Here is a 144,179-nt window from a genome sequence, read left to right on the forward strand (position 1 = left end):
TTAATTGAACATTTATTATAAAATCATCAAACAATAAAGAATTAATTATTAAATAATAAAAAACATACAAAAGAAGAGTACAAAAATTAATTAAAAAACACATACCAACATAAATCAATAATTTTGAATATAAAATATAGAAGTGTATATATAATAGGAGTGAAAATACATTTTTAAATTTTATTATAGAGATACTCCTACAAACATAAATGTTATTAGGGATGAATCGAATGAGGAATGGGTAGGAACAATCGTCTTTTAAAATTTCAAATTATCATACATTTTAGATTTTTTATTTTTATTTTCTATTGATAATATGTTTTCGCCCCTATAATTTTACAAGTTCATCAATCCTAAAAGTTTATAACCCTAACATAAAATCATGAGTCAATCCCTAAATGTCATAAATCCATAAATCCATACCACAAAATTGAAAGGTCAAAGCAAGCTATCAGTTAACAAATTTTTTATCAAAACATTCCATAAATAATGACAATAAATATTATCTCACCAAACAGATCATGTATTTAAATGATTTTATAAATATTAAATATGATTTTAAATAATAAAATAAATGTTTATTAAGTGACTAAATTGAAAATGTTGATTTTAATGACAAAATTGTAAAATGATAAAAAAATCAAAATCTATGAAGCTAGTTTTACCAAGGCTTGTGTGGTTGGATTTTCCTTCCAACTCTAACTGTAATTTTTATTTCCATCTTTGTCGTTTTCCTAGCTAGATCCATTCTTCTAAATTCCTTCTAATTTTCATTCTTAATTTCATTAACAGTTTTTTTCATTATCTCATCCAAACACTATTGTAATTCTCTCTAAACATCTCCCAAAAGCTCTTTCATGGCCTAAAATTTTCTTCTTCATTTTTATTCATTTGTTGATAATTTCTACTCCTTTCATCTTGGTATTTCTCTTCAATCAATGTTGTTTCATATCCTTTCTTCTTGTCATTTTCTCATTTGTTTCTTGGTGTTGTCATTGTTGATCTTTATCTCTTCATCTTCTTTTTCCAGTAAGGTAATTCTCTTTTCCTTGGTTCCTTTTCTACTTCAACAATTAATGATCCAATGTGTTGATAAGCTTGGTTAATCATTTCTTTTAAAGAGGTGTTTGTCAAATAAACTTGATGTTCTAAGTTATTTAATGTGATATTTTTCTTAATCAATTTTCAATATTTTCTTGTATTGATTACGGTGTTTATTATTGTTGTAATGCCTCAAAATTATTGGTCTAAGGCAATGCCTTGAGTTAGAAAGTGGTTATGACAGTTAGGGGCCAAAACTATCGTAACTAACTCGGTTAAAACTCTTGGCTTTGACAGTTGGTGAAAAGAGAGAAAAAACTAGCTTCTGATTGGTGAACCGGTCAACTTGGGGGAAGGATCATTAGTTATAAATAATGATGTAAGCAAGTTGAGAGGGTTCAAGGAGAAATAGAACAGATTGTATTAGGTTATTCTAGAGAGAGGTTTAAACTCAGTTTATCTCTTACTTTGAAGCCGTGTAACTATGTTGATTGCCTTAATAAATTATTTCCCTCCCCGTGGATGTAAGTCACTTTGACTGAACCATGTAAAACCTTTAGTGTTCTTGGTTTTCTGGTTTGTTTTCTGGATTATTGTTTTGTGTTCATTTTTCTGTTAGTTATTGGTAGATTGCACAACAAGTGGCGCTGTCTGTGGGAATTAAAACAACGACAATGGGATCTTCCAAGTTCGATATCAAAAAATTCACCAGAAATAATGACTTTGGCCTATGGAGAGTAAAGATGAGAGCCCTACTAGTACAACAGGGAATTGTGGAAGCCCTGCAATGACCAACAGCTTTGTCTACTGAGATGCCCGAAAAAGAAAGAAACAATATCTTGGAAAAAGCTCACAGCGCGATAATTCTGAGCCTAGGTGATAAAGCTTTGAGGGAAGTGTTAAAAGAGACAATGGCTCAGGTACTCTGGGCTAAACTTGAATTGCTCTATATGATGAAATCTCTAGCCAACAGACTCATCGTAAAACAACGTCTGTACTCCTTCAAGATGCATGAAGAGAAATCAATCTTAGAGCAGATTGATAAGTTTACTAAGATCATAGATGATCTTGAAAACATTGATGTCAAGATAGAGGACGAGGATAAGGCTTTATTGTTGCTAAAGTCTATTCCCAAGAGTTATGAGCATTTCAAAGATGCAATGCTTTATGGAAGAGTGCAGACAATTTTACTAGATGAGGTTCAATCACTGATTAGAGCTAAAGAACTTCAAAATAAACATGATATGAATGAGGAGAACAGTGGAGATGGTCTTACTGTTAGAGGAAGATCAGATAGAAGAGACTCGAGGAATAATTAGAATAGATCAAGATTGAGAAAAGGAAAGAAAAGTGGAAATCAGTCATCAAAGGGACCGTTCAAGTGTTACCACTGTCACAAAAAAGGCCACTTCAAAAGGAACTGTCCTGACAGAAAGAAAAAATATCAAGAAAAGCCAAAAGATTCAGGAGAATTAAGTGTAGTCTCTGATGGCTATGATTCGGATGAAGCTTTGGTAATTACTGAGTCAGAACCAAGCAAAAAATGGATTCTTGACTCAGGCTGCTCCTTCAATATGTGTCCTCATAAATATTGGTTTGAGACACTCCAACTGGTAAATGGTGGAACTGTACTGCTTGGAGATAATAAAGCATGCAAGGTGGTTGGTAGCGGGACAATTAGGATAAGGATGTTTGATGGAGCTGAACGAATACTGCAACAGGTCAAGTACATACCAGAACTCAAAAGGAATTTGATTTCCTTAGGAATGTTAGAATCAAGTGGCTATTATTTTAAAGCAGGAAATGGTTGTATTAGAGTAACTAAAGGCTCTTTAATTGCCATGAAAGGTGTTAGAAGTAATGGTCTATATTCACTAATTGGAAGAACTATGATTGGTAACTCCTCAAATGTAGTTCAATCTGAAACTGACAAAACAAGACTATGGCACATGAGATTGGAGCATGTAAGCGAAAGGGACCTAAAAGAACTATCTAAACAGAACCTGTTAGGTGATGAAAAAATTAGTACGTTGGAGTTTTGTAAACAATGTGTGTTGGGGAAGGAAACTAGAGTAAAGTTCTCCACTGGAACTCATACAACAAAGAAACCATTAGATTATGTACACATCGATCTATGGGGTCCTGCTAGAACTCAAACACATGGAGGTGGGAGGTATTTTTTGTCTATTATAGATGATTACACTAGGAGAGTATGGGTTTTCATTCTAAAAACAAAAGATGAAGCTTTTGAACGTTTCAAGGACTGGTTAACTCTCACTGAAAATAAGATGGAAACAAAACTGAAGCATTTGAGAACTCACAATGGCCTGGAATATTTTTCAGAGCAGTTTAATGAGTTGTGCAGAAAAATGGCATTACAAGGCACAACACAGTTCTAAATACCCCTTAACAGAATGGATTAGCTGAGAGGATGAGTAGAACTCTCCTAGAGAGAGTGAGATGCATGCTACTGAATGCTGGCTTACCCAAAAGTTTTTAGGGTGAAGCTGTGTCAACAGTTTGGTATCTTATTAACTGATGCCCATCGACAACTATTGGAATGAATACTCATTTGAAGATGTGGTATGGGAAACTAGTTAACTACAGCAACCTCAAAGTCTTTAGATGTTTGGCATATGCTCACATCAGATAAGATAAATTGGAAGCAAGAGCTTTGAGGTGTATTTTCATTGGCTATCCACTCGGAACCAAGGGTTATAAACTGTAGTGCATGGAGCCTGACCAACATAAATGTGTCGTTAGTAGAGACGTGGTATTTGATGAGTCCAAAATGGCAAACCTGCAAAGTTATATTACTAAGAACAATGTTACTAAGGAGGGCGTTCCAATTGAGGTGGAGCTACAACAACAGCAAACAATGGATGATCAAAGGACTGGAGTGCATGATCAAGGTGGAGAAGACCAACAAGAAACTAAACCGGAAACCAGATTGGATGACTACAATTTGGTGAGAGATAGACAAAGAAGAACCATCAGACCACTAGAGAGATATGGCCATGCAGACCTTATCTCTAATGCATTAAACGTTGCAGAAGAGATTGAAGAGGTTGAACCAAACAACTTTAAAGAAGCAATGAAAAGTAAAGATAGGCACATGTGGGCTGAAGCAATGGATGAGGAAATAGCTTCTCTGATGAAAAATAAAACCTGAGAGCTTGTGGACAGACCAAAGAACCAATGAGTAGTAGGTTGTAAGTGGATATTCAAGAGGAATGAGGGCATACCAAGTGTTGAAAAGGCCATGTATAAATCCAGGCTTGTTGCAAAGGGATTTACACAGGTTGAAGGAATTGACTTCAGTGAAATTTTTTCACCTGTTGTAAAATATTGCTCTATCGGGTTGATTTTAGCACTAGTTGATCAATATGACTTGGAACTGGAGCAATTAGATGTTAAAATTCCTTCTTACATAGAGAGCTGGAAGAAACTATCTATATGGACCAGTCAGATGGGTATTGCACTCTTGAAACCAAGGACAAAGTCTGCTTGCTAAAGAAATCACTGTATGGACTTAAACAAAGCCCAATACAATGGTATAAATGATTTTATGAATTTATGTTGAGGATTGGTTTTGCTAGAAGCAATTACGATAGTTGTGTATACATGAAGAAGCAAGATGAAAAAATAAGTACTTATGTGCTCCTATATGTGGATGATATGCTAGTAGCTAGCAAGAGCAAGGAGGAAGTCCAGAAGATTAAAGATATGCTCAACTCAGAATTTGATATGAAGGATTTGGGGCCTGTCACGAAGATCTTAGGGATGGAGATCACAAAAAACAGAAAGAAAAGTAGTTTGTTCTTATCTCAGAAGTCATATATTCAGAAAGTATTAATAAGGTTCAATATGCATGAGGCCAAGTAGGTTACAACACCAATTGGCCAACACTTTAGATTGTCAAACTCTCAAGCACCTGAGAGTGAATATGAGAAAAGATACATGGAGATTGTCCCTTATGCTAGTGGGGTTGGTAGTATTATGTAAGGGATGGTTTGCTGTAGGCCAGACTTGGCTTATGTTGTCAGTGTCATAAGCATATTCATGGCAAATCCTGGACAAGCTCATTGGGAAGCTTTGAAGTGGACCCTGAGATACTTAAGGGGTTCTACTAAGTTGGGGTTATTATTTAAGAAATAAGAGAATGAAAGGGAGAAGGTGGTTGGCTATGTGGACTCTGATTATGCAGGGAGCATTAACACTAGGAAGTCACTAACCGAATTCATTTTCAAAGTCTTTGGTACTGCAGTCAGTTGGAAGTCCAATCTTCAATCTGTTATAGCTCTTTCAACAACAGAGGCTGAATACATTGCTGTGACAGAAGCAATTAAGGAGGTTATATGGCTAAAGGGCTTGGATGAAGAGCTTGGTATACTACAGAAGGTTGTAATTGTGTTTTGTGATAATCAAAGCACAATCCACTTGACAAGGAACCAGGTCTTTCACGAGAGATCTAAGCATATAGACGTGAAACTTCATTTTGTAAGGGATATGGTTTCTAAGGGTTCGATAATAGTTGAGAAGATACCCACTGAAGAAAATGCAGCTGACATACTCACAAAGGCACTACCCGCAGCTAAGTTCAGACACTGTCTGGACTTAGTGAACTCAATTGAAAAATAACAGCCCTTTGGGTTTGAGTGGAGGGAATTTTTTGGAGGTTTGTAATTGAGAGTCAAGGTGGAGAATTGTTGTAATGCCTCACAATTACTGGTCTAAGACAATGCCTCGAGTCAAAAAGTGGTTATGATAGTTAGGGGCCAAAACTATCGTAACTAACTCGGTTAAAACTATTGGCTTTGATAGTTGGTGAAAAGAGAGAAAAGCCTAGCTTCTGATTGGTGAACCGATCAACTTGGGGGAAGGATCATTAGTTATAAATAATGATATAAGCAAGTTGAGAGGGTTCAAGGAGATATAGAATAGATTGTCTTAGGATATTCTAGAGAGAGGTTTAAACTCAGGTTATCTCTTACTTTGAAGTCGTGTAACTTTGCTGATTGCCTTAATAAATTCTTTCCCTCCCCGTGGATGTAAGTCACTTTGACTGAACCATGTAAAACCTTTGGTGTTCTTGGTTTTCTGGTTTGTTTTCTGGATTATTGTTCTGTGTTCGTTTTTCTGTTAGTTATTGGTAGATTGCACAACAATTATTATGTTATTATCTATTAAATCATTTTTTCAATTGTATTTGATTTTGATATGGAATTCTTTAAAATAAGCTTGATTTTGGCATTTTTTTTCAAAAATCCAGGAATTATTGTTGATTGAAGTCATTTTTAGGTTTCTAGTTAGATATAGTTGTTGATATTAGTTGTTCTTGATCATATCTTGTTGAGAAGAAGTAGTGTTGATTAGACCATAGGCTTAGAGAGTTGTTTCGGTAAGATTTTCGGTTCTTTCGCTCTGTTTTGGAAACTAAAAATTATGCTTTGTTTTGGATATGTTCTTAATGTTTTGTTTTGTTTTCCAAGGTTTTTAATGTGTTGAGAATTGAGGAAAGTTGGTACATCGTGTTTGGTGGTCATTTGCTAAGTGTTTGGAAGTGATTTCGATTAGTGGACAACAAAGGTGAATGAATTTCATTCTTAAAGGATGAACATATTCAAAGGTAAAAAAAGGTGTAGTTTAGAGTAATTATCTTGTCTTGAATTCTATTTTAAGTGAACTTATATTGATATACATAATTAATTTTGGAATATGATATGAAATGATGATTTTGGTATATGCATTGTATATGTGATGTATAGTGGTTTTGAAAGTGTATGTATATGAATGTATTAACGATGAGTGGAACAACTTCACTATCCATGGATGAGTGAGAAACGTGTTGTCCATATAAGGTTGATCATGGCAACCATTTCTGATAAGTGTTTCAAAGTGTATTTTGGAAGTGTATATGTGTATAATTTATGCATCATTATTGTTATGTGTTCGTTTTTCTGTTAGTTATTGGTAGATTGCACAACAATTATTATGTTATTATCTATTAAATCATTTTTTCAATTGTATTTGATTTTGATATGGAATTCTTTAAAATAAGCTTGATTTTTCCCCTTTTGTTTCAAAAATCCAGGAATTATTGTTGATTGAAGTCATTTTTAGGTTTCTAGTTGGATATAGTTGTTGATATTAGTTGATCTTGATCATATCTTGTTGAGAAGAAGTAATGTTCATTAGATCATAAGCTTAGAGAGTTGTTTCGGTAAGATTTTCGGTTCTTTCGCTCTGTTTTGGAAACTAAAAATTATGCTTTGTTTTGGATAAGTTCTTAATGTTTTGTTTTGTTTTCCAAGGTTTTTAATGTGTTGAGAATTGAGGAAATTTGGTGCATCGTGTTTGGTGGTCATTTGCTAAGTGTTTGGAAGTGATTTCGATTAGTGGACAACAAAGGTGAATGAATTTCATTCTTAAAGGATGAACATATTCAAAGGTAAAAAAAGGTTTAGTTTAGAGTAATTATCTTGGCTTGAATTCTATTTTAAGTGAACTTATATTGATACACATAATTAATTTTGGAATATGATATGAAATGATGATTTTGGTATATGTATTGTATTTGTGATGTATAGTGGTTTTGAAAGTGTATGTATATGAATGTATTAAGGATGAGTGGAACAACTTCACTATCCATGGATGAGTGAGAAACGTGTTGTCCATATAAGATTGATCATGGCAACCATTTCTGATAAGTGTTTCAAAGTGTATTTTGGAAGTGTATATGTGTATAATTTATGCATCATTTGATAAGAACTCTTGTGAACTTGGATTAAATTATTGTTTATTCTTAATGAGACCTTTGGATATGAAAGGCATGCCTAGGAAATAGTACTCTATGGTTTTCTATATGTGTGTAAACAAAGGGTTATATCGGTTAAGGTTGGTGCATTAAGCAATGCTCCAAGAAGATTACGGGGTAATGTTGATTTGTTGAATTTACTCCGAATGTCATAGTTTTGGACCTATGTGAGTCCATAAATAAAAGGGTGTTGTGTGAAGTCCGTTTATCTAATAAGTGAGTTGTATTTTGAACAAAAGGCAATTGATCTTAAATGAAAACTACGTGTGTAGTGTGTGTGACTTTGCCGAAAAGTTAATTGTGCATGTATGCATATGATTTGCTGTAAAATGTATGATGATGAAAAATTTGTGTATAATCTGGCTTTTGTGTACATTTATGGTGCATTATGTGAACATAGATTTATGACACGATGACATGATTATTGCGGTAAAAACAAGCGAGGAGTTAATGCATATAGGAGCTTCCCTTTAGCTTTGAGATGAGCATCACTTAGAATGTTAGTTATTCACTGGACTTTCAACTTGCACTTGTTTTCTTAATACTTTTTTAGAGGATTAGTAGCTGAGTCAGAAACAAGGGGCAAGCATCTAGTGTGATTGAGCAAGGCAATACTAAATAAAGTGTGTGGTTTGGTTTCATAAAATGGCAATGTGGGGATTATTGGGGATTTAGATGAACTATGAATTGTTGAACTTAATATAAATTTGGCATGTTAATTGGATTGTTAGATTTTGAAGAAGCATGATATTGGATTGATTTTGTTGATGAATATATTGACTTCATATGAATGTGTAGTTGAAATGCCAAATTGGTTAAATGTTGAAAGATACCTTAAAGAAGTGTTTGGTGTGCTTAGACAAGTGACACTAAGTGTACTAAATTTGTTCGACTCGTTGGATGCATGAAATGACCCATAATGCATAATTGGACTAGGTGACTTGTGCCAAAAATGAACTTTTATGCAATGTTTGACTTTTGATGATAGATCCGTGTATGATGTGATTTGTGTTGTAAAGCATGCTACAAGTGTATTCTAATATGTGTGATGTGGTATGAGAGTGTTCAAGCATGTATATAGTCCCTATGATTTATTATATGAAATTTTGGTGGCTTATTTATGCATGTTCTTGAGAATTCTGCATTTTTCTAGAAAAATGATTGATCCCTTAGGGGAAATAATCAATCTCTTCCCAAAATGGATCAATCTCCTGCTCAAAAAGATCGATCCCAAACCTACTGTTTTGTAAAGGATCGATCCCTCATGAAAAATGATTGATCCCTTCGTTGTTTGTTTGATGAAAAATTGTAAAATTACATTCATTAAAGGTTCTAAATGTCTTTAAGTCTTAGTTTGACCCTAGGAAGTTTATATAAGTTTAAAATGGTCTAGAAAGTGAATAGCTAATTAATATTAGAACTTAATTCAAAATTTGATTAGACTTGTTATGTCACACTTTAATACACTAAATTTCATAATGAAGGTGCCAATTGCATGTTTGTTATTTTTATGTGACTTTTGAATTATTTACGTTTTAGTCCTTAAAAAACATGTTCAATTATGTCCCTATTTGGTGTCCGATTGATTTAGAAATCTGCATGTCACTAATTAATGATTGATAATGAATATTGATAAACTTAAATTAGTATTTCTAATCTGAATAGCTTAATGGTTTGAAAAGACCTCTATACCCTTGCACAGTTAATTTCGTATATCTTACAATGCATGAGTGATGCATAAATTGTTATTTGTTATCCGTTGCTATGTATTGCATGATGTATGTTTAAATTTTAAATTCTTTCGTATAGTATGCATCTATCTGAAAAGTTTGAAATCTAATGTATACTCAGATATCTAGGTTATTCTTCCTAATCGGGTATGGGGTGTTACAACAGTTTTCATAGAATGTGGCTAGTCGTTCTCACTTACGTAGGTTATTTCATCAAGTTTATCTCAATATAAACCACATAAAATTGGACTATGAAATAATTAAGAGTTTTTACAATAGCTCATCCTTACAATAGGTAAGGTGAATTTCTTCAAGTTCATATTAAATGAATCACTCAAACTCTAAGATAAAAAATCATTAAGAATAAATATTAAACCCCATTAATCAGTGAATTCAATAAGTACTTCTCAATAGGATCACTCAAACTCTTGGGTTTGAATTCGTTAAGAGTTCAAGAAAAGCATCCTCTCCAATGACAAGTTCATCTAGTCCTTCACAGTAGGACTACTACCCACTCAACACTGGGTTATGAACTTATTAAGAGTATATATTCAACAAAAATTGGTAAATTCATCAAATATTTCTCACTAAAAACCCCAAAATATGGGTTGTGAATTTGTTAAGAACATTAAAGCTCATCATGTGTATGTACGTTATTTGTCATAGGGATAAGTAGGTAGAAATGTACACTATGAGTCTTTCCATGGCTTCTTTTGACCATATTGAACTTAGATAACTAAGTTAGGTATCCACCATGAATTCTTTAACCAATGGGTTTTAGACCCATCCCCCACGATGAATCAATAACCATTTATAACTTTAGAATCTAGTAAGCAGATCAACTAGGTTCCTTTCTAACTTTAATTATCATTTAAGACACCCCACATTTCTAACATTTTTTAGGATAGAAATAAATCCACAAGTGTCGTGGACAATGTGTAAACAAATTCTCTTATACATAGATTCAATCATATTAGAGTAAAGTTTGTTATAAGTTTTAACCATAAACCTATATTTTAACAAACTCAAATCTTGTTTACACATCATTATATTCTTAAATTTTTTAGAAGTTACTAACCATTAAGATTAATATTCAGAATATCAAAAGATTATGAAATTCCTTATATACCATCAGTAGTTATTCATGATTTTGTTCATTCAAAAGCAATTTCAATTTTTTCTAGTTCTTCATAAGAAGTGTTTGGAAAATTATGAGGAGTTCTCAACTTTTCCTAACAACAGGAAAATTATCTCAAGTTTAATGTAAGAGATTTCAACACAACTCTTGAGATAAACTATCTCTTTTCTTTCATCTATTTAGGAAAGAACTTAAATAGCTTTAATAGCTACAATCAATTTTTAGTAACACTAGTGTCTATCACATTCTCATTCATATTATTCAATATATTAGCCATAAAGAGACCATCAAATATTTATTTACTATGACTAAATTTGGTAATCTACTCTATCAAATTAATCTCTATTCTTTTAACTTTTATTCTAAGTTTAAAGAGTTATTAACATGTCATAGAATTTTATAAATTGGAATAGTGAGCATAGTAATGAACAATGCACCAAGTATGTTTCTATGAAATAGAGGTGGTGTACTAGGCACGCTTAAGTATTAGGTCTTCATAGAACCAATCTTAGACATGCACTTTTATACTTATCACGCTACTTTCCAATAAATCATTTATTAATTTTCTCTTTCTTAAGACTTCTTAAAGAATTGTGCTTGATAATTTTACTCATAATAGTATCTTATTAAACATATACATTCTAGGCTCACTACTGCCTTAGCATTAGTTATCATTCATTATCTTAGTCTTTACTAGTGGTTTATTTCATTTCACAATATTTCCACAAAGATTTAAAGACAAACTTAAAGGTTCATTTGTTATAATTCATGTATTTATGCAAAGTATGAATTAACATGCAACAAGTCTAAATAATCTGACCTAGCAGGTAGAATTATAATTCTCAAACACACTAGTTTATTCTCACCGCGTCTGCATCTTCAACCTTTGCATTATCATCTTTAACCAGAATGACTCCAAAATCTATCAACCTTCAAATTAGAATAAATTCAATAATATTAGTCTTTAAAATTTACTAAAAGTACTAAATTTTCATAAAAGAATACCGATAGTAATAAAGAACTTATCTTTAGTTTTTTGTGTCCTTATTTTCAGCAAATGACATAATGTAGGCCAAGATTTGATTACTATTTGATTTGAAGAATCTTTTATTTTAATGTCCTCATCTTCATACTTCTCCAAAATTACAAATGTTTTATTGTCATTATAAATTTCTCAAAAGAAATTATTAGCACAACAAAAAAGCATTCACAATTATTTTCACCTTAATTTTCAGGGACTATTTAATTTTACCCCACATGAAAAAATGGTTTTTCATTTCCACATGCATTATCTCTCATACTGAAACGTTAATGTAAAGCTTTATCTACATTTTAAATGCACAACCTTAATGCACATCAAAGGTTTCTATGCACCGATCATTTTAGGTCATAATACAAAATATTTTATAAAATATCTTGATGCATATTTAAACGTTTCTTAACGCACATTTAAAGTTAACTTTTTTTTTTCTCACAATAACAGTAGCATGTAAAAATCTTTAACATAAAACTTATGCTTTTATCATCTCATAATTTAAAAGCAACAAATATTTCAACCATATATAAAAAGAGATAAAGCATGAAAAATTAAACTGACTAATTATAAAGAATAACTAATCTCCTCCTAAAAATGGTCATAAAATAATTTCAAATTTAAGACCATTACGCACTAGAAATAGTTAATATAATGAAATTATCCAACATTACTCCATGAATAGGGATGGCAATTTAATAGGAATCCAACAGATTTTATATGACACGATCAGATAGAAGCATATTTTTTTTAAATAATCAGATTCGGGTCAAGTGACGTGTAAAAAATTTCGGATTTAGGTAAGAATCGAATTTAAGGTTAAAAATTAGACCCTACCAGGATAATTTTAGTTATATTATACTATATATTAACTTATTTACAAAAATGCCACACACACACACACACACACATATATATATATATATATATATATATATATATATATATATATATATATATGTTTAGGGTTTCATTTTCATTATATTTCTCTTCTTCTTTCCTTTCTGCCGCATACTTCATCCATTCTATCATTTTTTTTATTTAATTTTCTCTTCAAAGTTTAATCTCTCTAACTCAAATATTTTAATGAACATAAACTATTATTAAATATTTTATAATAGCTATAATCGGTAAAATAAACTCTGATAAATAATATTTTACCGAGAGGATTTGTCTGAAAAAACACATACAAATCGAATCGGACGACGCCAAATAGTTCATACCCAATATGAAATTCTTTGTATTTCCATCATATTGCTCACCTTTTATTAGAAGCTTAATTATGAGTTGTGTCTCATCTACATCAGTGGCGGATCCAGAAATTTAAGAATGGGAGTCCAAAATTATAATATTTTTCTTAAAAATAATGGGTATGCAAAAATTATAATTTTTTCTTTTTTCCTTAACACTTTAAGCTAAATTTAACCACATTTACAAAATAATAGAGATACACTTGGCCCCTATGGGGTTTAGTGCTTTTGCCACTGATCTACACAAACCTAAATTCTTAGAATCGAACCACGACTCCTGCTTTTCGACCTTTGAGGGAGATTCATCAAGGAAATTTGTTATCTCTAAATTCGTTTGTTTCATGTATGAAGCGATTTACGTTAATCTTTTAGTGTGCCGTTGATGATAGCACGTGAAAACCGATTCGATTACCCAACAATGATCTGATACTCTCACATTTATTCGTTGACGATTTAATTTTGTTTGCGAAAGTATCTTTGGATCAACTTAATGTTAACTAAAGAATTCTCAAGGATTTTTGCGATAGCTTGAATGACAATGTTAGCGTTACAAGACTAATATTTAAAAGACCCACCTACTTGACATTGTTGAAGAGAAGAATCGAGTAAAGATGTTTGTATAGTGGAACCATAAGAAGAATTCGAAGAAACCAAAGTCTTTGCACATTATCGAATGTGTAGTGACATTAACATATGGGTGTAGAAAGCCATTGAAGTAAGCTCATAATAAGTAGTGTCAAGAGTTGTTGATGAATATGAAGCAACATTGGAATTGATATTGGGAAGCCTCAGAGGAGAACAAAAGAAGTAGATATGATAAGAAAGCTTTGGTCAAACCAGTGGTAGCACAAATCCACCATGTTAAATCAAAATATAAAGTTGAAGGAAGTTTATTGAATATTAAGTCCATCCTGCAATATTAAATCAGCAGGTAATCTATATACTGTCTTCGAATAAAGTCAAAACTAGGCCGGTAAACAAACCTAACATTCAGCCGAAAGTTAGTTTATTTATTAATCGAACGAATATGAACAACATTTCATGTCATTTAATTAAATGAACGAACACGAACAAAAGGTTTGTTCGTTCATTTACGTTCATGAATGTTCGATAATTTGTTTGTTTATATTCGTTCTTTTATGTTCATTTGTTTATACTCATTTAGGTTTGCTTGTTTATGTTTGTTTCGTTTATTTTCTTCAGACAAGTTTGAAACATTATAACTTAATAAATTTGAACCTTAAACCCATTAATATTTTTAAACTAAATTAATTGTAAACCCAAATAAAAAATACTCAAATTAATTAAAGAAAATATAAATCCTAAAATTATGTGGAAAGAAAAAAAAAACTCTTTTCAAATATAAACTCAATTAATCTTATGTTCATTTACGTTCGTTTATGTTCGCTCATTTGTGTTCGTTTATCATTTTAGTAAACGAACATTAACAAATATGAACAAGCTAAATTTCTTAATTAACAAGCACATAAAAGAAATTTTTGTTCATTTAGTTGTTCGTATTCATTTGTTTGTTCGATTAAAGTTAAACAAACAAATATAAACATAATCTTATTCGTGCTTGTTCGATTGGTTCACAGGATAGTCAAAACCATTTGCCTCTGCCATTTCCCACTCATGAAACCAACCAACATATACAAAGAGAAATATGCCCATCTTATTATACTTGATAAGAACAAAAGCAGACAAGTAAGTCGTGTTTTATGGCGCTGTCAGACAGTAACAGATGAACAAAACACAATTAAGTATTTAACTATTTATCTGTACCTATGGTTCAGATATCTCACCTGATGAGTGTTCATAATCGGTAGTATTTTCTCATTAATTCTTTGATCTTATTGATTTTTTGCTGCTGATTTAGTTGTGTTATGTTTGCTTTCGTACAGTGTCTTACTTTCCAGACTTAATGGTAAAACGGGTGCATTCTTCATTTTTTTTATTATTTGGTCACGACTGAAGACATGGGCACGACTCTGGGCATGACACGGTCTAACGTGGTAGTTTCTAGAAGGTCTAGTCAGCGGCAGTTTCTAGAAGATCTAGTTAGCGCGCCTTCTGGAAGATGAACGATGGGTAGAGGTGCATTACGAGACTTATTTTAAAATTTGAATTAGAAAAACAATTATCTTTAAGATTATTTTTATTTTAATTTCTTTGTTTATCTCTAGGTTTTTAGAGGATATAAATATCCTCTTAGGGTAAGCCTAAATGAACAACCCAGATTACAATCTTTTTCTCCTTTCTAATTTATAAAAATTCTCTTCTTTATTTTATTTTGTTTTTCAAGTTTTTGGTTTTTTCTTTATTTTTAAGCTTTTTTTTAAATATGCTAAGTATGACTTTTGTCATGCTTAGCTAATTTTCTCATAAGCCAAGAGATGAAGCGATGACTAATTCCAACGGGAGAATTGAAAAAGGCCCTTAATAACTTCAGAATATCTCTCTCAATCTCTGCGCTTATTTTTCAAAATCAAAATAGTTTTCAAAATCAAAGATTGACTTTGGTCAAGAGGTTGTTGTGATTAAATGTCTGGGAGGAAGGATCGGCTTATTGAAAGCACATTCGACTTCTTGGGAACACACTTGGCGAGATAGCCTTGCCAAGAGGGAATTGAGATCTAAATTGGTAGTTATTGAAGCAACAACCCGAATCGGATTTCACAAACTTAAACGGTAATTGGTCTACGACAATTGATTTTGATCAGGTCAATTTCCGAAATCGGAATCAAAGATTGCCTTGGGTATTTCGTATACAAAATAGAGTCACAAGGATTACCCTTGTAGACAAAGTAATCGACGTGAATCCCGAATGGAAAATCTAATTCGATGATCTGAAGAAAATTATGTCAAAGCAAGGCTTGAGGCTATTTTTATCGTATTCATTTTCAACGTTACATTCTTTATTTTTACTTTAAATTACCTTTATTCATTTAATCTCTTCTTACTACATTTTACCAAAACTCCCCCTTATTTACTGTATCACGCCTGGTATAAACAATTCAGACATAAATTCATAATTTTCTAAGCCCCTGTGGAATCGACCCTTACTTATCTTTATTACGTATTTCTTTTATTTATTAATTGAGAAGAAGGAATTTATTTTTACATCAAAATGACAGTTGTCAAATTGGCGCTGTTGCCGGAGACTTTGCCAAAGTTACTAATTTTTGTTTGCTTTTTCTTTATGACCAGGACTAATCTGGGCATATTAGTGGAGTACGACCTGGAAATCCAAGCCAGAGCTAGAAGACTTCACGCATAGATGCTTCAGGAAAGACAGAGATAACAATCAGATCCAGAATTGAATTCATAATCAAATTCAGGTGAATTCGTTAATACAAAACCAATTCCGATGGACGATCCCACTATCAGATAGTTAGCCGCGACACCTACTGAACAAGAACCTTTGTGCATTGATTTCCCCCAAGGCGAAACTCCATACCAGTTAAAAACTGGTATTATTCATTTCCTCCCTACCTCCCACGGATTACCCAACGAGAATTCACATAAACATCTCACAGAATTTCACATGATCTGCTCCAGCATGAGACCACAAGGAGTAACCAAGGACCAAATCAAACTTAGAGCTTTTCCTTTTTCCTTAGCCGAATCGGCTAAGGAGTGGTTATTTTACCTACCCCCAAATTCTATTACTACATGAGCTCAAATGACTCGTCTTTTTTCTTGACAGGTTTTTCCTTGTGGCGAAAGTAAGTGAACTACGAAGGAGAATACTTGGAATCAAGAAACTTGATGGAGAGTCACTCTAAGACTATTGGAAGAGGTTTAAAAAGTTATGTGCTAGTTGCCCACAACATGGGTTAACAAAGCAAACGCTCCTTCAATATTTTATGAAGGATTAACTCCCCTGGAAATTAAGATGATCGATGTTGTCAACGGAGGAGCCTTGGTGAACATGACTCCTACTAAGGCTAGGGATTTAATTTCCACAATGGCCGCAAATTCCCATCAATTTTGCGCAACTAATGAACCTCCTTGAAGGGTTCATGAGATAAGTTCATCTTTAGAAAGTATGATAGATAAATTAACTGAAGTAGTCAACTCTCTTGTTGTAGGAAAGAGATGACCAAACAGATTATGTGGAATATGTGCATTACCTAATCATCCAACAGACGGTTGTCCACTGATACAAGATGGCACAAAAGCTCAATTCAATGCAGTTGGGAACTTTCAAGGACCTCCCCAAAGAGCTTATAATCCCTACGACAATACTTACAACCCCAGGATTGAGGAATCATCCGAATTTCAGTTATTCTTAAAACTCAAGTCCGAATCAATGTTATCAAGCAAGACCACCTCCACCGCCACAACAGCCACAAAAGACATCATTAGAGTCAATTATTGAGAGGTTAGCACTTTCTCAGAAAAATTCCAGATTCGTACTGAAGCCCATTTCCAAGAGATAGACACGCAGATGAGCCAACTGGCTCAAACCGTAGGACGCTTGGAATCACAAGGTAAACTTCCATCTCAAACTGAGGTAAATCCAAGGGAAAATGTCAGTGCCATCACTCTTCAGAGTGGTACAGTAGTGGCGCCACATGTTTCAAAAGATGAGTATATGATTAATTTAAATGTTTGAGGTGAATTTATTGTGATTCTCCCTCAACCAATATAATTATTGTATATGCACTCAAACTGGTATGCCTCGTTAATATGCTTTAAGGATGTCCATCTATTCGGCAACTTTATATTTTCCCTTTTTCTTACTTGACCCGGGAGATTGGTTACGATATACACAAGCATCCCATAAGTACACATACCATATTAAATGTTAGTATGATTATCTAACATTTATAATTTTAATAATACTTAAAAGTACTACTACATTAAATTTCTATCAACATTCATCCTATATTAAAGTTTCCAGATTCAATAGTATACGTACCCCTACCATGGTACCGATACTTATATATTATGGTATTGATACTGCTTTTCAGTATCGATACCATTTCTGCATTCTGTAATCCATGGTATCGATACTTTCCTTTTTGGTATCGATATCCTATCAGTATCGATACTAATTGCATTAGTACCAGTATTGTTCATTATATTTCTACCCATTTAAACCTATAGTATCGGTACTGTTCTATCAGTACCAATACCCTCACCCAGATTTTCCATTTTTCAGTCCGATTCTTACCCAAATTTGGTCAAATTTCCTTATATTTACCCTCAACAATACTATTAAACTCTTATTTTCTTATCCCTACTAAATTTCCTTCATTTATCTTCTTAAAACATCTAAAATCTCCCAAGAACATTTCCATCTAAGAATCATACCACTTTTTCCAACATGTTTTTAATCTCATCCAATGTGTTTAATCTCTTATTTAGTTCTTTAACAAGTCAAATATACTAATAAACATCAATAAAAACTCATATTCTAACATAACATTCAAAAACCCATTTTCTTAAATCTAAAATATTTCCTCAATCTCCTATTTTCAATCTTATTTAACCATTTCTTAAGCATACATATCACTTAAGGTTGAAAAAACAAACCATAATCGAAAGAAAAAACTAATTAGATGAAGTTTACCTTTGGCTATGGAGGAGAGCACAAAGTCACGGGAAGAAGAAGAAAGAAAGTAAATAACTTAACCTATTTTATTTTAACTCTCCGTTTTTCTTAAATCCCTATAAAAATTGGAGTTTTAAATTCATTTCATTCCAAATGACCAAAATGCCCTTTCAATCATCCATTGTTACAATTGAATCTAAACCACTCATCCAAATCATTTCTTATCTTTTATCATTTAATCAAATAAATCCTCAAATTTTAAATCTTTTCGATAAAGTCACATACCTGATTTTTGGGGTATTACAATTCTCTCCCTTAAAAACTTCTTCCTCGGATTTAAAGACTTTATTATTTTACCACAACACTTCAACTAGAGGAATCATTTTGTTACGCGATTTCTTGATTTCTCGAGTCCAGATCCGTATTGGTTCTTTTTCCTAATTCAAATGTGATCGATAATTAATAAGCAACAACACATGAAAACAATATAGGTCTTTTCCGTTTCGGGAGGTAAAAGCTAACTGATAAAATCTCGTATGGTTCAAAAATTCTCGGACTCAGTCCAGACCTCAATACTTCCTTCCAAGACGATACTTTGAGAAAAACTTTATCACCTCGTTATTCAATCTCTTTTATCTTTAGATCAACATAAGACTTTTGTCACTCGGAAGCGATCTTAAGAATTATCTTGGGTAACTTTCATTTTATATTCCATTTCTTTCATTAATTCATGTCCAACTAGATTTCTTTCTTTTAAATCAAACCAATTTAATGGTGTTTAACCTTTTCTCCCATATAAAGCGTGTATACAACCATCTTGATGTTCGATTAATAACTGTTATTGCAAGAAAATTCTTCTAAAAGAAAATATTTTTCCCATGATTCATTTTACAATCATCAGTCGATATTGAATTAAACAATCTAAAAGATACTTGATGTTCAACTTTTCCTCTAATAGTACGTCAGACATTTTGCTAAAATTTTCGTGATGGCTCTTTTCAAACCAGACCACCCAACCGACTCTTTAAATCTTGGTACCTCTTGTTCCATCTGAAAGCATAGTCAAAGGACTTAATGCCTTAAAAAGAATATCTTTCTAAATTCTTAATCATCGGGAATAAAAAGTCTTCCATGATAATACGAACTTCCGACAAACCTGACCTCAAAAGTCCTTAATCTCTTAATTTTCTACTTATAAAATTCTTATCAAGAAATTTTCGTCTTCCCTTTATAATTCTCTTATTAGATCTAATAAAAACATCGACTTCATCTTTAATTCAGCCCACAATGCCATTTTCATTCAACACTAATCGTACGTCTATAGCTCGCAAAACTGCAAAAGGTTTCTGACCAAATACCTCTGCAACAACATTGGTCTTTCCTTAAAGATAATCAATGATCACTTCATAATTCCTTAAAGGTTTTGTCCATCTTTTCTGTCTCATGTTCAATTCTCTTCAATTTCACAAGTACTTTAGGCTTTTGTAATTAGCACAACTATAGCAACGCTCACCATACAGATAATGGTGTCAAATATTTTAAGGCAAACTCGACTTTTGCCAAATCTAAATCATGCATAGGGTAATTCCTCTTATGCGTCTTTAACTTTATCATGGCATATGACAAAACCTTACTTTTTGCATAAGCACACTTCCTAAGCCGTTGGGATATGCATAATTAAAAACCACATAATCCTTACCCTACTCAAGTTGTATAAACACTGGTGTCTCTATTAAAATCCTCTTTAGCATTTCAAAACTCTCTTAACCCTTCTCCGATCTACAAAAGACACATCATTCTTTAAAAGCTTGGTTAGCAGCAAAGCTAGCATTGACAAGTTCTTCACTAACCTTCGATAGTAACCAACAAGCCCCAAAGAAATCCGAACTTCAGGATCATTCTTTGGGAGTTTCCAATTTACTACAACATGAGTTTCTCTTATAATCTACTCTTATACCTTATGCCGAAACAACCTGGCTAAAAAAAGCCATCTCTGCTAACCAAAATTTCACATTAGAATAATTTGGAATACAAGTTCTTCTCTTGAAGAATCTTATTTAACTGTCAAAATCTATGCACAACCACATAGATTTATCTTTATTTTGTCTAATAGAACAAATACTTCCCAAGATGAAATACTTGGGATGATAAAACTTTGATCAATTAACTCTCATAATTGAGCCCCTAATTCTCTTGACTCACTAAACTCTTGTGATACTAAATCATATAAACATGTTCAATACTTTAATAACCATCAACTTTGAATTCCACCTCTCGATTTGGAGGTAACTCAATAAATTTACCTGAAAATACATCTATAAATTCCCAATTTTGTGAGATTATAATTATTTGCGTATCTATAACATTATCCATAAAAGCTATATATATCTTTCTGACATCATTTTTTTCATAATCATTATTAATATCACCTTGAGCGATGATTTCACTTTCTCCCCAAAAACTATAATTTCCACACCCTCTGCATCTTTCTAAACTAATCGTCTCTGAAGAAAAACAACCTATACCCATTATAATCTTAACTTATCCAATGATAATTCCATCAGATTCACCGGGAACATAGTCCCTGAAATCTTTATTAAATGTTTACTACATGTCCATCTCACACTTGTACCATGACCTACTAGGGTTTACCGCTACCATCTCACTCAAGATTAAGTCGAATAGAATACTTTTATTTTAAAATGTTTCGTTTCCTTCTTGAGGTAATCCGTGTAACTTTTCCGAATCCTTTTAAAATATTCTCGAGCAGTTGAAACATTTTCTATCTCAACTATGAAAGTCTAATTATCCAAATCATTTAATAAGAAGACTTGACAACTTTGCAGCAATAACCTCATAACAGTTAATTCTAAAATTACACTAGTGACCAAATTTTACTCTTTTTCCTATCATTACGAACTTGATACTTTTCCAAGTTCTCAAGAATTAATCTCGATTTTTAAATAATAGTTAATTGAAGTATGAAATGGGTAAAAAATCTATTTTCACAAATTACCTTCTAAAAGTAACTCTATTAGGTCCATAAAACTTAACATTTATTCTTAAACCAACTCATAATCAGTTGAGCTACTAATATCACATTTTTTATAAGCTTTTAGCGGTCAATGCATTTACCGCTTACTCATTTTCTCTTACTCAAATTAACAATACATAATTATTTAAGCTTACATGAAGAAACCTCGGAATCATCACTAAATTTAGAAATCTCCTCTGGATCCTCATATATTTCAAATTCACTAGGGTCGATTTTGATCACGGCCTTCTTTTCAATATTATCTACTCTCTTATCTTTGTCCTTATTTTCTAACATCTATTAGGACATACATAATTGTCGTAACTGTCTTTCGGTTGGGCCCCAAAATTGGGCTTCGACTTAAAAAATGTGGATTGGAGTCGCCACCGACCATTTTAAAACGAATTTAGATGGGTCGGACACCTTCTTACCCGATCTACGTTTTTACCAGAAATGTGTCGGGTTCAGGAGTCGGTTACGGTCAAGGAATGATTAGCACCCTTGAACCGCCCTTTCGGTACCAATTAATTTGTCGGTTGTCTTAGTTTCAAAAATTTGAAATTTAAAATAAAATTTAACAGACCCGATTCAAATTACTTACAATTGATTGATTTGAATACCCTTAAAAGATAAAAACGTTTGACTCGTAGCGGAGTATAAAATCGAATTAGGATAGCAAGTGTGCAAATGTGAGGATAATAAATAAAACAAGAAAAAATGGAAAATAAAAAACAGGTAAAAAAATAAAAATAAACAAAATGAATAAAATGTTAAAAGACAAAGACACAGATAAAGGGAAAATATTAATGGAGTAAAAAAATAAAAAAAAGGTAAAAGAAATTAAAAAGGAATAAAAATAATGTGTACATATAAAGTAGTATTTACTAAAACAAATAAAAATAATAAATATGTAATACTAAGTAAAACAAATAAAAAAAAGATATACATGATATTAAGAAAAAAAATAATAGAAAAAAAAAATAAAGTAAAAATATAATATATAAATAAATAAAAACAAAATAGAATATTAAGAAAATATATATAAAAATGTATAATATATAATATTAAGAAAAAATATATACATAGTAATTGGAGAAAAATTAATACATCTATACATCTATATATATATATATATATATATATATATATATATATATATATATATATATATATATATATAATGATATAAGATATATAATAAAAATAATATAATATAAATAAAAAGGAATATAGTAAATAAATAAAAATATATATAATTAAAAATATATATATAGGGGACGAAATTAATATAAAAGTAAAATTAAAGGGTAAATTTTAAGGTAAATTAAAGATTAAGATTGACTTAGGGGGAATATTAAATACTTTAAAAAAATGAACATGCCTCGGGAGTAGATCTAGGTTCGAAACTTCGAAACCCCACCCCTTTTTGGTCATCGGCGCAACCCACGCTTTGGGTTATTAAAACCAAATCTCAAGAAAAATAATATGCACATGCGAGAAATGAACGAATCAATGCAAAAAAAGATGCTACCTTTTATTTCCTTTTCAAATCGTTTACAATAGCTTTGCCTTTGTATTTCCGTGCTTTCCTCTATATTTTGTATGTCAATTGTGTCTTACAAATGGGGAGGATTACATGTATTTATAGTGAAAAAAAACTAACTATTTTTAGAATCCTATTAACAATAGAATCCTAATGCAACTAGACTCCTTTCTCGGTTGTTTTACGTTTGTTGGTGTGGTTGTTGCTTTAAGAGATATGGTGGTGGAAGAGTCCTCTTACGAGATGAACTCTTGCTAGTTCTATCTTTTAAGAAAATGAGTGTCTACAGCTGCCCCTCTTTGTCCTTTTTCGTGGAACGAAAAATAGGACAAAGATAAAAAGACACAAATTTTTATTCAGTGGAGTTGAAGAATAACTCCATGTCGAATTGAGTTGCGGATGGCTCCTCCGTCGCGAAGTCGAGTCAATCTTGAAATGATTTGAATCATAATATGGCTTCTAGTTGTAGTTCACTTTGGTCTTCTTCTTGGTTTAAAGACCTTGGCTAAAAATTTGAATGGAAAGTAATCTCTTGACTCCACAATGTGGTTGATATGCCCTCGAGCTGAATGAAACCGAACTCGAAAAGTCTTCATTAACAGATAGCTTTTCTCGACTTAAGCTATGATGACGGAAAAAAGTCTTCTTGCTACTAAGGCACGGCTAACCCATATCTTCTTCTCGGCTTAAAAACCTCGATTGTAGTCGGACAATAGTGTGATTGATGTGTCATCGAGCTGAATGGAATCAAACTCGAAAATTTTTGTTGACAGATAGCCCTTCTTGCCTTAACCTATGCTGTAAATTTGATTTACCTCTGAGTTGAATGTAATCGAACTCGAAGGTCTTTGATGATAGATAACCCTTCTTGCCTTGAGTTATGCTATAAATTATGTGTCTTGGAGATGAGCGTAGTCGAACTCCAAGGTCTTTGTTGATAGATAACCCTTCTTTGAGTTGGATATCCTTCGTCGTGAAGTTGAAATCCAATCTAGAGATGGATGTTTATTTGTGTACACGATTCCCCTTCGTCGTGAAGTTGAAACCGCATGTGGCCCATTCGTTGTGAATTTGAGCCTGGTAATTGGATATCCTTCATCGTGAAGTTGAAATCCAAATGGGTAGTATTGTCCCGAGGCCAATATCCTCCGTCGTGAAGTTGAAATTGCCTCTAGAACTGGGAAATTGTTTGTTGACAGCCAATCGCCCCTTCGCTGTGAAATTGAGCTTGTGTTGTCTCGAGTTCAATATCATTCGCTGTGAAGTTGAAATTGACTCTGAATGAGACTGAAAAGTTATTTGTTGACAATCAGTCACCCCTTCGTTGTGAAGTTGAGCTTGTGTTATCTTGAGTCCAATATCTTTCGTTGTGAAGTTAAAATTGGCTCTGAAACTGGGAAGCCCCTTCGTCGTGAAGTTGAGCCTCAAATGGCATGATATCCTCCATCGTGGAGTTGAAATCGTGGATGTACGGGTATGATATCCTCCGTCGTGGAGTTGAAATCACGGATGGCTCCTTCGTCGTGAAGTTGAGCCTTGACTTGAATATCCTTCATTGTGAGGTTGAAATCCAAGTATTGTATGTTACGGGTGGACATGATTCCCTTTTCCGTGAAGTTGAAACCGTGGATGACCCCTTTATTGTGAAGTTTGGATTCGAGTTAGATATTCTCCGTCGTGAAGTTGAAATCTACTCTCGAGCAAATTGTGTCGCTTTGAGTTCAATATCCTTCACCGCGAAGTTGAAATTGACTCTAGCTAAAACCTAAAAAAGTCATGCATATATGTGATGCTATGGATGCAATGCTCTTATGTGTGCCTAAAATGCATATGCAACATATGTTATCTTGGGGCTCTGGAGAGAAATCTCGATCTCCGGTTGCCTGTCTGGAATCTTGATTCTTGAATCTTCAAGTTCTGATCCCTAATCTTGAATTCTTCAAATGTTTAAATCTGATGTGCACATTCTATTTTTGATTTGAGAAATGCTTCTTGACCATCTCAAGTATGTGTCTGAGCTGAGTGTAACGGTTCAGATGATGCTTCAAGAGAAGTTGTCTCGAAAGAGATAGAATTTGTTTCAAGGGAAACGATCTCAAAGATATCTGATGTTTTATGAAAACGATCTCAAGGGAAACAAAATTTTGTTTTAAGGGAAATAAATTTGAAGATTTTGTGTTTCAAGAGAAACTGTCTCAAGGGAGACAAAATTTGTTTTAGGGGAAATAAATTCAAAGATTTTGTTTCAAGGGATACTGTCTCAAGAGAGACAAAATTTGTTACAAGAGAAACTGTCTCAAGAGAGACAAAACTTAGTTCCAAAAGAAACTGTCTCAAGGGAGATGAAATTTGTTGCAAATAAAACATATTCAAATAATTTGTTTCAAGGGAAACTGTCTCAAGAGAGACAAAATTTGTTTCAAGGGAAACTGTCTCAAGATAGATGAAATTTATTTCAAGGGAAATGTTTTAAATGTTTATGTTTCAAAAGAAACTGTCTCAAGGGAGAGAATATTTTGTTTCAAGTGAAACTATCTCAAGCGAGATAAAATCTTCTTTTTAAAAACAGTCTTGAATGAAATGAAATTCCTTCTTTCGAGTAAAATAGTCTCAAGTGAGACAAAGTCTGTTTTAAGAAAAGCAATCTCAAGTGAGATAATCGTCTGCATTAAATGAGACTGTCTCAAGCGAGACAAAATTTATATTGGAAATGTTGAATCTGAAGATGAATGTCGATCTTTCAATCTGTCGAGTTGGTTGAAGTGTGACTTCTTGCTGCTGAGTTAAGCAACCACCATCGATTTTTACAAACTCTTTTGAATCAAGTATTTTTTGCCTTGAAGTTGAAACTTGACTCTAAAGCTGCAAAACTTATGTATATAAAAAAATGATAAATATGATGTTCTAAAATGTATGCATAATGAATGAGTTCTTGTTTTATTCCTTGGACAGAATCTCATTTTTTGCCTGCTGGTTCCTACATATAGAGGAAAAGCCTTTGGAAGATCTGATCGTTCGCATCAGGATTTTGAATCCCCGGAGATGCCCCAATATTCAATATTGAATCTCCAAAAATGCCCCAACATTAAAAGTGCCCCTATTATTCCTCATTTCTTGCTTCAACATTAATTCTAAGCATGAGATTACTGTCTGAGAGCCACATGTCATTTACCAAGATCCACTCTAGAGAGATTGTCTTGTTTGAAAAATGTTTCTCTTTTATTTTCAAAGTTCTGAAAATATCAATTAAAAGAGTTTCGAAAAATGTTTAATCAGAAGTTTTGAAAATATTGCCTCTTTCACGGTTTTACAATTGAGACGAATCATAAAACTAGAGTTCATTGGATATCAAAGAATTAATTACAATGTTAATCCTTCAATAAATTATAGCTATTTGACACGTGCCAAGATCAAAGCTATTTTTGAGAAATGGTTAAGTAAGGAAATGATAAAAAGTCTCAGGTTATTGTGTTTGGTCAAAGGTTTGGCATTTTTTTTATTTGATGATCAAAGGTTTGATGGGGTACCTTGTATGCTCCTCTACTGGAAGTGTTCTCTGACTCCCAACTTTCATGGTCATGCTCGGATCGTGCGATGCCTTATTAAGGAATTTGTGCGATCGCCTCAGCTGCCCAATTTTCGTATTAGAGCCGCCTTTTCAGGTTTTCAACTCGAATCCTCCTTTGGTTTCAAGACATTATTCGTAATTTATGTCTTGAACTCCCCTTTGTTATTTTTCTCTATCATACATTAATTACACTATTTTTTTCAAATAACGATTAGTTCTGATGGGCGGGATGAAATCTGAAGATAGTCTCTTCTGTTTAGAAATCCATGTATGATTAGAAGGGATTTTTAAGGCACATAACGTAGGTCATGGTTCATGGTTATGAAAGTAAGGGATAAAAGTCTCAAACAAGTGTTTAAGGGTGATTGAACCAAGGATCAATTCATTCTGATGTCTTTAATCATATCTTGCTCAATTTGAATCTGCTCGTATGTGTGTCTCTCTTGATGCTCTATGATCTTCGAGTAGAGTGATTCAGTAATTCAGAAATGATTGTGCTTGATCAATCTCATTTGATGCTCTATGATCTTCGAGTAAAGTGGTTCAGTGATTTGATCAATCTCATAGTTTGAATCTCGATGTGTCGTTTGAATCGAGAGAATCTTTGCATATGCATATTGTCTTCTTTTTTCTTCAATTTTCCTTTGTTTTTTCTCTTTTTATTTTCTCTTTGCTTTTTTTCTCTTTTTTCTCTTTTTGTTCTGATTGAATCTTCGCACTTAGCATTTGGTTCACCTTTCGGTATCTCATCTGAATCAATGTCTTCACTCATGCGATCAGATTTTCTCCACCTTGCCCCTAGTGTGGAGGGTGATCCTTGGTTAGGGTTGAATCAGAAGAAAAATACTATAGGCTCAAAAGGGGACACAAGGGATATATATTTTCTCCTGTTGTGAAGGGATGAAGAAAGAAAACCGTTCATCATTTCATACATGGAAGTCCTCACAGAAAAGGTATCCCCAGGGGGATAGATTTTCAGGATTAATTTTATTCACATGAAAACAGTGTAATTAATGCATGGTAGAATTATTTCGAGTGAATTCTTCTTTCTTCTTCTTGCCCCCAACATGTCTCAATATTCAGGCTCCCTGCAAGATGCCCCAAGTTGTGTCTTAGAAGAATGCTCATGTTCAAATGAACAACTCAATGCCTTGGCTTTTAATGGTATAAAAATGTCAATTTTGAGTCTAAAAAGACAATGATGTGACTTTATTGACTCAAAGAAAGGTATGGGTGTATCAAAAAGATAAAGGCATTGTTAAAAATTTTCAAAGGGAGGTAATGTCAAAATTTGGTCTTTTTGGTAATGACCATGAGTTATTTTGGGTAAAGAATCAAGGTATTTTATTTTGGGGTTTGAGACAGGATAAGAAAGGTCTAACCTTGTCATGTGTCAAAAATCCATAATTCTTGAAGAATTAAAAGAATCCTTAATTCATTTAATATTTGAAAAACTAAAGATTAAGATTTGTTAAATTGCTCCACCTTACAAAGTAGCATAAATTCAATCATTTAAAAGATTAAGCGAACATGAAAGATCAAACACGAGTTCAAATAAAACAATCCTCTAAGTGCAAATGATATATACAATGCCCCTTCTTTGGCTGTCTGTGCCCCTGAACCCATCAGGTTTTGGATCTCGCGCTTCAACGCCTTATAGTTCTCAAAGAAATGTTTGGAGCATCCTATGTGGCAACTGCAAATAGCTTCAACATCGTAGCCATTAAGATATGTGGACTATTTTCTCAGATCATCTTGGTAGGCTTACTCGTACAACCAACTGATCGAGCTCATCGTTATGATTTTAGTTTTTTCTTTTGATGTTATAAACTTGCTTCCATGTGGTGTCATGTGGTTAAAACCACTTCATCGAATTCTCCATGAAGAAATTTCATGTTTATGAAAATGCTTAAAAATGAAATGTAGATGCAAAATGTAAAATGCAAAAATGCATGAAATGTTCGAGGCATTGATCCAAAAACATGTATGTTATTATAAATAATCTTTATTGGGACAAAAGTGTTTTATCTTTTAAGAGACAATAAACATATTTAAAGGTACATCTATACTAAATCCTCTAGAACCCAAAACAAGTTGACTAGTCTTCTACCTTCGTGTGTCACCGGTCGAATACCCTGTCGAACTGCTCCGTCTTCTCTGGTTAAACCGTTCAAGTGACGAGTTGTTTTTTGTACTTGTTCCCAAAAGTATTGAATGACTACATCTCTGGCTTTCATCCTTTGCTGAATCAGAAACTCCATTGAAATCCTCCATCAAAGGGAATATCCAAAGTTCATTTGCTTGTTTCTTGAATTTGTCGACAATGACTTCCAATTCAGCTATCATTTTGTCATCTTGTTTTTTTCGTCTTTGAATGGACTCTCGAGGTTAGTAACCTTTTTTCTTGTCTTGCCCCTGCCACCTTTGTCAACCCATTTTTAAAAAGTTAACTTTTGATGTATTTGATTGTGGGCACCATGTCTTCTTGAATGTGACACATAGTTGTCTTGAAGATTGTCCTCATTTCCTTTCTGAGTCTTTTCTGACTGTAGCCGGACCCCTGTATTTTTCACCTCTTGTATTACAACCCCTTTGTCCATTAATGTGAATTATTTATGTTTTAACAAATATCTTTTTAGTGGATCAATACCTCTTTTAAATGATGCAAATGATGAAAACAAAATAAAAGAGAACAAAAATAAAAAAGGTTAGTGAGGTGAAAAAAACAATAAAAGTCCTACCCCACATGCATATGGAGAATAAATTCACACGAAGACATAAGGTATATGAATCTCGAAGGCTACTTGCTAGGCCCGCACTATGAATAAATTCACACGAAGGCGTCACTTTCACTCCAACTTAAATAGGGTTCAGAGCTCGGGTATAGAGCCTTAGACGAAAAATCTTTAAGGGATGAAATCATTAGAAAACGGTTAGTACAACTATTTACTTGAAAACAATAATCAAAGATAAATAATTGGAATCGAATAAATAAATTAAAATTTAAACTTGTAATTTTCATTAAAAAAAGACAACCGAAAATTAATTTTGGCCTGACTCACTTACCTTTCCCCAGTGGAGTCGCCAAGTTGTCGTAACCGTCTTTCGGTTGGGCCCCGGAATTGGGCTTCGACTTGAAAAATGTGGATTGGAGTCGCCACCGACCATTTTAAAACGAATTTAGATGGGTTGGACACCATCTTACCTGATCTGCGTTTTTACCAGAAATGTGTCGGGTTCGGGAGTTGGTTACGGTCAAGGAAGGATTAGCACCCTTGAACTGCCCTTTCGGTACCAATTAATTTGCCGGTTGTCTTAGTTGCGAAAATTCAAAATTAAAATTAAAATTTAACAGACCTGATTCAAATTACTTACAATTGATTGATTTGAATACCCTTAAAAGATAAAAACGTTTGACTCGTAGCGGAGTATAAAATCGAATTAGGATAGCAAGTGTGCAAACGTGAGAATAATAAATAAAACAAGAAAAAATGAAAAATAACAAAACACGTAAAAAAAACAAAATGAATAAAATGTTAAAAGACAAAGACACATATAAAGGGAAAATATTAATGGAATAAAAAATAAAAAAGGTAAAAGAAATTAAAAATGAATAAAAATAATGTGTACATATAAAGTAGTATTTACTAAAACAAATAAAAATAATAAATATGTAATATGTAATATGTAATACTAAGTAAAACAAATAAAAAATAAAGATATACAAGATATTAAGAAAAAAAATAATAGAAAAAAATAAAATAAAGTAAAAATATAATATAATATATATAAATAAATAAATAAAAACAAAAATATAATATTAAGAATATATATATATATATATATATATAAACGTATAAAATATAATATTAAGAAAAAATATATATACATAGTAAATGGAGAAAAATTAATACATCTATACATACATATATATAATGATATAAGATATATATAATAAAAATAATATAATATAAATAAAAAAAGGAATATAGTAAAAAAATAAATAAAATATAATTAAAATATATATATAGGGGACGAAATTAATATAATAGTAAAATTAAAGGGTAAAATTTCAAGGTAAATTAAAGATTAAAATTGACTTAGGGGGAATATTAAATACTTTAAAAAATGAACATGCCTCGAGAGTAGATCTGGGTTCGAAACCTCGAAACCCCACCCCTTTTTGGTCATTGGCGCAACCCACGCTTTGGGTTATTCCATCCAAATCTCAAGAAAAATAACATGCACATATGAGAAATGAACGAATCAATGTAAAAAAGATGTTACCTTTTATTTCCTTTTCAAATCGTTTACAATAGATTTGCCTTTTTATTTTCGTGCTTTCATCTGTATTTTGTATGTCAATCGTGTCTTACAAATGGGGAGGATTAAATGTATTTATAGTGAAAAAACTAACTATTTTTAGAATCCTATTAACAATAGAATCCTAATGCAACTAGACTCCTTGCTCGGTTGTTGCACGTTTGTTGATGTGGTTGTTGCTTTAAAAGATATGGTGGTGGAAGAGTCCTCTTAGGAGATGAACTCTTGCTAGTTCTATCTTTTAAGAAAATGAGTGTCTACAATAATAATAACACTCAAGTTAATAAGGAGTGACATCAATCACACTCTAATTGACATCATATCAGTAACTTTGAAAATTTTAATGGAATGTAATACTTTTTCTCTATTTAATTTAAACCCGATTTCGGTCGAGAATCGGCTAAACATGTAGCTCTGATACCAATAAATGTAACACCCATTTCCCCATATACATTTCCATACACAAGTCATAAGTGTCACATGACATTTTAAAACATTCAAGCATTTGTAAAACTCATAAAAAAAATTCAAATTTTAAAAGAAAACATTTTAGTACAACAATAAAACAGTCGTTGAAACATATTACCAAAATTATCACTTTGAATACATTACACAACATTTTTCTTAATTTCGATTACATGCCAGAAAATTTTCAAAATAAACGTGATTGTCCTAGAGTTACTGATGAGAGTCAACCTTAGATTGATAATAGCTGCTACTGGACCCCTTAATCGACTACTCTTTACTTTTACCTACGCGTGAAATCAACACACGTTAAGTATTTACTTAGTGAGAAATAATTTTGTAAAGAAACTGCAATTTATACATAAGTATATCATGGTTATTTAATGACAAATTAAATCGCATTCTCACTAAGGATCAGATAAATCATTCTCAGTTAAACCAGATTTCTTTCATACACTTATCAAAATTATTCTTAGTTTGCCCAACATACCTATCCTACTGTATATTTTTCCTAATTATTCTTTGTTTGTTCTATATATGTTAAATGAGAAAGTAATGTACATGTATTGCATCAAAGTGTCAAATGGTCATTTATCTTTTATAATCACCATGAGTGTCACCTTATATGTTGTTAATATATCATTATGTATTTTTATTGGTTGCATCCTTTCATGCCAATTATTCAACGTTAAGCATTTTCATTTATGATATCCTTTCATACCGATAATACACCGTTATGCATTTTCATTTATGGCATCCTTTCATGCCAAAGGCATTTAACCTTTCATCTAACTTGCATTATTGGCACCTTTCTACCAAATGCACAGTTAGGCAATTAATCTTTTACTTAAAGGTATTTAACCTTTCATCTAACTGGCATAATTGACACCTTTCTGTCAAATGCACAGCCATGCAATTAATCTTTTACTCAAAGGTATTTAACCTTTCATCTAACTGCCATTATGTATACCTTTCATCTAACTGGAATTATTGATACCTTTCTATCAAATGCACAACTAGGCAATTAATATTTTACTTAGAGGTATTTAACCTTTCATCTAACTGTCAGGATTAACACCTTTTTGTCAAATACATAGCTAGGTAATTAATATTTTACTCAAAGGTATTTAACCTTTCATCTAACTGGCATGACTGACACCTTTATGTCAAATGCACAACTAAGTAATTAATTTTTACTCAAAGGTAATTAGCCTTTCATCTAACTGGCATGATTGACACCTTTCTGTAGAAGCACAGCTAGGCAATTAATATTTTGCTCAAAGATATTTAACCTTTCATCTAACTGGCATGATTGACACCTTTCTGTCAAATGCACATCTAGGCATTAATATTTTACTCAAAGCTATTTAACCTTTCATCTAACTGTCATGATTGACACCTTTCTATCAAATGCACAGCTAGGCAATTAGTCTTTTATTTTAAAACAGTTTATACCCTAATGATTATTCATAGTATCAATTCCACGCTCATTATAAACATATATCATATAAGGCAAAACATACATTAATTTAAACGTTTGAGGTGAATTTATTATGATTCTCCCTGAACCAATATAATTACCATATATGCACTCATCTAGTATGCCTCGTTAATATGCTTTAAGGATGTCCAGCTATTCGACAACTTTATCTTTTCCATTTTTCTTGTTTGACTCAAGAGCATGGTTACGATCTACACAAGCATCCCATAAGTACACATACCATATTAAATGTTAGTATACTTATCTAACATTTATAATTTTAATGATACTTAAAAGTACTACTATATTAAATTTCTATCAACATTCATCCTATATTAAAGTTTCCAAATTCAATAGTATCGGTACCCCTATCATGGTATCGATACGTATATACAATGGTATTGATACTCGTTTTTAGTATCGATACCATTTCTGCATTTTGTAATCCAAGGTATCGATACTTTCCTTTTTCGTATCGATACCCTATCAGTATCGATACTAATTGCATTAGTACCAGTATTATTCATCATACTTCTACCCATTCAAACCTATAGTATTGGTATTGTTCTATCAGTACCAATACCCTCACCCAGATTTTCCATTTTTCAACCCGATTCTTACCCAAATTTGGTCAAATTTCCTTATGCTTACCCTCAACAATACTATTAAACTCTTATTTACTTATCCCTACTAACTTTCCTTCATTTAGCTTCTTAAAACATCTAAACACTCCCAAGAACATTTCCATCTAAGAATCATACCACTTTTTCTAACATGTTTCTAATCTCATTCAATTCTTCTAATCTCTTATTTACTTCTTTGACAAGTTAAATATACTAATTAACATGAATAAAAACTCATATTCTAACATAACATTCAAAAACCCATTTTCTTAAATCTAAAATATTTCCTCCATCTCCTAGTTTTAATCTTATTTATCTCTTCTTTAAGCTTACATATCACTTAAGGTTACAAAAGCAAACCATAATCGAAAGGAAAAACTAATTAGATGAAGTTTACCTTTGGTTATGGAGGAGAACACAAAGTCACGGGAAGAAGAAGAAGGAAAATATATAACTTAACCTATTTTGTTTTTAACTTTCCCTTTTATTAAATCCCTATAAAAATTTGAGTTTTAAATTCATTTCATTCCAAAGGACCAAAATGCCCTTTCAATCATCCATTGTTACAATTTAATCTAAACCACTCATCCAAATCATTTCTCATCTTTTATCATTTAATCAAATAAATCCTCAAATTTTAAATCTTTTCGATAAAGTCACTGACCTGATATTTGGGTTATTATAATCCAGTAGAAAAGATAATGTTTTAGATAGCGCTTTACCGGATATATTACCAAACCCGGTAAAGCTCTCAATAATAACATTTTCGATAGAAATAATAATGTTTTAGGTACTTTTTTACCGAAAATGTTAAAAAATAATAACATTTCTGGTAGCGCCTTTCCTTAGCCGTATATTAAGGTTGTCGTACGGTAGAACTTCCCAAAACTAAACACACTCCGCCACACCAACCTTTCATCTCTACTCCTTTTCCAACCAAAGATCAAAACTTCCAAACCTACTTCAATCACTGTTTTACCAAATTTAGATTTAAAGATTGAATCGTCCCTAAATCAATCACACAAGCAACATAAGTGGACTCCGATTACGCCATTCCCAGAGAGCTCTCCGATCTCCAGAGACTCCGATCTTTGTATCAGCCACAACTCCCTCCTTGCCTCGAGGTCTCTCTTTCCTCCACCTGCATCACGTGTTTTGTTCTTTGTAATCCTTAATTTTTCTCTATATTTTTTTGTAATTATGTTTCTCTTTTAGCTTTTGTTGGATTTGATTTTTCTTATAGCTAATATTTTGCTTCTACATGTAGACTAATTATATTTGACTGGCCGTTATTCGCTATATTGTTTTGTTATAAACGAACGATACATTTAATGTTTCAGGGAACTAATGTGAGGGTTGTGTTTGGTGATACCACTACATCTCTAGATGTTATATCCCAACAAAAAGTTATTAATATAAAGTATCAAATTAAAGTTGAAATAAGGGAAAAGGTTAGGACCAAATTGTAAGTTTTTTAAATTATTGGGTAAGTTTCGAATCTCTAGGAAGTTTAGGGACTTATCCTTGAATTTTCCCAATTTTTTGGATAATTATTACCAACCCCCAATCGGAAGAAAAATCCCCAAATTAATTTTTCCCAAAGCCTAGCACCAGCCGTCCTCGATTCGCTCACTCCATCCAGTGTCAGCGTACTCCATCGCCACCCGTCGAACCAGTTTTCCCTGGCGACCAAAACCCACAGTCTATCAAGGTGTAATTCTTCGTTAATCGTCACGAATCACCGTTCAAAGCTCTGCCAAAAAACCCAAAGCCCCATTACGATTTCCTTTGATTTACAGCCGATCCGGTGGTCGTTCCATCTCACCGCCTCCAACACGGTGTTCCCCCAGGTGTTTTCGACCCAAACCCGACTAAGACTGTCATCAACATTGTCGATTTCGTTCGATCATCGATGTAGGGGAAATCGATCATCCGACCTGATCCTGTCGTCACTGTCACGTGCCATCACCCACGCGTGGGGCTTGTTTGGTCTAAGAAGTTTTCTAGAACGAGTCGACCCGACCCGCCTACTTGACCCACCAAATCTGACCCGACCTGACTCATCTAGTCTGGTCCAGTTACTGAGTCAAATCAACTGAGTTACTCGCTGACTTTGACCAAGTCAACCAGGTGACTGTTGACTTTGACTGAGTCAACCCTTTGATCGTTGACTTTGACTTCGACTTTAATCGAAAAACTCAAATTGTCTGAAAAGCCCTATTTTATATTTTTCATCGTCCTGAGTCCAAATCCAAAGCCTCTTTTTCCAAATTCGCACACGGTAAGTCATTTTTCAATGGTTTACCTTCGAATTCAATATGGTTTCTCAATTAAGTTCAGTTTCTAACGTAAATTCGGTTGCTATGTATCTGAGGAATTATTGACGTTGAATTCAAGTTCGCGAGTGATCGAATGGAGTTTAAATGGTAGAACGATTTGGCACAAAAGCCGAGGTAATACTCTACAATCTTTTTTGTATGTTTTTCGAAACCCGTTGATAAATGGGAAATGTATGAATAGAAATGATTGGTCCATTAGATGTAGTTAACTATCTTTGGACTTAGATGGAAATTGGAATAAAGACGAAACACTGTATAAGATTCTAACGGCTCGAAAAAGAAATTGGTAGACTAATCGAAAATAAATTTCAGTTCAATGATTTAATCAATAAATCAATCAATCTCAGAACGGGTAACTTCTGATTAATCTCACTAAATATTAAATTTAAGAAATATTTGGTTAAGATATTACCAAAAATAGCATTATAGGGTAAAATTACGAAAATACCCTTGTACTGTAAGATGACCAAGACATCCTCTAGTAGTGAAAATAACCTCCAATGACCAAATGAACAAAGTACTCTAAACTCTAAAGCAACTAGAATACTTTCAAGCCTAAGTTATCCAAAGTAATGCCACTGATATAATTGAATGAAATGACGATAATACCCTTAAAGTGTAAAAAGGACTATGGATGACTATGATAAGTGAGACGACTTGAGAACTTAAATTAAGATCCACTTAAATCTTAGAATCGCCGGTTAAATTTCTGATTTAGTTGGAATCCCCCGAAAGTGTAATATGATTCGAAGAACGTCCAAGCTCTAGAATAACTAAATACCCTCAGATCTGAAATAAACAAATCAATCTTGTATACCAATATGACTATATTATATGACCAAGTTAAACTGAATGGAAGTATTGTATGTACTCAAATTTCGGAAACGATAGAATTTCTCTAGAAACTCCGAAGTGAACAGGATAGACTTGACTACTAAATGACCTAAGTAACCTCAATGACATAGGATTAAGTGAGTGACTCGGATAAGTCTTGAAACGTAGATGAACTTACATAATGTACCATCCCTAAGGATTATAAACTATGAATCAAGTACGTCAACATTTCCTAATAACGTTGCAATACTGAATTGGATTAAAGACCATTAGAATTCATGTTTGTCTCCCTAAGATCCATTCTGTGATGATTCTAAAGATGGTCAATTCGACAAGAATTGTCTGTATTAAAAAGTGAATACTCAGGAAGTACAACGATTTGATCGGTTGAAAGGTATCATTGATGGGACTTTTACAGTTTGAGTTGACTCGATATTCCGATAGATCGACAGAAATCGTAAATACCCTGAATCTTCGTTTCTCCTTTATCAACTTAAATCACCAAGAATTCTCCAAGAACCTAATGCCCAAAATGCCTCTGATTTCCTGGATAATGGAATCACTCTTGTCATATCTGAAAACACAAGTAACTCATATGAAAAGGATTATGAATACCTATATGAGTACATAGTGCCATCGAAAAATATCTAAATACTTTATGATCCTAATAAATCACGTTCTGAATAACTGATGAATTTTTCAGTTATCAACCCTATTATGGGGATCTCATTTATGAATTTAATCAGTTTACAGAAGTTTCATAATTCTCTATCTGATAAACACCAATCACCTCCGAATAATATATGTAATCTCTAGTGTGTTCCCTGATCAGATGAGTGTTTTCTCTAATTTATATTTTGATCTCTGCACTGATTTATGATATCTTTGTTTATCGATTGAAATTATTTTTATACATGGTGCTCTGGGACTCAAGTATGACTGAAGACTCTGAAAGGTTCAGTCATTGCTGGTAATTCCTTGTATAGGTTCAGCACCGACTGGTAATTCCTTATGGACCTAAGGCGACCCTTGGGTAGGCTCTGTGGCCCCAAGAATCATTCTTGGGTAGGCTCTCAGACCCCAAGGTGTTGAATTAGTCCACCCTCTGATAGTATTGTATTATTGAGCTTCCCAAAGTTCACTTTGTTACTCACCCTTTTCAGATTAAAAGGATTGAATCATTGCAACTATCAACATCAATAAAGGATTTCCCCCGGCGTTACTTGCAGAATACACTGCATGTGTTTAGGGGCATGTAGATGGTATTCTGTTTTTATATTCGAGTCTGAACGTATATGATTTTAATTGTGTCTGTAATTTATGAATGGTTTTTTGAACTTATATTTTAATTATAAATTGATTTATGATTTTACACGTTTTAAAAGAAATTTTAATTGTTTTTGGGATTTTTAATGTGGGTCGCTCCAGTGGACCTAAAGTGACACCTCAGATCGGATCAGGTCACCCGCATCGGTCTGTGGGTGTTACATTCATTAGTATCAGAGCTTGGGTTAAGTCGTGTTTTTTTTTAGATAGATCAGCCGGTCAAATGTCATAGGATGTCTAGTTAATACATTCCCCTATACTACAATCGTACTTCTCTAAGCTGGAACTCCAAGGTCGAGTCCCTCTATGTAACAAGCTTACCTAAGTTTTCTATCCGTTAGGTCTCGACTTATGTATAAAGGAATATCAATAATGTTTGTCTAAATTCTGTAAAGTACCTCACGAGTAATGTTAGAGTTACATATCCGAGAAATTTTGACCTGGCTACATAAATGAAATTGAGAGATGTTACCGCTCTATGAACCTAACCTCGTAACCAAGGTTTAATTAATTCCACAAGTATAATTCTGTTCTGATTCTTTTATTGGAATGAGGGAGAGTTCTGAAGAAAATGTATACTCAGCTGGTTAAGGATTAGTAGAGGACACGTACTTCTGTAAAAGCTACTTGAATATATGGAAGAACTGATGGAAGCTTCATTTCTGCATTTCTGTGACTTGAGTGAATTTTGAGAACGAAATTCTTTTAAGGATAAGAGAATTGTCACACCGTAATTTAGAGGCAAAAATTTATTAATATAAATTATTGAATTAAAGTTGTAATAAAGAAAAAAGTTAGGACCAAATTGTAAGTTTCTGAAATTTTTGGGCTAGTTTCAAAAATCTAGGAAGTTCAAGGACTTAGCCCTAAATTTTCCCAATTTTTCTAGATAATTAATACTAATTTAACCCACCCCAATCAGAAGCAAAATCCCTAAATACCCAAATTAATTTTTCCCTAAAGCCTAACACTGATCGTCCTCGGTTCGCTCACTCCGACCACTGTCATCGGGCTCCATCGCCACCCGTCGAACTAGCTTTCCCTGACGACCAAATCCCACAATTCGTCGAGGTATAATTCGTTGTTAATCGGCGTAAATCATCGTTCAAAGCTCAGCTAGGAAATTCAAACCCCCGTTGCGATTTTGTTTGATTTACGGTCGATCTGGTGGTCGTTCCACCTCACCGCCTCCAACACGGTGTTCCCCAGGTGTTTCCGACCAAAACCCGATTGGGAGTGTCATCAACGTTGTTAGTTTATTCTGATCATTGGCATAGGGGAAATCGATCATCAACACCGAGCCCGTCGTCGCTGTCACGCACCGCCACCCGCATGTGGGGCTTGTTTGGTCTAGGGAGTTTTCCAGAACTGGGTCGACTCGACCCACCTACCCACCCGAATCGTCTGGTCTGGTTCAGTCATTGAGTTAACTCGGCTTAGTCAACTTACAGAGTCAATACGTTGACTTTAACCGAGTTAACCAGGTGACTGTTGACTTTAACCGAGTCAACCCGTTGATCGTTGACTTTGATTAAAAAAGTCAAATTTTTCGAAAAGCCCTATTTTATGTTTTTCGATGTCCTGAGTCCGAATCCGAAGTTCGTTTGCCAAATTCACACTCGGTAAGTCATTTTTCAGTTATTTACCTTTGGATTCAATATGGTTTCTCAATTAAGTTCAGTTTCCAACGTAAATTCAATTTCTATGTATATGAGGAATTATTGGATGTTGAATTCAAGTTCGAGAGTGATCGAATGGAGTTTAAATGGTCGAACAATATGGCACAAAAATCGAGATAATACTCTACTACCTTTTGCATGCTTTTTGGAACCTACTGATAAATGGTAAATGCATTAATGAAAATGATTGGTCAATTAGGTGCATTTAACTATCTTTGGACTCAGACAGAAATTGGAATAAATACGGAACATTGTATGAGATTCTAATAGTTCAAAAAAGAAATTGGTAGAATAATCGGAAACAAATTTCAGTTCAATGATTTAATCAGTAAATCAATCAATCTCATAATGCGTAACTTCTTATTAATCTTGTTAACGATTAAATTTTGGAAATATTTAGTTAAGAAATTACCAAAAATAACATTATAGGGTAAAATTCCAAAAATACCCTTGTATTGTAAAAGGGCCAAGACATCCCCTAGTAGTGAAAATAACCTCCAGTGATCAAATGAACAAAGTACTCTGTACTCTAAAGGAACTAGAATACTTTCAAGCCTAAGTTATCCAAAGTAATACCACTCACAAAATTGAATAAAATGACGATAATACCCTTAAAGTGTAAAAAGGACTATGGATGACTATAATAAGGGAGACGACTTGAGAACTTAAATTATGATCCACTTGAATCTTGGAATCACCGATTAAATTCCTGATTTAGTTAGAATTGTCCTGAAGTCTAATATGATTCGAAGCACGTCCAAGCTCTGGAATAACTAAATACCCTCAGCTCTAAAATGAACAAATCAACCTCGTATACCGATATGACTATATTATATGACCAAGTTAAACGGAATGGAAGTATTGTATGTATTCAAATTTCAGAAATGATAGAATTACTCTAGAAACTCCAAAGTGATTGGGATAGACTTGACTACTAAATGACCTAAGTAACCTCAATGACTTAGGATTAAGTGAGTGACTCGGATAAGTCTGGAAATGCTGATAAACTTACATAATGTACCGTCCCTAAGGGTTATGAACTATTAATCAAGCATGTCGACATTTCCTAATAACGTTGTAATGTCGAATTGGAATAAAGATCATTGGAATTCATGTTCGTCTCCCTAAGATCCATTCCACGATGATTCTGAAGATGATCAATTCGACAAGAATTGTTTGTATTAAAAAGTGAATACTCTAGAAGTGCAACGATTTGATCGGTTGACAGGTATCATTGATAGGACTTGTACAGTTCGAGTTAAATCGATATTCCGATAGATTGACACAAATTGTAAATGCCATGAATCTTCGTTTCTCCTTTATAAGCTCAAATCACCAAGAACTCTCCAAGAACCTAATGCCCAAAATGCCTCTGATTTCCTGGATAATAGAGTCACTCCTGTCATATCAGAAAACAAAAGTAACTCAGATGCAAAGGATTTTGAATACCTTTATGAGTACATAGTGCCTCCGAAAAATATCTGAATACTTTATGATCCTGATAAATCACGTTCTAAATAACTGATGAATTTTTCAGCTATCAAACCCTATTATGGGGATCTCATTTATGAATTTAATCAGTTTACAGAAGTTTCATTACTCTCTATCTGATAAATACCAATCACCTTCGAATAATATCTAGAATCTCTAGTGTGTTCCCTGATCACATAGATGTTTTCTCTGATTTCTGTTATGATCTCTGTTCTGATATTTGATATCTTTGTTTACTTACTGAAATTATTTTTATACGTGGTACTCTGGGATTATGACTGAAGACTCTATCAGGTTCAGTCGCTGCTGGTAATTCCTTGTATAGGTTCAGCACCGACTGGTAATTCCTTATGGACCTAAAGCGACCCTTGGGTAGGCTCTGCGGCCCCGAGAATCTCAATAATTCCTTATATCTGATCCTCAAACCATTCATAAATCCTTCACACACTTATGAATGGTTTTTCGAAAAATCATTCATAAATTACAGACATAATTAAAATCATTCATAACGTGTATGATCTCGTAATTTATGAATGATATATGAATGTGTTTATGAATGGATTTCCCCCAACTGGTAATTCCTTATATCTGATGCTCAAATCATTGCCCGTGCTTTTCCACACACTTTTGGCAAGCCTTTGGCTCACTTCTTTAGGTTGACTGCCAAAGTACCTGCTGCTCAGATTATAACTGAGCACCCAGCTATTAGGTGCTTGTGTTTTATTTCTCTCATGACCAGGGTTTTAAAAAACGGTCCGTGACCGTGATTTCGGCCGCGATATAGTGGTTTCGCCGCCGTCCGAGTTACCCGCGACTGTCGCAATAGCGTCCGCGACAGCCGCAATAGCGCCCACGACGGCCGCAATCACGGTAAATCCGAAATAACCGAAAACGCGACCGCGATTTGAAACCCTGCTCATGACCCCCCCCCCCCCTTTAGGCTCATTTTTAATTCAATAGTTGCTTCTACTTGCTACATCCTTCATCTTTTCACCTTTTCGTGGAATTGTTGGCATTAATTCAATGTCATATGCTGCTGCATGGATATATTTATTTGTACATATCCTTTTATTTGTCTAATTACCAGATCTTCTTGCATGACAGGGTTGGACTTGTCTTTCGTGGGAGACAATCCCCTGGTGTGCGTAATGTCATATGGGGCCTGCACAAAGCTCTCAAAATTCACAACCCGAATAGCACTTTGCTTGGCTTGGCTTTTTGGGTAAGCTGCGCTCTCAGCTCAAATGATGTTATACTGTCAATGCCATGATACACATACTCCATACATTTATATTAGTGCACACGCTCAAAAACACATACATAATTATAAATACACCATACACATGGACATGTCCATACATAAATAAGCACTTATGTGTTGCAGATGTTGTGATTTGCTTAGTTAGTTTTATTTTCTATTATTCCGTTGCAATACAATTGTTTGTTTGTGCTTGTAATTCTCCATGTGACGGGTGATCTTCTACTGCTCCGGCTAACAGGTGGTACTCAAGGTTTATTTGCGCAAAAAACTCTTAGAGATCACTGATGATAATCTTTCGACGTACAAAAATTAAGGTAGCTTCTTTAATGAAGAAATCTTATGTGAAGAAACAGCTTTGATTTCATATGGTCCTACAATTTAACATTCTTCTATATGTTTTTTTGATTGAGAAGGCGGTTAGGATCTGTTGGATGGACTCGATCAAATTAGAACAACTGAGCAAGTTCAGGCTGCATTAACTGCCTGCAATGATTTGAAGTTGGATGGCCTTGTAATTATTGGAGGTGAATTAATTGTTAAGGTTTACAGCATGCTATGGTAAGTGAGTGGAAGTGACCAAGTAACAGTTATGTTTGGCTTGTAGGTGTAACATCAAACATAGATGCTGCCCAACTTGCTGAAGCCAAATGTTCAAAAAAGGTAACTTTCAGTACTAAATCTCTATAATCCAACAACTTTTTTGGTTATTATTTCCAATTGGATGTTCCCGCGAATATCTTGAAATGTTTATCGTGTTTCCAGGTGGTTGGTGTTCCTGTTACACTGAATGGAGACCTTAAGAATCAATTTGTTGAAGCTAATGTTGATTTGGATACAATATGCAAGGTATCAATCCAAATATTTAGGAATTTTTATTGTAGTAGTAAAAGAAATTCAGGAGAAAAGACTCCGACAGATTCAGTAATTATTTACTTACTGATGGATTTGGCTCATGGTCAGACAGAAACAATTTAGAAGTTAATTGTGCGGAAAGTAAAGTATCAAAGGGATGGCCTAATCCTTACGGATCATACCTGCAAACTTGTAAATCTGATGTGCAATTCTCTTTATATAACATGCAGGTCAATTCCCAACTTATCAGTATGTCTGCACTGATGTTCTCTCCGCCGAGAAGGTAAGTTCTTTCCATCATAAGATAGTATCTCCTAGGTGAGTGGTCACATCAATCTCTTTTGGCATGAAGTATATTGAAGTTATGAAAGAAGCGAGTAAGAGCAGAGACGCGTGTGATTTAAGCTTTCTGTTTTCTTACCCTAGCTTCCTTTCTTTTTTAGTATTATTATTTTATCCGTCTTATGGGAAGGAAGGCATCACATGTTGCCCTGTAATGCACCCTCCAGTCTCATCCAAATATGGTTTGTTTTTGCTTACTAATTATATTTGTTAGTTATATCTGCTACAGAAAATGTCTATTTTCACTAAACATTTGATATGTTTTAACAGGTAATTCTTGGTGAAGAGGTGGCTGCGTCAAAACTTACTCTTTCTGACATAACAAAGCAAATTTGTGATGTAATTCAAGCTAGGGCTGAACAAGGTAAGATATTGCAAGTTGCTTTATTTCATATTTGAAAGGCTCAGTTGTTATTGTTGTTCCCTGACCTTGTGTGTTCGAACATGGGGTCATCCTTCTGCCTGAAGGGCTTATAGAGAGCATTCCTGAAGTGTATGCACTACTGAAGGTAACTAATGTTTGATAGTGCCTAGTCTCTAATTCCCTTCACATCCTTGTGCTCTAGTAAAGAGGTTTTTCATTTGAAGCTTCGATGTGTCATTAGCCTGTGTTGATGATATTTACTTCAGGAAATTCACAGTTTGCTCAGGCAAAACGTATCTGCTGACACTATCTCTTCCCAACTGTCACCTCGGGCATCTTCTTTGTTTGAATTTTTGCCACCTTTTATAAGGAAACAAGTGCTGCTTCTAATTTCCTATAATTCTTAATGATTAAAGATATGTGCAAATGGTGGACAAATTAATGAGCTTAATGAGTGTCATGTTCAATGTCACAGCTTCCTCTCCGTCCTGAATCAGATAATTCTGCTCAGTTGTCACAGATAACTAGCTTGAGATGTAATTACTTATCAAGAGAATACCCCATCAGATGTTTCTAATTACTGATATCTTTTCTGCCTTTTTCAGATTGAGACAGATAAACTACTGGCGCATCTTGTAGAGGATGAAATAAATAAGCGCCTGGTAGTGCAATTTTCTCCTTTTGTTATCTACCTATTTGATACTTTCTTGTTGACCCTAAACCCTAAACTTTTGAAATCATTAAATGTGTTTTTCTGTCTTTCTGTCAATTAAGTCCTTCCCAAGAGAACGCTGTAGTAGTGTCCCTTTGAATGAATGTATATTTAACTATCAATCTTGGTGTTTTTAGACTGTGATTCTTTACTCACTTGTTTCTCTGTTGTTCTGTGCAGAAAGCAGGTACTTAAAAGGGTAAAAAATTTAATGCTATCTGCCACTTCTTTGGCTGTCAGGCTCGTGGATCCTTGCCATCAAAGTTTGACTGTGATTATTCCTACGTAAGTTATCATTAAAGTGTGGTTATGTTTCCTTTTCCTGTTTTAATATTCTCCCTCTATTAATAATGATGAATTGTTTCAGGTTCTTGGACATGTCTGTTACCATATACTTGCAGCTGGTTTAAATGGTTACATGGCAACTATAACTAACCTAAAGAATCCAGTAAACAAGTAGCGCTGTGGTGCTGCACCAATTACTGTTGAGTTTTGTATTTTGTTTTAGTATAACGCATGATTTAGGTTGACAACTATTAACCCTCATTTCATTTTCTTTCACAGCGTATTCTCACTATAAGGCTTGACTTTGATTGCGTTTGCTAAATCTTAGGCAATGATGACTGTGAAGTGCTGGTCTCAAAACCCCAATCCTTTGGCAATTGGAAAACCGGCTATTCATCCAGCTACTGTGGATTTGAAAGGTAAAGCATACGAGTAAGTGTTGTTTACGATTGTATGTTTCTTCTTTGTTTTTGTTTTTGTTTTTCCCTCTCAGGTCCGTACCATAGTGAAACCAGGGTGTTCTCAGGAAGTTCTGAAAGCGGCTTCAAGTGTAATGGCATCTGTGAAAGAGGTTCTCTCTGTGATGTCTTCATCTTCATCTGGCGCTCAAACCCTGTGATCCAACAAATCAGTTACTATCGTTTATTTTTCTTAATTATCCTCTTCCATCTCTCCTCTTTTTTGTGAGAAACTGATTTGGAGTTCCCCCTGATTTCTTGTTTTCGGGATGGAAGATGTTTTGTCGTTTAAAAAAAAAGAAGAGATAATATATTAATAACCATAGTTAGTGTCTTCGCCGGTTAACAATATTTGTGTAGGCAGTCCAAGAGCAACTTACACAACTGTCTATATTTCTATAATAATTGAGGAATTTGGAGTGGAATTAATTAATAAAAAACTGATTTGGTATGTTATGAACAACTTATATCTGTGCTGTATTTAAATTTCAAGCTGAACTGGTGTCAATTCATTTGAAGAAAGGATAATAAATTTAAAACAATACTAGTTCCTTTAATTTAAAACAATCCATTAATCATTGACTTACACTGTCTCTATAATCACTTCAAATAAATTATAAAAGAATTATTTTACATAAAACAATATTTGATCCCATGATGAGTGATAAGACAGTTTAGTATTCTCAGAGTCTTCCGATATGAGATCGAGATGTCACCGTTCATCTATCATTTCTTTTCTTTCACGCAAACTTATAATTGTCCAACACACCAAAGTTCTGTCTTACTGAGATATCTTCAAGAACATAAATCTCTCGCATTCCTTCTACTGTGTCACTGAATTCATCGACATTTATTCGAGATCAAATTGGTGCCGCCCCCTTGGCGTGAACTTATCATGTTCTGATCGTGGATGCCACTATTCTCAGATGCAGTTGACGTTTGTGCACCTTGGGTCACAAACCTGCGTGTTAAATCCTCGAAACTCCAGTCAGTAAGATAACTTGGTCTGGTTATAACACCGGTCACTTCGATATCTCCAGCAAGAATAGCCACTACACGGGACATGGGTGGCCGCAACGATGGTGACCCCTGAGTGCACAAAAGTGCCACCCTGACCACTCGAAGAGCTTCATTTTCATCGAACTCTATTAAATTTTGATCAATCAGTTCCAGGCTTTGGTTATTTTCGTATAGAACCCATGCCTGGAAACATTGTTGAAAAAAATATTCATTCATCATGAACTTATATGTCCTTTTGAAGCCAATGGAAAACAAGTGGGTACAAGGATTGCCTAATGAAGATACTAATTTTTTTTTTACCCATTTTTATTTTTTATTATTATTATTATTATTATTATTATTATAATAATAATTATTATTATTATTATTATTATTAAATAATAAATTACATGCCCAATTACAAATGGATCCCGGAGCCCAATTCTGGCCCAACTAAGCTAGCCCAATGGAAACCCTAAACCAGATTAGGGTTTCCCTATTCTCCCAGCCGCCTCAGCTTGCTACCGTTGGATCTGGCAAGATCTAACGGTCCAGAGATACCCAACAAGGAAACCCTAGGGTATCATAACCCTAGGGACACGTCCCAGCTGCCAGTGCCACGCCACGACGCCGCCGCCTCGCTGAAGAATCCAGAAGCTTTGCTGCTTCAACACCCGCCGCCCACGTCGCAAGCTCTAGGGGTGAGTCACCACATAGCTCGGTGACTCACCGAACTCCACCTTTCGGACCGGTCCGAGACAAGCGCCGGTGATGGCTATAAAGCCATCACCCAACCTGAAAAAGAAAAAAAGGAGAGAGGTAGCCAACAGAAAAAAAAGGAAGAACGGAGAACAAAAAAAAAGAAAACCCCACAACACAGCAAGGAAAGGAAGGAGAGAGACTTACCGTGAAAGCCACCGCCTTGATCGGAGTCACCACCGGCCTCTAGACGTCACCAAAAACCTTCGAAAACCGAAGGTATAGTTTTTAGATTTGCTCCGATCGGGAGCCGTTTAAAAGAAAAGACCATCGGAACCGTCATTAGGACGGTCCGATCTACGTTTTAATGTAAAAAAAATTATTCCGGCCACCGAAGGCGGTGGTCGGCGGCGGGATCAACGCCGGCAAGCGGCTGCCGGCCGGAGAGCCTCTCTCTTTTTTAGAGAGAAGCGAGAGAATTTTTTTTCTCTCTCAGAGAAGAGAGAGAGAGGGAAGAGAGGAGAAATGAAGCTGGCCCTTCGGGCCAGTCGATTTTGGACTTAAATAGCCCTCCCCAAACGACGCCGTTTTGGGGAGGGGTCTGTTTGTAATTAAATAAAAGTTAAATCCTTTCCGAAGTCATCTAATTTGTAAACTTACATTTTAGTCACTAATCAATTTATAATCCTTTTAATTCGGTTCTTTAATTTTTTTATTTATTTTTAGTCCTTATATTAAAATAATATATTTAGGGTAAATAACAGATTTAGTCCGTTATTTTAAATAATTAATTTTAATCTGAATAGTATGTTTTAATTTATTTTAATCTAATATCCAAATTTTATATAATTTATTTAGTCACTAAATTAATAAATAAAAATATAGCATGTTTAATCCTTTAAATTTGATTAATTATGAATTAGGTATTTAATTTTAATTTTACTATAATTAATCACTAATTTAAAATATTTTTATTTTACTGCTTTTAAATAATAGTTCTAATTGTATTTTATTGTTTTAATTTTACTTGTTATATATTTAAATATTTTATATTATTATGTAGTCATAAATATATATAATAAATAATAATTTTTTTTTAATAAAATAATTTTAATATTATTTTCAATATCGAAGAAAAGGGCAGTCTTAATACAACTGGATGTCCTATTCTGATATTTTAAAAATAAATGCTATAAAAAATTATTATAATTTTATTTAAATTAATATTATTAATATCAAAGAAAAGAACTGTCTTAAGGCACCTAGAAGTCCTTTTCTGATATTTTTAAATAAATAAATATTTTTTAATAATTTTGAAATATAGGATTACAAATTAAATATATTTGAATTTTAAATTTTTAATAATAGAGACAATTTATAATTAAAAAAAGTACCAATTTTGGGCGTTGTAGGGGTGCTAATCCTTCCCTAAACGTAACCGACCACGAATCCTTTTTATTAAAAAGAACAAATTTTGGTTATAAACGCAGATTAGTTCATCTTTAATTGATGTTTCTTAAAACTCTTTTAAAAAAATAATTTTTAGGTATTCGACTACCTGACCCAAAAGGCCGATGGCGACTCCCAAATTATTTCAAACCATTTATTCACATCAATTTTCCCGCCAAGTAAAAAATTCGTGCCCGGACGAAAACGGTACAACGCTTGGCGACTTATGGGGATGGCCAAACTTTAAATCAATTATTAATTGCTCTTAATTAGAAAATTAAAATTCATATTAATTTATAATTATTTCTTTTCAAATTTTTTTATATACTTATTATTTCATAGTATTATATTTTCTTATTAATATTTTATTGCAAGTATTTTATTTCATTATTTATTTTTCTGTCAGAGGTTTGAACATTTTCCTCACACACAACACTGCATTGCTAACATAAAGCTCTATAATTGAGTTTGTCACTTTTAAGTGGGAGTGAAAGCGACGTCTTCGTGAGAATTTATTCTCCGTGCCAGACCTAGCAAGTAACTTTCGGGGTTCATATGCTCTATGTCTTCGTGAGAATTTATTCTCCGTGTCAGGCATAGAGAAATGTGTCCCTCGAATGAACTCGATTCGTTTTAAAGTCTGTAATGGACTAAGATGAGGGTTTGATAGCCCAAGGGGGCATCAACAAGGACAGTTCGGGTACCTTTATTCTTAGATCTGAAACCCTGCATATAAAACCCTAGAAACTCTTCGATCTGAAGCCATGCCGAAATTTTGTCCAAAATAGGTGTACACACAGGAGAAATGAATTCTAACTTTTTTTAATTTATTTATTTATTTCTTACCGATAAAATTACATGTGAATTAAATTATTTAAATTATGAAAAAGCATGTTTAAATAAAGATATTTAGGTAGATATTATTATTAAATTTATTATGTAAACTAATTCATTCTTTTTGTGTGTTTTTATTTTTTTGTTTGCATAGCATCATACAGGATAAAAGGCATTGATCCTCGTGTTAATTGTCATTGGAAAGCCTTCATCCATGGATAAAAAGTGTTCAAATCAAATAATTCTAAACTCAGAAGTAAGACAGGGCTGAGACTTACAAAGACAAGGAGGGACAGTGCAAGATTATGTATCAGACGGCCAGTTATGCTCAGTTTCGCTAAAAAGAAATGACATGCAAGATTTGCGAAGCATTTGGAAAGTTGGGACTCAAACAAAATGTTGCAGTTTTATCATACTTACGGAGACATCCCATATTTACTCTATTCGAAGTTGATGATGACTTACTTCGAGCCCTAATTCAATTCTGGAATCCAGGGTACAATTGCTTCACTCTCAATAAAGAGGACTTGGGTCCTACTATTGAAGAGTACACAACTTTGCTACATATAGAAGGGGCTTTGGAAAATCGAATTATTCAAAGTCAATTAAAACTCAACCCTTTCGAGTTAAATTAGCAAAGATTGCCGGGTCGAGAAGAATGGGTGGCATCCCGTACAAAACAAAAAGGCGAAAGCGAAGGCATTGCTTGGACCAACATTAAGAACTTATTCAGAGTCATCCAGACACTAAAGTACAATTGATCTATTTGCTTTGGGTATGTATAGTATGGTCATCTTCCCAAAGTATTGGGATATATTGAGCTGAAGTAGTAGATTTGTTTGAGCAACTACCAAAAAAGATAATCCTGCTTCTGAAATTCTAGCAGAGACTTTCAGATCGTTAAATGCTTGTAGAAAGCTAGGAGGTGGACGATTCTCAGGGTGTACCCAATTGTTATATGTTTGGATCCGTAGCCATTTCTGGAGGACAGAAAAGGTTTCATACAGGCGCTTTAATAAGGATTATTACCATTAAAAGAATTTCTGGAACAAGAATGGCCGAAAGAAATTAAGAAAGATATGTGGATTAAAGCCTTTCGAAATCTGCAAAGCAATGACATTGTTTGGCGAGCCCCATGGCAAATCCAAAGAGAATTCTTTTACAAATGTGGTGATTACAACTGGATAATACTGCTCGGATTGTGGGGGAGGAATTGAATATGCACCACTTGGTCATAAGACAGTATGAAGGTCGTCAATTTGTACCTGTCACCACTGGATTACATTCATCTGAGTTCGCATTCCACAGCAAAATTATAAGAAATATCATGGAAGCCGTTACAGCTTGGAAACAACTTTTGTATCCGAGCTAAAGCAGCAAAAGAAATGCTAACTCCTGATTATGAGGAATGGGATCTATCAGGAAATGAAAATATTCCTCTACCAGATCAAAATGAGGATATCTCTATGGAAGATCGCATTAAGGTGGTTCCATCAGAGATTGAAATCCTGAGTTGAGTTTGAAGAAGAGAATGCTGGTCGAGAGAATTAGAGCAAATGAGAGATAAGCTATGTTGTGTTGACATTGACTTTCATTCATCACAATGTGCAATGTTGAGAGAAAACAAAGAAAAAGTTGATGGTGAATTTAGAGCATTAAAGAAAAATTACCAGGAGTTATATAAATCCGGAAAGCATCAGGACCAAGCCATCAACAGTACAGATGACTAGAGAATTGAATATCGAGAAGTCGAGTTGAAGATCTGAAAGGAAAGAATAGCCGTCTACTCAAAAGCCTTGAGAAAGGAAAGCAAAAAATGGAAGATTGAGGTTGACAGAAGAGAGCGAATTATAAAACACAAAGCTGAACACCACGAGATCATGAATGAAATGCAAAGAGAAAGGGATCGAGCCAAAGATTTAGAAGAGATGAAGAATGACATCTTTGATAAATTTGAAGGTGAGAAAAATATCATGTTCAAGGGATTTGAATCTGAAATGAACCAGCTGATTGCTGAACTTGAAGTCAGGGGCCAAGATTGAAGAGTTCAATATTGAAAAGAAAAATGGGAGCTGGAAAGAAAGAATTTCAACACCAAACTTGAGGTAGAGAAAGAAGTGGCTAGCAATTGGATGCAAAGATGCAGAAACAAGAATGTTCAAATCCAGAAGCTTAATCAAAGAATGCAAGAAGCACGAACAAAACTTGAAGAAGATCTGGATCAGTCTAGAAACAAAAATGCAGAGTTTAATGCTTACATTTTGCAACTTGAAGAGTTATTATTCCAAGAAAAGGTTCGTCTAGGACCTATTGATCTCAAAGAAAGTAATGAGGAAAGTGCTTCACTACGAAGACGCATTAGAGATCTTGAAAAAATTCTGCACAATTGTCAAGTCAGAATCACTGAATAGAGCAAACTCTTAAAGGAACTAATGAACAATGGCAAAAGTCAACTGATTCTATGTAGAAAGAAGTGAAGAAAGAAGTAATATGGTATTCGAGGCCATGGTACAAATGAGCGAAGTTGCTAGATATGTTGGGGAACTAGCTGTTGAAGCTAAAATAATTGAGCATCACGTTGATCCAGTTTCTAAGTTCGGAAAGAAGGTGTCATGGCTAATGAAAGAAATTATAGAGCTTAATAGGAAAGCTACGCCTTATCTGTAGTTATGAATATTATAAAGAACTTTTGTATGCCGATGAAAGTTGTTCTATGACAGTTACTTTTTGGATCATACCTTTTGCATACATGCATTTTGCATACATTCATTATTCATTGCATATTTTATTATGTATAATTATTATTATTAAGATAAAATTCATTAATTAAAATTTGAAAAAAAATAATATAATAATATCAGAAGATTTTTCAATCGCAGTTATTCTGGCCAAAAGAGAAATACAACATCACTACGGTACTAGACAAGCTACTAAGAGAATTATGGAGGATAAAATATAACGTATTGAGGAACAGCATAATAAAGAACAAGCAGAAATGAGAATGAAGTTGGAGAAAATTGAAGCCAGTATTGCAAATTCACAAGACAGCATGATGCAGAAAAATAGAAGACATGTTTAAAAGACAGGCTATCATTGGAAAAATGCATGAAAATCTTGTATCTTTCGACCAAGAACCTATGTATCCTTAGGTTTTCCACCAGAACCAATTTATCACTCTGGTACTACACTATACAAATCAATGCTCGCACATCAGCATTTCAAGAAGCCAAACCACATGAAAATCGACAAGTAGATCCTGCATCTTCAAGCAAAAATCCACTTATATCAGATGTGAAAATAGGGGATTTTAATACTGAGCATTTAATCCCCGATTTGAATGAGCTGAATGAAAAAGAAAAAGTAAATGAAGAATTGACCAAACAGATCAAGAGCTTAGAAGAACGAATGAAATTCATGGAAATAACTGAATCTTCTATGGATTGACGCTAGGAGTGAGTTTGGTTCCAGACTAATCTCCCCATCAAGTTCAAAGCTCCCGAATTTGATAGATATGACGGTACCACATGCCCTTCATCCCACATTACTATGTTTTGTCGCAGAATGGCAGGATATGTGAAAGACGAGAAATTGTTAATTCATTGCTTTCAAGATAGTTTGACAGGACCAGCTTAAAATAGTATACTCAATTGACCAAAGCCAACATAGATCCTGGAAGATCTGGCTAAAGCATTCTTAGAGCAGTATCGCCACGTAAGAGACATGGTCCCTGATAGATGGACTCTCCAAAATTTGGAGAAAAAGAATAATGAAACGTTCAGACAGTATGCTCAGAGATGGCGTGACACGGTAGCACAGGTTCAACCACCTTTGTCAGAAAAAGAGGCCACAGTAATATTTGTCCATACATTGAAAGCTCCTTATTTAAATCATCTAATGGGGAATGCAACCAAAAATTTTGCAGATTTGGTCATTTCTGGAGAACTCATTGAAAATGTCTTGAAAAGTGGCAAAATTGAATCAAATGAGGGGTCTAGTTCCAAAAGACCTATGTACCGGAAAAAAGAGAATAAAGTCAACAATGCAATTCTTACAACAAGGATTCATCGAAAAGTGTTACAATAACCCAACCAAGGGTTAAAAAGAAGAAACAACACTAATCGAGCAGAGTCCAGAGTATCTCGAAAGGAAAATGAAAGGTCTTCTTTTACACCTTTACCAGTACCATATGCTGAGATCTATGATTCGCGTTAAAAGCAGATGTCATACAGCCTATCCTTTGGTCCCCATGCAACCCACCATTCCCTCCATGGTATGATGTAAAGGCACACTGTGTTTACCATGAAGGAATTACGGGTCATTCTATTGAAAACTGTTTGGCATTCAAAAGGGTGGTTCAAAATTTGATCAATACTGGAAAGTTGGAATTCAATTCACCATCTACATCAAATCATCCATTGCCAAATCATGGAGATAAAAACGTGAATGCAATTCAGGAAGAGAACAGAAAGAAGCAAAAACTGACATTCTGAAATTAAATCTCCTTTGTTTGGGTATTCCAACAACTCTCTTTAGCCGTATAATCCACAACAATTCAGGCCAAAGCATAATGAATGCAAGAATTATTGTGAATATCATCAAGAGAAGGGGCATGAAATTCAACTATGTCCTGAGTTTAGGGATTTGGTACAAAAATTGATGAATAGCAGAGAGATAGAATTCTTTGAAGAAGAGCCAGGGAAAAAAGAAGATGATGTTTGTTCATCAGAGGATTCTAAACCTAGTCAGAGAACAAATGATCCTGTGATCATTAATGTGAAATCTCTATGATGATTCCTGAACCAATAAAGTCAAAAGTAGTTATCACCACTCCTCTACCATTTCCATACAAGGATACCCGCAGAGTACCTTGGAATTATACTACCAATGTTTCAATGGTAGGAGGATCTGCTTCTCTAGAAAAAACAGAAGAGAAAATACAGAGTCTGGGTTCGACATCTGAAGCAGTGAGTGAAGTCGGATTCTTTACAAGAAGTGGGAGATGTTACTCTCCCGAAACATCCAATGCTTCAGAACAAGTGAAAGCAAAAGGAAAAGCCATGGTAATACCCCAAAAGGTATTTGATGATGAATCCCCTCCAGTATTCAATGAGCCTGTAACAGAAAAACAAGCTCAAGAATTTTTGAAATTCCTGAAACATAGTGAGTATAGTGTGGTTGAAAACTACACAAACAACAAGCGAGAATTCTATTCTTGATCTATTGAATTCAGAAGCAGGTATTTGATGATGAATCCCCTCCAGTATTCAATGAGCCTGTAACAGAAAAACAAGCTCAAGAATTTTTGAAATTCCTGAAACATAGTGAGTATAGTGTGGTTGAACAACTACACAAACAACAAGCGAGAATTTCTATTCTTGATCTATTGATGAATTCAGAAGCACATAAAAATGCTTTGATGAGAATGTTCAATCAAACATTTATCCCTGAAGATATATCCATCAATAAACTGGACAGAATTGTGGGACATATAGCCGCTGACAATTATATAACGTTCACGGATGATGAAATACCTGAAGGCGGAATGGGGTCAGTAAAAGCTTTGAATATCACTACACATGTCATGGTCATGTTTTTCCAGGAGTATTGATTGACAATGGATCTGCTCTCAACTTGATGCCTCTAGTCACACTTCAAAGAATGCCTGTGGATAAATCACACATGAAGAGCTATCAGAATGTAGTACGAGCCTTTGATGGTACTCAAAAAGAGGTGCTCGGGAAAATGGAAATACCATTGTTAATTGGACCAGTCGTGCACAATATTGACTTTGTGGTGATGGACATCCACCCTACATATAATTATTTATTAGGGAGGCCATGGATTCATTCAGCAGGAGCCGTTCCTTCTTCATTGCATCATAAATTGAAATTTTTTGTTGATGGACAACTAATATGTGTCGGAGCTGAAGAAGAAATCATTACGTCTGTAACAAGTGATGTTCCATATATTGAAACCAATGATGATGCTCTTGAATGCTCTTTCCGATCTCTTGAATTTGTCAATGCAACCTTTATTGCAGAAGGAATCAAAATTCCATATCCCAGATTATCTAATTGTACCAAGATGATGGTACGACAAACTTTAGGCATCGGAGCTAAAGCTGGGAAAGGTTTAGGAAAGAATCTTCAAGGGATTTCAGTTCCTGTAAGTATAAAGATGAAGAAAGATCGTTTTGGGCTTGGATTTAAGCCCAATTTCAGCAAAAGAACAAAGATGAAAAGAAGATGTGAAGACAGAAAGGCAAGGTTGAAAGGGAAAGAAATCCTTTGGGAACACATGTCTTTCCCACAATTGAAGACCACATTCAGATCAGGGGGAACAATTAATGTAGAACAACAGCTTGTTGAGGCCTTTAAAGAAGAAAAGTTGATGAAAGATCAAAGCATATTTGAAGAAGCTATGAATGAATTATTTATCAACATGATCATGAATGACAACAACACTGGCAAATACTTGGATAGGATTCGCCCATGTTTTCCTGGAGAAACACTCAACAATTGGACCACTGAAGACCTTCCTATAGTTTTTAATATTAACGCAGAGTAATATTCAGAACTAATCTTTATGTTTAGCTCAAAAGTATGAAAATTTTTTTGTTATCTTGTAAAGGAAATTAAGTTAAATATAAGAAATTTTCTTTAAAATTTTCAGATGGCAATCATTCTTTACATTTTCTACATTTTTACATTTATTTATTTCATAAATTTACTATATTCTTTCGGAATATGTCCGACTTAAATTTGCAGGTATCACCATGTTAATAGCATGTTTATTCCTAAATTTAATCAGAGATAAATTTAGAGCAGCCCATATGTCTGGAAGAAATCAATGGGTGTGAGGATGAACTGGAATGTGATGTTCCTACTGAATTATTAAGACTGGTAGAAAGAGAAGATAAACAAATTCTACCTCACAAAGAAGAGATTGAAACTGTGAATCTGGGAACAGATGAAGAAATGAAAGAGGTAAAAATTGGTACTACTCTGACAATCCAGATAAAACAAGAATTGATAAATCTTCTTCAAGAATTCAAAGATATCTTCGCCTGGTCTTATCAAGATATGCCTGGTTTGAGTACAGATATAGTGATGCATAAGCTTCCAATCAATCCAGAATATAAACCGGTCCAACAAAAGCTCAGGCGAATGAGGCCAGAAATGTTGTTGCAGATCAAAGATGAAGTGATGAAACAGATCAATGCAGGTTTCCTACAGGCAGCCAAATACCCAGAATGGGTAGCCAACATTGTTCCCGTACCAAAGAAAAATGGGAAAGTTCGAATGTGTGTGGATTACAGAGATCTTAACAAAGCTAGTCCGAAAGATAGCTTTCCATTACCCCACATAGACACCTTGGTGGACAATACTGCAGGACACTCATGGTTTTCATTTATGGATGGCTTTTCAGGATATAATCAGATAAAAATGAATCCTAAAGACATGGAAAAAACAACATTTGTAACCATGTGGGGCACATTCTGCTATAAAGTGATGCCATTTGGATTGAAAAATACACGGGCAACGTATCAAAGAGCCATGGTAACTTTGTTTCATGACATGATGCACAAAGAGATTGAAGTATATGTAGATGACATGATTGCCAAATCCCGAACTGAAGAAGAACATATTCAAAATCTGAGAAAGCTTTTCCAGAGATTGAGGAAGTATCAATTAAAGCTCAACCCCGCTAAATGCACTTTTGGGGTAACTTCCGGGAAACTTTTGGGATTTGTGGTCAGTAAAAAAGGAATTGAGATTGATCCAGATAAAGTAAAAGCAATTCAAGATCTTCCACCACCCAATACAAAAAAAGAAGTTCGAGGCTTTTGGGAAGATTAAATTATATCTCGGTTCATTCTCAATTAACTGACAAATGTGATCCAGTGTTCAAATTACTTCGAAAGAACAATCCTGAAGTCTGGAATGATGAATGTCAAGAAACTTTGGATATTATTAAGAAATATTTATCCAATGCCCCTATTTTAGTATCACCAATGCATGATAGACCGTTAATTCTTTACTTGACGGTCTTCGAAAATTCGATGGGATGTGTACTAGGATAGCATGATGAATCTGGAAGAAAAAAAAGCTATTACTATCTGAGCAAGAAATTTACTGATTGTGAAATTCGATATCCACCAATACAAAATTATGTTGTGCCTTGGTGTGGGCTACTCGAAGACTCAGACAATATATGTTATACCATACTACTTGGTTGATATCCAAACTTGATCCTTTAAAGTTCTTAATGGAATCACCAGCTTTGACAGGCAGAATGGCTAGATGGCAAATGTTATTATCTGAGTTTGATATTGTATATGTCAACCAAAAAGCGATAAAAGGAAGTGTCATAGCTGATTTTCTGGCCAGTCGTGTATCAAATGATTATCAGCCTTTGAGTTTTAATTTTCTCGATGAAGATTTGTTGTGCATATCCATGAATGAAGAAGTCAGAACAAATGATGCATCTGCATCTTGGAAGCTTTACTTTGACGGAGCATCCAATGCCTTGGGACGAGGAATCGGGGCAGTGTTAATTTCTCCAGAAAATATTTATTATCCCTTTACAAGTAGACTGGAGTTCTTTTGCACCAATAACATGGCGGAATACGAAGCTTGTGTCATGGGATTGAAAGCAGCTATAGAAATAAAAATCAAATGTCTCAAGATATATGGAGATTCATCATTAGTGGTGTATCAATTGCGAGGAGAATGGGAAACAAAAGATCCCAAATTGTTGGAATAGCAAAATGTTACCCTCAAATTAGTGAAAGAATTTGAGAGAGTCACCTTCAATTATCTCCCTCGAGAAGAAAATCAAATGGCAGATACTTTGGCTACATTAGCTGCTATGTTTCAGGCAACTAAGAAAGTTGATATGATGCCAATCAAAATGCAAGTATATGAAATTCCTGCACATTGTTATAGTGTGGAAGAAGAGGTAGATGGTAAACCATGCTATTATGATATCTTGCAATATATCAAAAATCAAAGTTATCCACAAAATGCATCTGAAATTGATAAAAGAACCTTGAGAAGAATGGTTGCTGGATATTTTCTTGATGGAGAGATTATGTATAGAAGAAGCAATGATCAAATGCTATTGAGATGTTTAAATACCAGTGAAGCTAGAAGCATCATTGAAGAAGTACACAGTGGAATATGTGGAACACATGCAAATGGTCTTTCCATGGCCAGAAAAATAATGAGATATGGATACTATTGGGCTACCATGCACACAGATTGCATTGATTATGCAAGGAAATGTCATAAATGCCAGATATATGCAGACAAGATTCATGTACCCCCATCTCCTTTACATGTAATGACAGCACCCTGGCCATTTCTATGTGGGGAATAGATGTCATTGGAGCAATCACACCAAAAGCATCGAATGAACATTGCTTCATCCTTGTGGCAATTGATTATTTTACCAAATGGGTTGAAGCTGCTTCATATGCCAATATTAAGAGGTCCACAGTCTGCAAATTCATAAAGAAAGAGATAGTTTGCCGGTATGGCCTACCAGAAAGGATCATTACAGATAATGCTCTGAACCTGAACAACAAAATGACCGAACTTTGTGCACAGTTTAAGATCAAACATGCAAACTCAGTGGCATATCGTCCAAAGATGAATGGGGCAGTTGAAGTAGGAAATAAGAACATCAAGAGAATCATTACAAAGACCACTGAAACTTACAAAGATTGGCACGAGAAGTTACCTTTTGCTCTATACGCATACCGAACTACTGTTCGAACATCTACTGGGGCAACGCCTTTTCTTTAGTCTATGGGATGGAAGCATCTTACCAATTGAAGGAGATTCCATCGCTTCAAATTTGAGAGAAACAAAATTGGATGAATCTGAATGGATCCAAGCTAGATTTGATCAATTGAACCTTATTGAGGAGAAAAGATGAAAGCTATTTGCCATGGACAGATGTATCAGAAACGGATGATGAAGTCTCATGACAAAAGTACATCCAGAGAATTCCAAGAGGTGATCTAGTACTAAAAATTTTTGCCTATACATAAAGATTTCCGTGGGAAATGGATGCCTAATTGGAAGGGCCATACGTTGTGAAAAAGGCCTTTCTGGAGGAGCATGATCTTGGCAGAAATGGATGGAAAATTCTGAGAAATCCAATAAACTCGATTCTGTTAAGAAATATTTGCTTGAAGAAAAAAAAAGAAAGAAAAAAAAGAAAAAAAATAAAAAAAAAAGAGAAAAAGAAAAAGGGTCAAGATGAAACCCGCAAAGGGCGTCTTGTACCAAGGGAGGATTTGAGTTGAAACCTGAAAGGGCGGCTCAAATGCATTGATATTAGGCATATGGCAATTGAACTCTCTTAAGATTTTGACAGTTGGGAGAACTTCACATCTACAAGCATTTTGACAACGTTTGAGATCTTCCAGACAAAAGCTACATCATTTCTCTAAATTGTTCAATTTGATTAATTTAGAAATACTTATGCTAATAATTTGTGAGTCATTTGAATTTTATCATCTTATGCTTGCCATAACTTTGAATACAATTCTATCTATTTCAAGTTCAATTTATTGAGATTCATTTTTCAAAATTCAATTTATTTTTATGGATTAACATAATTTTGAAATAAGTTAAAGATTTTGATATCACTTATGTAATACTTTTAAGGCATGGAATACAAAATAAGCAAATCGTCATCATCAGAAAGCCATGAACAAGTTATTATTTGCACTCTGGTTATATAGGGTAGCATTGGTTATAATATTCCAAAAGTGGAAGATGACAAGTTTTACTGTCAACTAAACTGTTCCATGATTCAAAAAGAATGGGGTATATTGAAGCAGTAGAAAAGACAGTTCGTTGTAGCAATCATTACAAGTAAATGCACCAACAAAAATCTTTAAGCCCATGAATGATGCTTATTTCTTCCAGTAAGGTTGTTACAATAGATGCCCCCGACAACAAGGTTGAGTCCATTAAAACTACTCATCAATTGCTCCAACCGATCATCATTCAGTTCTTGCACATCTGTTTTCAAAAGTATGCCAAGACAGTAAAAGGCAACCTCTGCATCATTGATCCCAGAGAAAAGAGACAGGACATTGATACCACCATGGAACATGTTTCTATACAGATTTGTATATGGCTTTTAGGGAAACCTAGAAGTATTTCCATCTCATCAGATTCAAGTAGAACAAGTGTCGTAGACTCAATAGTATCTTTTGGAAGTGTTCTTTGAGTTATATGATCTGGTTTGGTATGAACCTCAAAAAACCAATCATTGAATTTGGAAGATGAATGTGCTCATAGCATTTTCTGGAAGTGTTCTTTGAGTTATCTGATCTGGTTTGATATGAACTCAAAAAACCAATCATTGAATTTGGAAGATGAATGTGCTCATATCTGGAAGTGTTCTCTTTGAGTTATCTCTGGTTTGGTATGAACCTCAAAAACCATCATTGAATTTGGAAGATGAATGTGCTCATAGCATTTCTGGAAGTGTTCTTTGAGTTATCTGATCTGGTTTGATATGAACCAAAAAACCAATCATTGAATTTGGAAGATGAATGTGGTATGAACCTCAAAAAACCAATCATTGATTTGGAAGATGAATGTGCTCATAGCATCTTCTGGAAGTGTTCTTTGAGTTATCTGATCTGGTTTGGTATGAACCATAAAACCAAATTGGATTTGAAAGATGAATGTGCTCATAGTAGAAATAAGAAGACCAATAGCATCTTCTGGAAGTGTTCTTTGAGTTATTGATCTGGTTTGGTAGGAACCACAGAACCATTCATTGGAATTAAAAGATGAAATGCATGATCGTCTTCATTAAGAAGCTTCTTTCAAGCTTCTTCTATTATCTTTCCCAAAAATCATAGCCCAAGTTTCGCCTTTTCTTGTAATTGGGATCATTGCATAATGGCTTCCTACCTTTTACCAGAAGAGTGCGTCAGCAGCCTTAGCATTTGAGAGTACATATAAAATCTGTCAACTCTGCAATTGATGAATCAGGATATATCTCTATGACTATTGAAGACATAGCATCTGAAATCCTATTCTTTTCAAGTATAACAGTTTACTCTCCTCATCAGAATTAGAATTCATGATTTTCTCGGTATTAAAAGAACTATCGATATCTACTAAATCCTCTTGAAAGATCACTTCATAATCAGATGAGTTGTTATCAGAATCAACATGTTGCATGAATGCAAGCTTTTCAAGAGCCTATACTATTGAGTTTATTCTCAAGAGATTTTGTGACATTATATCTACATCTACATTTGTCAAAGATGATAGATTCTCTGATTTGAAGAAGAAAGATTATTGGGTTTTACAACTGAAGAAATACTCAGTTCACCAATCTGAAATCAATAACTTAACATTCATGATCATTTTAGGCATTTGCAAAAATAGGTGCATTTTCATTCATTTTCATCCATGTTGAATTTTAACAGGAATTTCAAAGATTTTAGCAAAGATTAAAATCCATCACTTGATGGATTAGCTTTTCCAGAGAGAGTTCATAATGAGAAGAACTCGTCATCTGAAGAAGGAAGAAGAAGTTCATAATGAGAAGAATTTGTTCAACCTTTTGTTTAAATTCATCATTTGATGGATTAACATTGCCAGGTAGAGTTCATAATGAGAAGAACGTCATTGAAGAAGGAAGAAGAATTTCATAATGAGAAGAATTTGTTCAACCTTTTGCTCAAATCCATCACTGATGGATCAGCTTTCCAGAGAAAGTCATAATGAGAAGAACTCATCTGAAGAAGGAAGAAGAAGTTCATAATGAGAAGAATTTGTTCAACCTTTTGTTTAAATTCATCATTTGATGGTAACATTGCCAGGTAGAGTTCATAATGAGAAGAACTCGTCATCTGAAGAAGGAAGAAGAAGTCATATGAGAAGAATTTGTTCAACCTTTTGTTTAAATTCATCATTTGATGGATTGACATTGCCAGGTAGAGTTCATAATGAGAAGAACTCGTCATCTGAAGAAGGAAGAAGAAGTTCATAATGAGAAGAATTTGTTCAACCTTTTTCTCAAATCCATCACTTAATGGATCAGCTTTTCCAGAGAAAGTTCATAATGAGAAGAACTCATCTGAAGAAGAAGAAGTTCACAATAAGAAGAGCTTGTTCAACCTTTTACATAATTTTATCACAGAAGGAGATATATTAGCATCATCCCCAGCGGAGAGTTCATAATGAGAAGAATTCATCTGAAAAAAGAGAAGAATTTATTCAACATCTCCATCATAATCAAGTGAAGCCAAATGGATAAAAAAAATATTATCTTTTCGTCTTTGCCCTATTCTTGTTAACACAAGAATTAGCAAAGAGGGGCAGCTGAAGATACTAATTTTTTTTTTACACATTTTTATTTATTATTATTATTATTATTATTATTAAATAATAAATTACAGGCCCAATTACAAATGGATCTCAGCTTGCTACCGTTGGATCTGGCAAGATCCAACGGTCCAGAGATACCCAACAGGAAACCCTAGGGTATCATAACCCTAGGGACACGTCCCAGCTGCCAGTGCCCACGCCACGACGACCGCCGCCTCACTGAGAATCCAGAAGCTTTGCTGCTTCAACACCCGCCGCCCGTCGCAAGCTCTAGGGTGAGTCACCCACATAGCTCGGTGACTCACCGAACTCCACCTTTCGACCGGTCCAAGACAAGCGCAGGTGATGGCTATAAAGCCATCACCCAACCTGAAAAAGAAAGAGGAGAGAGTAGCCAACAGAAAAAAAAAGGAAGAACGAGAACAAAAAAAAGAAAACCCCACAACACAAAAGGAAGGAGAGAGAGACTTACCGTGAAAGCCACCGCCTTGATCGAGTCACCACCGGCCTCTAGACATCACCAAAAACCTTCGAAAACCGAAGGTATATTTTTTAGATTTGCTCTGATCGGAGCCGTTTAAAAAAAAGACCATCGCCATCATTAGGACGGTCCGATCTACGTCCAGGAAGGCGGTGGTCGGCGCGGATCAACGCCGGCAAGCGCTGCCGGCCGGAGAGCTTCTCTCTTTTTTAGAGAGAAGCGAGAGAATTATTTTTCTCTCTCAGAGAGAGAGAGAGAGGGAAGAGAGAGAAATGAAGCTGGCCCTTCGGGCCAGCCGATTTTGGACTTAAATAGCCCTCCCCAAACGACGCCGTTTTGGGGAGGGGTCTGTTTGTAATTAAATAAAAGTTAAATCCTTTCCGCAGTCATCCTAATTTGTAAACTTTACATTTTAGTCACTAAATCAATTTATAATCCTTTTAATTCGGTTCTTTAATTTTAATTTTATTTATTTTAGTTCTTTATATTAAAATAATATATTTAGGGTAAATAACAGATTTAGCCCGTTATTTTAAATAATTAATATTTTAATCTGAATAGTATGTTTTAATTTATTTTAATCTAATATCCGAATTTTATATAATTTTATTTTAGTCACTAAATTAATAAATAAAAAATATAGCATGTTTAATCCTTATAATTTTGATTAATTATGAATTAGGTATTTAATTTTAATTTTACTATAATTTAATCACTAATTTTAAATATTTTCATTTATTTTACTACTTTTAGATATATAGTTCTAATTGTATTTTTATTGTTTTAATTTTACTTGTTTATATATTTAAATATTTTTATTATTATTATGTAGTCATAAATATATATATAATAAATAATAATTTATTTTTTTAATAAAATAATTTTAATATTTATTTTTCAATATCGAAGAAAAGGGCAGTCTTAATACAACTGGATGTCCTATTCTGATATTTTAAAAATAAATGATATAAAAAATTATTATTTAATTTTATTTAAATTAATATTTATTAATATCAAAGAAAAGAACTGTCTTAAGGCACCTAGAAGTCCTTTTCTGATATTTTTAAATAAATAATATTTTTATAATTTTGAAATAATAGGATTATAAATTAAATATATTTTGAATTTTTAAATTTTTAATAATAGAGACAATTTATAATTAAAAAGTACCAATTTTGGGCGTTGTAGGGGTGCTAATCCTTCTCTAAACGTAACCGACCACGAATCCCTTTTTATTATTAAAAAGAACGAATTTTTGGTTATAAACGCAGATTAGTTCATCTTTTAATTGATGTTTTCTTAAAACTCTTTTAAAAAATAATTTTTAGGTATTCGACCTACCTGACCCAAAAGGCCGATGGCGACTCCCAAATTATTTTCAAAACCATTTATTCATATCAATTTTCCCGCCAAATAAACAATTCGTGCCCGAACGAAAACCGGTTACAACACCTAATACTTACCCATTCGAGCAGATATATTTTATCATCCTCCATGCTCTTGTCAGAGTTTGGTCTACCATTAAGAATCTCCAAAGCAACAATGCCAAAGCCAACAACATCAGCTTTCTCTGTGAGATGCCCACGCATTGCGTATTCCGGAGCCAGGTAGCCACTTTTAACATAAAATTACTATATCTGGTTATGTGATTTACATTATTCCGGAACTATATATGAACTAAAGTCAAAAGGGGCTTACATGGTTCCTGCAACTCGGGTGCTTATATGCATTTTCCGGTCATCATACAGATTTGCCAACCCAAAATCAGATATTTTGAGGCACAGTCCTGCATCACGCATAATATTACCTGCCTTAACTTCTCTGTGTATTATCTTTGGCCTAGACTCCTCATGAAGATAAGCTAACCCCCTTGCTGTTTCTAAGCATATATTGTAATGGGTAGGCCAATCGAGATGCAAGCCACTATGTTCTGCGCGGATAAATCATATGATTCCAATCCATTCTTCCTAAGTTTTATGGTTCTAAAGTTGATTAGTTAATGAAGGAGAATATTAGTTTGATCATACCAAAGTGTGCCTGATCAAGGCCTTTGTTTTCGAGGAACTCGTAAACAAGAAGATGTCTTTTCCCTTCGAAGCAGCACCCGTGTAGTTTGTCAAGATTGCGATGTTGCACGGCTGATATGGTGGCGATCTCGGCAATAAATTGACTCCTTCCCTGGTCTGATGCTATTGAAAGTTGCTTTACTGCTACCACTGTCCCATCTGAAATTGTACCCTATAAGGTCAACTAACTTAGCAATGAACTTTTTCCCTTTTGTCTGGCAATCACCATGTTTGTTGCATCCTAAAACTGTAGAGCATGCTATACCTTGTAGACAGCTCTGAAACCGCCTTCTCCTAACTTCTTCGAAGAACTGAAATCTTCGGTGGCCGCTTTTAACTCGGAATAACTAAATGTAATTAGTCTGGGACAGATATCATGCAGCACTGCAGAGTCAAGGCCATTAGTAGGTTGTATGTTGGTGCAATGAAATGCAAAATAAAAGAGTTCTCTCATATCACCAATTACCATGATTCAAAAAAAACCGATGCTCTTACCTTCCTCGTCATCTTCTTTTTTTCGCTTTACGTAAAAAATTGAACATATAAGTGTCGAAACCAAGACCACAACAGAAAGTGTAAGAATAAAAATCAATTTTGTCCAGTTCTCTTTAGACCCAATGGCAGGTGGTATGAAATCTGAGAAAAAAAATAGATGTATTAAAAACAGAAAACAGGAAATAAGCACATGAAGCATATAATACAAAAAGATATGTAACCGTTAATGTGTCTTAGTTGGAACAACGCTAATAGCTGAAATGGAGGGACCATAATAACCTTGTTCTGGTGTACAGAAAGTCCGCTTACCAGCCCAAAACAGGTGATTTCAAGATGGTTCTCAGTTACATTAACAGTGAAATTCTTAGTTATTGCTCTCTCAACACCGTCTGCCTCCTTCGATATATCAAAATCCCTTAATTGCCGGGGTCCCTGATGAAGACTTTATGCGGTATTATAGAAAGTATTCTACTTAATGGTATGAATATCTACTTCAAAAGAACAATTACCAGAATATAAACGTCAAAAATACGCCTCGCTAGACTCTTCCAAGACTGCGATGATCAGTCTGGGAAACCCGTTTCTGCAAAGAACAAGTTTACGGTATAGAGCCCATTCTCAAGGCCTAGGCCATAGTATCTCAGTGATCCAGGGGACAGCCTTGAACTCTGATACAGCTCCGGAGTGTTAGTATCTCTCACTTGTGCCAAGGTGTTTTCCTCATACTGTTCATTCTATCTATCTGCAAACAAGCCTACGTTGCTAACTGCCCAATTCTGTGCGCTGTTTACGACATATGTCGCTGCGCCAAGGGGTCTTTCATCAGCCTCAAATTCTATGCCATTAGAAATTATCTGTGAGCCTCCACACTTGATCGAGAACTTTGCATCTTACAATGCAGACATCGAAATACGTTAGCAAAAGATTAAAAACTAGTCAGTCATGATTTAAGTCTTATAATTAATACTTTAGTAACAGATAATAGTTCCAAAGTTTTAGCTAGTACATCGTAGAGCATCTCTGTTGCAGGGGAAGCTTCTTTGAAGGCATTCTATTCACGGTAAATGCCTGCTGAATTTTGAAACAATTTCTGGATTAGGATCATTAAAAGAATGCATTTCCTGGCAGAGATAATAGCAAGCTTTTGGTTTCGTAGACTATAACTCACCAAATGTTCAAGCTGTTAAGTGAGAAGTTGTCGCCCACTAAGTTCCTACATAAAATGCCATGAAACAAGCTCTTATTGGTATTCATTTGCAATTGATTCAACAATTACGAAGCTCCATTCGAGCACCGAAAAAGCCATAAATTAAGAAGCAGTGTTAAAATCCGAAAGCTAATGCAAGTAAAGGAAGTATCGTGGTTTAGAAAACATACAGTTGTAAGCCTGAGTTCACCCAAGAAAGCAAATTTCCTGATAGTAAATTGTATGATAAATCTCTGCATGTGGAAGGATATTAGCTGAAAGTGAATATGGAACATGAAGGAATGTAAAATGAAACAAGTTGGACTGATAGAATGACTTACATAGTCTGAAGAGCTTCACTCTTTTGACTGGGAATGGCACCTGACAGACTGTTATTTCCAAGAAACCTGGCAATTTCAATAGTATTCAAGAGAGAAATAATGTCGAGTACAAAAAATAATAATAAAAGGCAAAAAATCATTGAAGGGATAGTTTTATTATTTATTGTTTGTTTGAAGCTTACAAGTGTCCGAGAGGGAAAAGCAATTGTTAATCCATAAATATTCATAATTGTTTTCCCAAATCAAAGAACGTAGATAAATACAAATGAAGAGTGTGGTTAACTCACAAGTCAGTCAAGTTCTTTTAATTTCTGACAAAATCAAGAGAAGAACTTCCATTGTATATATCACTAATTCGACTACTAGATGTGCAAGCATAAAAAAAGGTACTTATTTGTTGAAAATAGGTGGCACCACCTAAAGTTGGCCAAACTTTAGGTGGAAATTATTTTCGGTGGCAGCATTTATTAACATTTAGAAAGGGTAAAATACAAACTTTAGTCATTGTAATTTAGGGTATTTACAAATTTGTCCTTAAACTTCAACTATAAATACCCATTTTTGAAGGTTCCAGAGAACTATTCATGATAGTGAAATAGTGGGAGCTATCTGTATTAGAAGCTATGGCAACGAAATTTGATATTGAAAAATTCAATGGGAGAAATTTCTCATTGTGGAAATTGAAGATGAAGGTCATCCTGAGGAAAGACAGTTGTCTAGCAGCTATCAGCGAAAGGCCGGTAGATTTCACATACGACAACAAATGGATCGAAATGGATGAGAATGATATGGTAAACTTTCATCTAGTATTAGCAGATGAAGTATTGTCAAGCATCGAGGAGAAGAAGACATCTAAGGAGATATGGGATCATCTCACCAAATTGTACGAGGCCACATCGTTGCACAATAAAATTTTCCTTAAGAGGAAATTGTACACTCTTCGGATGCCGGAATCTACTTCAGTGACGGATCACTTAAACACGTTGAACACTTTATTTTCTCAGCTTACATCTTTAAGATGTACAATAGGAGAACAAGAACGTGCTGAACTTCTACTTCAAAATCTACCTGATTCGTATGATCAACTCATCATCAACTTGACAAATAGTAATGTCATCACTCTAGTCTTCGATGACGTTGCAGCTGTTGTTCTACAAGAAGAAAATTGGCGCAAGAACAAGGAAGATAGACAAGTAAATCTGCAACAAGCAGAAGCGTTGACAACGATGAGAGGGGAAATCAACGGAACGTGGCCAAAGCAGCAGTCACAAACATGGTAGATCGAAGTCGAGAAGCAAGAAGAATTTAAAGTGCTACAACTGTGGAAAGAAGGGTCACTTGAAGAATGATTGTTGGAGTCTAAATAAAAACTCCAATCCACAAGGCAATACCGCAAACACTTCAGATGATGGAGATGCTCTATGCTGTGAAGCATTAACCACTGTGGAAGGTAGAAAGAGATATACAGATATATGGCTCATTCATTCGGGAGCAACATATCACATGACCTCAAGAAGAGAATGGTTCCATTATTATGAACTTGTCTCAGGAAGATTTGTGTATAGTTGCAATGATCATGCCATAGAGATCATTGGTGTGAGAACCATCAAATTGAAGATGTATGATGGAACAATAAAGTTGTTCGAGATGTGCGGCACGTGAAATGCCTAAATAAAAAATTTATTATCCTACGGATTGTTGGATAATAATGCAAGCAAGATTGAAACACGGAAAGGGATCATGAAGGTGTTCCGTGGAGCGCTTGTGGTACTGAAAGGGGAAAAGATAGCAGTAAAATTGTACATGCTGAAGGGAGAGACTTTGCTAGAAACAGAAGCCTTTGTTGCCTCATGTAGTTCAGATTCTGCAATGCTATGGCATCAGAAACTTGGAAACATGTCAGAACAATGAATGAAAGTCCTTGCGGAGCAAAAGTTACTTCCAGGCTTAACAAAGATATCACTTACTTTATGTGAACATTGCATAACAAGTATGCAGCACCGGTTAAAATTCAACACATCAAATTCTAGAGGCAAAAGTATTATAGAATTGGTTCACTCTGATGTATGGCAAGCACCAGTTACATCCCTAGGTGGAGCAAAATATTTTGTCTCATTTATTGATGACTACTCCAGGAGATATTGGGTGTACCCTATTAAGAAGAAGTCAGATGTGTTTTCAACTTTCAAAAACATCAAAGCGCGGGTGGAACTTGATTTTGAAAATAACATCAAATGTTTCAGAACAGATAATGTAGGAGAATACAGAAGTGAAGAATTTGATGACTTTTGCAGGAAAGAAGGCATCAAAAGACAGTTCACAGGGGCGAACACTCCTCAATAAAATAGAGTGACAAAGCGAATGAACAGAACCTTGTTAGAAAGAACAAGAGCGATGTTGAAGGATGCAGGCCTAGAAAAATCATTCTGGGCAGAAGCAGTTAATACCGCCTGTTATTTGGTGAATCGAGCTTCATCAACTGCAATAGAGCTGAAGACACCAATAGAGATGTGGACTGGTAAACCAGCTGATTATTCAAACCTCCACGTATTAAGTATTTCGTACGTGATGTACAACTCCCAAGAAATTTCAAAACTGGATCCAAAATCTAGGAAATGCAAATTATTGGGGTATGCTGATGGTGTAAAGGGGTATCGCTTGTGGTATCCCACTTCCCGTAAAGTGATCATCAACAGGGATGCTATCATTTTAGAAGATAAACTACAAAGAAAAGAAGAAGATGATAGCACTGAAAAGTTAGAGACTACACATATACATGTGGACAAGGAGGTTGAACAATGAGATTCTTCTGAAGCAGAACCAGCACATGATGAACAAGAACCAAAGAGTCCTGAAGCTCCAACAACTCATCAATCAAATCATGTGAGAAGACATCCCAATTGGCACTCAGATTATTTTATAGAAGGAAATGTTGCATACTGCCTTTTAACAGAGGATGGTGAGTCATTAACATACCAGGAGGAAATAAAAAACTCAGATGCTTCACTATGGATGATGGCGATGCAAGAAGAAATCGAAGCCCTTCATAAAAATAATGCATGGGACCTTGTGCCACTACCACAAGGAATGAAGCCAATTTGTTGAAAACATTTTTGTATTTCGATATAACAAATTAGTTTAAATGAATTTTAAGATTTTACAAATGATTTTCTAAATATATTTGATTCAATTAATCGAATATCAAATTATTACTCCAAGTCTTTTAAGATCAATTTCAAACCTTACTAAATGTGTAAAATTGTGTTTTATACTTAATATATTTTTTAAAACAATTTTCACAAAGTATTTTGAATCAAAATCAAGCCTAAAATCAATTTTTCAGAGTGATACACCGATGCACCAATTCATGCATCGATGCACCATAAATTAAATTGAACATCGAATGCATTTCATGGATCGATGCACTTACCATGCACCGATACACTAAGGATTTTATGAAAACATCGAATGCATTTGATGCATCGATGCACCAGCCATGCATCGATGCACTCTGGCTATTTTGAAACATCGAATGCACTTGATGCATCGATGCACTCTTAGTGCACCGATGTACTAAGGGTCCAATGGTCAAAATATATGAATTTTACACTGATGCACCGATGTACCATGGGTATGCATCGATGCACTGACGCTCCCAAATGTTTTAATTAATTGTTTTAAAACTTAAACGACTCTATTGACTCCACTAATCATCCCCAATATTCAAAAGTGATTCAAGGTATATTTAAACAAGCTTAGAAGCCATCAACAACAAGCAACAACAAGCAACTAGAATCAAGAGAGAATCAAAGAGAAAGCATCAAACCTCAAGTTTGAGCATTTCAAGCCTATTTTTCATTCAATATTCATCTTGCTTTCAAGAACACTTATTGTGCTCAATTGTATTTATTCTTGAGTGTTCTTTCTTTGTTCTAGAATTGTGCAAACATATTTGCCTTGTGAGGTTTTTCCTGTAAGTTTGCAAATTTGTAATCTTCTCTTTGAGAAAAGAGTGTTCTCAAGAATTGGGATATATTCTTGAGGGTGTTGTAAGGTTATCTCTTTGGCCTCAAAAGAAAGAACAAATTAGTGAATTTGTTGGAAAATCCTTAGTGTGGATAGCTAAGGTAGTGGACGTAGACTTTGGTTGATAAAGTCGAACCATTCTAAATTACTGTGCAAATCTTTTTAATTTTCTGCAAAAGCTTCCACCAAAATTTTAATTGTCAATTCACCCCTCTTGGCCGATTCCATCGATCGATTAACTCAACAATTGGTATCAGAGCTTAACTCATTTGAAAGTTTAATCGCCTCTTGAGTCAATTCGGGAAGAGTTATATCGATAATCAAAGTCATCAATGGCCTCCGCTTCAAAATTTGACTCTGGTCTCGATTCGATGCCCGTGAACAAGCCTCCTTTCTTCAATGGGGCTAACTATGCCTATTGGAAAAATAGGATGATGTACTTCATTCAAGAAAGTGACATGGGAGCATGGAATGTCGTAGAAGAAGGATACATCAAGCCTCTCACTCATCCAAGATTGTGGAGTGAATGAGAGACAAAAATATTCCAGCTCAACTCCAAAGCCATCCATATCATATTTTATGCTCTTAGACCAAATGAATACGGAAGAGTTTCATCTTGTACAACCGCCAAAGAAATATGGGACAAACTTCAAGTCACTCATGAAGGTACCGATGAGGTAAAGAAATCTAAAATTAGTATTCTAACGCATATCTATGAAAATTTCAGGATGAAACCAAATGAAGATATCAAAGCTATGACGGATAGATTCTCAACGATTGTCAATGGTCTCAAATTATATGGAGATATCATTTCAAATGAAAAGCTTGTGAGGAAGTTAGTTTACTCCCTTCCAAAATCATGGCAATCAAAGAAGGCGGCAATCATCGAGTCTAAGGACCTAACGTCCTTAACTCTTGAAGAACTAATCAGTTCCCTCCTCACTCATGAAATGATGCTTGAAGATGAGGTGGACCTCGATAAGATTGACGAGACACCAAAGTAGAAGGAGAAGAAGAAAAACATTGGAGTTGCTCTCAAATCCACAAAAGATGAGAGTGATTCTAATGAAGATGACGATGATGAGGAAATGGCATTATTTGCCAAACGATTCAGAAAAATGATGAGACCTTACCAAGGAAGAAAATTCAAACGAAGTAAAGGCCTCAAAAATGAACCAAAAGAAAAGGGCCCGATCATTTGCTATGAATGCAAAAAACGGGGGCATGTCAAATATGATTGCCCACAATTGAAGAGAAAGGGTCAATCAAAGAATAAGTAAAAGGCTCATGTGGCTACATGGAGCGATGAAGAAGGTTCCGATGAAGAGGAACAAGAAGTAGCAAACTTGTGCTTGATGGCATTTGGGGAAGATTCTAAGGTAATCTCTAACTCATCTGATTTTGATGATTTATCCTATGATGAGTTATTAGAGGAAATATAATGGGTTGGCTTCGGATTATGAGAAATTGTTTTTAAAATATAAAAATGATGTTTCAAAATTGAAAAATGAAAATAAACTCATATCCAAAACCAACAATGATCTTGAAAGTAAAATCAAATATTTGCAAATCAAACTAGAAGAGTTTGAAAAGAAAATTTTGGATTTGCAAAATTTACTTTCAAAGGTCAATGATGATCATCAAAAGAAAAATTGATGATCTCAAAGCTTCTTTTGATAAAGTTGGAACAAAACGTTTTGAAAATGGAGAAAATTCAAAATCCAACTTTTTTAGAAAAAGTTTTAAAAACTATAATCATAGAGGTCCCCAATGAACCTCTAATGGAAAAATCGTTAGAAGTATATGGGTTCCTAAAGAGCTCATTACTACTAAAGATAAGGATATCCTACACAAATGGATACCTAAGGGGACTAAGATTTTGGAAACTAATGAATATGGACCCAAAAGAATTTGGGTACCAAAAATTAGAAATTAATCTATGTTTGTAGGAAAATGAGCATTGCTACAAGGCACGGGAAACAAATCCAAATTCATGGTACCTTGATAGTGGATGCTCAAGACACATGACCGGAGACAAAAGCCGGTTCATTGAGGTTAACGCCAAAAATAGAGGAGAAGTGACTTTTGGTGATGATTCAAAAGGTCACATTGAAGGTATTGGTACTATTGGTAATACCTCTTCCATACAAATTAAGAATGTTTTATATGTGAATAGATTAAAGCATAATCTATTGAGTATTAGTCAATTTTGTGATAAGGGATTCAATGCCATGTTTGATATTAATGGTTGTAAAGTCATTGACATTGCATCTAATCGGGTTATGCTTGTTGGTCATAGAATAGGAAACATATACATGGTGCATTTAGATTCTATTAATATGACTAATTTGTGCCTAATTGCTAAGGATGAGCATGATAGTTGGTTATGGCATAGGAGACTAGGATATGCTAGCATGAGTGTTTTACAACGGTTAGTTCAAGGAGAATTGGTTCGAGGGCTGCCTAAACTAAAATTTGATAATGATAAAATATATGATGCTTGTGCTAAAGGAAAACAAAAGCGAGTTTATTTTAAATCTATTAATGATGTATCAACTAGTAGAGTATTACAATTGATCCATATAGATCTTTTTGGGCCAACTAGAACTACTAGCTTGGGTGGAAAACAATAGGCATTTGTCTTGGTAGATGATGATTATTCTAGATATACTTGGGTTCTATTTTTAAGTACTAAGGATGAAGCATTAGAACATTTCATCACATTTTCAAAAATAATCCAAAATGAAAAAGGTTACTCTATAACTAGTGTTAGGAGTGATCATGGCACTGAATTTGAAAATCTTAGATTTATTGAGTTTTGTAATTCTAATGGTATTATCCATAATTTTTCAGCACCTAGAACCCCTCAACAAAATAGAGTTGTTGAGAGGAAAAATCAAACTTTAGAAGAAATGGCTAGAACCATGCTTTGTGAAAATAATTTACCAAAATATTTTTGGGCGAAAGCCACAAATACCGATTGTTATGTTATAAATCGAGTAATGATTAGGCCAATTTTAAAGAAAACTCCATATGAAATTTTCAAAAATAAAAAGACTACCATTAGCTATTTTCATCCTTTTGGATGTAAATGTTTTGTTTTGAACAACGGTAAAGAAAACCTTGGCAAATTTGATGCTAAAAGTGATGAAGGAATTTTTTTGGGTTATTCCTTAAATTCTAATGTTTATCGAGTATTTAATAAAAGAAATTTAGTTGTAGAAGAGTTTATACATGTTGTTTTCGATGATAATCCCCTTCCGAGGAAGGATTCTTGTGTGAATGATGATGTAGGTATTATAAATACAAATGACGTTAGATACGACGTTGGAGAATCATCATCAAAGGAAGAAACGAAAGATGAAGAAACTCATGATCCTCTTGAGAATCCAACCATTGAAGAAAGTGAAGTATCTTATCCAAGAGAGTACAACTATGTCAAGGATGGTGAAATTATAAGTGATCCATCAAAAGGGGTAAAAACTCGATCTTCTCTTAGAAATATTAGTAATTTTGTTGCATTTATTTCATGCATAGAGCCTAAGAATATTAAAGAAACATTAAATGATGAACATTGGATTATGGCTATACAAGAAGAATTAAATCAATTTGAGAAAAGTAAAGTATGGACATTAGTTGAAAGGCCTAGTAATAAATCTACTGTAGGTACTAGATGGGTATTTAGGAATAAGCTTGATGAGAGTGGTAATATAGTGAGAAACAAGGCTAGACTTGTTGCTCAAGGGTATACTCAAGAAGAGGGCATAGACTATGATGAAACATACGCACCCGTAGCTAGGATGGAAGCAATTAGAATGTTATTAGCATTTGCATGTTTTCATGAATTTAAATTATATCAAATGGATGTTAAAAGTGCATTTTTAAATGGATTTATAAAAAAAGAAGTGTATGTGGAACAACCTCCAGGTTTTGAATATTCAAAATTTCCGGATCATGTTCTTAAATTGACAAAAGCGCTTTATGGTTTAAAACAAGCTCCTAGAGATTGGTATGAAAGATTGTCAAACTTGTTAATTGAAGAAGGTTTTTCAAAAGGGAAGGTTGGCACTACATTGTTTTTAAAGCATAAAGGTAAAGATTTATTAGTAGTTCAAATTTATGTTTATGATATAATATTTGGTTCTAATAATGATGTTCTTTGCCAAGAATTTTCTAAGCTAGTGCAAAGTGAGTTTGAGATGAGCATGATGGGGGAGCTCTCATTTTTCTTGGGACTCCAAATCAAGCAAAGAAAAGATGGTATCTTCATCAATCAAGCTAATTACGTCAAAGATATGCTCAAGAAGTTTGGACTGAAAAATGGCAAACCTCATGACACTCCAATGAGCTCTTCAACAAAGCTTGACTTAGATGAAGGAGGTAAATGTGTAGATGTTAAATTATATAGGTCAATGATTGGCTCTTTGCTTTATCTAACTGGAAGTAGACTGGACATTATGTTTAGTGTTTGATTATGTGCTAGATTTCAATCATGTCCTAAGGAATCACATTTACTAGTTGTTAAGAGAATCTTTAAATACCTTAAGGACACTCCTAGTTTAGGACTTTGGTATCCTAGAGACTCTAGCTTTAGCTTGCATGCCTTTTCTGATGCGGATTATGGAGGATGCAAATTAGATAGGAAAAGCACCTCCGGTACTTGCCAATTCCTTGGAAATATGTTGATTTCTTGGTTTTCAAAGAAACAAAATTGTGTTGCATTATCTACCACTGAAGCGGAATACATTTCAGCCGGTAGTTGTTGTGCACAAGTTTTATGGATAAAAACAACAACTTTTTGATTATGGAATTGAAGTAGGTACCATTCCTATCAAGAGTGACAATACTAGTGCTATTTGTCTCACTAAAAATCCCATCCAACACTCTAGAACTAAGCACATTGAAATAAGACATCACTTCATTAGAGACCATGTCACTAAGGAAGATGTAGTTCTAGAATTTGTTGATACTTTGCATCAATTAGCGGATATCTTTACAAAACCTTTAGACAAGGAAAGATTTTGGACACTTAGGAGAGAATTAGGTTTAACTGGCCTATCTTCATTTAGTATTTAAAATAATTTTAGCACTTTTAAGAATAAATGAAAAATGCTTATAATGGTAATTTTTGATTGCATTCTTTGCTATTAGTTAGGGGGAGTTTATGTTATTTGGTGAAAATTAATTTTATGTTCAAATATTGTTTAAAGATTAATTTGATTGATTGAAATGATTAATTTTCAATATATGAGTTGCCAATACCACTAGAGCTAATTAATTTAGTATTTTAAGTGTTTAAAATGGATTTTTGACATTTCTGTGCTTCATGAATCGATACACTTAACAGTGCATCGATGCATCCCTTTGAATGTGCATCGATTCATCATGATGATGCACCGATGCACGCCTTGAATGTGCATCGATGCACGGGGTTATGCATCGATGCATCTGTCGGGTTTTTAGATAAAACCCCTATTTTTCTTCATCTTCTCAAAACCTAACTCTAAAACACTCACGTCGTTTGCCTCTCTCTCTCTCTCTCTAAAGTCTCCTTTTGCTTAAAATCAACAAAATATTGTTAGAATCCTCGAGTTTTTCAACTCCCAATCCTACATTTATCATCAAATCATGCAAAACAACATCAATTCCTCTCAAATCCAAAATTTTCAAGGTAATATTTCAAAAACCCTATTTTATTGATTTTTGATCTTAGGACTAGTTTTAATTAGTTCTAGGATGAACATTATATCGGGCATTGATAGTTTGATGATTACAAACTAGTTTTTAAAACTAATTTCATCAAAAACTCATAAATTTTAAATAAATTTGTAAATTTTCGAAATAATAAAAAAAATTCAAAAATCTGAAATAATTTTTTTTATTTAATTATGTTGTTTTTATGAAAACTATACATATTATGATTTTACAAATATTATTTTATAGTTTTCAAAACCTTGCCCATTAGGATTCAGTTTAGAGAACCTTGAATTATTGAGGACTCAATTGAGTTTTGGGATTGATTATTGTGCATACATGTGTTTCAATTTGCAGGTTATATTCCGTTTTTCGATTCCTAAACAATGTCTAATCCCAAACGCCCTAGGACTTCGTCAAGTCGTTCTCATTCAAACCAACCTCCTAATCACGTTCCTCCTCCACCTTCAACTCTATTAGGATATTGTTTTAACATGCCTGAGCGTCGTAGAGACGAATTGTACTCTAGGTACAGAAATTCTTTACAAACTTATAGAATTCGTGAAGAGTGTATTCCTTCGCTTCAAACCATGGTTGACATTGACTTCGAATACCTTCCGACTCTTAAAGCTTGGAAGTTTGATAAATTATTTCAGCTTAAACCTATCGTCTATGAACAATTGGTCTGCATTTTCTATTCCAATGTGGTGTGTATTCAAAATGAAACTTAATGTGGAACTATAGCCATTAGATCCTATCTTTTAGGCCAATATATTAATATTGATCCCGAGAATATAACTTTCCGATTTGGGTTAGATGATAGTGGTGTATATAATGAGAATGAAAATGTGGAATATCCCTATGTTCCAAACTCCAGTGTTAGTACTCTACGATCTCATCATGATCGTTTTCTCCATTTGATGATCTCTTGGTGGTTTAGACCATCCAGAGGTAGGTACTCCACACTTCGTGCTAGGGATTTATGGTGGATGTATTGTATTAAAAATAAAATCAAAATAAATCTGCCCCACATTATTTTTAGTCAACTAGTGTACATCGAAAACATTGTTCCTTCAAAACATGTTGAAACATTGATTTATGGATGTCTTCTTAGTAATCTCTTTATCAAACTTGGTCTAGAAGTCTCTCTCAACAATCCTATCCCACTCCAAAATCAAATCAATCTCACATCCTTGAATAAAGCGGATTAGAAACAAGACGAGGTAACTGGTCAATGGGTTTTTAGACCCGAAAAACAAACTCCGGGAGCTAGTTCCTCACGAGCTGCTCCTAGCTCCTCTCGTGTTCCTGCTCCTCCTCCGACTCCGGCTTCTGATGATGATCCTGAATTTCAACAACTTATGCAAGACATCGATGATCACGTATCTGATGACGAGCCTGCACCGGAACCAGCTCCATAAGAAGATCAAATGCCTCCATATTTTCGTTCGTTTTTGGAGACATTTGATTTATTGTATGCGTCCATGGATTTGCGCTTCACATTCATTGAGTCTCAGCTCTCTACCTTGGGAGCTCGACAAAAAGATATGAATGATCGTTTGGTTGCACTCACGCTTGAGATGAGAGCTCGTTACCCTCCTCCTTATCCCGATCCTTGTATGGATGAATAGACTTATTTTGCTTTGATTGTTTTTGGGTTGAACTTGAATTTAAATTGTTAAAACATTTTGGATTGTCTTTGCTTAATTGTTGGATGACTGTTTGATGGATATTTGAACTTTTATTTCATATATATATTTTGGTTTGTTTCAATATATGCATCATTTACCTTTTAGTTGAAATATGACCAATTTATCATTTCACATTTTATTATGAATATTGATTATGAAACTAATGGCTAATATCTCTTTTGATTGTGATCTTAGCAGCTTAAGCTATATATATATATATATATATATCAATTGGCTATTTTTTCAAAACCTTGTATAAATCAATTTTAAGTCTTTTTGATTTAACAAAAAGGGGGGGAAATGTTATGTTTTAAGGGAGAAGTGTTATAGTAAGGGGGGAGTAATTTTTCAAAATTGATTTCAAATTTTAGAAAATCTTAAATTAACGCAAATGTTTTGTTATATCAAAAAGGGGGAGATTGTTGAAAACATTTTTGTATTTCGATATAACAAATTAGTTTAAATGAATTTTAAGATTTTACAAATGATTTTCTAAATATATTCGATTCAATTAATCGAATATCAAATTATTACTCCAAGTCTTTTAAGATCAACTTCAAACCTTACTAAATGTGTAAAATTGTGTTTTATACTTAATATATTTTTTAAAACAATTTTCACAAAGTATTTTGAATCAAAATCAAGCCTAAAATCAATTTTTCAGAGTGATGCATCGATGAACCAATTCATGCATCGATGCACCATGAATTAAATTGAACATTGAATGCATTTCATGCATCGATGCACTTACCATGCACCGATGCACTAAGGATTTTATGAAAACATCGAATGCATTTGACGCATCGATGCACCAGCCATGCATCGATGCACTCTGGCTATTTTAAAACATCAAATGCACTTGATGCATCGATGCACTCTTAGTGCACCGATGCACTAAGGGTCCAACGGTCAAAATATTTGAATTTTACACTGATGCACCGATGCACCATGGGTATGCATCGATGCACTGATGCTCCCAACTATTTTAATTAATTGATTTCACACTTAAATAGCTCTATTGACTCCACTAATCATCCCCAACGTTCAGAAGTGATTATATTTAAACAAGCTTAGAAGCCATTGATCAACAACAAGCAACAACAAGCAACTAGAATCAAGAGAGAATCAAAGAGAAAGCATCAAACCTCAAGTTTGAGCATTTCAAGCCTATTTTTCATTCAATATTCATCTTGTTTTCAAGAACACTTATTGTGCTCAATTGTATTTATTCTTGAGTGTTCTTTCTTTGTTCTAGAATTGTGCAAACATATTTGCCTTGTGAGGTTTTTCTTGTAAGTTTGCAAATTTGTAATCTTCTCTTTGAGAAAAGAGTGTTCTTAAGAATTGGGGTATATTCTTGAGAGTGTTGTAAGGTTATCTCTTTGGCCTCAAAAGAAAGAACAAATTAGTGAATTTGTTGGAAAATCCTTAGTGTGGAGAGCTAAGGTAGTGGGCGTAGACTTTGGTTGATAAAGTCGAACCACTCTAAATCGTTGTGCAAATCTTTTCAATTTTCTACAAAAGCTTCCACCAAAATTTTAATTACCAATTGACCCCCCCTCTTGGCCGATTCCATCGATCGATTAACTCAACACAATTGTAACAAATGGGTCTTCAAAATCAAGTGAAATGGTGACGATCAAGTGGAGAGGTATCGTGCAAGACTGGTGGTCAAAGGATATGCTCAAAAAGAAGGTATTGATTTCAATGAAATTTTTTCTCCTGTGGTTCGACTAACAACAGTTCGAGTAGTCTTGGCAATGTGTGCTACATTGAACTTACATCTAGAGCAGCTAGATGTTAAAACAACTTTTCTTCATGAAAAATCTTGAAGAAGAAATTTACATGATCCAGCCTGAAGGTTTTGAAGAAAAAGAAAAGAATAACTTGGTTTGCAGGTTGAACAAATCTCTGGTCTAAAGCAGGCGCTGAGGTGTTGGTATAAGAGATTTGATTCCTTCATTATGTGCCTTGGATACAACAGACTTAATACAGAACCTTGTGTTTATTTCAAGAGGTCTGGTGATAACGATTTTGTTATATTGTTGTTGTATGTGGATGACATGTTGGTTGCAGGACCCAACAAAGATCATAATGAAAAAATGAAGGCACAAATGGCTAGGGAATTTGAAATGAAGGACTTGGGATCAGCAAACAAGATTTTAGGGATGCAAATTCACCGAGATAGAAGTAATAGGAAGATTTGGCTTTCACAAAAGAATTACTTGAAGAATATCTTGTCACGATTTAGCATGCAAGATTGTAAGCCAATTTTAACCCCTCTTCCTATTAACTTCAAATTATTCTCTAGTATGAGTCCTAGCAGTGAAGAAGAGAGGATGGAGATATCTCGGGTACTGTATGCATCGGCAGTGGGAAGTTTAATGTTCGCTATGATATGTACAAGACCAGACATTGCACAAGCAGTGGGAGTGGTTAGTCGGTACATGGCGAAACAAGGCAAAGAGCATTGGAATATAGTGAAGAGGATCCTAAGATACATCAAAGGGACCTCAAATGTTGCATTATATTACGGATGATCAAACTTACTTATCAATGAGTATGTTGATTCTAACTATGCAGGGGATTTGGATAAAAGCAAATCTACTATAGGATATGTGTTCAAAGTTATTGGTGGAGCTGTAAGTTGGGTTTCAAAATTGCAGTCAGTTGTGGCTACATCCACAACAGAAGCAGAGTATGTAGCAGCTACACAAGCTAGTAAAGAAGCAATCTGGTTGAAGATGTTATTGGAGGAGCTTGGGCACAATCAAGAGTATGTCTCTCTATTTTGTGACAGTTAAAGTGTCTTGCATCTAGCAAGAAATCCATCATTTCATTCAAGGACAAAGCACATACGAGTTCAGTATCATTTCATTCGTGAAAAGGTGGAAGAAGGGACAGTAGATATGCAGAAGATCCATACCAAAGACAACATAGCAGATTTCATGACGAAGGCGATCAATGCTGATAAATTTACTTGGTGTCAATCCTTTTGTGGTCTGTCAGAGACGTAAGCAACATAATGGTACAAGGTAGAAAGAATGGTGTGAAGATATGATTGTTCCAATCAAATCTTCAAGTTAGAGATTGTTGAAAATAGGTGGCACCACCGAAAGTTGGCCAAACTTTCGGTGGAAATTATTTTCGGTGGCGGCATTTATTGACATTTAGAAAGGGCAAAATACAAACTTTTGTCAGGGTATTTACAATTTAGTCCTTAAACTTCAACTATAAATACCCTAGCTCATTTAGCTTCAAAATCATCCCAAATCATTCTAGCTTTCTCCCAAATACTAGAGAATTTAGAGAGTTTCTTGAGAGTTATTTTCTCCTTTTTATCAAGAGATAATTATCATTGTTTTCTCCTTAATAGATCAAGAGAGATTGTAATTCCTATTTTCACATAGTGAAATTCTTCTACCATTGCCCGTGATTTTTACCCTATATTATTTAGGGGTTTTCCACGTAAAATTTGTGTCTTCTTTATCTTCGTTTTTATTTTCGCAAATTATCAGTTGCGATTTTGCTCTATCCGATAGCCGTCTTCCGCAACATTATTTGCATACATGTATCACGTATGAATATGATATCTCTACTTACAAAGAATTCAGTGAGGTTAAATTCGCAAAACTTGGTGGAATCTGTCCTTCGAAAGAGTTCCCTTGAAACCTCCTATATAAAAACATTTGACAAACTAGTCAGTCTGATGAAAAATCCAGGCAAAGCTATCCTTCTTGATGTCTGATTCCGAGAGAATTTATACGAAGATGAACCGAGACAATTTGATGAATTACAATGATGTAAGCTTTGTCTAGTTATTGCCAACAAACTCTGGTATTTTGCTTGTGAATGCATTGTCAGATGCCCACCTGAAATTCAACAGAGCTTACTAAGATAAGGGACTTAATGTAATTCATGCTGTTTGCAGGAGCAATAAGCATTAAGGAGGGTTTTTCTTACACAGTTCTCAGTTGTACAAGCTTAGCAAATGTTGAGGGAATCTTGCCACCCAATCTACAACTGTTCATGTTTCTACCAAATTCAAGGGGTAACCTGTAAACACAAGCATGCACATCCTGCTATAAAGAACTAAAGAAAGTTGGAACTTACAGTTCTCCAAGCTTGACTAGATTACCAAGTTCTGGAGGGAGTGTCCCGGAGAAATTATTAACACCGAAGTTCCTGCATCACATTGATCCTTGAAGAAACTTTTGAAAAGAACCCGATTTTTATTTCATAAACCCAGTTATATCCATCATTTCAATACAAAGATTCATTGAGAGTTTCTGATTCTTACAGATAATACAGATCCTTAAGGTTTCCAAGCTCCTTTGGAATAGGTTCAGATAAATCCTTGTGGGAAATTGACCTACACAAAGTAAAACCATTGTCTATCATATAATTGTATGGTAGGGGCAATGTCACACAAATATTCGTATCTGAACTCGCGCTCGACTCCGTGTAACACATGGTAATACTGTTGGGTTACCAATTACATGTTATTGGGAGCTTCATAAAAGAAACCACATAGGCCTGTACATTTCTTTGTTTCTGTTATTTCAAAACTTGTTCTTATGGCCTGAAAACCAACAAAGAAACAGTGTCCACCAAGAACTAAATGGTTTTATCAGATTATCTTTCAGTACTCACAGCAACCCTAATCTGGACAATTTTCCGACGAACGTTGGCAAACAACCGGAGAAGAAATTTCGATCAGGCTTCCTGCATCACAAACAGTATAAATGATTATGATCAGCTACTGTAAAATCAATCATTTTCCCTACCCAAAACACATACTGCAACCATTCTAAAATCAGCATTCATTTGCAAAATATTCTAAAATCTTACAAGGATGTTAGGTAAGGCAAATCCAACAGCTCCTGTGGTATCACCCCTCGTTTATCTAAATCATATACCCTCCTGATAGAGCCAAAATATTAGTACAAAATGGTACATTCATTATTATTAGACTTAGAGAAAGAAGCATACAGGCTAGTAATGTGGCAAAGAGTGTTATTTCTGAAAGAACAATCACATCTGATAGCAGGGTTATTGGAAGGATCCTCAAACACAGAATGACTGGCTGAGAGCAAATCCACTGCACGGCTCTCCACTGATGTTCCATGTATCCGCTGCTTGTGTATCCCATTGTTGGAAGATCGAGTTCAATGCCCTCACTGTGTTCCCCATTTATAAAACAGTTGGTGAAAACAACAGTTCATTGCTTTATATATATCCAAACACACACAGAAACATACAGAGAGACATAGAGTACCTTTGGAAGGATCTGTGGCAGCTTTCTGGGCATTAATGGATTGGCTGCACCAAAAGGAAACAACCAAGAAGAAGAAGAAGAGCAAACATGTCGAAGAAGACAGCAATGGCTTCATCAGCCTTAAAGTCATCCTATGGGAATTATCACAAACCTGTTTAACCAAAGCTCAATTTATCAGTTTTTATTCATGCTCGATTATGCAACTCTGGAAGTTGGAAAAATCAAAGTCCACTTCAAGTTTTCAAGTTGGAAAAATGCATTTTTTTTATCAGGATGAAATTGAAGTATTGAACCAATGAATTGTGGAAGAAAATAGAAATATAATTTTTCTATAAGTTAAAGAAGACTAAAGCTTCTACCAACCCCGAATTGACTTCTAGATAAAAGGAAAATCTAACGCTGATGTTGAATTGTAAGTCGAAGCTTTTGATATACAAGCAACGACTAAGGGAAGTAGGAACCCATTATCTTCTTAATTTATATGGTTTGATAATTAATATTTAAAATCTTTCTTAGTTATCAACGACTGGAATACACTTTGTAGATGTAGTTGTTTGAATATGAAATCTCTAGAAAAAAATATCATTCTCTTTTATTACTCAAGTCGTTTAATAAATTCAAATTATATTTTTATTAAACTAGGGTGATTACAAGTGATAATATCCACCGAAGCTGTTTGATTCATGCGGTTCAATAAAAATTAAATTACATCGAATGAGTAAATAGTCATAGATCATATGGTGACACCTAAAGGACCACCGCTCAAGTTTTGACAATGAGAAAAACCCAATAATGTGATGGAGTCTCAATCTGCAAATTTCTAGAAACAGGGTATTAGTGTAATCTAATTTGGAGACTTGGCCACAAGCAACCATCAGTTTTGTTTTTATGTTGACTTCTATTTGCATTTGAGAAGGTGAAATTCATGTGTACATAGCTCTTGGTTGACTTGGCCCATCCACTGATTTCATTTATACCATGCAAAACAAAATTTCAAGTTTTTTCTTTGGTGCAATATAATTTTACCCGTATTTTGACTGAGCTAATCATGCTAGGCTTATGCTTGTCATTACCATGTTAGGATTATGCTTGTCATTATTCGTAGATGCAATTGGTGTTTTTGTATCTTTGGTCACAAAGCTGCTAGTTAAAGTCTTGGGATTTATCACGTAAACAGGTGTATATGTATTTTATGTTATAGAGAAAGATAAGCTAACCTATTGTAGATTCAAATAATTAGTATAATGAGAATCAATTATCTATAAATATTTTTTAGAGTGAAAACATATATATAGATTTTTTGGTTGTTCTTTTAGTTTTTAAGATTTCGTCTTGACTAATTCGGATCGATCCGAGTCATATACTTGGTTTTGATGGGTGAGTCTCCCACCAAAAAATTTATATATACAATGACTTGAACTTGAGACATGCTTAAGCGAATCAAACTGATACATATATATATTAACAACACATAATTTTTATATACTATGCATTGGTGGAGTGAATGCATGGTGTCAATTGACACACAAATTTTTTTTTTGAAAAAAATTCTATATAAATTTAACATATATAATATAAAGAAAAAAAATGACATCCCTTTCAAGAAAATTTTGACATTCATAAAAAATGGATTCCACTTTTTTTTTAAAAATAATAATTTTTTTAAAAAATTTACTTTTGCTACGCACACAAATTTAATATTCATTTTCTTCAAATATTTTATTTTTTAAAAATTAACTCTATCACACCGATACCCCACTTTAACTTCTACCCTTTTATATTATAAAATATTTAATAAAACAAAATTAAAACCCGCTTCTCAAATTTTCAATCCTCGACACTCATCATTTTCTTTTCCAAAATTTTATTTTCTCTAAGAACCATAATCTACAATCTTCATCCTTTGATAAAATGTTTATTGTTTCATTGAGCTTTCAGTGTTTCAACATTTTTAAAACTATTATTTGATATTGATATTGGCAATGAGTTTGTATTTTTTTAATGTTTGAAATTATTAAAGATGTTGGGTTAATTTTAAAATTTGGTATAATTATTGTTATTGTCTATGATAGGTTAATAAGTTCATTGTTTTCGTTCGAAGAGTTGCTTAATATTATACAATTTTTTTATTGCAACAATGCATATCCAATATTTTCAATGTTTATTTCATTCTATATTTTTATGAATAATCTAAATTTAATTTTTGTTTATTACATATGTTGAGAAATATATTTTTAATAGCATCGACAAGAAAAAAATAATTCAACGATTTCAAAACATGAGAAAGCGTCATGGAAAATTGTAAGAAAGTGATATAAGTTGTTAAACTTTTTATTTGATGGTTATTTTGTTTTAGTTAGTATTTTAATAGTTTTGTAATATTCATATGTTAGTTTAGTTATATTTTACATTAATTTATTGACTCTTAGTATTATGCATTAATTTATATAACTTTATCTAGATATCACAATTTAAAACTATGACACTGTACAACTAAGGAGAAGGATCCACTTAAGAAATAGGACAACGCGAAGAGAAAATGGAGTATTCCAGTGACTCTGGGGGAATCTGTTGTGGCAACTACTATTGGCAATTTTGATGGATCGGTAGGCCTGTGTTTCCAGGCCAACCGGAGCAATAAAACTCTTATGCGGGAACGTCCGAGGAATCGGTCCGAGGATTGGGGATGCCTCGGACGATGCATCGGGCATTTGCTGAGAGACGCTAACCCTTCTGTGGGTTTTTTTTCATGGAAAAAACTGCAAAATTCGAGAATGGTGAAAGTAAGAAAATCTTGTGATGTCTTCGATGTGATTGAAGTTGAGGCTCAGGGAACTCGTGGTGGCCTGTGTTTGGCTTGGAAGAAAACTTATGATGTTGTGCTTCATTCAGCTTCTAGTTTTCATATTGATGTTTTTATTACGAAGGCTACTGAGGGTCTCACGTGAAGCTGTACAGGTTTCTATGAAGCCTCTAAAGAAATTAGTCATACTGAATCCTAGAATGTGTTACGGTAGTTGAGTGATTCTCCAGATATCCCGTGGGTAGTGATTGGAGATTTTAATGAGATTATGTTCTCATTCGAAAAGGGGGAGGGTCTAGTTTGAAGTGAGAGACAAATGAAGAGGTTTCGTGATGCTGTTGATGATTGTGGTCTTTCAGATATAGGCTTCTCCGACTCTTAGTTCAATGGGAGCGAGGGAAGAGAGTTGAGAATAATATCAGGAAGCGGCTTGATAGAGGATTGGTGAACACTCTCTGGATGCAAACCTTTTTCGATTATTTTTTATGCATCTCTTGCATGCTTTTTCTAACCCCTGTTTGTTGTTACTAGATACTGTTGCACGGAGAGCCATCCCACGGCGGTGGCATTTTAGATTTGAAGCTTCATGACTGCTTGAAGACTCTTTTGAGAGTGAGGTGTGTCGCCTCTAGGCTGAGGCAGAGGGATCTATCCCGCATAAACTTAATTAGGTTAGTCATAGACTTGATGCTTGGTTCAAGAATATTTGTCAGTCCAATTGCTTAACGGCTCAAGATTTGCAGAAACAGTTACCTAATTTGATTGAGCTGACACCGACGGATGATGTTCTAGGGGAGACTGTTGATACCTAGTTACAACTCAATTTGGAGGTGGATAACCATGAATTGTATTGGGAACAACGAGCAAGAGTGAATTGGTTGAAGAATGGTGATAATAACACAACTTATTTTCATCGTTTTACATTGCAAAGAAAACGACATAATAAGATTTCGTACTTGCTCTCTGATGATGGAACCCAGGTTGAAAGTGAGATTGGTCTAGAGGAGTTGCATATGAGGTATTTTCAATCTTTTTTTCCAACTACTAGGGGTACTGTGGATGCCAGGATTTTGGATAATATATCACCTTGTGTAACTGAGGCTATGAATGCTTCTTTGCTTTGGGACTTTTTTCGAGGATGCCACAGTTAATATCAAGTCGATGTGTTCTGTCAAGGTTGCGAGTGAAGATGGCTTAGAGGTTTTGTTCTATCAACGCTTCTAGCATGTTCTTGGTTCAGTACATTGATCTCTTACACCGCCACTCTAATATGCGTGTTATTAATCACATACATATAGTTATCATCCCTAAAGTTGATGCTCCTGCAAGGCTCAGTTAATTTCGTCCAATTATTCTGTGCAACGTTCTCTTTAAGATAATCTCGAAATGCTTGTACTTTGTATGCAATCGCATTTACATGTTTGTATTGATGAGGTACCAATTGTGTTTGTTCCAGGTCGATTGCTTAAGGATAATGTCCTCATTGCTTATGAGCTTTTGCATTCCTTTCAACAGAAACGTGTAAAGAAAAAAGGATACTTTGATCTGAAGCTTAATATGAGTAAGGCATATGACCTAGCTTTGATCCTCAACGGGGTCTTCGGTAAGGAGAACCACTAAACTCGTATTTCTTCCTTATTTGCAGTGAAGGTTTATCATATTGATACGACGAGAGAATGCACAGGGATATTTTTAGAGGGTTCGAATCAATCGTTTTGCCCCTAGTATTTCCCACTTTTTGTTTTGTTTTTTTTTTTTTTTTTTTTTTTGCTGATGATAGCCTCAGAGTCGGAGAAGAAATTTCGAGTATCACCTTGAAAATTAAGGAGTTGTTACGTGTTTATGGGGAGAGCTCTGAACAAATTATCAATTTTAACAAGTCTGGGATTTTTTCACCTCCAATGTTGTTGACGAGAACCGTAGGGATGTGCGTCGAGTTCTTGAAGTTACAAATGAGATGAATCCTAAAAAGTATTTAGGTCTTCCATCAATTGCATGTCATAACAAAAGAGGGGCTTTTGTGCATCTCTCAGTCAATCTTCATAGCAGAATTCATAATTGGTGCGTTAGGGCACTTTCACTCGGAGGTAAGGAAGTCTTTATAAAATCAGTTCTTCAAGCTTTACCATTGTTTGCAATGAACTGCGTTTTGCTACCCAAAATGCTTTGAATGGAATTTGAAAGTATTATGGTCATATTCTGGTGGCAAAAGTTTGAGGCCCGGAGGGGTATTCATTGGTGCTCCTGGGTGAAGTTATGTTAGTTAAAGGATGATGTGGGACTTTGATTTAGGGATATGGGAAAATTTGATATTGCCTTGCTCGTTAAACAAGGGTGGCGATTATTTGTTAATCCTACTTCGTTAGTAGAGAGGTTGATTCATGCGAAGTACTATCCCACAAGAGACTTCCTTAACTCGAGACTGGGTTCGAGTCCGTCTTACATTTGGCATAACATTTGCAGTATAAAGGGTCTATTAATGATGGGGCTGGCATGAAAGGTTGGCGCTGGTACTTCCATTACGATATGGAATGATTTTTGGCTACCTAAAAATCCTCCAAGGCGAGTGGAGGCTGCTAGGAATGAGTATGTAATAACTGTAGCCGACTTGTTTGAATCAAATTCGAAGACTTGGAATATTGAATTGGTTCAGAACTTGTTCAGCGAGGAGGATGCGAAGACTATTTTGGAAATTCCTCTTAGTTTGATCTTGAGGATTGTCGTGCATGGGGGGAGAAAAGTCTGGCACTTACAGCGTTCGCAGTGGTTATCAGTTGCTGTTGGGGGGTTTGGGAATCTCTCAATCGGAAAAAGTCGTGTTTAGGCGTATGGGCTTGTTTGTGTCAACGAAAAATTAAAATTCAACTTTGGAGATTCATCTGTAACTATGTGCCAGCAAGACAGAATCTTTATAATAAATATATTGCCAATAACCCCTGCTGCTTGAAATGGGCTGAGCAGATTGAATAAGAGTCCATGTTGCTCGTGATTGTGTTCTTGCGCGGATGGTGTGACTGAGGATGCATTATCAGTGGCCCCAAGCGTTTGATGAGGTGTCTTTATAGATTGGTTAGGTTACTTATTTTATCAATATCCTAATTCTAAGCATGTAGGGATTATCACATTTATCTGGGCTCTTTGGTATGCTAGTAATACGTATACATGGTGGTCAGCAGTTGAGAACAGAGGAGATTGTTACTTTGGTACGAGCAGGGCCGGTTCTGGGTATTTTTTTGCCCGGGGCGAAATAAAAGAAATGGACCCTTAATTTTAAAAAATTATAAAAAATATATAGTATAAAATTGATTTTAATTTTTTTATTAAAATAACCAAATAGTAATTAATTATCATCTCAAAAATGTCAAAAAAATATTAAAGCACACAAAAAATTATAGAAAATATTGTCTTCGAGCATTTTTTTAATACAAAATCATAGCGTCAACATCAATATTTTTCAACATATTTTTTTCATTACATAACATAGGTAGCTCATTCAATCTTTCATGTGACATTGTTAACCTCAAGTAATTTTTCAACAATTTTAGTTTAGAAAAGCTTCTCTTAATTTATTATGAGAAAAAACATAATCTCTAACTTATGAGAAAAAAATAATCTTTAACTTAGAAAAACACTTTCATTTCAGAAAATGAACCCGCATGGCCATATGTGAACCCGCATGGCCAGTCTTGACTATTTTTTGGGTCAAGTCGAAATAAAAAAATAAGCCCCTAATTCAAAAATAAAATAAAATATGTAATATAAAATTTATATTAGAATTTTTTTTGTTAAATTAAACAAACAATAATTTAATACAATGTCAAAAATATATTTAAGTATACAAATACTTATAAAAACATTGCCTTCTAGCATTTCCTAATACAGAATCATTGATTTTAATGTAAAAATATTGTCTCGTGGAAAAGCATTTCTTAAATTAAACATCATGTTTAAGCATTTCTTAATCCAATAGTTTATTTTGGAGCAAAAATATCTCTCCATGGATGAAAATCGTTAGTCAACAAATTATCAACGCTCTAAAATACATATTTTCTTTCTAAAATGAAACAGTAGGTATCAAAATATTAAAAAAAATCAAGTGACTATTTAGTCAAATCTCAGAGGTTTTTTATCTTAAAAAAACGTTGAATTAAAATGATTTAAAACAAGATTAAAATGATTATTTAATCGAACGTTAGAGACTTATTTGACATTATACATTTCCTTTTTCATAGTGATTTGCTGCCAAATATTTTTTCATTGGATCACATGGGTGATTCCCATATTACAAATAAATTTATCAGATTATATGCTTGAACAAAATCATCTAATCATTTTAAATGAAATAAAATATATACGCAATCTATATGCTGATTAAACGGGTTGATGTATATAATTTTTAGTGAGAAAATTAGGCATTGATTGAAATTTTCTGGGCCAAAAATAAAATGGCGTGAATTTATAAAATTTTAGAGGGCAAAAACATATTACGAATTGAAAACACAAACAAATCTAAAATATATAATTTAACAATTTTAAAGTCCAAACAAATATATATTAATTTAACAATTTTAAAAGAGTCCAACCCTACTTTGGTCCATCCCTAATTAATCTGATTGGACTTTTCTACTACGATGGTAGTTTATATTTCCACAAATGAAGCAAGATGCGAATCATAGTAAGACATATGCACCTAGGATTCGCATCATAAATTAAACAAAGTCAAACAAGGTTAAATAATATACAGGCCCCAACGTAGTATGGATAGAGCAGCGTGCCAAACAAATCCTCCTGGTTTATTATGGGCCCAGAAATAGATCTGTACAAATATAACCCATGGGAGCTACCAAGTCAGCCATCTCTCAATCAGCTCTTCCGACTGAATATTATGAGCCCTGGGCGGGCGCCCCTCCTGCCCCGACCCAGGGCCGGCCCTGAGTACGAGCTCAGTGCTTGGACTTCGCTACTGCCAACACTTATCTCTGTGGCTTTTCCCGCAGATTCTCGTTCGCTGGAAGCCGCCTCTTGACCCAACTATCAAAGTTAATTTTGACGCTCCACATGCATAAAACCGAGCTTAGTCGGGGGTTCTGATATGCAACTGTCATGGGGATATTATGGGTTCCAGTAGAAGGGAGATAAACAGGGTTACCTCATCGTTTCAGGCGGAGGCGAGAACAATTGTACATGCTATCTAGCTTGTTGTTGATCTGGGATTTAGCAGTGTGATTATTGAAGGTGATTCGTGATCGATAATACATAAGATTGCTTCTCCGGGGCCAGATTTTACGGTAATAAGCTCACTAATTTGGGAGGCCAAAAGGCGAACTGAAGCTTTATCTACTTGTTCCTTTCAATTCACCCCGCGAGAAGGCAACGTGGGTACGCATCTCTTGGCAGCTGACAAGGTGTCTAACCCGATGGATCGATTCTGGATCGAAGAGGCTTCTTGGTGTGTTGAGACCCAGGCTTCGGAAGATAGGCAGTGGATATGATCTTCCATAACTCTCCACTGTCTTTGATTTTTTCTTCAGGACCCATTGTTTTTGTTTTCTGGTCCTTTCATGTCGCATTTCATTGGCTTATTTTGAGTTGCAGGGATGGTGAAAGGCAGCTCTTTCGTTTATTTTGTTTTAGCTTTTAAGTTTTGTCGTTTGATTTCCACTTTCTTTTATGTTTCATGCTTTTCTTTTTTGTTTGGTGTGTGACAGTTGTTTGGGTACGCAACAGCTGTCTGTTTTTCAGCTAATTGAGACTGTTTGAAATTTCTAACTCTGCCTCTGATACTATGTTTAAATCAAAAGTATTCAATCGCCTATTGACAATATAATTATCTTGTTTTAATCAACATAAATATTAATAAACCTAATTAAAATATGTTATGATTAATATTTTCTCAATTCTTTTTTCTCTAAAATCATAACAACTTGTACAAAACAAAAACAAATTTTTCTGTACACTCTTATTCTTCTATTTCTTTGGATAACACATTACATATTAGCATTCTCTTTCATTATTATTGTCACTCAACTTATACGTTTCGACTGAGTTTAACGGATTATATTAAAAATTTCTAAAATATTTTTCAAAAACGTTATTCGATAATTTAAAATCATATTACAAATAACAATTATATAAATATAATAAATAACGATAAAAAACCAACTCGTAAATATAAAACTAAAAGCGACTAAATAAAATAAAACATGTAATAAATCTGAAGCAGAGTAAATCAAATATCGGTAGCAAAAACATTAAACCTCATAAAAAGATGAGTACTTCAAAATAAATGCACATATCACCGAAATTAAAAGCAGTCTGAAGATAGAAACATTACAACAAAATGATCTCTTTATTGCTATCTTATATTTAAGTACTCGAGGATCTCATGACCGTTTGACTGCTTGACCCGGTTTCTCCCGATCCGCTAGTCCGCGAGATCCTGTGAATACTCGTTCTCATACAGTCGTCGAACGTAGTGAAGCCAATGATCAGTAGAGTTCTCGGATTGATCCATTTTTTTGCGAGGTGTGTTCCTTGTGTGCAATATAATTGTTTTAAATAACTGATTTAAATATTTATTTGAAATATCATGTGCACATGATTGTTTTCTCTGATTTGAAATATAACGTGCGAACTGCTATGACTATTGTATAATTTATCTAATTTGAAGTCTAATTCCTGATTTACTGAAATTTAAAGCATGATTTTCCTGATTTCTGTTATCTGTTACTGTTTTACTGAATTGATTATCTGTCTGAACTCTGATTTCAAACTATCACTAGTTACTATCTGAAAAATATTTTTATTCGGGGCACTATGGGATATGGTATGAAGACTCTGTGGTTCAGTCACTGGTGGTAATTCCTTGGATAAGTTCAGCACTGACTGGTAATTCCTTATGACCTAAGGTACCCTTGGGTAGGCTCTGAGGCCCCAAGAACTTTTTGGGTAGGCTCTCAGGTCCCAAGGTACTCTCTTAAGTTATGTAGTTCTGGGGACTGCATATGGTGTTCGGTTGGAGGGAGATTCTAAATTTTAAACTAAAAACTCTACTGCTATTTTAAATACTGTGACCTGAACTGATTTTTAAAAAATATAACTGTATGTTTTAATTATGCACTGTTGGGACACACTGAGCCTATAACTCACTTTTCAAACTGTTTTACCCCTTTCAGATATTCTCGGATAGGTACTCCATAACTGGCACTTGGAGGATCAACACCTTTAGTTCAGATCATTTTGTTGTAATATTTCTATCTTCATAACTACTTTCAATTTTGGTGACATGTGCCTTTATTTTGTAGTACTTATCTTTTTATGAGGTTTACTGCTTTTGCTACTGATATTTGATTTACCGTGCTTCAGATTTATTACATGGTTTATTTTACTTAGTCGCTTTTAGTTTTATATTTACGAGTTGGGTTTTTATCGTTATTTATTATATTTATATAATTCTTATTTGTAATATGATTTTAAATTATCGAATAACGTTTTTGAAAAATGTTTTAGAAATTTTTATTGTAATCCGTTAGACTTAGTCGAAATGCATAGGTTGGGTCTAGAGGGTTGCATTTATCTTCTTTGTTAATAAATAAAACTTATGTAAAATAAAAATATTTATATCAACCGACATAAATAATAGGCTTAACTACATGGATAATCACTTATGTTTGTGTTTTGTCCATTTTTTGTCACTGATTTCAAAATACATAAGACATGGTCATCTTCGGTTTTATTTAAATAAGATTTGATCACCACGTGTTTACTATCATTAGACCACTAACGATTTGTTGTGTTGGCACGGAAGGGTAAACTACAGAGTTGATCACTTTTATTTCAATTTTATAAACGTATGATCACTCGTCTAAAAAATTATAATTTTTATTGTTTTTACTTTTATTTTAAAAAAAATTAAATTATGATATATATATATATATGCATCATACCTACATCATACATATATGTTTATATATGCTTATATAAATACTTATATATATTTATATCTATATATATATAGCAAAAATGTAATGTAAATTATATACATTCATCATACATATATTATATATATATATTATAGTTATTTTAATTTCATCCTTACATGTTTAGTTTATTTAAAATCATAATTTGTAATTTCATATTTAATCAATTTAGTCCTTAAAATCATATTATAATATCTAAAACCTTATAAACTTCAGTTCCTTAACTTTGAAATGAATGATTTTCAGTCCATTTTGATATTAATTTCAGCTTCACATTTTACAATTATTTTGATTTGATCCCTATTTATTGTTTAATTTATTTAAATCTTAACTTGTAATTTCATATTTGTTCAATTTAGTCCTTAAAATTATATTTGTATCTGAAATTGGCTCATACTTATTTATATTTTTATAATTTACTTCAAACCCAATAAACAAAATAAAAAACTTCATTTCAAACTTTATAAATTATATCATAATCTCCACACTCTACAAACTTTTGTTCACCAACTTTTTAAATGGATTCAATTTAGTCTATTTTTATATTAATTTTAACTTAACATTTTATATTTATTTTGATTTGATCCCTCATCCATGCGTGTTGTTTAATTTATTTAAATTTCAATTTGCAATTTCATGTTTGTTTAATTTAGTCATTAAAATTATATTTTTATTAAAATTGACCATAATTACTTATATTTTGTAATTAACTCCAAATCATATACAATTACAAATTACAATTCATCGTTCATGAAAGGAAAAAATAATTAACCCAAAATGACCCGACCTGAATTTTATATGTCAATGATGTGACTCGATATGAATGATATCCGACCTGAAGTCCATTCGAACTTGAATTAACATGGTATTTAACTTATTCAGGCTTGAACTGTTTTGACCTGAATTGACATCGATCCGAACTAAAATTAACCCGATCTGAATCCGAACTGAATCTGATATCAAATCAACCTAAAAATGACCCGAACTGATTTGAACCAGACCCAACCTAATCTAAGTCGAACCATCAAATTGACTTAACACGACTTCTATCCAATTTGACATGATCTAACAAGACACGATTGAAACCTAAATGATTACCTGCTTTCACATCTCAATGTACAATGTATAGGTGATTATAGTCGGGAAGCATTTAGAATATATTACCATTCTAAAATGGTTACATTATTCTGAAGCAATAATACAATAAAAAATCATCTAAACGTACGACCAAATGATTTTGATAGTAAATGAATTGTTATTATTCTTCGAAGTCTCAGGTTCGAGCACTATTAATATTAGGATATGAATGTTCAATGTCAAATGATTAAGAATTTTCTTTGAACATATACTACTTTGTACTTACCTCATATTAATAAAAAAAATATCTAAACTCATCAAGTGATCTTAGTGATTAAAAAAGTATTATTTTTTCTTGACATCTTGAGTTCGAATAATTACGTCTGCAAGATATGTGCTTTATCTATAAAAAAAATTAAAAAAAATATCTTTATATTTTTGTAGAATCTAATTTAGATTTATTAACAGATAAATTAATATAGATAATTTAAAAGAAAATAAATTTCAAATTTTAGAAGTTAAGGGCTGCTAAGTGAAATTTTTGCAGTTTGTGGGTTAGCCCAGCCATGCAGTGGGCTGTCTTCATGATTCAAACTCAACTCAACTCAACTCACTGAGTGCCCAATTTGAGACTTGTATTGACGGTACCTGGCTCAGTCCACAACTATCTTATAACACTTTCAATTTCCTGACAGAAGACGAGAGTCAATCTCGTGAATCGCAGTAGAGATTTGTCTGACAATGGAGAGTTCAAGGTTTTTCATGCTTATGTTTACTATCGCCATTTTGGCATCACCTGCACTTTCCGATCTGCTCCTTTCCAAAGTAGATCGACGTGTAAGTTTTCACCTTCTTTTTTTCCCCTTCATTTCCCCAAGTTTTTTTAGGGTTTTATGTACTAATTATTAGTATTCCTTGTGAGTTTGTTTCTCTGATTGGTTCACTACTTTTTGTGCTGTTTCTGAAGATTTTATGCACATGAAACTTCAAATCTTGGGTTGATCTGAACTGGTTCTGCAGTTGTATATCTTTGATTGTTGCAGGCTGTAAATATTTATATTAACAGCGTTCCTCTTTCTGTTGCAGATATATTTGACATCACACATTGTTCGGGTTTCTTCAACTTTGAAGGTGCTTCCGTAACACTAACTTTTCTTTTCACTCTCAGTTTGCTGATCTTTCAGCTTTTATTTCTCTTTTTGTGTGTATTCTTACATCTGCTGTTACATTGTCTTCTAGGTGGAGAATGCAGGCCCTGAGACGGTATCCGCGGTTTTGCTGGCTTTTCCTGAGCAACAAGCCAAAAACATGGCATATTTGATGGCTGCCCCCAACGAAGGGAAAGGGAAACTCAGAAACCCTGTTATTGCTCTCCCTGTTGCAGTTGCCAACCCGAAAAACATGCCTCCTGCTTTAACATTCTATTCAGTAACCTTGCCCAAGGGATTAGCTGAGGGTGATAGCTTCACTTTTGTTGTTTTGGCTGAATTTACCCATGCCTTGCGACCCATTCCTGAGCAAATCACTCAGGCTGATATTCAACTTGTATTATACCAGGATAGTGCACACACCTATCTCCTTATGCCGTCAACGCTCAGTCTCTAACTGTTAAATTACCTGATTCTAGAATTGAATCATATACAAAACTGGAGAATACAAAGATTCATGGTTCAGAAATCAACTACGGTCCTTATGAGAATCTCCCTGCGTTCTCGTACTCACCCATAGCTGTTCATTTTGAAAGCAATCAACCGTTTGCTGTTGCTCAAGAATTGGTGAGAGAGATAGAAATTTCCCATTGGGGTAATGTGCAGATCACTGAGCATTTCAAGCTTATCCATGGTGGTGCCCAAAGCAAGGGTGAATTTTCCAGGTTACATCATACTTTTTCCTTTTTTGTGGATTATGGTGAACACGACACCAGGTTGGAAGTTTGTTACTGAACTATTACCTTGACTCCACAGGCTTGATTTCCAGGCCAGGCCCAATGTTCGAGGTGCATCAGCCTTTAGGTATCTTGTTGCAAATTTGCCACCAAGGGCACATTCTGTTTATTACAGGGATGAAATTGGCAATATATCAACATCTCATCTGCGTGGTGACTCCAAAAAGGTTACACTGCTGAGTAGGATTTAAAAAGTATCAGTCATTTGGTATTTTTATTCTTATTGATGTACCATTTTCTTTGCAGACGGAACTGTTGATTGAACCAAGGTACCCCATGTTTGGTGGCTGGAGAACTGCTTTTACCATTGGGTATGGCCTGCCACTTCAGGACTTTTTATATGAGTCAGAGGGGAAGCGCTTTCTTAATATCACTTATGGTAGCCCAATGGTTGAGTTAGTTATTGATACTCTCATTGTGAAGGTTTTTATCACTTCCTTCCCAACCTTGCCTAAAACTTTTATATAAGTACTTATTTCAACTCTTAATTAGAATATAATAACATCTTTTACTTATTATGAATATGACATGTTACCAAGTACTAAATGGGCACAAATGCTGTTGTATTATTATGAACATGGAACCAAGATACATGTGATATAACTGCAGTGTGGTGAATAATAAGAAAGTTCTCTTAACTTGATCTTGTACTTTGATTACAGGTTGTTTTGCCTGAGGGTTCTAGTGACATATCTGTAGCTGCACCATTTCCTGTGGAGCAGTGGCTTGAGGTATTTGCTACCTTAAGATTTCTGTTTTTATTTGACCATGTGTTGTATGTCAAAGGGTCGTATTTGTGTTGAACTTCGTGTTTGAAGGCCTTGATCTTTATATATAATATGTTTATGGTTGTATGCAGACCAAGATCTCCCACTTGGATATTGATGATAGACCAGTAGTAGTGCTTAAAAAGACCAATGTCGTGCCTGAGCACAATCAATATTTTCAGGTATTATTTCTTTGTCAATTTTAAGTCTGAATGCATGCACAATGCTTCTAGTATCCTCCACTCCACTCTGGCACCTCCAAACACAGAATGTTGGGCACTAGATTTTCATAACCCTATATTTAATAGTTTACTGTTTGTTTATCTTTCAGGTCTATTATAGGTTCAGCAAACTATCGATCCTTAGGGAGCCCCTGATGTTAATTTCAGGATTTTTCCTCTTCTTTGTTGCTTGCATTGTTTACATGCGTGCAGACATATCAATCTCCAAGTCTTCTGCTTCATATTTGGCTAAACAACAGTGGGAAGAGGTTTGTAGGGTGTTATTATGCCATTTACTGTCCTCATCCCAGATCACCATGTACAAGTGAATTGGTTTAAGATTTTTCTCTGTAATTTCAGGTTCAGGCAGTGATTCAGCTGGTTCAGAATATTGTAAATAGATGCTTGGCAACACATGATAAGATGGAGGCATCACTACGTGATCTTTATAGGACCGGGGACATTCAAGCTTGTAAAGCTGCTCGAAAAGCAGCTGATGGTTTGTTAAAAGAGCTGTCCAAAGAATTGAAACCCTTGCTGATCACCTTGCAATCTTCTCCATCAGCTGCTCAAATATTACCCAAGGTTGACCTGTTTTGGTTCTGGTGCTCAACGTTTCTAGTTCAATTTGACATGTATTTTTACCCTTTTACGTTTGTAAACATCTTGTTTTGGTAACTTTTAAACCTTTGATATGCTGCAGTGTTTTTATTGTATAAGTAGTGTATATTTCTGTGTAGGTGGAGGATCTGGTGGCTAAGGAGAGAGAATTACAAGAAAAGGTGATGGTGAAGCACTCTACAGTTGTGGACGGCTATGAGAAGAAGTCTGGAGCCCGTGATATGAGAACCGGGTGGCTTTGCAGCAACAGAAACTTACCGCACTGAGGCAAGAAGTTGACGATCTTCTCGAGTTCATTGATTGAATATGATATTAAGTGCTTAAGTAGGCATAAAAGTTTGGTCCAAACCGCAGAACTGAGTTACAACTGGAATGACCTTGCGATTTGTAATGCTGGGATCGGAATGTTTACTTGTTTTCTTTGTTGGACGTCTTGATTTTTTTCTTAGTCTGCAAGGCTTTTGACAGATGTCACAGACCGCCAGCCCACACAGACATTGAAGATGGAAAGAGTGACTAAATTACTGAAATGAAGAAGACCGCCCACTGGTCTGTATAATGGTAGTATTTTCTGCTACAACGAAATATCTTCGTAGGTATTTTCTCAGTCAGTTAGAGGGTGAGCAATCTAGTTTAAGTTTACTATGCAAATAATAGCTTTTGTGGTGTATTGAAAGTGCAAGGACGGACAGGATAAACTTGGTAATAATTTAATAGATAATTTATAAAATTTTAGGAAAAACTATGTATTTAGTACTTAAAGTTTCACTTTTGATACGTTTTAGTACTTCAACTTTCAATTTTTATAAAAGTATACTCAATATTTAATTTTTGTTTTATTTTAATATCTTGCTGTTAATATCTTAATGACAGAGCTGATGTGTCACAATCTTAATGACAAGTTAATATGGCACAACGTGATAAATTTTTAATATTTTTTAAATTTCCACATCAACAATCATGAAACATATTTTAATTATTTTTAATTAACCAATAGAATAGTGACATGTGTTACACCACCCTATTAAAATAAAATAAAAAATTGCACAAAATGAGATCTAAGAACCCACATCTACTTGGGGGAATGGAGCAGGACCGTTGTTATAAATTCACCACAGTTTATATTTAATTTATATTCCATTACCACAGTAAAACAATAACTTTTAACTTAAACTAGGACTCAAACCTAGAACCCCTCTCAAAAAAAATTTGGTGCCCAACCAGTAAGTTACTCCTTAAAATTAGTTACAAACATCAATTTTATATTTAATTTATATAACTATTTAATTAAAAATTAAAATTTTAAATTATTTAAAAATATAGAACTTTTTTCATTATAAATCAAATTATTTAATTAAAATATAAATTATTTTAACTTTATTTTATATTTTTAAAAATAAATATTAAATTATTTTAAAAATAAAATTGAATTATTTATTTATAATATAATAAAAATTTAAAATAATAAATATTAACAATTATTTTATAATAAATAATTTAAAATTTATATTTATTTTATTACTATTAAATTAATAGTGTTTATTTTACTTATTTATTTTTATATAGTTTATAATGAAAAATGTTTTATATTTTTAAATAATTCAATAATTTAGTCTTTAATTAAGCAATTATATAAATCAAGTAATTAAATACATATTTTTAAAAATAATTAAACAATTTGTATTTATTTTATTGCTTAGGTTTGATTCTTAGTTTTAATTGCAATTTCTTGTTTTGTTGGGGTAATGAAGTATAAATTAAATATAAGTTGTGGGGAAATAATACCAAACAACTTAGCGTAGCGGCCAAGCCTTTGTCTCTTTTCTAAGACGGTGTGGATTCAATCCTAAGTAACGCCAAATTGAGTTCATTTTATTATTCCAATGGACCCTATTGGTTAATTATTTTATTTCAATAGCATGGTGACACATGTCACTATCTTATTGGTTAATTAAAAATAATTAAGATATCTTATTTGATTGTTGACGTGGAATTTGAAAAAAATATTAAAAAGCATTACGCTTTATTATTCCAATGGACCCTATTGGTTAATTATTTTATTTCAATAGCGTGGTGACACATGTCACTATCTTATTGGTTAATTAAAAATAATTAAGATATCTTATTTGATTGTTGACGTGGAATTTGAAAAAAATATTAAAAATGCATTACGTTGTACGACATCGGATTTATGTTCAGATTTTAACGGTAGATACTAAAATGAAACAAAAACTAAACGTTAAACACGATTTTATAGAATGTACCAAAAATGAAAATTTAGATATTAAATATGTCAAAATTTTAAAAAGAGAAAAATATATTATTAATATAAATATGAAAATATATAAGATTTTATGGACCCATTGAAAGGACCTTTAGAAGGGAAGTTCCTTGCAACATTTGAGAATACTCCTTTTTTATAATTAAATTAGGGTATGTATAATACAATATCTATTTAAAGATAATTCTTAATCTTTTGAAATTGATCGCTCACACCTTGACAAATATGATGCTCGAATCCGAATCTTCAAAAAATAATAATTTCTTTTATCATGGAGATCACTTGGTTCGTACATTCGAAAATACTAATTTTAGTATACTATTGGAATCTGAATATTATTAATATATCTAAAAACATTATTCATTTTGATTGTTATACGTGTGGAGATTGAGTTCAAGCCCTCCATCGCCGGAGAAAATATCTGAAATTGTAGAATTACAAGGAAACAACGGGGGCCATAGAAGTTAGGGCTGGCCCAACAACAACAGCAGGCAGGGCTTATCAAAGTCAAAATCAACTCTCCTCGCTTGCTTCCATTCAATTCCATTTCTCTCTCAAAATGAGTATCCTTTCAAATTCTTTGGTCTCTCCCACAAATCTCCCAATCCAACTATCCTCATCTGGTAATTTAATTCCTTTTCTTCCCTCTTTTTTGTTGTTAATTCATTGTAATTAACACTTTTTTAAAAGAAAAAAGGTGCACGATTCAACTTCCATGCTCTAATGCATAATAGGCTCTTTTTTCTTGCTTAAGCAGTTGGATTTTGTTTCAGTAGCTGAAAATTTTAGCTGCGAATACTTCTATACTAGTCGTTTCCATGAATTTTTTCACAGTCCCTGCTTAATTTTAATTGCCCTAAACTGTACTGGTTTTGTTTTTTTTTTCTTTTGTGAAAATGGCATTAATGCAGATTTTATTGTAAAGGAATATAACATATCTTCGTTCTTTACGTGGACTTTGATTCGTGTTTCAATATTGAAGCTGTGGGAATGATCGTCAGACAAATTTTCATAAAATTGTTTGTAATTCAATATGTTAAATTTGTTAGCAAATTTGTAAAAAAAAATGGTGTGCCATTAAACCCGAGGACTTAATTGAATGCAAATGCTGGAGATGAAGATGAAAGAGACATACGATAGGTTTTTCTAAAGTAGTACCTTGGTTCAAAAATTAATTGTAACTTGACGCTCATGATTGTTCATTTTAATTCAGCAGTTCAGATCTTTTATAACAAGAATTCTGGTTTAATTTTGATTCAGATTTCAGGTTTTATATCATAGCATTATCATTTTCGTTCTGTTCTTTGAAATCGGAAGACTGTTTATCTTTTCTCTTTGTTGTATACAATTGCAAAAATAAGCTAACATCAATTCTCATTTCTATTTCATTTCTACATCAAAGCTGTATTACTATCTTGTTCATTACTTTCTCTTCCTTTTCTATTTTTGGCTAGGTTCACATCTAAAGACAGCAGATCAAAGCCTTGGGTGTGGTATTCCCAAAAACTTGTCTTTCAATTCTAATAGATTGGGAAAACTGCATCTTTCTAGCTCTAGAAAGCCAGTAACAGTTCGAGCTTCCTACAGGTATCATCTTTGATCAAGTTTGGAGCATAAAGATTCATAATGGTTCGTGCACATAGTCATAAGAGCACTATCAACTAAATACTCCAAGGATCCTCCAAATACATGGAAAAACTTAGAATATTTTGAATATATCCATGTCTTCACAGTCTTATAGCCGAAGTTCATATCTAAGTCCAAGATACATTACTTAAGTTTGTATGCTTGTGTGTATTCCTGTTCCCTCTTCTGTTATGTTTTTGATTATAAATGTTGCAAACATTAAAATTACCAAAATACTCAGTGGAAGTCCTCTGCATCTCGTGTTCTTAGTGATGGTGAAAGCCCAAGCAGTGCAAGCATCTTTGTCGGAGGTTTTATTTTGGGAGGACTTGTGGTTGGTGCACTTGGATGTGTATTTGCTCCTCAGGTGATATTAGCCTTCCAAATAATGCAAAATTGCACCAAAATATCTCCTTGTTTCTCAATTATGTATTTTTTTTTTCTGCTAAAGTAAAATTCTGCTATATATTTATCAATCAGTTGTGCTCCACATCTATAGTTCTGGTCTTACGAAACTTTATCATTACTAAATTTTCTGTTTTAAATGACTAAAACCTACGGTCCGGATCTATGGAAACTATTATTTGTTCGACTTTTTGTACATCTGTAGTATTATTTTTCATGACTTATTTGATGGTCAATTGGGGTTTTCTTGTTTTACTTCAATAGATCGGCAAGGCACTAGCTGGAGCTGATAGAAAGGATCTTATGAAGAGATTGCCTAAGTTCATATATGATGAAGAAAAAGCTTTGGAGGTAAGGCCCCCCAAACCCCTTTTGTATTCGTCTATAATTATTGGCTTCTAAGGATTAGTAAATGGCTTGAATATTGTGTGCATCGAAATTAAAGCGCCGCTGATTACCTATTAAACATGTTCCTCCTAAAGTTTATAGATTTTAATTTAAAGCAAAATGGTGGTAAGTAATAGTTGGTGTTTGTTGTGCAGAAAACAAGGAAGATACTGACTGAGAAGATTGCTCAGCTGAACTCTGCTATTGATGATGTATCTGCTCAGCTTCGATCGGAAGATGCTCCAAATGGAGTTGCTGTGAACTCTGATGAAATCGAATCTGCCATATGAATGAACTAACTTGCTTTATTCAGATACTGGTTTACACTTTAAACTGGTATTGTTATCCTTAATATGAAATAATATGTGAATCTATTGTAATTTTCCCTTTACCCGGTAAACACAACTTAGTCTCTTCAATTTGTTATACACTACCCTTTACCCTTCTTCCTTCAAATTTCAAACGTCAATAATGGCATTTGATATTCAATTTTCTAATCTGAATCCTCAGTTCTTCAACGGCATAAAAATGTTATCTCAAAGTCATTTTTATTCACGACATTTGTTTGTGATCATATTGGAAAAATGAAAATAGTGCAACGGCTCTTTGGGGAAAGTAAGAATGGATTGAGCTGTGGCCCAAATCAATTCATGAGCTGAGTTAGATCTGGAACACATATATCTGTCACAGAACAGAACTGTCATATAAATTGGGCTCTTAGATCTACAAGTGAATGTTTTTTGTATCGTTTGTCTTGAGATGATTTCTTCGGTTGTGTTGAGTGATGTAAATTTTCGTTAATGGTGTCGTAGTTGGGCACTATTTTTTCATTATAGGTCCAATATTTTTTTGGTTTAGAACGATTTTTAATGAGTTTCATTATTTTTAAAAATATATCAGCTAGAATAGGGATGAATTGAGTGGGTAATTGAAGTATGATTGATCGCATCACTTAAAAGTTTTTAAATTATTATATAATTTAAATATTTTGTATTTTTGTTAACAATCTAATTTTAAATCTCGTAAAATTTTGTAGTTTAATACCTTTAAAATTTTAATAATTTTTTTTATAAACTCGTACCTTCAATATAAAATTATGTACCTTAACATAAAATTATGTGTATGTGCTTTTATGTAAAGCAATATAGTATGAGTTACTAATTTTATGTGTGTTGGGAATATGTATGAGTAGACACTAGAGAGGAATATTGGTTTGTGGTTTACTGGGTTGTGTTATTTGTAAACCTTAGCTGAGATAGCCAAAGTGTTGGTAATGCTCAAGAGGGTAAGAGCATGTAAATTTCACATTGGGAAAAAATCTTTTTGGAAGGGTATATATAATATCTCTCAATTCCTTTCTTACTGAATGGTAGATGATAAGGGTATAAGGCCCTTTGTGTGCACTATCGTGGTCATCATTGGCTCAATTTTATTTATGGTCGGGGTATTTATAGGTAAATTATTTTCTTCAGACATCTTTAATACAAATAATTTGTTGTTCTATATTCTCTGTTGAATGAAGTGATTTACAGGATTTACTTGTAATTTAACAACTGCTATGACTGTTTATTTCTGTAGGTTAACTGATGACATTCTACAGGATGTATCTAGACATTTTTAGGGTTAGATACAATTATTTATAACAACAAACAACAACTTAATTCTTTTTTTTAAATCAATGGTTATATAGGGTTTAATTACAACCGTTTGACCAATTGTTATAAGCGCTATATTTTTCTATGAATTTGGACATGTTTGAGCCCAAATCCAGTCAGATATAGTAGAATTATTACAACAAATTATTAGCTATTAGTTACGATAATTCAAATCAAAATTTATAATGATTCTTTAATAGACGGTTTTAACATCCGTTTCAAGCCTATAAATAGAAGACCATTCTTAGATTTCAAAATCATTCAAAGCAATTCATGTGCTCACTTCAAAAATTATCCTTCCTTAAATCCTTTTTTTAATCATGATTTAATAGAGAAGTGCAGTAACATTGTTGTCCATTCTGTCTTCGAGTGTACGAATATTCGAAGATATCATATTAACTTCAGAGGACGACCACCTACTACAAAAATTACACCCATCAAGGTGAATTTGTTTCTAAATTATCGGTAAAGAAACTATAAAATCAATGGTTTGCCCAAGTTTAAGAAGTTCACCACCGGTCCCAAAATCATTGATGTAGTGTTTATCAAGCATGCTTCAAACAGTGCCACATACAAATTAATGTATCTATATGACTTCTCTATTTGTGAATCTATGGATGTTGTTTTCTTTGAAGATAATTTTCTTTTAAAGAAACCTAAATTAAATATAGAAACATAAGTAGAAAACATGCCTCAACTTCTTCTATTTCTGCCGAGGATACTCTAGAGATATAATTAGAGTTTAAAAGAAGTAAAAGACAAATGGTAACTACTACCTTTTGTCCAGATTTCTATCTTTCTTTACTTATGAAATTAGTGATGTAGACTTGATTTCTGTTCCTATAGCTTAGACCTTCCGATTAGATGAGGATTCAAAGTTGTATGATGAAGCTATAAGATCTATTGACGATAGTTTCTAGAAAAATATAAAAAATGTTGAACTATAGTCAATAATGTCTAATCACATGAGAGTTGGTTGACTTGCCAAGAGGTTTTAGATTAATCAATTATAAGTAGGTTTTTAGAAAGAAAATTAGGCTAGATGGGTCAATTCAAAGATATAAGGTAAGACTAATAGTCAAAGGGTTTACTTAGAAATTTGATATAGACTTATTTGATACACACTCTCTTATCATAAAAATCTCAATGATTCATGCATTGTTTACGATAACGTCTATTCATAAGTTGCATGTACATCGAATGGATGTAAAGATTGTATTTTGAATAATGATCTAGACGAGAAGATTTATATGGAGCAACCACCGGATTTTGAAGTACATGGTACGAAAGGTAAAGTGTGTAGATTTAAAAACTCACTTTGTGAACTTAAATAAGCTCCAAAGTAGTGGTATGAGAAATTTTACAAAACCATTCCGAGTTTTGGTTTTATTGTAAATGAATCGGACTCATACGTGTATTCAAAAATATTTGGGATTGATTGTGTCATCATAAGTTTGTATGTTGATGACAAGATGATATTTAGTACTAACATTGAATCCATTAACAAAACAAAATTTCTTAATTCACTAAATTGAGATACAAATTTGGGAGAGGTTGATGTAATCTTAGGAGTTAAGGTTACTAAAACTAAAAAGATATTTTCTTTGAATCAAACATACTATATTGAGAAGGTATTAAAGAAATTTGACAATTTTGATGTCGTACTTGTTAGAACTCCTTACTACTCCAGTATAAGAATCTTTAAAAATAAAGAAAGTAGTATTTTTCAACTAGAGTATGTTAAAATTATCAGGAGTCTTATGTTCTTAATGAACTATATTCGGTCTGATATTGTCTATGTTGTGAGTAGGTTGAGTAGATCTACTCATAATCCTAGTGGTGAATATGGATTGTACTAAGACGCTTACTTAAATATTTTAAAGGTACTACGGATTAGAAACTCGAGTTTGTTGGCCATCCAATGATTTTAGAAGGATATTGTAATGCCAATTGGATTACTGATAACGATGAAATAAGCTCTACGAGTGGATATGTCTTTATCTTAGGTGCCGTAGCATATCGTGGAAGTTTGCTAAGTAGACTTGTATAGCTCGTTCTACCATGGAGTTAGAGTTTATTGCTCTTGACTTAGTCGAGCAAGAAGCTGAGGACTCAAAAATTTGTTAGAAAAAATTTTTTTTGGGGAAAATGACTCCTCCGATATACTTATTGTGTGATTCACAAGCAACGATATGTGTGACTCAAAACCAAAATTATAATGGTAAGAAAAGACATATTCAAGCATGAATCAGTGAGACAGTTAATAAGGAACATAATACTCTCTTTAAAGTATGTGAAGTCATAAATGAATCTTGTTGATTTCTTACTAAGGGTTAAGTCAAAAATTGGTTCTAGATTCATTGAAGGGGATAAATTTAAATCCATTGGTTGAGGAATTTATGGTGGATACTCAATTTAGTTATCTAAGTTCGATGTGGTATAACAAAGCCATGGAAAGACTCATAGTGTACACTTTACCTACATATCCCTATGACTAATAATGTACATGCAAAGGATGAACTTAATTGCTTTTAATAAATTCATAACCTAGGATTTATGTGGTCTTAATGAGAAAAACTTGATGAATTTATAGATTTTAATTGATTATCTATTCTTAATATGTTCATAACCCAGTAGTCCTATTTGCGAAGGACTAGGTGAACTTATGGCTAGAGATGATGAGTTTTCTTAAAACTTTTAATGAATTCAAACCCAAGAGTTTTTGGTGATCCTAGAGACAATGACATATTAAATTCACCGATTAATGAGGTTGAATATTATTCTTAATAATTTCTTATCCTAGAGTTTGGGTGTCCATTTAAGATGAATTTGAAGAAATTCACCTTACTTATTATGAGGCTAAGCTATTGTAAAAGCTCTTAATTATTTCATAGCCCAGTTTTGGGAGGTTTAGGTTGAGATAAACTTGATAAAATAACCTACGTAAGTGAGAAGGACTAGCCACTTCTATGAAAAACATTGGTCATTTTTTAGTACACATACTAGAATTATGAGGAAAGAGAGCTATATACATATACATTCGTATATATACTTTGTAGACACATCAAATTTTGTGGATGAAGGGTTTAATTGTGTGTTATTAGTTTACCTTAATCTTATAAAGTTTAATTGTGTGTTATGAGTTTACCTTAATCTTAGAGAAGAATTATATATCAATGTATACTAATTCTAGATACACTAATGCTTAATCAGTTAATCTCGTTATTGCTCTTCTCACATTTTAAACTCAAAAATTATTTTGATTTTCAAAAGAATTCTTTCGTATTAGTGGAAGAATGTCGGTAATGCTCATATGGTAAGAGCATGTAAGTCTCACATTGGGAAGGAAAAGTCTTTTGGAAGTGTATTATAATATCTCATTCTTTTTGTCAATGATAGATGACTCTTTAATATGTGTCGAAACGATTTTTAATACGGGTGGGGGCGAGATTTTGAAAACCGCATCATCTTAATTATTCTCTTTTCAATTAAATTTTAATTAAAAACAATGGTGTTGATGGGCACCCAAAAACGTTGTCAATTTAAATAAAAATTAATTTTAATTAAAACGACAAATTTACGGTCTACGTTACCAAAATCCGAGTTCGGGAGTCGGTTACGTGTGGGGAAGGATCACCCCCACAACGCCCTAAATCGGTACCTAGTCGATTAATTAATGTCTTTGCAACGAATTTCACAAGTTCAAATTTAATCTGATTAATGATCCCTTTAAACAATAAAAATGCAAATTTGTAACATTGAAAAGCACAAAATATGTTGATTTAAATTTCCAAGTCATTAGAAAGATAAATGATATTCGATTATTTAGAAATATCGAGACCAGATATTTAGGTGAGTTCTAACGATCTTTTCTCAAATAATTTAAATAATCGAATATTTCTTTTTCTTTCATTCCCAAATTTTAAAGTGATTAATCCAAATTTAATTAGGTGTTACTGATGGGATACAATTTTAATTAAAATTACCAAAACAATCTCTAGTAAGTTAGGAGAAGCCATTACGACAATTTAATTAAAGAATATTACCCTTAATCTGTTATGTAACGACGTCGGTCATGCACACGAGGTTAACATACAATATTAAAAATTATCTAATTAATAAATAATATACGAAAAACTAACATGCACTAACATTTGGGACTAAAATTAAACATACTTATCATAACGAAACAAAATTAAAAACACAGAAACATTCGAATTAAGGACTAAAACTAAACATGCGAAAACTTGAAAACCAAATGTGCAAACGAAAGAAAACACATACACTAGCATTCCGGACTAAAATCAAATGTGCATAAAATGAAGTCCAAATTACTAACAAACAAGACTCGATTCCATGACCAAAACAAAAATATGGGCAAATCGTAGTGACCTTAAGGAATAATCCTAAAAGCCTAATATAAAACCTACTTTTTACTAAACCTAACCCTCATCTACCCCATCAGCCGTTCTTCTCTTCTCCCTCACCAAGGAGTCGCTCCTCTCATCCCATATCTACTCTCTTTCTCCATATGGTTCAACCGAGATATCGCCTTCATCAATCAACACCGTCGGCTGGCCACCACACCTTGGTGCCATCTTCACCCCGATAACCACCTAGACCGTGGGGAGGAACCTACTAAAACCAACCCTGAACTGAGCCTAAACCCTTCTCTATTCGACCAAGGCTAAAACTTACTAACAAGATAACCTTAAGCCAGCCTCTCTCGGAATCAAACCAACACTGCTCCCTCTAGACGCTCTGACTCGTGATTCAACGGTAACCTGGGCTTCGACGAGGGACCAACAACGAGGTAAAATGTCTCGTCCCCCTACTGTTTTTATTTTTTTTCTTTTTAGAGTTAAGAACATGCATGTAAAAAAGGACAAAAGATTAATTGAGATACCTCTGATTTGAATTGGTTCTATTGATTTCCTTTTCGTTCATTCAAAAATGAAGGGAATAATACCATTGGCTTACACTGCTTGAATCGAAAATTAGGAGCAAAATCCTCATCTTTACCTCGTTTCTCTGTTTTTCATTTTGTAAAAGAAGATTCCCCTATTGTTGATGATTTCTCTTTCGAAGGGCCCTGGTGTTTGCTGTATGTTGTTGCCTTTAATCTGCCCCCTCCATTAATTGATATCCCCGTGATTCTATACTGTCGTTTCTTTCGTTCTGTTTCGTGGTTTATTTCTCCTCCTCCTTCGCTGCCCGTGACCCTCTGTTCTGTTTTGCTCTGGATTTTTCATACATGATTCCTTATTACTATTTTTATATTACTCGTTAATGGTTCCATTTGATGTCTTCGATGGTGCAGAGTATGGGTGGCAGAGGCAACAACATTGGTCCCCTCCCCTTGTCTGTTGACTGCTGGATGATGGCCACTCGGGGAGTGGAGCCAGCAAAACGTGGGTGACAGCCCTGGTTGGTGTGCTCGTGGAGCATGGACAGCTGATGACAAGGGTCTTCACGAGGGATGCTCGGTTGCAGTGCTTCACATGGGTGCACAAGTATGTGGGAGCCGAGGAATGCTCGGGCGTGGTGCTAGTGGGAATGCGGAACCGAGCTCTATCTGATCGGGTGCAGTGGTCCACATGGGCGCACGAGAGACAACAGTGGGTGTTGTGCGCTCGGGCAGAGTGATGTCTCGGTTGTGTGATTCACGTGGGGGACAAAACATGGGAGCATGGGCTGCTGGAGCTCGGGATTGGTGCTCGTATGGGCAAAGGAGCCTCACGTGAGGCTGCTGGTGACCGGGTCGAGTTGCAACTGGGTCTGGATCAAGCTGCTGAATCGGGCCTTAAACTTAGGTCGGGTCTTGGGCTATATGTAATTTGGACCGTAATTATTTGGGTCTAGCTAGTCTAGTGTTTTAATTTAGTTTGGGTTCGATGTAAAGGGACACTAGACATTTAATTTGGATTTTGAATCTCAATTTGTGTCTCATTTTCCATATACGGTTACAATTCCAATTGAGCACCAAAACTTCCAAACTCAAACTTCCACGCTTCATCACTTGAAATAGTCTTCATTTAAGCATGATTATCGCCAAATTAATTATCGAACATCTTCAAGAAATTTAATGGCCCGGACAAATTAGGGTATTACAGCTGCCCCTCTTTGCTCGTTGTTGTGAACACAAGAAGTAGCAAAGACAATTAATGACCTAATTTTGTCTGATTGCAGCGTCATTTTTCCTTTTTCAATCTTCTTCTTGACTTTTGTCTTCATCTCACGTGCATAAGCCCTTTTAATCGATTGCTCCGTTGCTTCGTACCCGAGAATCTTCGATTTCATCCCACATCTGATGATCTGATGGTTTACTCCGACACCATTATGAAATAAACTAAAAACGGCTCGGATAACGTATTATCCTGGTGAAAAACATCTTGCCCGAAGGTCTTATGGATGACCCGAAGGATTTATTCATCACGCTCGAAAGACTTACTGATGGCTCGAAGGACTTACAAATCGTGAAATTTTGAAAATCGCATTCTTTGTTTTCAAAAATTTCATCTTCTTAAAACATCATTTTTTCATTTTCAAATTCTTGTGAAAATATCCTACCCGAAGGTCTTATGGATGGTTTGCTTCACTGCTATTTCAGGGTGAGTCTTGAAAAGAATCTTCTAAAAATAGGTTCGCTCCCTATTGCTTCCACGATCGTGTCTGCCCCCTATATCTTCAGAGTGTATAAGACCCACAATCTTCATCAATCGCGTCTGCCCCCTATTTCTTCTGAGAGTATAAGACTCGAACAATCTTCAACGATCGTGTCTGCCCCCTATATCTTCAGAGAGTATAAGACTCAAACAATCTTCAACGATCGCGTCTGCCCCCTATTTCTTCAGAGAGTATAAGACTCGAACAATCTTCAACAAATGGGTTCACTCCCTATTTCTCTAGGGAGTATGGAACTCAGACATATTCTTCAAACGGGTTCGCTCCCCCTTTCTCTAGGGAGTATAGAACTCGAACATCTCTTCAAACGAGTTCGCTCCTTCTTTCTTTAAGGAGTATAGAACTCGAACATCTTCAAACGGGTTTGCTCCTTCTTTCTTTAAGGAGTATAGAACTCGAACATCTTCAAACGGGTTCGCTCCCTCTTTCTTTAGGGAGTATAGAACTCAAACATCTTCAACTGGGTTCGCTCCCTCTTTCTTCAGGGAGTATAGAACTCAAAAATCTTCTTCTTACGGGTTCGCTCATTCTCTCTTTAAAGAGTATAGAACTCGAACATCTTCAAACGGGTTCGCTCCTTCTTTCATTAAGGAGTATGAAACTCGGATATCTTCATACGCGTTCGCTCCCTCTTTCTCTAGGGAGTATGGAACTCAGACATCTCTTCAAACGGGTTCGCTCCCTCTTTCTCTAGGGAGTATGGAACTCAAATAATCTTCATTTGCTTCACTACTTTATTGTGAAGGCTTGAGTTTGATTTGCTTCAAAGTTCGAACCTGAAAATCAAACATTATCAATCATTAATGTATGCTTGAAGATTCGAAAAATATTATACTCAAAAATTTAGAATTTAAGAGAATCTTTTCGAAATCATTTCTCTTGTGAGAGCTTGTCTCACCGCAATTGAATACGAGAGTCTTTCTTGACTTGACTGCCATTTGAACCTCTCCCTTTCTGGGACCTTGAATCAGTTAATGACTCCTCGCGCGTGTTTCCTTTTAATCACTTGATCAGCTTCTTTGTACTCGAAAGCTTTTTCTTTTTCTCCTACATCTGATGGTCGGATGGTTTGTTCCAACACTCTTCTGAGAAGGCTTAAAATGGATCTGCTTCACTACTTTTTGGTGAAGACTTAATATGGTTTGCTTCACTACTCTCTGGTGAAGACTTATGATGGTTTGCTTCACTATTCTCCGGTGAAGGCTTCAGATTGATTGCTTCACTATTCTCCGGTGAAGGCTTCAGATGGTTTGCTTCACTATTCTCCGGTGAAGGCTTAGGATGGTTTGCTTCACTATTCTCCAGTGAAGGCTTCAGATGGTTTGCTTCACTTCTCTTCGGTGAAGGCTTAAGATTGACTTTGCTCCAATCTCATGTGTGCAAGTCTTTCTTCATACACGAAAATCTTCGTTTTTCTTCTACATCTGATGGCCTTCACTTCAAAGCAATGCTCCTTCTATGGATTAGACCTCTCTGTTTTTCAGGGTATGCCTCTTTAACACTTTGCATTTGAGGTTTAAAATCTTCCTTTCGATCATTGGGATTTTAACATTCTGCATCTTCTCTTTGCGCCGGAAGATCTGTCAAAATCATGTATTTATGCAAGAAACACGAATGCAATTCAACGTATCAGTGTAATGCATTTTCTTTAATGCAAATGATGTTATCATGAATGCATAAATGTTGAATCAATCTTCACTTGGCTCCAAAGTGGTGAGCTCGGTCTTCTTCTATTTGATCATTCTGTTAAGGGTATACTTCATATGCTCGTGTAACAACTCATAGTTTCCAACTTGCATCTTTGAAGAGCCATCTGATCTTCTTTATCCTCTTTTCGCCTTTGTCTTCTGTCTCATTTTGGAGAAATCATTTTCTCTCTCGACTTCTTGCTATGGTTAGAAGCATAAATGTATTGCCCCATTCTCGGAGACTATGTATATGACTGCGCCAAACCCCAAAAAGATCAAAAGAAAAGTTGCGTCCATTCTGATTTGACTCTTGAAACACGACGCCAAGAGGATCAGATCAAATCTTCTGTTCCTCACATTTAATCAAATAAGGCTTGTTTATACTATTTCATGCCGAGAGTTTAACAACAACTCATCAATGAACCTTAGTTGGCTCCACTAGTTTCTTGATGTTTAACATTCCATCGCCTTTTCTGCTGGAAGAAAACTTCCTCACTTCTCCTTTTAACCTTGGGGTTGTTGTAGAAAATAACCTTCATCTTGGTAGCAGAAACAACACATGACCGCAACACTGGTTCTACACCATATTTACTGGTTCGTAAAACATTTGACAACATATTCATCTTTTCATGTGGCTTATGCTCATATCTTTCAACTGGAGAAGCTCTTCATAGAATTCAGAGTTTTCGTACGATATTACAATGATACCAAAATTCAATGGAGATTAAAGTGGGATGCTTAGGCTCGCCAACCTTAATGCACGTGCAATCACCAGAATAATGCAATTGATAATGGACAAAATGATCATTTATGGTAAACTCCACTGTCATAGTTTCATCATTTTTATTCTTCGTATTTTTCTATCTCATTGGAAACTATTTGTCCAATTAAATGATCTTGCCACAGGACTTCATAGGTTTCCAAAGATGCCCCACATTAATACCTCCAGTTGAAACATGTCTTCACTTGTGCTGCAACATTATCTTATATTGATACGGGCCTTCAAAATGCCAACACCTCAATTTGTAAGGCTCATTCTCAATGTCTTCTTCGTCTGGATCTTGTCATTTCAAAATTATGTGGGTTCATTCGTGCCCCAACATATCACAACTTGAATGTTCTCATTCTGGTGTCACTACACAGTAGTGTTGTCAAATAGTTTGAGGGCATTTCTTCGTGCTACTTAAGAAGTGATCAACCCTTCTAACAAATGTCTTGCATTTTCATTCGGACTGAGATATGTGCCCCTTTCAAATATGGCGAGCATCTACTCCTTGATGGGTTATTGACAACGTCATCTGGAAATGCTAAAAGCTCTTATTCTTCATCCATTCTGATCTCTTAGACCTTCTGCTTCAAGGTCGCGGAATGCTTCATGTTATGGCCCCGCTTATTCTCTTTCTTCCAATAGAGGCATAATGAGCCTCTCCAGCTGCAAGGACTTTTCACGTTTGAAACTTGTCCTGTTTGAAAATGTTTTTATCCCTTCTCTTATTTTTAGGGAATGTGAAAAAAATTATGAAGAAATTTCAAAAATACTGTCATTTTCTTCAGGCTCGCAATCAAAACAAATTGTAAAACAAGAGTTCAATAAATATCAAATAAGGCAAATTCTCTTTTAATCCTTCAAAAATTATATACATTGAAAAGAGTAAAGATTAATACTGACAAAAGGCTTAGGCTAACTTGGGAAGGTAATGTGTTTCAGGTTAGCTTCCTGCATCCTTGATCCTGGTGTTTTATTGATGTGATGAGGCAACCATTTTGCTTCTCTTCTAGAAATGTTCACTGGTTCTCAGTCTTCGTGAGCGCTTTTGGACTGTGAGATGCTTTATCAAGAGATGTATAAGATCATCCTTCAGTAAATGGTCGACAATCTTTGTGTTCGAGTTGCCTTTTCAGGTTTTCAACTCGAATTCTCCTTTGGTTTCAAGACTTGATCTAAATTTTACGTCTTGAACCCTCCTTTATTGTTCTTCCTATCATGCATTAAAGATTTTAAAAGAATTATTTACAATAAAATTAACCCTGATGGGGCGGATTGAAATCTGAAGATAGTCTCTCCACTTAGAAATCCATGTATGATTAGAAGGGACTTTTCAGGCATGTAACGTAGGCTATGTCTCACGGTTATGAAAGAAAAGGATAAATAGGCTCAAACAAGTGTTTAAGGGTTATCAAACCAAGGATCAATTTGTTCTGCTGTCTTCAACCTTGCTCTGCCTGATTTGAATCTGCTCGTGCATATTCTCTTCTTCTTCTTTTTTCTCAATGTTTCACGATCTTTGGGTTAATAAAATTGAAATGTTTGAACCACTCTTCTTGGGTGTTGATCGATTTTCTTTCATTCTTTTTTCTTTTTTCATTTTCAATTTTTCTCTTTCTTTTCCTTTTTATTTTCTTTTTCATTTCATTTTTTATCTTTTCTTTTCTCTTTCTATATTTCTCTTCTTTCTCTTTATGATGTCAACTCAATTTGATCTTAGAACGCTTTGTATTTGGTCTGCCTCCTGGTGTCATGACTTTCTTCTGTAGCAAAATCCGGACTGATAATCTTCACCCGTGCAAGCAGAAGTTATTCACCTTTGCCCTCCAGTGTAGAGGGTGATCCTTGGTTTGGGTTGAATCCGAAGAAAATTACTATAGGCTCAAAAGGGGACAACAAGGGGTATATATACATATATTTGAAGGGATAAATGAAACAAAGCCGTTCATCATCTCATACATGGAAGTCTTCATAAAGGAGGTATCCCCAGGGGGATGAATTTTCAGGATTAACCTTATCTACATGAAAACAATATAATTAATGCATGATAGAATTATTTCAATGATTCCCTTTATTTTTCTTCTTTACGTCCTCGCATGCCCTTGATTTGTTACACTCCATCCTGTCTTTCTTGCAGGAAATGTCCTCGTTATGCCCTAGGGATTTATTGAGGTTGGGGAATTGATGTCAATGATTAGTCTCTGTGTTATTTCGGGTAAGGAGTCCACCAATGGTTCCTCCGGCTTTGGATGGGACATGAAAGGTCTAATCTTACCTCTTTTCAAAAGCATATAATTAATGAAGTAGTAAAACAACCTTTAACTCAAAAACAATTACAAGATCAAAACTTGATTCATTGCTCATAACCTTTGGAAAATGACGTAAGTTCATTTAAAAATCCTTTTCAAAAAATTGAGAAAAATGACAAAAACATGTTCAAACAAGATGTTGCAAATGACAAAATGTTTCATGATGAACAAAAGGATTTATGCTCAGTCAGGATGCCCCCATTATTCTTTTGATGCAGTGATGTTTGATTCGATCGGGTGCTATGCATTGTGCTCTGGTGCCCCACTCGAGCTCGTCATCCATTGTTTCACCAATTCTTGTGTTAATGTCCCATTTTCCATAAGCATCTCTATCTCCTTGAACAACATCCTACAATTCTCCGTAGCATGCCCTAATGCCCCTAAGTGGAAATCACGAACACTATCCTGATCATAGCTATGAGCAGAAGGTCTGGTTGCACTTTCACTAGCCTTGGTGTGAGGTATTCACCTTTAACCAAATGGGGATACAGATCCGAGATAGACATTTGAAATACTTTCAAAGTATTTTTCGATTTTGGGACTTTCTTCGGATGACTCGAGTACCCTACTGCCCCTCTTCTTTTACGGTTATGGGAGCTCTTGATGTGACATTCATTCACCTCATCAGCTTTTTCCTTCTGATCAGTTGGTCGTTTAGAAGTGACTTTCAAGTTTCCTTTACTGATTGCATCTTCAATTGCTTCTCCAGCCACCATAAGATCCTTGAAGCCATTCATCGAATTTCCCAGCATTAACTCAAAGTAGGGAGCTGGGAGAGAATCATGAAATATATATGATATTTCTTCTTCTAGCAAAGGAGGTTGAACTTGTGCCGCCACTCCTCTCCATCTCAGGGCATATTCTTTAAAGCTCTCAGTAGCTTTCATTCTTATCTTTTGAAGGTGATGACGTTTTGGGGCTAAGCTTTTAACATATAGATATTGCCCCAGAAAAGCATCAGCTAGATTGACCCACGTCTTGATCTGCTCTTTGTTCAACCGGTTATACCACACCACAGCTGGCCCAGCAAGACTATCATGAAAGTAATAGATCAACATATTATCATCATCTAAGTACCCTTCCATTTTTCTGCAAAACATTTTCAGATGAAGTAGGGGGCAACTGGTGCCATCATATTTCTCAAAATTAGGTACTCTAAATTCATGGGGGATGACCAAATCAGGGACCAAACTGAGTTCCCGGGCTTCTAACTCCTTGTGAGTGGCATTAACAACCCTTATATTTTTAACGGCTTCATTCAACCACTTGAATTCGTTCTCATACTGCCCATAATTGACGAGGCTCTTCCCTTGGTTTAAGTTAGATGCTCCGGGGCAAATTATCACTCTTGATGCATTAGTATGATGCCATTGATTTCCTTTATCATCCATCGTTTCTTTGCCAACAGTTCGTGGTGCCAACACCTGAACCATTTGATTCGATGCGCCTTGCAGAGAAACCGATGCTTGATTCCTAGTACATTGTTGTAACTCGAACGACTGTTCTTGCAACTGATCTTGCGATTCCCGATTAGATTGCTCCATTGCTTCCATGATGATGTTGAATTAGTATGAATGAATGATCTTGTTATTACTGTCACATAACCTCCCACAAGTTATTTCCAGGTTTTCATAATTAATGCATGTAAAATACTTAAACAAATACATGCAATGCAAAATGCAAATGCAAATGCAAATGCACGAGGTGTTAATTCCAAAAGTGACCACTTAAGAACAACCGTTCACTTAGACAACAAGAATTCAGTAAGTACACCATATAGTCAAAATTCAACTGCGGTTCTTCATCTCTTCATTTCCTTGAGTCATACTCTTCATTGGATCTCCAATGTGAAGTGGTCTTCATGTTATTATGAAGGGTCTTCTCGTCCTTGGTATGATTGTATCTATCCCTTGAGTCAACATCTTGGCCTTTGCAGCTTTAAAGGAATTCTTCAATCAGCTTCAGATCTCTTCGTTCATCAGATGTCCTCCTTCATGGATCGTTCGAACGTCTCTGGATCTCCCGGTTTTGACTACATAGTGGAGAATTTCTTGCCACAATATGTTCAGCCTTCTTCTTTGTCAATCACTTGTGAATTAATACCCCTTGATGACATGAGGATGCAAATGCAATAAAATCAAAATAAAATAGACATAGAACAAACACAGGTTAGTACACATAAGATAAACAACAAAATAGTAGGTAAAGTAAACATCAAATAAAACCTACCCTCATATGCTGGCTACCCAATCATGCTTTAAAGATCCTACCCAACATGATATCTACCCACATGTTTTGTTATTCACAGAAAATCCTAATCGCATGATATCTAGTTCGCAGGCTTCATATAAAACCTAACCGTATATTTTTCTAGTTCTCATACTTCTTGCAAAAATAAATAAATTTGAGGAAAAAGGATAGAATGAGTTTCCCCTCTGTGACTTTTGAAGAACCCGGAGAGATTCAGTATAAAACAGGCAGAGTTTCGGTATCACTAAAAAGGGTCCTCGAATTGTCCTTTGCTGGTGCCCCCTTGGGCTTGCCAGACCCTCGATCCTCACCCATTATAGGCTTAAAACGGATCAAGTTCAATTCAAGAGGATACATTTCCCTATGTCCATGTGAGGAAACTCAATGTTTCACTCGTAAACATAAGGAATGTACCCCAGAGGTTACTTGCTAAAGCCCATGCGGAGAAAAGTAATTTTTCTCACGTAAGCGTAGCGTTCACCCCTACCTAACGGGACAGAGCACAGTTAGAAGGCTCTAAATATCAAAATGGTTGTTGCGACAGTAAAGGAGAAACCTATAATCCTTTCCCTCGATCCAAGAAACAAAACAAACTAAAGTGAAGGTCAAAAAACTGAAACATGTAAATCACACGTTAGTACAACTATTTATTTGTTAATTAAAACGCAAATTAAAATGCAAACAACAATTTAAAACAAATCAGGGATCAAAAATCAAATTAAAGTGAACTTACAACTTTCGTTTGCAAAGACAATTAATTAATCGACTATAGGCCTGACTCTCTAAAAAGTCCCCAGCGGAGTCGCCAAGCTGTCGAAACGATTTTTAACCGTACGGGGCGAGGGCGAGATTTTTGAAACCGCGTCATTTTTAATTATTATCTTTTCAATTGAATTTTTAATTAAAAACAGTGCGATTTTAGAAAACCTCTCGTTTCGAAAAATTGGAAATTCCTTTACGATAAAAATATAAGGTTCGAGGAGTCGCCACCAATCTTTGATTAGGGTGTGATTGGGCACCCAAAAACATTGTCATTTTAAATAAAAATTAATTTTAATTAAAACGACAAATTTACGGTCTACGTTACCAAAATCTAAGTTCGGGAGTCGGTTACGCGTGGGGAAGGATTAGCACCCCCACAACGCCCTAAATCGGTACCTAGTTGATTAATTAATTTCTTTGCAACGAATTTCGCAAGTTCAAATTTAATTTGATTGATGATCCCTTTAAATAACAAACATGCAAATTTGCAACATTCAAAGCAACAAAATAGATTTAATTTAAAATTACCAAGCCATTAGCAAGATAAAGAATATTCGATAATTTAAAGATATCGAGACCAGATCTTTAGTTCAGTTCTAACGACATTTTCTCGAAAATTTAAATGGTCGAATATTTCCTTTTCTTCGTTCCCAAATTTTAGAGTGAAGACACAAAATTTCTTTAGGTTTACTGTTAGGATACACTTGTAATTTAAAACTATCAAGAACAACTTTCCTGTAAGTTAAGGAAAGCTATTCTTACAGTTTTAAATTAAAAGGGTATTACCCTTAATCTGATTATGTAATGGTGTCGGGTCATACACGCGAGATTAACATGCTTTCAAAAAAGAAAAAAAGAATACACCTAAATATATTCATATGAACAACATGCTTTAAAAGAAATACGCCTAAGTACGTTCGTACGAAGTACATGCTCAAAATAATACCCACTTGCATACACTTAAAAATAATTCTAAATTAACCTAACAAACATACATGAAATATTAAAGGGACTAAAATATAAAAACAATAAACAACAGGCTATTTTCATAAACATTTCATTTCTTGGTACTCGAAACATAATACAACCAAAGTGCTACATAGGACCACATTGAAAGTTTTCAAAATTACACATCCAATGCATAAACAACATCAAAATGGCCCTAACATGGTTATGGACTAAGATGAAACACCAAAAGTTAGGAGGTAAAATTGAAACCCCAAGAAAGCTCGGTTTAGGGACCAAAATGAGACAGATCAAACCTAATGGACCTTACGCGCGGTTTCCCCCAAACATCCCAAAACACGGATTCCCCTCAGCTATCAAGACGCTGCCGTTTTAGAACCGTTCAAAACTACGTCGTTTGGACGTATGAATATATGGGATTTTATGGTAAACTTTGGAACCCTAACTCATTATTTCGCTCAGCCTAAACCAGAAAACCCTCGCCCCAGCCATTTTCTCTCCAAACTCTCTCCCTTCCTCAATGTTTCACTCTCAAACCCAAACAGGGCAACCACCGTGGTTGCCCTTCCCCAAACGGCCCCGATAAAACGTTCAGGCGAGGAAACCCAAAGCCTAGGATCTAAAAGATTTTCGACCCCCCACTAAAACCAAACTCACGGCCACCGCGGGTTCTCCCCCCGGGCTCCGACGAGGAACCAACTCCTCCAATACCCCTCACTGCTTCCCTTCCTAGGACCCTAGCCTCACGGTCCAACCAAAACCTAAGGAAACCCCCACTTTTAAGACGAACCGAGCCTCACAAACCCCAACTCATGCAACAACAGTAGTCTAGAGGTGAAATCTTACCCTCGACGACCCAACGGTGTTCGGGATTCGGGCAAGGGTGATGGTTCTCCTCTTAAACTCAGGAAGGTAAGGACTGTATTGTTATGCTCTCTGAAATTTTGATTGGCGTTGATTTCTCTAATCTGTGTTTCTGGGTTCCACCGATGGTTGTTGGTGATCAGTTCTTTGGTTTTCCTTTTTTTGGTTCTGCTCATGGATTTCTTTGGTTGCGTTTTTTGCTAAAAAAAAGGTCAACAGTTGCTCTCGGGTTCCCTCGTTATCTTTTCTTTTTTTCCTCCTTTTCTCTTCCTTTTGATGGCTCCTCGTTCTCTGGTTTTTGTGTGTTGCTTTCTGTACTCCTCCCCGCTGCCCGTGACCCCCTGTTTTGTATCTTTTATGACTGATAACTTTATTGATTCCTCCCACTGCCCCAAACCTTGGATTTTGCTAAAAAAATGTTTGTTTGCAGGGCCGGTGACTGTTATGGAGTTTCACGTTAAGTGCTTGGTTGTGGGTGACAGGCAGTATGGGCACGGGTTGCTCGACTATGGTGCTAGTGGCATTGGGGAACCGAGCTGCTCAGTTCTGGTGAATGGAGTAAGGCGTGGTGTTCCATATCGAGGTTGGATGATGCCGTAGCGGAGCATGGGCAGCAGTTCGGGAGTCGAACCTTGTCTCCACGCGTGAGCAGCATGGGCTTCTGGGGGTTGTTGTTGGAATGATCCACGTGGGAGCCATGGATGCTGATCAATTGCGGTGCATCACGTGAGAGAGATTTGCATATCTAGTGACCGGGTGTTATGGAGCAGAACAAGGCCTTCACGTGGGGTGCTCGGGTCTTGGGTTTGTCTTGAGCTTGTAATTAATTTGGGTTGTAATTGGTCCATAAATATTTGTAATCTATTTTGGACTTATAAGTGGACTTTAAACACTTAATTTGGGGTTGAATTTCAATTTGTATCTCGATCTCCAAAATGAAACATATACGATATCAATCCAATTAAGCACAAAAGTTTCTTGATTTTCATGTTGTCCCCAAAATGCAAGCTTCCATTCATCATTTGAATTAAATTCTCATTTGAGCACGATTACCTCCAAATTAATTCTCAAGCATCTTTAAATGAATTAAATTGCCCGGACAAAATTAGGGTATTACAATATGGATGATTTGTTGTTCTATATTCTCTATTGGCTGAAGTGATTTACGAGATTTACTTACTGTAATTTAACAGCTATAATTGTTTATTTATGTAAGTTAACTGATGGCATTCTACAAAATATATCTAGACATTTTTAGGGTTAGATACAACTGTTTATAAAAACAAACAACTTAATTCTTGGTTTTAAATAAGTGGTTATACAAGACTTAATTACAGTCATTTGACCAGCTATTATAACAACTATATTTTTCTATGAATCTAGACAAGTTTGAGGCCATATTCAACCAGCTAGAGGATAATTATAATAGTAAATTATCAACTATTAATTACGAAAATTAAAATCATAATTTATAATTATTCTTTAATGGATGATTTTAGCCTCAATTTTAAGCCTATAAATAAAAGACCATTCTCAACTTTCAAAATCATCCAAAGCAATTCATTTGCTCTCTTAAAAAAATTCTCTTTCCTCATCTTTTTTTTCTGTTGCGGTTTAATAGAGAAAAGCAGTAACACACATGTCCAATCCATTTTTTAGTGTACGATTATTTGGAGATATCGCACTAATCTCAAGGGACGATCTTCTATTACAACGATTACATATATTGAGGTGAATTTGTTTATAAGGCAACGGTTCATTCAACGTCATAGTTATTTGATTACGATTTTATTTATTTTATTATTGTTCAATTAGTGCTAACAATTTGATTTTGTAGTTTCTTTATTAAAAAAATAATAAAAAACTGTCCTTTTACAACAAGAATACATTTCTATATTGTTTTAATTTTCTTTACCTTTGTAGTCTGTTTATCACGGGGAGATATTTCAACCAAACGACGTAAGATATTCTTTTATTCACATTTTATTTTCTGAGTTTAATTCTATATCAACTAATAAATTTGAAGATCAACGTCAACACTTGAATCCTGATGACACATAATCACTGTTTTGAAAATCGGACCGGACCGACCGGTTCAACCAGAAACCGTTGCCTAATTCGGTTCAATCGGAATCGCTGAACCGTTCGAACCGGACCGGCTGAAAATCGAAAAAAACCGCCAATTTTGTTTTTTTTTTTTTTTAAAATTAAACCAAACGACGTCGTTTGTTAAACGAGCCAAGTCGAACTCAAGTATTGTTGAGCTAAACTCAAATTTGAAAACTTTAAAAGTAAGCTCAACTCGACTCAAACTCACGAGCTAAAAATTATCAAGTTCAACTCGAACTCGAAATATAATATTGAAACTTGAATTCGAAAAGGCTTGAACTCAAAAAAATTTAGAAGTTCGATTGAAGCCTAAAATTCGAGCTTGATTGAAGTGAAATAATAGTTCACTCAATGCTCACCAATAGGCTCCATGATTTTGAATGTCAAATTACCTTTATTATTTATAGAAGTTAGTTGGGATTCTCTTCTATGTTTCTTAGCCATGTGAGATTGTTTTGTTCTCATATTTTCTCTTTAGACTTTTGGAATGCTCTTTTATGTTTCTTAGCCATGTGAGATTGTTTTAAAAAAAATTAAACCAAACAATATCATTTTGTTATGATTTTTTTGTCCCAAATTTATTTTTTAATTATAGTTATATAATTATATTTATTTTTTAATATGTTTTACCTTAAATATTATGTTGTAGTTAATTTAAATCATTTTGTTTCACTTGATTTTATGATTTTTAACTTATATATGTTATGACTTGCTTTGAATATGACTTGTGATATAAAAAATTATTTTTTATTAAATATTTTTTGTATTTTTATTTAATTTTTTAAATAATTATGACGTCATCCGGTTCTTCCGACCGGTCGGACCGGTTCAACCGGTTGAACTAGTGAACCGGTTCGCTAACCGGTCCGGTTCTGAAAACCATTCACACAATCATTCTGACCAAAGATCCCACCGTCATCATCAGGGATGAGCGCAAAATTTTATTGCTACAAAGTGAACTTAAACTTATAAAATTTTAAGAGACGAAATTTTTTTTAATAGAAAATACATTAAAAAAATCTAAAATATATATAAATTTAAATTTTTAGGAGGAGGCAAGTGCCCCGCCTCACCTACCCATGCTTAAGTTCATCTCTCATTGTCACTCATCATCATTGTTAGTCACTACCAAACAATGTTTTTAAAATCGGATCGGACAGTGAACCGGTGAAGGTACTGGTTCACTGGTTTAACCAGATTCAATCACGGTTGAACCGGATTTTATATAAAATAATATTTTTTTAATTTTACATAATATTCAAAGCAATATTAATAAATATGTAATACTTTTTTTAAGTTTACAATATTAAAATGTATAAAAATATCACAAGTCATAACATATATAAATTAAAAACCATAAAATCAAGTGAAACAAAATGATTCAAATCAACTACAACATAATATTTAAGGTAAAACATATTAAATAATAAATATAATTATATAACTATAATTAAAAAAATAAAATTGGGGCTTAAAAAAATCATAACAAATGATGTCATTTGGTTTAATTGTTTTAAAAAAAACAATCCTACATGGCTAAGAAACATAGAAGAACATCCCAAAAGTTTAAAGAGTAAAAATATGAGAACAAAACAATCTCACATGGCTAAGAAACATAGAAGAGCATCCTAACTTACTTCTATAAATAATAGACATAATTTGACATTCAAAATCATGTAGCATTTTGGTGAGCACAAAGCGAACTATTCTTTCGCTTCAATTTAACTCAAATTTTAGGCTTCAATCGAACTTCTAATTTTTTTTTGAGTTCGAGCCTTTTCGATTTCAAGTTTTAATATTATATTTCGAGTTCGAGTTGAACTTGATAATTTTTAGCTCGTGAGTTTTTGAGTCGAGTTGAGTTTACTTTTAAAGTTTTCGAGTTCGAGTCGAGCTCAGCAATATTCGAATTTGACTCGGCTCGTTGAACAAACGACGTCGTTTGGTTTAATTTTTTTTAAAGAAAAAAAGTGAACCGGCGGTTCAAACCGGTTTTGCCGATTTTCAGCCTATTCACCCCGGTTTTACCGGTTTTCAGCCGATTTTTCCGGTTCTTTACCGGTTCTGTGCTCATCTTGTTTTGGGAGTTAACCGGACCGGACAGGCCACCGGTTCACGGTTTAACCGGTCGAACCGGCCGGTCCGGTCCGGTTTTAATAACATTGCTACCAATTGTTATCGGCCATCATCACCATTATTGTGGCCTAATTTTTTTACGTTTTAAATATTAATCTAATATCCATTTTCATAAAAAAAAAACCTCGAATTTCATAAATCTTAATTAAATCCTTCGCTTTTCTTTGAAATTAAGCTATAATAATAAATTTATTCTTTTTATAAAAATAACTACATAAAAAATATACATTTATATTCTAATCAAATCTACATTTTTTATTTATATTATTATTATGTTATAATTCTTAAATTATATACAAAAATGATATGTTGCCAAAGATTTTCAATACTTTCCAGCGGCATATATATGAGAAAGATATGATAGATGAGCTTCTGTGTTATCAATTGAGTGTAAAGTAGCATTGGTGTATCGTGATTTAAGAAAAAAAATGTGTTTTTAGTGAACAACGTGTTGCTTCCATGGAAAGGTTTTGGGCACATCAACTATAGGTGAATATTTGGTTGAGTTGAGTTCAGTTTTTTTTATTTGAATTAATGAATTTTAATTTTATTAAAAAAGTAATGAAATTAGAAATCAAGACAAATTGAGTAGAGTTTTTTTTTTGAATTTTTTAAATTTAATTATAAATATTTATAATGTTTGTGGTACTATTTGCTTTAATCATAAATTATTTTCTATAACCATATACGATGTACACATATTTCTTCGTATATTTTATATGTGATATACATGTTGTAGAGTTGAAGGACTCGACTCAAACTTAAAAATTAATACACTAATTACTAAAATTTCTGAAAAGTATGAGTTCTATTTTATACTCAAAATTAGAAACTTTTAAAGTCAAATTAAATTTATAAAATTAGAAATTAAATAAATTCGATTCGAGTTTTGGTTACCTCTAAGACAAAGGCAATGGTTGCAAAGAAATGCTCTTAGCCGAGAAATATGCAATCTAAAAGGTACCATATGGGAGAGCAAACAGAGGTTCTTTCTTACCTTATGAACCATTGGTAGAATGTTAGCAAGATAGCTCCATGCCTTGAATGAACCATAATTTCCTTGTGGAGATTCAAGATTGGTCAAGTTAATGAAGTAATCATAATTTGAGAATTATAAAATTGTTTATAAATTTGATTGTGTTATATCTTTAAATTTTTTATATCTTTATTTTTAAAGAATAATAATAATAATAATATTATTATGATTTAATTTAGAAGGAATTTGAAGAGTTTTTGGTTAGATTTATAGAGTTAATATCATTTTTGGTTAAACATACATTATATTTGTCTAAAGAATTCTAAAAAAGAATGAACTAAAAACTTTAAGGTCAAACGGTCATCAGAGTAATGGCGGTGGTGATCAATGATAATGGTGAGCAAAATCAGGGGAGGGGGACTTTGGTTAGATTTAAGGATTAAATTAATATTTTATCTAAAATTTAAGGATCAAATTGACATTTTATCAAAAATTCAAAGATTAGCTTAATATTTTATATGAAAATTTAAAGATTAAATTAAGAATGAACTTTTTTAATTAATATATTATATTATAAATTAACAATAATTAACACTTCAATGATAAAAAATAATAAATTGATAATATAAATAATTAAAATATTTTTCAAAGTAAATAAAACTAATATTAAAATAATCATAATAATATAAAATTATTCAAATCAAATATTCCTAATAGAAACACAAATGGTCACTATTCACTAATGTTTGAGTATGTTTTCGTTTTTTTTCACTAAAATTTTAAAAGTAACAAATTGATCACTAATGTTATCGATTTGTAACAAAATGATTACTTCAAAGTCATCATCGCTGAATTAATGATATGGAAATGTTAAAAAAGGTTAATATATAATTTTACCCTTAAACTATTGTTAAAATATTGAATAAATCCCTGAGCGATGATTATATATATTATCCCTAAAAAAAATTAAAATTTAAATTTTTATTAGGTCTTTAGATATCAATTTACCCTTAAAATTCTGAAGCACACTTTTGTTTCCATGCCACCACAGCACAACCCACTTCTACAAGTCCATTAAAACTTCTGAAATGACGTCATCCGTGCAAATTTCTTGATTATCGAATGATTGTCACTGAAGAAATCAACTCAAATATTGTGCCCCAATTCATTTGATAATCTTGTGCAGTGTAATATATAATATTCCACAAGAGATATAAGTATATATATCTAACACTTTTATGAATTTGAGTAAGATATAGATAAAAATTTCTGCAAGAGTACCAATCATACTACAACACTAAGGTCATATGTGATCATGTAAGCAATGTTTTCGGTATTTACACCACAGATGATATCAAGAGAACAAGAATTCGCCATAATTAAAGCTCAATGAAAATGAATATGATGAAAATAATAGAAGAAGAGAAAACATACCATATTGCAATGAGTGAAGTTGTAATTTTTAGATTTGACATCAAACCAGCTAAGAAAACATCTCAAAAGTCCAATGTTGAAGTTTGGATCGAATTCAAAGTGACACAATTTAATTGAGAAAGTAATAAATATTGTTTAATTAAAAGTACAAAACTTTATTAAAGCAACTTTGTATTTTATTTAGTTTTCTTCGTAATCAAATATCTAACCCTATCCACTTAAGGGTAAGGGTTAGATATCAAGTTTTTCTTTTTTTCAATATCCTCTTTTATTTTCTTACTTCATATTAGTGAAAATTTTCCTTTTTAGGTTTTCTACATAAATCTTGATATTCTTTGTTTTTCTTTTTTAATTGTGTTTATTTTTTGTCCATATTCATTCCAATATTAATTATAACAAATTGGTATCATAGTTATGGTTTGGACAGTGAAATTTTGAAGGAATTTATTGTTATAAATTTTGTTAGCAATTTTAGAGACATGCCAGATTAATTTACTACAACGAATTCAGTTATAGAGAAGTAATTCTCGATTGATCTAGTGATACTTCAGTAGATATTGCATAAGAATTAAAGTTATTGAAACTTAACAGTGGTGCTTCAACAGATGTGTGACTTACGTAATGATTGAAGTTGTTGAAGACTTCAAGACTAATTTTTGATAAACTTTAGGTCAAGAGAGAGATTTGTTATATTTTGACCTAAACTATAATCGATAATTAAGTTTGATTTTATCGTAATTCCAATACTAAAAGATTACTTGGTAACTATGTTTATTTAGTAAAGTAAATATTAATCTTAAGCAAGAATTCTTCTGAAAAAAGAATGATTGGTGACAAAATATTTTGTTCTATATATAGAGCTAATGTCTTAGCTTTTAGAATATGTGAGAGAGAATTATTTTCGAGAGATATAATAATTTTTTGGGATCTCAGTAATTTTTAGGATTTATGTTGCAGAGATAATTTTGTAGGGATGGTGGAAGAATATTTTAGGATATACTGTGTTTTGGTATCTATATCGGGTTTTGGGATATATATGATATCATGTATTTATACTCCGTGTTATCTACATTTATAATGGATTATTGTTCATCTCGGTAGTGGAGGTAGACAAAGCTAAACATGCTAAATCTTGTCTTTTATGCATGTATTATTTTATGTTGATATCACTTTGATTATTTTTTCACTCTTAAATTTTTAACAAGTAGTATCATAGCGATAATCATGTATAAATAAAGTCTCTGTAACTTTCCTACAAAAATATCTATGCAATATAAACTCAAAAGTTATTGAGATCCCAAAAAGGATTATACATTTTCAAAATAATTCTCTCACATAATCTTTTAAAAACTAAGACATAATCTCTATTTATAGAGTTTTAAATACTTATTAAATAGAGTCAATTACCAATAAACATTCAATTATTAGAATTATAATGAAATTCAACTTTTACCAATTATAATTTGGGTCAAAATATAACGTCCAAAACTCCAAGCTAACAAATTATATATATATATATATATATATATAAATGAAGCTATGAATAAGATCCTATAGGAAAAAGCTCACCAAACTATTACTACAGAACAAAGGGCTAATTTAAAATTCTGTATGATGTAACGAAATAATTCAAAGGACAATCATTTTCATGTGTTTTTAACTATGTTGACAAAAATGACATACATAGCTAATGAAAGAAACACTATCCATATCAAAATTGATGCCCTGATGGGAGTACCTTTAAAATCAAGATTTATCTTATTTACTAGGTCGTAAACAATCTCAAAATGGATAGCCAATGAAATAACACAATTAAAGGTACAATATTGCTCTTTGTCTGAAGATTTCTTGGTATGTTTTGCAGATAATCGTAAGCAAACAAACCAAGTATTAAATACTTCATGTAAAGAGTAGCCATTCTTGAGATTTCAAGGTCTTGATGAGGATTGGCTCGGTAAAGAACCACAGAATAGATTTGTTTGTGGTCAAGGTTAAAAGTAAATCCATTTTTGTTATTGAGAGGAGCTTGAATTGTTGAAGAATTTGAGCTTCTAGTTATACCCAGGTTCGAAGTCTATAATGAAATTGTAGAAGTCGTCGTAGCGGCGTGGAAATAAAAGTGTTCTTAAAAAAATTAGGGGTAAATTGATATAAAATAATTGTCGCCTAAAAGGCCAGGATCATCCATTCAAAATTTTACCCACACAGTAACCGTACATAAAAATCACAAATATATATATATATTAACGGTGATGAGAGATGCATGAATGGTTGCCGCATCGTTTGCCTTTATGTTTAAACTCTACTTTTCTATTACTTCCTTCCACTCAAAACCTGCCACGTCTTTCCCCAGGCTCCCTGAACGAACCTCTTTCTTCTCACCGTTAAAACAAAGCAAGTCAGAGAGATCCAACGGCTACCAAGTTAGGCCGCAACTAACCGGTCAACAACCAATTATTAAAAGCCACAAACGCCATCTTCGGCCCCCGACACCTTAGAAGATCCACCGGATTACCTGGAATCGCCGGTAGCCATCCACATAACCATTAGCAACAAAGAACTAACAAGAGCTTCACCAAGTTTTCACCTTTTGTTTTGTTGCCCCCCATTTCTCTTTTTATATCCCTCGGATCAACTTACCCAGAAAAAAAAAAAAACTAAAAAAGGGTATGAACAAAGCACAGAGAATCATCATATTTACCCTTTGTGAGGATTAGACTTATTTTTCTCTCATGCTATGATCTGGGTTTTTTTTTTTGGGGATAAATTCCTGCAACTGTTTTCAGTGATTGTAAAAATCCAAATTTTAGATGGGCTGTTGGATAGCTTGATCCAAAGGTAATTCAAGGCTTAGTTATCGTATGAAGTTTTTTTTCCCTTTCTTTCTTTTGATGCCAATCTGGGTTAGGTTAGTTGATCTCTAAGTTGACTCTGGGTTCTTCATATTTTAGAAATGCTACATCTTTACCCAACGAATTGTTTTTTTTACAGATTTGTGAACCATTGCCATGGAACCCTGATGTGCAAAGTATCAGATTCTCTAAGGTTGAGATTTCGACAAGGCATTTGATTGCCTGGGTTATTTTATCTGTGGTAAGAAATTAAGTTTGACTATACTTGAATCTTCAAGCTTGATTTGGAAGATTCTTGAGAATTTACTTCAGGATTTGGTTGTGTTTGGAACCTTTGAGACATTGCCCCGGGAATTTTGAAAAGGGATTGCTTTTTAGAGTTTGAAACTTGAAAGGGCTTGTTTTTTATCTTTAATTTATGTTCGGGAAAGGAATATGGCCGCGGATATGGATTTTTCACCTCCATGTGAAATCACAGAAGATAGTTATAGTAAGGATGATGTATCAGACATGGAAAATGAAAATTTGGATAATGTAAAACGTGTCTCCCTTGGTAAACCTCCCCGCCACCTCTCGGTTATGTGCCATTCCATGGGTTCGGCGAAGCTAATTGCCGAGGCTAACTTGGTATGTTCGATCTCTTCTGATCACTCTTTCAATCATTATCGAATATCATGAGCCTGCCTGATCTTTAAGAACTTTTTAAATGAACATAAAATCTAAACTTTTATCATAACGCTTATTAATTAGTTTTTAAGTTACTTATAATTGTAATCCATTTCAATTCTTAAGTGGTGTTCTTAAGGCCTAGCTGACCTGTATTTGTTCTGTATAAACTTCCATCACTTTCTCTAGTTTGATCGAGATTTTAGGAGAAAGAAAGATCATATTTTGTTCAGAAAATCCTGTAACTGTAATTTGTTGAAACTTTTCAACTAGAGCAAGATTTTAAAATGATTTCATCTGATGTTTTGTTGGATGATCATTCAGAAGTGGCTGAAGATAGAATCAGATTTGGCAATTTCATTCCTCTTATTTAATCATGCAGTAACTAGAGTCGATATTCCCTTCCTTTTCTCACACACGTCGTTTTCCTTCTCCAGGAATTGGATATTGGTATTATAGTCCGCAAGTCATCATCTGATGAAAAGAGCGAGTTTTTGCCCGTATTACGATCAGGAAGTTGTGCCGAAATGGGACCCAAACAGTATATGGAGGATGAACACATTTGCATAGATGATCTTATTGGACATTTGGGGACATCTGCAGAGGTTCCTTCTCCTGGAGCTTTTTACGGGGTATGATCATGTTAGAATCTTCCATATATGATCTGATGAGGGTGTTTAATAAGTAATCTTTTACTGAACCTCTTAATTATCATTTCAAGTAGGGAACTTCATTTAATGGTATTTAATTTATGCACTTCCTTCAGCTTGTATATGTTGTAAGGTTGTTGTTAGTCGGTTAAAAGCAGGTTTCTTCATTGATAAAGCTTCTGCCTATATCATTCACTAGATTTACCTGTGTGTTTAATACGGAGGAATGTTTGGCTGCGGTGTTTGGAGCGCATTCCATTCAAAAAGAGAATGGAATCTAGAGATTTTACCAGGTCAAAAGGAGAAACAAAAGGGAAAAAAAGGGGAAAGACTTGGGAACCGTGTGCATTAGTTTCTTATGTCAACTGGATTTGGGAGTATATAGAATTATGTGTCCAACCCCTAAGTTTTTCCATGTATTTGGAGGATCATACCTCCATAACCATTCCAAAATGTTGTGTCAGGCACAGGTTTCTAGGAAAATGATCAGTTCAGATAGTACATTTATCATTTATGACATTGTAAACTGCAGCTAGGTCTTGCATTAGCGATACCATAATTTTGAAGTACATAATCCTTTGTCCCCGAATGGTTATTAATTCATAGTACTTTTCTCCCTTTGATCTTCTGCCTCCTACTTTGCTACTTCATGGGTAGGTTTAAGGTGTCTAGACATGTCATTTCTATTATATTTTGTTGGTTCCCTCATTTACTATTACCTTAAAAGGTGGCATTGGAATCATAGTTTTTCATATTCATGTACTGATTCTTGCCAGTGCATTTGGACAGGTTTTTGATGGTCACGGTGGAACAGATGCAGCCTTATATATTAGGAAGAATATCCTTAAATTCATAGTTGAAGACGCGCATTTTCCAATTTGTGTGGAGAGGGCAATAAAGAGCGCTTTTCTAAAAGCAGATTACTCATTTGCAGATGCTAGTTCTCTTGATATATCGTCTGGCACCACTGCATTGATTGCGCTTGTTTTCGGAAGGTTAGTTAACAACAGCTCTGCACTAATAATTTTCCTTTTAGGTATTGTTCACCACGTCATGGCATGATAAGGTCTTCATTGAAACAAGACATGGTTTATTACATTTATTAATTTTGTTCTTAGTCAGGTCATGACATGAAAAGTTCTGCATTGAAACAAGCATGGTATCTTACATTTAGTAGTTTTATTCAAAAGGTTTGATGTAAGGAATATATAGAAAAATACAAAAAGCGGATGATTTGAAGTGTTTTCTTACATTGCAAGCAATTCTGTAGAAGACGTTCAAGCAAGTTCTAAAACTTGCCTACAATGTTAAATAGAATTGGGATTCCATTCATCTTAGAAACTTAAGATGGTGTTCATGATTCAAGTGGGAAAGCCGTAACAAAATAAATTTGGAGGTAGAGAATAAACAAAACAAAGTCGTTTGCGAGTCTATAATGTTGTATTGAGAAAGTAAGGATTATGTATCTCTAAGACACTAACATTACACTCTCTTAACAGGACCTTGATTATTGCAAATGCGGGGGATTGTCGAGCTGTGTTGGGAAGGCGAGGTAGAGCAATAGAAATGTCCAAGGACCACAAACCTAATTGCACATCTGAAAGACTAAGAATTGAGAAGCTTGGTGGTGTAATTTATGATGGCTACCTCAATGGTCAATTATCTGTGGCACGAGCACTCGGAGATTGGTACATGAAGGGCCCAAAAGGATCTGCCTGTCCTTTAAGTGCAGAGCCGGAGCTGCAGGAGACAGAGTTAAGTGAGGAGGATGAATTCTTGATAATGGGATGCGATGGGCTGTGGGATGTTATGAGTAGCCAGTGTGCAGTGACAATGACAAGGAAGGAGCTGATGCTTCATAATGATCCTGAAAGATGTTCAAGAGAGCTTGTGAGGGAGGCACTGAAACGCAACACGTGCGACAATTTAACAGTAGTCGTGGTTTGTTTCTCCACAGACCCTCCACCTCGACTAGAAATACCCCAATTCCGTGTCCGGAGGAGCATATCAGCGGAAGGACTGAATTTTCTGAAGGGTGTGCTGGACGGGAACTGATGAAACAGTGGATAAAAATGAAAAGAGGCTGTGCATAAAGACGGTGGAGCTTGAAATGGCGGTGGCATGTTTCTCCCATGCGGCTGCAGGCTAACATCCGTAGACGTTGAAGGGCATACTTAGCATGTGATTTTTTACTAGTTATTAAATCCTGCACATCTGAGTTAACTCAGGTAGGTAGTACATGTAGGGATTGGCAGGATTAGAAGTTCAACCCTTTTTTACTTTCTTTTTTCCTTCATCTGCTTACTCACATCCTGTGTAAATAAACTGAATCTGAGCATGTTGTAGCAGTTTTTCAGTGAATCAAATAATTGCTATCATTGACCATTTGGTTTATATATATATTATTGGTTATTGAAGCTCCGCACCAGATGCAATGACGCAACTGCCATTGCCCAGCAGTAATCATGTGCAAGTAAAGTAAGAACAGATGATGCCAATTATTATAATGATAAAACATTTGTTATTACTGTAGGTTTGCTTGTATTTGTTTCCAGAGACTGCCATTGGCACTTTGTTTGCAGCTAGTCACAAAAATTGATCTGATTGAATTTATTCCATTTGTAGTTTAATTTAAGTTAGGTGTTGTTTGATAAATTAAAAGATTATATATTTAATTTTAATTATAAAATATATATAATTTAGTTTGGACGTGAGGTGAGATTGATTCTAATGAGATTAACATTAATGATGATGCTAAGATCGATTATTATAGTGATGATATTAAAATTAATAATAGTGGATGAAGTTTGAGATCATGCTAAAAAAAGAACAAATGTCTATTGTGTTGAGATGTATTTACAAGAATATATATGTAAAAGGTGACTTTTTTTTTTTGTTTTGAATTTCTTCATGTCAAGACTTTGTTTCATTTACATCGAAAGATAATATTTTTTTTTTACTTTTTTTTTTCAATATAATATTGATGTTCCAAACATGCAAGGACAAAGTTATGATTATGCAAGTAATATGAGAAAGAAGTGAAATGACTTGAAGAATTGATTTGATTTCAAGTGTATGCCCATATACTTATTATGTTCATTATATTGCACGTCAATTACAATTAGTGTTAGTTTATTATGTTCATTATATTGCACGTCAATTACAATTAGTGTTAGTTTATTATGTTCATTATATTGCACGTCAATTACAATTATATTGCAAGATTTGGTTTGATTTCAAGGGAATGCACACCATCAACAAGAGATGATATTACGTTGGAGCATCACTATAAAATAGACATTTTTACTCAATCGTAATAATAGAATGATAAATTAAATGATTATACAATGGAATTACTTTCTCTTGATTTCACATTAGATTTAAATGAGATTAACACTTCATTTAGAATCGATGATATTTGTCAGCTGATTACAAATTTTATCCTTGAGACTTTGCTGAACATGAGACGATGCAACAATAAAGAATGTAATTTGAGCATTTTGGTCACGTGCGAAGACATCTGGAAAGAGATTTAATAGTTGTATGTTATCATAATAGTGGTCGTTATATAACTGTACCAGTATCGTTCAAAATCGTTATTGCGTGACTGTGATACTCGTAATCACCGAAATAACGTTAGTTATGTCCGTAATCGCGATAAACACAACACAATCTAAAACTCGACTGCAATTGTAATTTTAAATCTTTACTTCTAGATTTCAAAAGTTTGGAAACTATTTCTGATTTGTGTAAATGGACGACGAAAACAAGAAAATCTAGGATTAATCCTCTTTTACATAAAGTGGTGACTCTTATTATTACCCTTCCAGTTTTTACAGCTACTATGAAATTTTTCTGCGATGAGCATCATTAAAAATAAGTTTCGTTACAAGATTAAAGATGAAATTTTATATAATTATTTGTTGTGGCATATCAAACAAGAAATTGTTGAAATATTTTGGTGTAGATTCAATTATAAATGACTTTTGTGACATTAAAGAACACGTTCCATTTTGTTAGGTTTGAGATGAATGTATTTTTAAATTATTCTAGCAGTGAATGTTATTTTATCTTATTGGATTCTATAGACAATATACTTTGTCCCTCTCGAGTTGAAATCCTAACTTCGTCCATGTTAATGACAAGTAATTCTATAAATAATCATGCTTTGGTTTCGAAGATCCATGAGCTTTGCGACCTTGATTGAATCATAGAAATAAGGTATATCTGTCGAAAACAAAATACTGTTGCTGATAGATTGGTTGTGTTGAGTAGAGGCGCCCCAGTTGGCGAGACTATCTTCTTGGAACCTCTATTGGAGCTGAAGCATGTGTTGCTCAAGGACATACAAGATGCTTGATAATCTATTATTCATTGCTTTATAAAAAAATTATAATAAAATTTAATTTAATTATTAATTAAATTTTGAATTAATATCTAAATCTTTAAATATAAATCACATACAAAGATAATCTTTATAAATTTAAAATATATAATGTTTTATATTATATAAATCTAAAATCAAAGAAAATAATTGCTCACCCAACATAAATTACAAAAATGCATATATTTAGTGTTTGTAATTTGAAGGGAATTGTATGTTTGTTAGCAGGTTGTTAATTAGGCTTCTAGCTGTCGTATGTGAATCGAGTAGTTCAGTACGTGCATAATTTTTAAAGCAGTATTGGATTGTTGTGAAACGAATTTTGAGTTATTTATGTGGAAATCTAGACTATGGCTTAGTTTTTCGCAAAGATGGCTTCGGTTTTCAAATGAATGCTTTTGTCGATGTTGATTGGGCAAGTAATATTAATAGTCATCGTCCGGTGTTCGAATTTTGCCTTTTTTTTTTGGTAATCTCATGTCTTGGGTTCCAAACGTCAATGGTCCTCTCTAGATCGACCACTGAAGCTAAATATCGAGGAGTTTCTGATGTTGTGGCAGACATGGTTTGGCTTTAAGCCCTGCTAGCTGATATAGGCGTATTGTGTTCAATATCTCCAATCATTTGGAGTGATAATACGAGCGTTGTGGCTATGAGTGTCAATCTGATTTTACATTTTCGATCGAAGCATATCGAGTCAGATCTTCACATTGTCAGGGAGAAGGTTGTTGCTGGGAGTTTCTTACCAACTATGTCTCGTTCCTATTTTGTGATGTTTAGACTAAAGTTAAATGTCTTTGAGAATGTGAGAAAGTAGGGAGAATGTTAGCATGCTGTTAATTAGACCTGGATCCAGCTGTTACATTAAGTGGTTAGGGTTGTTGCAGGTTTGTTACAACTGTATGGAGTGCATGAATTATTTTAGTAGCTGATTGTAAAACCTTTAAATATGATAATGTGATCATGAATACGTAGAGCAGTTTTCATATTATTTATTGGGCTAATTTACTAAGTTGAACAATGTCTAGCATAATTGTATAGCAAATAAAAATAAGAGCTAATTTATAACCTTTTGAAAGTATTTAAAATTTAGTTTGATAATTTTTTAAATGATCTCAATAATTAAAGAGTGTTGTTTTTCTTAGAAATATCATACTCGAACTTGCATGCAGAGAGAGTGTATTATCAATATTTAAATTTTTTTAGACTTATATTACATTGTAATCCATCATATTATTAAAAAAAATAGTTTGATGTCAAAATCTGGTTGTTAAAGAATACTGTTAACCCTGTAAAAAGGGCATATTTCATGCCATTTTACTAAAGTTATTGAATGTTCTTAAGCCTATTTAGTTACATTTAGTTGCATATAGCTCGTTCATTTGCATATGTTGGATTTTGTTGTCATTTCATGTAAAATTGGTGCTGCTTGAGAATAGTTTGTTTTGATGTAATGATGTGCAGGTGACTCAAGGTGAACTGGCTAGAGGGGACGATTATTCTGTAGCAAAAGGGACAACATTTATGGGTGTACTAGAAGACATGAAGATATTTATTGGAAGTAGGGATGGCAACGGGTCGGGTTCGGGCCGGGTATTGGTCTCCCCGTCCCCGTTCCCATTTAAAAAAACCGGTATCCGTCCCCGTTTAAAAAACCACGGGGATTTAAACGGGGATCCCTATCGGGTAATCGGAGAAAACCGCGGGGAAACGGGTATCCCCGTTTAGCATAAACGTTTATTTAAATGGGTATCGGTAGGGTTGTTCATTCGGTTAATTCGGTGGACGAACCGACCGAACTACCATTAACGGAATTAACCGAATTTTTTTTTTAACCGTTAATCGAACCAAATTTTTTTTCAAAAATATTAATTTAACCAAATAAATTTCGGTTAATTCGGTTAATTTTTGAATTAACCGAATTTTTTTAGAATTTTCGAATTTAATACTAGAGAGCAGCTGTTGTTCCATTTTATAGGGAAGAACGTGATGTTGATATAGGTCCCGAGGCTGATTTTAATATGTCTAATTCACATGCTTCGCTTTGTCAGAGGAACGTTAAAGCTTGTGTAATGGAGACAGCTTGTATGAGGTTATTGAAATGCGAGGTGAAAATGAGGGTTGCTGTCGAAGAGACGAAGACAATATGCAAGTTGCATTGATTTAAAATTCTGCTGGACATAATTTCCAACTTGCCAATGCTAGTGGTGGGCTTCAGGAGTGTAATGGTGTACTGGACGAAGACCCTGCAGCAAGTACACGTTCGTTGGAAGTGGCACAATACCACCAAACCAACTAGACTTTTCACATTTAACTAGACAATGTTTGTCTATTAAAAGATATTAAAGGTTCACACGTGATTGCAAACAAGAAGTGTAAGCACTATTTTTACGATTAAACGAAAAAAAAAATATTATGAGACAGCGAAAATTGAGGTAAATTCTAGAAATTGAAGCGGGGACGATGTTTTAAAGTGGGGCAGTATGGGGTGAAAAAAATAATAAAAAATATTTAAGGGTTAATTTAAAATATATTATTAATATTATATATATAAAAATAATTATTTTTAATATTTATCGGGTCGGGTATCGGGCCAGGTAATCGGGTCGGGTAATCGGGTAATCAGGGCAGGGATTACCAAACCCATCTCCGTCCCCGTTTAACATAAACGGGTTTTCCCCGTCCCCATCCTCGTCCCTATTTATCATCCCCGAACCCGACCCGTTAAATTCGGTTTTTTGTTTTCCCCGTCGGATTCAGGTTTTTTTGCCATCCCTAATCGGAAGCAACCCACATGTGACACCTTGTCAGTTATGCCCCACATGTGAAGAGTATATTCCCTTAAGAATTAGGACACAAAACCCTAAGAGCCCCCACTATATAAAGAAAAGGACACCACATTTTATTGAGAATGAAAAAAGTGTGAGATAAAAAAGAGAAAAACTAGAGGCGAGCACTCTTCCTTTTTCTCTTCTTCATCGTGGTGACCTCCATTGCTGGAGCTTCAAGGGGATAAAACTTGTTGGCCTTTGAGATAAACAGTAATGCTTGAACAAATGATATTGGATGTTTTTCACCCAACCATGAACTAACTGAAGTTGGCTTGAATTTATTTTGGGTGACCATATTTTTTCCTTAATGAATGTTATAGCATTTCCAGTTATATACATGCTTTGTTCACTGTTTTATCGCTTAGATTTGTAAGAGCTTTCGGGAGTTAGCCCTTATCTATATTTGATGATTGATTTCGATAGAGTCAAGCTTAGATCTACGTGAACAATGGAGTGGAGATGGGTAGCAAAACTTTAACTTTTCTAAGAGATAAGGATAAGGTTTCAACGACTAACAAGAGTAGAGTTTATTCGATAGTATTTGTTAAGGTTCACGCTGAGAGGTATTGCCTTAGCATTTTCACTGTCAGGTTTCTTACTAGATATAGTTTAGAAACTACTTAGGAAACTCTTTCGAGCATTGTATTAATTGGAAATCATTAATGGTCATTTAGGGCAATGCATAAAATTTCAAGATTAACCTCGCCATTTAACTTCATTGAGAGTTTCATGCATGTGAAGTTAGTTTGTTGTCTTATCTTGTCCATCATTTCTCATAACACAATTTTGCCAAATTATTTCTTATTTTACTTTTTTGCTACACCATTTCTCATTAATGGTCATCTAGGTATTTAAACTTACTTGAATTTCCCTCTATTTCCTGTGGAGACGATACTTACTCATCAATTTATTACTTGTTTAACGTGTATACTAGCACAATTTACGGAACAAATTTAATACACTCACATATACAACAAATATGCATTTTTTTGTTAAAAAACCAGTTTAATGGTGAAAACTAAACTTCACCTTAATAAAGTCAGTTATACTGGCGGGTTCGACCTTGAGGTTGAAACAAGTCTATGCATGCAAGTCCTGAAAAATAAATGGAAGTTGGATCCAGTCCCTCAAACTTATTTTGGCCCAATGAACAACAACTCTAAAACCCAATGAGAACAAAAATGAATAGGGAAGTTAAAAATTTATGTCACGATTGTCATCCTTTTTCATAAAATATGTACGATAGAATGTATAATATTATTTTTTTAAAAATTCCTTTTTATATATAAGGTTATTTTTTTGTAATTGATTTTTAGGAATTTTTTATTTTTTATTTTTCAGTGTTTAATTGACAGAAAACATATATTCAATGTAATTCATTTTCTTGATTAACTGAATTTCTTTTTTTTTTTTAGAAAATGATTTACGATCTGATTTTCCATAAATCATTTTATGAACTTTTCACTTCAAAACATAAACACTCAAAGTATTATTATTTTATATATTTAATATCAATATATCATTTTAATAAAATATTAATTATTAAATTATATTATTATAATATATAATATTATATTATTATTTTAATAATATATAATAAATTATTAATAAAATTAATATTATTTATTAATTTTATAAAATAATATTATAGAAATATTGAATATTAAAATATAATATAATATTATCATTTTAATATTATAATTTTTAATATTTTAATATCATTATTATTTTAATAACATTATCAACTTCAGTGGTAAAATAATTGTTATTATTCCTTGAGGTCCCGAGTTCAAGCACCATGAATGCTAAGGGTGTGAATGTTCAATGTCAAATGAATAAGAATTATCTTTGGACAAATACTATTTTGTACTTACCCCAGATTACTAAAAAGTTTTTTTAATAAGTAATTAATGTAATTAATAATACATTTTTTATTTTAATAAATAATTAATATAATTTATACTAATTTATTTTAATAAAATATAATAATCTTAATATTTTTATTTATAAAAATTATAAATATAATATATTAATAATTATATTGATATAAATAATATTAAATAAATTATTCTGATATTTTAAAAATAATATTATTTATTTTTTTATGTTTATAATAATTTTTTTTTAAAAATTTACCAACGAGTAAAAAAATGAATTACACAACATCATCCAACCACAATAAAATGATTTCCAAAAAAATGTTTTCTAAAAAATGTAATTCATTTATAGAATTCATTTTTCGAAATCTATTTTCCTTAAAACAAACAGGCCCTAAGATTAATGTTTTCTATTTTCTAAGATGTAAAATTCAGGAGTCACACAACCAATAAAATAAAGGGTAAATTATGTATTTAATCACACACTTATCTTTTGTGGTACCGTTTTGAGCATATAACTATTTTAAAAAAATCATACTTGTTACGTTTTGGTTCTGTTTTGATCACCCGCCGTTAAAATTAACAATGATGTTGATGTGTCACCATAAAGTAATGTCACATTATCATTGAAAAAAAATAAAATTTCAAATCAATAATTATGCTTATTCTTTAGGGTAAAGTAGACAAATGATCCATTGACTATAGGACACTATTTTATTGAGGCTATTGAAAGTTACAAAATGTTCATCCGACTATAAGACACTACTTTATTGAATTAATCGACTATTAAAAGTTATAAAATAGTCACATGACTATTCGTATGTTGCAAACTCGTCTTTCTTTGTTAATAAAAATTGGAGCTTGCCTAAACTGGATATTAACCCGTTGATCAGGATATGATAAAATTATATTTTTAATGATGTCTATCGGAACCACCATTGCTTTCAGATACTAGCTCGACAACATAATGTTTCAGGCATTATCTTGAGGAAATAATGTGAACATAGACTCGATCCACAAAATATAACTCAAACGGTTCTGAGATCATATTTTATCATAGCCAATGAGTATGTTAATATCCAACTCAGAAGATCACCAATTTTTTAAGTTTGAAACATATGAATAGTCAAGTGACTATTTTGTAACTTTTAATAGTTAAAGGACTCAACAAAATAATATCTTATAGTCAGAGAACCATTTTATAATTTTTAATAGTCGACAACAAAGTAATATCATATAGTTAGAAGATCATTTGTGTATTTTTCTTATTTTTTTAACGATGGATGATAAAAAAAAAATCAAAACGTAACTATATATATTTTAAATATAATTGAGGGACTAAAAAAATGATGGATGATAAAAACAAAATCAAAACCTAACTATATATATTTAAAAATAATTGAGTGACTAAAATAGAACAAAAATAAAATAAAATAAATGAGTAGCTAAATACGTAATTTACGCTAAAATAAAATCACACGAACGGGAGATAAGAAATCAACCAAAAAGGCTGGAAAGAAATCGGGGAAGGCGGCTAAGGATCCAAACAAGCCAAAGAGGCCTGCTAGCTCCTTCTTCGTTTTCATGTAATCTCATTCACGAATCTCTGTTTTCTTTAATGTATTTGGTTTCTTGCGTTTCCTTCGCTGAAAACTCTGGCGTTTATATTGAAGAGGTGAATTGAACTATTTTTCTTATTGTCAAAGCAAACTTGATCTTCGAGGATGATTTTGCAGATTTACCTTCATGTTTTATCTAATTCGTTAATTTTGGTTTCGTGATTTAAGGGAGGAGTTTCGTGTGCAATACAAGAAGGAGCACCCTAAAAAAAATCCGTTGCTACAGTAAGCATTAACTTTTCTTTCAGATTTCTTATAATTTGTGTGTTTTTAAATTTCTCCTTTTTCTTTCAAATTCAGGTTGGCAAAGCTGGTGGAGATAAATGGAAGAGCCTGTATGAGGCTGCAAGTATTTTGCTATTTCAGCTTTGTTTTTTTTTTTAAACAACATGAAAAATGCATTCTGACTAGTTTTTGACATTAATG

General features: G+C 33.9%; 2 protein-coding genes, 1 long non-coding RNA gene and 3 pseudogenes across 3 annotated transcripts; 5 read left to right on the forward strand and 1 right to left on the reverse strand.

The window, feature by feature from the left end:
- Positions 1-4,303: 4,303 nt before the first annotated feature.
- On the forward strand, positions 4,304-45,716 carry LOC120215485 (annotated as a pseudogene).
- Positions 45,717-46,391: 675 nt separating this feature from the next.
- Positions 46,392-84,292, reverse strand: LOC120215486 (annotated as a pseudogene).
- Positions 84,293-96,763: 12,471 nt separating this feature from the next.
- Positions 96,764-100,002, forward strand: LOC120215478 (annotated as a pseudogene).
- Positions 100,003-102,300: 2,298 nt separating this feature from the next.
- On the forward strand, positions 102,301-104,691 carry LOC120215471. The gene is made up of 5 exons (XM_039213155.1): positions 102,301-102,480; positions 103,312-103,444; positions 103,754-103,850; positions 104,153-104,239; positions 104,431-104,691. The coding sequence occupies exons 1-5, from the start codon at positions 102,417-102,419 to the stop codon at positions 104,563-104,565; spliced, it is 516 nt and encodes a 171-aa protein (XP_039069086.1). The 5' UTR covers positions 102,301-102,416; the 3' UTR covers positions 104,566-104,691.
- Positions 104,692-131,953: 27,262 nt separating this feature from the next.
- LOC120215479 (probable protein phosphatase 2C 27) lies at positions 131,954-135,115 on the forward strand. Its single transcript, XM_039213158.1, has 4 exons — positions 131,954-132,353; positions 132,830-133,024; positions 133,832-134,037; positions 134,542-135,115. Exons 1-4 carry the CDS (start codon positions 132,162-132,164, stop codon positions 135,095-135,097), a joined length of 1,149 nt encoding a protein of 382 aa, XP_039069089.1. The 5' UTR covers positions 131,954-132,161; the 3' UTR covers positions 135,098-135,115.
- Positions 135,116-143,623: 8,508 nt separating this feature from the next.
- Positions 143,624-144,099, forward strand: LOC120215472. Its single transcript, XR_005524959.1, has 3 exons — positions 143,624-143,720; positions 143,922-143,978; positions 144,054-144,099. It is a non-coding gene; the product is annotated as an uncharacterized LOC120215472 (long non-coding RNA).
- The last annotated feature ends 80 nt before the right edge of the window (positions 144,100-144,179 follow it).

This window comes from Hibiscus syriacus, unplaced genomic scaffold, assembly GCF_006381635.1.
Source record: "Hibiscus syriacus cultivar Baekdansim isolate YM2019G1 unplaced genomic scaffold, ASM638163v2 tig00110121_pilon, whole genome shotgun sequence".
Taxonomy (NCBI): Eukaryota; Viridiplantae; Streptophyta; class Magnoliopsida; order Malvales; family Malvaceae; genus Hibiscus; species Hibiscus syriacus.

What these genes read in the sequence shown, in the direction of transcription:
- LOC120215471 (XM_039213155.1), top strand. Translation starts at nt 102,417, where the DNA reads ATGAGTATCCTTTCAAATTCTTTGGTCTCTCCCACAAATCTCCCAATC. An exon ending in ACAGTTCGAGCTTCCTACAG is followed by an intron (nt 103,445 to 103,753) that starts GTATCATCTTTG and finishes TCGTGTTCTTAG; the next exon opens with TGATGGTGAAAGCCCAAGCA. An exon ending in GATGTGTATTTGCTCCTCAG is followed by an intron (nt 103,851 to 104,152) that starts GTGATATTAGCC and finishes TTACTTCAATAG; the next exon opens with ATCGGCAAGGCACTAGCTGG.
- LOC120215479 (XM_039213158.1), top strand. Translation starts at nt 132,162, where the DNA reads ATGGCCGCGGATATGGATTTTTCACCTCCATGTGAAATCACAGAAGAT. An exon ending in TAATTGCCGAGGCTAACTTG is followed by an intron (nt 132,354 to 132,829) that starts GTATGTTCGATC and finishes TTCCTTCTCCAG; the next exon opens with GAATTGGATATTGGTATTAT. An exon ending in CTCCTGGAGCTTTTTACGGG is followed by an intron (nt 133,025 to 133,831) that starts GTATGATCATGT and finishes GCATTTGGACAG; the next exon opens with GTTTTTGATGGTCACGGTGG.